Below are 144,179 nucleotides of genomic sequence, written 5' to 3'. Positions count from 1 at the left end.
AAAAAGAATTCAATTATGCAAATAAAAATGGACAATTTAAAACAATGGAAAAACCTTGGGAAAATTACATAGAAATTCATCTTTTAGAAAATATTTACAATTATGTCAAGTCATAATTTTATATTATGTCAAACTAGTAAAATCAGTATTTTTAATATATTTTAAGGATTAGAATTTATAAATTAGAAGTCTAAAATATATTTTTTAGGGTTTATGATTTATGAATTGGAGCCTAGAATTTTTAAATTATAGTATAAAATCATAATATATAGAAAATAATGACATATTAAGAATTAAGTTTGATGATATGACTTATTGTAATTTTATAGTTAATTACGATATTCATGTAATTGACCCAAAAACCTTCATATTCAAATTAAATAAATCAACATGTGATTAAAAAAAATCTAAAATTGAAAAAATTAAGTATAGTAATTAATTAGAAAGGTTTTTTTAATATAAATGTTTTAATTCTCTACTTAAAAAACTTAAAACAAGTAATTTTTTTTTTCAAATTAGCAGTTTTTTTTTTCAAATTAAATTAGTAGATTGTTCTAATATTAAAGTTTTGATTAATTACTTCATCCAAACCTCCCATCTAATATGAAAAGTCTTTCTACTAAACATAAGTATGAGTTTTCATTATTTTTGCCTTTTAACTTTTTCTTTATTTCATAGGATGGGACATAAGATCCCCATAGCATCGCTAGTTAGGCTAAAGATTTTAATTCTTCAATTCTCATAAAACAAGTTCTTGACTTCTATTTTGTTCACATCGTTTCTTATCTTAAAACTTATAATATATTCATTTTCTATTTCAAAACCGTCAATTTTCAAAAGGGTAAATAATTTAGGGTAATTAATTTATTAGTCCATATATTTTGACAAAACACACTGTTTAGTCCTTGTATTTTAAAAAACACATGGTAAGATCCCTAACATTTTTCTCAGTGAACTGTTTAGTCCTTCTGTCTGTTTGTTAGAAATTTTTTACCGTTTATGACTTCCAAAATGACTAAATTACCATTTACTATTTACCTTCAAACTTTAGAAGAGGAAATCCAATTTAGCAGAAGAAGCTATTTGTATGGAGAACAAGAAAAAGAAAAGAGCCAATGCTTACATATTTGAACGATTAAGAAGAAAATCAAGAAGAAGAACACTCAAAGTTGATTCCAGATGCATTAGAGTTTAAAGGAAATGAAAAGAAGAATGCAAATCCAAATTGACTAACAAAATCTTCATGAGAGTCTAACGTTAGGGACTAAACAGTTCACCGAGAAAAACGTTAGGGACTAAACAGTTCACTGAGAAAAAAGTTAGGGACCTTACCATGTGTTTTTAAAAATACAGGGACTAAACAGTGTGTTTTGTCAAAATATAGGGACTAATAAATTAATTACCCAATAATTTATTAGACTCCTACTTTTTATCTAACACATTGTTTAGTCTCTCTATTTTGAAAAAACACATTATAAGGTCTCTATCTTTTGTCATTGTTAACCTTTTGGTCTTTCTGTCTATTTTTTAGACTTTTAACCGTTATATTTGGTATAAACAGATAGACAGAAAATGACAGAGTAACATGATCACTTTGTATTGTACTATAGCTGTCTTGAAAGCTAAGATAAGTTCGGTCAAAAATCTAAAAAAATAGACAAAAAGGACAAATGGTTAATATTGACAAAAGTTAGGGACCTTATAATGTGTTTTCAAAATAGGAGGACTAAACAATGTTACGTAAAAAGGTGGGACTACTAAATTATTTACCCTTTTAAAAACATAATAATACATACAAAAAAAACTTACACAATAAATTATAAGGAAACGTATAAAAATAAACTTTGTGATTACATTTGTTTTCAATCATAAATTATGTGATTTAAAAATTTGTAAACAGGTATTCTGTGTTATAATCCGTTAGCAAATACTGTTGAATAACTGATTGATTATGAAGAACAGTAGAGAGAGAGAGAGGGTCGAACAGTTAGAGAGAGAGAGAGGGAGCTGAACTAGGTTAGAGAGAGGTGATTGAAATAATTCCCTTAATTAGGGTTTTCATTGATCAATAGTATATATATGACAGGTAAAGACATGTATACTAACTAGGTTTCAGTGACCTAGTTAGACTTATAGTATCAGTACAATTCTAATAGTGTATTAATAATTATCTTAGAGATAAAAATGATATTATCTCTAACACCCCATTCAAGCCGATGTCGTGGTGAAACCAACAGTCGAGAGTGTAACCTGGTGAAGCAAAGACTGGGAAACGACTTGGTCAAAATGTCAGCAACCTGATCATCCGTCGGAATAAATCGAACACTGAGAAACCCATTTGTGACTTGTTCACGAACAAAATGATAATCAAGTTCAATGTGCTTCATGCGAGCATGAAAAACGGGGTTGGAGGTGAGGTAGATGGCACCTACATTATCACACCATAATTGCACAGCTAGAGGTGTGTGAAAGCCTAAGTTAGTCAGTAATGACCGGATCCAAAGAAGTTCTGGTGTCGCATTTTCTGCTTTGTATTCACTTTCAGTAGATGATCGTGCTATCGTGGGTTGTTTGCACGTTTGCTATGAGATGATGTTGTTGCCAATATATATACAGAAGGCTCCGGTGGAACGCCTATCATCAGGACAGCCTCCCCAATCACTATCTGAGTAGCAGTGAACATGTTTAATGGGTTTTGAAGACATGACAATGCAAAATTCAAGAGTTCCTTGAAGATAACGCAATACCCTTTTTACACTTTTCCATTGTTCATTTGTCGGACAGTGAAGAAACTGACATAACTTGTTGACGGAGAAGGCAATGTCAGGTCGAGTGAGTAAAAGATATTGAAGGGCACCAACGATACTACGATATTCATCACCAGAAGCAAGAGGAGTGCCAAAGTCCTTTGAGAGTGTGGATGTAGTGACCATTGGTGTCGTGATCGGTTTGGTTTCAGCCATGTTGACTCAATCAAGGATGTCGGCTGCATACTTTGCTTGACACAAGTGAATGCCATCATTAGAGTATTGAATTTCAATGCCCAAGAAGTATTCCGCCTGACCAAGATTATGAATGGGAAATTCAGCCTCAATTGAAGAAATCACACTGACAATGTGAGCCGGTGAGTTACCTGTGATAAGAATATCATCCACATAACATAAAATGTATGTTTGAATCTTGCCATTTTTGTGAACAAAGAGAGAATTATCCACCAGAGACATACGAAACCCAAGCGACACAAGAAAGTTTCGTAAGCGAGTGAACCATTCACGCGGGGCTTGCTTTAATCCATAGAGACTCTTTTATAGAAGACATACATGATCAGCTTTGTCAGGATCCCGGAACCCTGTGGTTTCTCCATATAAATGGTTTCAGTTAGATTTCCATGAAGAAACGCATTGGAGATGTCAAGTTGATTAATAAACCACCTGTTTGCAGCAGCAATAGCCATAACCGTACGTATGGTAGTAGCTTTCACCACTGGAATGAACGTCTCTTTGTAATTAATTCCTGATTTTTGAGTGAATCCGCGTGCCACAAGTTGAGCTTTATATCTGTCTATCGATCCATCGAATTTTCGTTTTGTGCGAAAGAGCCAGTGGGAGGTGATGACATGTCTCCCTAGAGTTTGCTGAACTAGTTTCCAAGTTCCTTTATCAAGAAGGGCTTTAATTTCATCCGACATGGCTTGCCGCCATTCAGGTAATTTGTGTGCTTTGATAAAACAAGACGGGTCGATCACCCCATTATCATGCGACACCAGTAACGCTTCAAATTTGCCCCGTGAATGTAATGTTGTGTGACGTAATTGCATTGTGTGACAGCAAGGTGTTTCCTTTTCAAAGAACAGGTTAAGAGCACATACAAAACTGGATTGGACAAGAGCAGATGTAGCCATATCAGAATGTTCCAAATTTTTTACCATAGGGGACCTGACATCAGAGGTCAAGTTGCTGGAAGTCGGCACGAATGGAATAATCAACGGTGAAGTTGGAGTACGCAGCTCCTATAGCGCGTCTTGTGCAGTTACAACACCCACAGATATTAGCGCTTTAGTTCCAGAAGCAGGCAGGTTGCTGCAATTCACAGTTGCAAGGGGTAAAAATCCCCGAACCGTCAGCTCAACATCACGACAATCTGCCGAGCAGGTCGTATGACCATCCAGATCTGGAGGCACAGTAATACCACCGTCTAACACAGACCGCATGATCAAAGTTGTAGAAGTAGAGGCATGGGGATTTACAGCAAGCGGAACATCAGATGGACATGCCGAAGTGTTAATTGCAGCGGTGTCACTGTTAATAGTGGTAGATACCACAGGTTGCAAACAGTGGGGATGAAGACATATGAGGAAAAAGAACTGAAGATCGAGGATTACCTGGATACGGTCCAAGTAGGGAAGGTAGTTCATGAACCGTCACATCCAACCCAACGCTAGAGGAGAGAGGCGAGATAGCTGGCTGTGTCGCTGGAAAAATGCCTTCATCATGCTTCACAAATTTACAGATATATATTCTACCTGTGGAAAAATCTAGGCACAAATCGCCCAAATGATTTGAGGAGGGTCCTAAATATACACAAAGTTTGGAAAGAAAATCAAACTTTTTTTTGTTATAAGGACGAAGTAGCGGATAAATGCCACTGCCAAATACTCGAAAGAAGGAGTAGTCAGGTTTGTTTTGATGAAACAAGAAAAAAGGAGAACAATTTCGAAGCGTTTTAGTAGGAAGAATATTGATCATGTGTATTCTGTGAATCATGGCATAATTCCAGAATTGCAGAGGCAAAGAAGCATTGGCAAGCATTGTTAAACATGTATCTACCACATGTCGAATTTTTCGTTCAGCTATGCCATTCTGAACATGAGTGTGAGGACAAACCACTACACTATAGATTGCCTAGTGCAACTCCTTTTCTAAACGAGTTGCCTTAAAATGTTGCGTTGCCTAAATTTATTCAATTGCTACTATTCATATATGTCTAAGATAACACTTCTACAAAATGTGTTGTTTTTTTATTTTTTTTTAGTTGTTTCATTTGAGCTAGTGTAACATTCACACACTATTTATAAATAATGTTGCATGATTTAACTTGGTAGTGATAAAAGGCAACATTTAACAATGTAAAAGAAATATTTAAATGTTGCAATAATAATAATAATAATAATAATATATAAATAAATAAGTATGGCTAATTTGTTGATAAAAATATATTGATTAAGAATAAAATATATTTAATTAATAATTTTATTCATTATTATATGTCATTTTTGCTTTAAAATTTTCCCTCAAATTAATTTGGCTTTAAAATCTATACTAATAATTTTCAAAAATTTCACTAAATTCTTAGACTCTAAAAAATTCCCCCCAATTAATTATTGTAAAGTAATCAAATACAAAATAATAATAATAAAAGAAAATTTCTTGAAAAGAAAAAAAAAATAAAAACCATATGTTGGAGGTTATATATATTGAAATATATATAGTTGTTAGTAATAAAAAAATATTAACAAAAAAAATCTATTAATATTTCATCAAATTTTTGGCTCTAAAATTTCCCTCCAATCTAAATTTGGATGGGGTTGTTCCTACTCCCGACACCATCGACTCTCTTCCTTCAAATTCATGTTGATGAATGAAGAATTGTTTGTTTATGCTTAGATATTAGGTGCTTTTTTTTAATTCGAATATTAGGTGTTTTTGTTGAATTCGAATATTAGGTGCTTTTGTTAAATTCTAATATCTTTTTTATGTAAACAGATGCTATGTTGAAATTTATTTAAAAAGTTGCATTTTCGATTATTAAGTGTTGCTGTACATATTTGCTTTTGAAATCAGATAATGTTGCTTTTACATTACAAAAAGTTGCATTTGTTAATAGAAAAGTGTTGCTTTAATTGAAAATTTCGTCCCTTTATTAGCATGTAAGTGTTGCTGTAAATAAAAAAAAATGTTGCCGTTTTTCAAACAATCGTTGCTTCAGTATAAAAACATTGTGTTGCTTTTACTTAGAGGGTGTTGCATTTACTTTCGAAGAGTGTTGCATTTTTTTGTATATAAGTGTTACATTAAACTACAAATGTTGCCATTACTTAACTAAGGCAACATACTTTTAATATATATTTTTTTTTTAAATTTGCGCAATGCGCTTATATTAAAGAAGAAAGAAAAATCCCCACCAGACCCGGATGTGATTCGAACCCATGACCTCCCAAGGCATAGGTAAGTTCTCAACCACTAGGCTAAGAGCTTCACCACAACATACTTTTAATATTAAAAGTGTTGCTTTTCCGATGAAACAATGTTGCCTTTTATTATTTTGTGAGATAATGTTGCATTTGCTGTAAAATATGGCAACACGTTCCTTGGTGTTGCATTCGGTAACATAATGTTGCATTTGACAGCAAAGGCAATGGCCAATATACCAACACTTTAAATATGACCTAATGTGTTGCCTTATCCCATTTTTTTGCCTTTTGTTACATTTTTAGGGTCTATTGTAACTCATTTATAATGTTGCAATAGGCCATTTATGGTGTAGTGCAATTTTATGCACAATTCCCTTTGCTTGAAGAAAGGGTTATAATTTTTGAAATTCACCCCCAAGATCAGAGTACATTTTTTTTAACTTTAGCATTATATTGATTTCTAATCATGGCAAGAAAATTTTGAAATGTCAAAGCAACTTCACTCTTATTTTTTAAACAAAATAACCAACTGAAACGAGTAAATTCATCAATGATTATCAGAAAATAACGATGTCCATTAAATGAAAGAATAGGGGCAGGTCCCTAAACATCCAAATGCAAAAAATTTCAAACCTAGCAGTACTAGAGCGAACAATTGAAGGTAAAGAAGATTGAGTTAATTTTCCCAAAGGACAAAAAGGGCAATCACTAGCTGGTGCTGATGATGATAAATTGTTATCTTTCAAAATTCTACTAACTGTCTGATTCTGATAGTGACCAAAGCATGCATGCCACCGCTCAAAGGAAACCTTCTCTCCGACTAGAGCCTCTTTCAAGTTGGGTGGAAGCACATAGAGCTCATCCTTACTCGGACCGCGTAACAGGATTTTCCCAGAAGTTTGATCCTTCACAAGAAAATGGTTAGGCCAAAATTCAAAGAAACAAGCATTATCACAAGTAAATTTTTGAACAGAAAGCAAAGATTTAGTGAGCTTGGGCACTAACAAGACATCGGAGATTTTTAAATTATTGATATGAGTTTGTCCAAGATGAGAGATTTTCAAACCTTGCCCATTGCCAAAGTGAACAATATCATTCCCAGGATAGGGATACATGTGTTGCAGCTGATTAGGATGAGCCATCATATGATTGGTGGCTCCTGTGTCTGGATACCAAAGCTCAGGTGGACCATTGAAAAGATCTGAGGGAGTGTGTCATGCGATATGTGCCTGAGCACTAGGTCGAGATTGCTGTGTTGCAAACCCCTTAGGCCTTTTGCATTTTCCTGCCCAATGATCAACTTACCACCTCTCCTCTTTTTTGTTTTCGATTTTGTAGTTGTATGAGTAGAGATGGTAGACACATTTTCTTCATATGAGCTCAGATGAGGTGCAGGAAGCATGAAGTTAGGTTTTTTTTGTAGACTGGATCATTCCTTCAACAGTTTTCAAGTTGCTCAACAATTCATAGCAATCAATATGGATACCTTTCTGAGTTATGAGATTCTGAATACTGGACTTGAATGCTTCACTGGCATTCTTTTACAGTAGTGAAGGTAAAAGATGCATGGGATATGGATTACCAGACGCAACCAAATCATCCAGAATAATCTTAAGTTTTTGCATATACTCACTAATAAATAAATCATTTTGTTCAAACTCATATAACTCAATTCTCAGTTGAAACTGTTTACTATCAGTGATTATACCATATGCTTTTTCAAGGGCAACCCATATGTCATATGAATAATGAAAGCATGTAATAAGTGAATAAACCTCTTCAGTGATGGAGTGCAACAACAGTGACATAACAACATTTTCTAAATCATCCCAAACTGAATATGTCGGATTGAGAAAAACATTATCATTATTTGTCAGAAAGCCTCCCCTAGAAAGAAATTTAGGTGGTGGAGGGATATTGCTTGTGATGCGATCAAAGTAATGATGGAATTTAAGGGTAGACAGAATGGCCATCCTTCAGGTTTTGTAGTTATGTGGGGTTAACTTGATGTGAGTTTGTGTATGGGTAGGGGGGCGAGTCTGAGTAACAGAATTGGTATTAGGGGTGGAGTAAACAAGATAATTGGAGGGAGCAGTGTGGTCACGATACTGATTAGGAGGAGGAACTTGAGGTGGATTGGCAAGAAACGAATCAGACGAATGAGTGTAAAAGGTAGAGGGTAATTGAGAACTGTGATAGGACGGAGGGGGCTCAAAACCAGGTCAGATAAGGGGTTGAGAAAAGTTACCTGGAGGAGGGAACATCAGCGGGTGTTGTTGTTGTTCTATAGAGGGCGTCTGATTCTGCTGTCGAGCGCGCGGGAACAACCCGCTATCATGCTGCTCGAACAGGTAGGAGGAGATTACTGTCAACGGTGTAGGCGCCGTGAAATGGGAATCGAATCGCCAGCCGGACGTGGGTTGGAGAGAGGAGGCAGAGGCTGTGTTGACTGTATATTCCGTGGCGAAGCTGGCTTGCGGGGTAGACGTCCGAGTAGCCGCACGAGTGGGAGGAGGTGTTATGAAGCTGTTAGCTTCATCAGTTCCTGGAATTGACAGTGCAACAGACGAAGGAGCCGCAACAGTCGCATGAACTATCGCAAGTGGCGTTGATTCAGTGGGAAAAATTGAGGATGTCTGCTGTTCAAGAGAAACAAACGTCGGCCGATTGAGGGAATCAAGAGGAATGGATGCGGAAGCGGAGCCAGACAGATTTAAACCGTGTCCTGCTCGTGATACTTTATTGAATAACTGATTGATTATGAAGAACAGTAGAGAGAGAGAGCGTCGAACAGTTAGAGAGAGAAAGGGAGCCGAACTAGGTTAGAAAGAGGTGATTGAAATAATTCCCTTAATTAGGGTTTTCATTGATCAATAGTATATATATGACAGGTAAAGACATGTATAGTAACTAGGTTTTAGTGACCTAGTTAGACTTATAGTATCAGTACAATTCTAATAGTGTATTAATAATTATCTTAGAGATAATAATATATTATCTCTAACAAATACAGTCCAAATTGTTATTAAAGGTCAAAAGGAAAAAAGTTATTTTATCTTTATATTTATTTATTTTATAAATTAACTCCCTTATTATTTAATTATCACAAATAAACCCAAAAACAAAAATAAAAAATCAAACTCACAATCTCTTTTCTCTCCTCCTCTTCCTCTTCCTCTTCCTCTTCCTCTTTCATCCCTCTCTCATTCACATCTCTCTTGAAATTGGTTAACACAGTCGAACCAGTCTGGTTTTTTTTTAAGGAAACGAGTTTGGTTTTAATAACAACAACAACGCTTTAGTCCGAAATAATTCGGAATCGGCTAACATGAACCGTCATACGAAATCGTGAAATCGAGTTGTATCGGCGATATAAATTCTCTCTCCACTTCGTCCAATCGACTAGCATATTTTCCTCAATCCCCCAATAAACTCATATCACTCTCTCAATCATCCTCTTCCAAGTTTGCTTAGGCCTTCCCCTACCCCCACCATTGCATCCCTTTGCCACTCTTCAATCTTTCTAGCCGGTGCATCAAACGTTTTTTGTCTTACATGGGCAAACCACCTTAGTCGATATTTCCTTATTTTATTCTTAATAAATATAACCTCTACTTTTATCCTAATTATTTCATTACTCACCCGATCCTTTACCTCTACGGAATAAAAATAAAAATTGAAGCTGCCAAATTTCTAAAAATTCTACTGATTTTCCTTGATGATTATTTATTATTGGAGGACCCAAAACTTCATATTTGCAATTCTTTTATCCACTGAGAATTACAATGATAAAACCAAAACCACCGTGGAAAAGACCAACAAATTGTGTCATTTGGAAGTGTCTTCACATATAGCATAATAAACAAAACAAGTTGCAGAAACGGAAAGTGACATTTATGATATTAATATTATTAAGAAGAGAATAAATTAGAGAACTGACCAGAAACTTCCAAAATCATAACCAAAAAGAGATCCACCAAAAGCAGCAACTATACAAGCGAATACGAAATAATCAGTAATCTTATATTCATAAAGATTAGATGAGCTCTTTTCAATGCTCCTCCACCTGCCATTCCTCTTTCTTGTGAACTTATATTGTAAAAAGCCAAAAGGTTGAAAGAAAGATCTCTAGGGAAGTTATAAAACACATATAGATAAAAATAAACTTTTGCCTTTTAACTTTTGATTTTTGATTTTTTTTTTTACCACCACCGTTATCAATTTAGACTGTTTTTACTAACAAACTATCTGTTTGTAAATTTTTAAACCACAATTTATGATTGGACGAGTGTAACATCAAGTTCATTTTTATACTTTTCCCTAAATTATATCAAACAGGATCAATTCAATCAGATTTTTTTTTAACTGTTTCCTAAATATAGTACTTCCGGAGATTTTTTTTTTTTTTTTGTGGCAGAATATTCGTTTCAACTAGTCCCCTCAGAGCAGAATATTACATTGCCTTTTGTATTTGTAATAGGTAACATCATTCTCTTAGCATCTTATTTTATTCCTCAAAGTCAAATATTGGCTTGCTGACGTTTTTATTTATTTATTTGAACCTAACATATTAACAAGAACAATAATAATAACTTAATAATTGATACGAGGAATGCAGTATACATTAAAATTGACAAAGAACATGAATGATAATAATAATAACAGTCGGAAGGTGTTGGCTCTACAAAACAATTTACATTTTGTACAAGAAAATGAATGACACGATCTCATTCCCGCAAACAATGTTTGTTTTTGTCTATATATAGAGCAATTTTAATGCTTCTGTTCTACTGAAGTGAAGTAAGAAATCTCATGAAATGAAAAAGATTCAGTTCCTTTTTTCCAATACAGAATTCTAAAACCAATTAAATTTGTGATATCAACATAGGTGTAGATGGGCAGCAGCTTATGGTAAGGGGGTAAAACAAATAGCAGTATGTATGTATGTATGTATGTATGTGTAGTTCAGCTTTCTTTAGCACTTCCTGATAGCTGCTGGCTGTACATGAAGAGTGAGAATCCCTTCCTCTCCTCTTCTTTTATGCTCACGTTCAAACAACACACTGCACATGCATATCAATTCCCAAGCTCCAACAGCTGTTGGGGGAACCCTGTCATCATAATTTCAAACCAATCAAGCATCATGTCTCAATCTCTTGATACAAACAGCTTCCAAGCTTCATTCGTCCATTGAGGAAGGAATGCTTAAGCCGTTACCCAAACATTGATGCTTTCTTTTTATTTGCGGTTAGGGTTGGGACGGAAATGAAAACAAAGAAGAACACATCAGCTTTACCTGCTGAATCCTCATCTGCTGGTTCAACATCCCCCGAACCAGTGAAGGAAATGAACATTGTTACCTTGCATGTTTACATAACAGCCACTGCCAAAGAGAAAAGCAGACGATTAGAGGTAGTAATCAATCCAATTAAAATATCACACAAGTACACCGACCTTCATAGGATTCAACTATAGTGACAAGACTGCAGGGTTTTTTTTTTATATACATAAAACAACTTGTCCAACTTCTTCCTGCTTGTCTAAGCTAAATGAAAGAATAGGCTTAACTAATCAGAAGCTCCTTAAGTGCACATACAAGTATGGGAAGAAAATATAAAACAAAAAACATGCAAAAGCCAAAAGGAACAAGAAAGTTCAATCATCCAACATCAAAATGTAAAGGAAGAAACAGCAAAGAGATCACTAAACAGTTCACCAACCTGAGACTGCAATGACATTGAGATCATTTCACGGCGTTTGAACCAAAGTTAGTGCAGTCTCTGATGGTAGAAGAGATCCTTTTGTAATTTCAACAAATGAAAGGGACAGCTAAACTAATCTCTGTTGGACGAAAGAAAAGCCAGAAAGATGGCACACTCTGGTATCAGAATTCTACAACCCCACATGTACTTAAATTGGGATTCTCTATCTTTATTCACTTATTCTTCAACCACAATCTTGCTAACCCATAGAACTGCCACTTTCTACAAACTCCAGATCATTTATGCAGAAGCCAACAAATCAGATTGCCTTATTACCAATCCTCAAATGGTTTAGCATGTATGGTCCTCATATGCATCAAAAAGTAGCTGAAGTCCGATGAAACAATGTACTCAAGTTCCAAATTCAATCTGTACAATACATATGTACACAGAAGGTTGAGTGCGAAAATGGAGATAACTGATCTCCCAAGAAGTCTTCAAGGACAATAACAGAGAAATCCATGTCCACAGATATGCACTTTCATTTCCTTACAAATCTGATACAATGTCCGTAAACAACCTGATTCTTCAGCGGCTAATAGCTTCCAATGCAAGCCTTACCAGACGTAGTAACCCCTCCACATCTTGGAAATTAAAATCAAGAGCTGTTTTAATTAAAGAAATATTCTCTCTTCGCTGGCTTTCTCCTAAATTTGCACTAGTTGCTGCAAGAGCAATCCGTGATTTTCTTGAGGCTTCCATTGCAAAATTTACTTCCTGAACCTGCAAAATAGTCACACTTGATATATGATGCAAGGAAGCAAACAATGGAGCACCAAACGTCTAAGCAAAAAAGGATTTATGGTTGCTTGTGATAAATGAATGCTGCTAACAACTTATTTTACAGCGTATGAGCATAATGAGCGGCAAAAATGAATAAATTTTTTCATGTGGCATTACGGAAAGCACAATGAAATGATTTTAGATTTAAACATTTCTTTTTATCCATATGCAACAAAAATTTCTCCTAGAGTATAATTCTGATTCTTGCATTAAAATCTATCCCTTCACCCAATATCTTTACATTATAATCCTGGAGATTATCTTCTTGGAAGAGTACGCACAACAAAATCAAACAAATGATTACTCAATAATAATTTGAATATACTTACAAAATTGAGCAGCCGTGCAAAATTGGGACGATGTCGTGCAGCAATGACATGGCTTGCTGCCACTTGAGGCGAGCTAATACCTTTGGCTAGGGGACCCTTGTCCAATGTTGCTGGGTGGTTCAAGTTGTCAACATCAGAGGCAGAAGAAGAAGGTGACTCACCTGATAGAAAATATTATAACATCACATTAATTTAGCATAGGGTTAGTTACACATTACTCAGGTTTTATTTAAATATTTACAGTTATCTTAAAATTCAAAAAAAAATTCTTAAAATGTCATAAACTTTTTATAAAAACTGTTTTTATCATACAAACCGTCACATCTGTTTTGTGTATTTTTTTTAAATGAAAATGATTAATAGTTTTTCCAAAAAATAAATAAATAATCAATTGTTGAAAATAAACGTACACCGAAAAACTAGTAGTTGTGGATGTAATTCATGGTGACAAACATTTTTCCACTCCCAAATCAAAGATTTTCATTCACCAACTAAACACAAGAGCATGGTTGCTAAAGTTTGAAGTCCTTTGATATTTCAAATCCATGAATTTCAAAAAAAGTTGCATGTAAGAGAAAAACTCCATGGATGAAAGAAAGTGAATATCTAATCTCAATCAAGTTTGTTGAAACACCTTGAGTCTGAATTATTTTGGAATTACTCTGTTTTTCTGCAAAAATATCAAAATGAAGAATTAAAGCAAGGCTGATTTTCTACTTCAATAAAAAAATTCATTGATGTTGCAGAAATTATTAGATATTACCAAAACACATCCAATCTCTAAAACCCCCCAAAATGAGTTGATGATTAAGTTTAATCTGATAGTTTTTGTTTACAATATAACCTTTATGTTCATATTTAAATTTTCCATGAATAAATCTGTGTAAGATGTTCTTATCTGATTAATGGGAGCAATAATTTAGAGGAAGAAAAAAAAAGAACAAAGAGGATACAAAACTGTAAGGAAAGAAAGAAAAGTGGGAACGAGAGAATTAATTATCTAATATTAGCCATAACTGCTGAATTTGACAAAAGAGTAATAATATAGGGATGTTTGATAATATTATTAAAATAAATTGTTTATTGATAAAAACTAGAAACTCAACTGAATTAATTGTAAAATTAAAAGCAAACTTGATGTTTAATGTAATTTTCTCTTTAGCATACCCACAGTCAGCAATACAAGCCAGAATTAAGGGCACATTGTTCGAAACCAAACAGAAGATAAAATTTAAAAGGTACGCATTAAGATGTTAAAGCATCTGTTGGTAGCCTTTACATTCATGATACCATGTACTAGCATCCTTGAACATACCAAAAAAACTAACTGATTTTACTGATAAGCATATTAGATAGCTGACTTTGAGTATCAAATGCATCTACAGAACAGGTAGAGAAGAACCAAACAACATTTATTGATCCAACAAACCAAGAATATCAAAGTACCAACTGATTCAAAAAATTAGAGCATTCCCTAATATAGATATACCTGACCATCACGTCCCTCCATAAAAAGAAAAGACAGATTGACAAATGGAAAGGACAGTTTCAGAATTTTTAAAGAACTATGTAACCCTTTTTGAAGATCATTTTTTTGTTAAAGAGAACTATCCAACTCTATATCATCCAACATTTTGTCCAAAGTAAGACATCAATCATCCAACAGTTTGTCCAAGTTAAACACTAAGATATCATGTTTAAGATGCAATTCTCAATCTAAAACATCCACTTGCACCACTAAACCTTTTGCTTCTTTCCCTTCCCTCCATGAAAGAATAAGCATTCCCAGAGAACTCAGTATTTACATGGGAAGGTAACTGCCACACATTACTAAGCTCAGCACTTCCTAAAGGGCGGCTCGGTGCACTACGCGTCCCCGCTGAGCGAGGGTCCGGGGAGGGGTCCCACCACAAGGGTGTACTGGGGGCAAGCCTTCCCCTACCAATTTATTTGGCAAGAGGCCGCTCCTAAGACTCGAACCCGTGACCTCTTGCTCACACGACAACAACGTTTACCGTTGCGCCAAGGAAAGATTAAAAAAAGGAAAAAAAGAAAAAAGAAGAAAAAGAAAGAAGACAACCTTACCATCTTGTTCACTTCAGAGAGGAAGAGCAGTGTATGCTCCAAAAAAGAATATACATGGCAAAAAGAAATTCAGACAGCAGAAAAACAATATGCATAATTCAAATTACCTGGAGGAACCATTTGTAGAGCTGTTCGCAACTCATCTCGATCTTTAATTGCACTGGCTTGTGAAGAATGAACTACCCTCATGTAAGCTACCTCAGTGCACTTGTAGGCCAGGGCAGCAGCAGCGACATCTTTGGATTTCTCATATTCATGAGCACAAAACCTGTAGGGTGCATAAAGTTAAGAGAACCGACAACCGCAGGATAGCAGCAAAGTTTAAGATGATCTCAAACATAGAAGTAATGTAACTCTACATGAGAGAGATAATATACAGGTCTGATACAAATGAGAGAAACAGATATCTACTGAATGCTGAGCTGAACAACCAAGGGCTTCTATATGCCTGCATCATGTCTGATCAAGACCTTGTTTACCAATGGCATTCATTGCCACCTTCAGTATCAATATCGAAGCAACCATTCATATATATATACACACACACATGTATATGGAGTGCCTGATACCTTTGGCTTTTGCTTAACAGCACTTCTAACACTTCATTTACATAAGCCACCAAGTTGCAAGATTAACCAGACATAATTAAGTGCATTATAATATTTGCTAGTTCTGACTTACTCGCAAAGTTTTGCAGTGGTACTGTACACATGCATTGACTGAATCATCTCTCCATTTTCCAGCAGGGAAGCTCCATGAAGAAATTTGAGGGCTGCCTCAAAGTAAATCTTGGTACTATCATTTGAACCAGAGTTCTGCAAAAGATGACCTATTTAGAAAGCATGACACTTTAAAGATAACAGAAAACTAAAAACAACAGCAAAAACCTTCAGACGATCAGCCAGGTGTTTTAAATTTTTAGCCTCTTTCAGAGCATTTGTTGCCGCCTGACCGGAGGAGTCTCTTTTAACAGGACTTGGGGCGTCAAGATCCCCAGCCCTATGCCCATTTGACAGAGGAGCTCTTGAACCGCTGCGGTGAGTCCCATTAGCATGATCAACCTTTCTGATTTGTTTCAGTGCCTTTGATCCATTATCACTGTCTGGAATATTTGCTCGACTTGCTTTCTGAGATCCAGAAACTGGTAGAGGACAGTGAGATAATGTTTCATTATGTGCTCCTCCAGAGGGAGGCAATGATGGCGACTTCCCTCTTCCAGAAACTGCCTCAGAATCTGGCTGCAGACGTTGCTTAGGAATAGAGGTATCATCATGGTTACCATTGTATCCCTGAAATTTTGACTGGCTCTCTTTTTTACTGCTTCCACTTGACAATAGTCCCACCGAATCTGTCTTATCAACATACCTATTCTCACTTTCATCAGACCTGACTCCTAGCTTTTCTTCGATCTTGCTTCTCCCTTCTATTTTTTTCACTTCATGGAAAGGTCCTTGTTCGTTAATAGAATCAGAAACCTTAACTTTACTATTGTCAAGTTCATAATTCAAATTCTTATTCTTATCTTTGGACCTTGAAGAGGATACCTTTCCAGACTTCCTTGGACGGGACCCATTTGCATGATAATGATTTTCTTGTTGTCTATGATCATCTCGGGATTGGTCTGGAGTGGAAGTTTTGTTAAGATATTGACAGTCTTGGCCAAAATATTCTGCACCGTCATTTGTAATGTGGTGATCTGTGACATCAGGAGAAGGCACAACCTGCTGTTTAGCTTTACCAACAGAATGACTCAAATCTCTGTCCAATACACCATGCACAGAGGACTCAAGGGAACCATGATGACCCACGTCAAAAAATTTCTTCGCTGTTCCTGATCGATTACTACCACCATCTTCACCATGTGAACAACTTTGCCGACCACCTAGAGTGAAACAACCATCATCAGTCGAATCGTATTTGTCAGTGGAAGTCCTACATCCAGACTTAGGCTTACCTTGTTTCGAAACTCTCAAAGGTGATGATGAAACCGATTCTACTGGAGACCCTTTCGTCTCATGGAAATTAGCTTTAGTTTTGTGGGAACCAGAAACCTTAGAAGAGCTAGAAGTAGCTGCCACAGAAGTATGTTTAGATCCAGAATCTCTTTTCAAACAACCCGCACCATCCAGGCTCCGTTGAGAGACAGAACTCCCTGCTTCTTGCCCTAGTTGCTGGCTCTTTCTATGACTACCTTTTTTGTCTGTTTTACCATTGCCTTTACTTTCACTGGACTCCTTGCCATCAGACCTGGATATTTTGGCCTTCTTCTCTTTCCTGTACTCATTCTCACTGAACTCCTCCTTGGCTAAGATCCTGCTGCCCTGGAGATTATGCCCTGTATTTGAAAGGGATCCTGCATTAGCTTGAGCATCACTAGTTGGAGTTTCCTTAATTTTCCTCTTTTTCCCAACTTCTTTATCATCTCGCTTTCCACCCAAGGGCATATCACCCATGGAAATTGGATTTTCCTCTGGTTTTCTAGCTGAAGCCTGGTATTTGGATGAAGAGCAGCCATTGTTTTTTACGAGATTCTTCCCTGATGCATTAGTAAGCAAACTATTAGTTGAACGAGCACCTATTTTTTCAATGTTTACAGGATCAGACACCCAATCTTCTGGCAAACCTTCAGACTTCAATTTCTTGGAGACCCTGAATAACTCTTTCTCAGAGTCCCTTTTGCTTTTCATCTTTGATTTCCTACTGTCACCTGTATGCAAGTTTAACAACAAATTAAATTTCATACTTCAAGAAAGAGATGACTCAAAAGGAAGAACAGAAAATATATTTCAAATGCAATACCTCCATCAGAACAGTTGTCAAGCACTTTATGCTTGTCTCTCTGCTTAAGTTTAAGATTCTCCACAGCCAAGTCACTAGACTTGCTTGGTTTGAGAATGTCATACTCTACCATGGGTTGGTTCACCACATTTAAGCCAAACAATGGAACGTTCTTCTTCATAGTGTTTGACAACAGAGCAGGGCCATCTTTGTATGTCTTCTTCTTCCCACCGAAGGCCATGGTTTGTGAACCATAGATTTGATGGTTCTGATCAAGCTGATTCCCAACTGAAGTTAGACTGGATACGTCCCCAGGATTAATCTGCATATTATTTTGACCCCCAAGAGTTGGGACTTGATTCAATGCCATAACAGCATTTGAGGTTTCTTCCTCGCTGAAACTACACCGGTTCATGCCAGGCCTAAACCAATTACAATTGCAACGTCAAATTTCAAGAGAGCTCAAAGCCAGCATATTATCTACATTAATATTTCAAGCTACTCATTAAGAATTTTTGTTTCAAGTTATGAGAATTCATGAATGTGAAATCTAAAAGAATGATGGGATAGCACTTACAGCCAATTAAGCATGCTGCACAGCCACTTCTCTGGTAGGTCATTAGGATTTTTACCAAGTGGAAGAAGGCGCCATTTTTGGCACTTGTCACAGCAGACCCAATTGTCTTCTGCTGCAGCAGGGGCTGCTGCTGGAAGAGCAGTATCCAATATAGGCCCACTCACTGAGCCTGGAGGAAAAGTTGTTTTAGGATTCTCTTGTGTTCTTAGTAGCTTATCAACTTTCTTACCAATAGGTCTTTCCCTTGGTCCATTGCTAGAGAAATGTGTGCCCTTTTCACCACTCACGTCGAGGTCCTTGTGCCTATCTTCATAGCCCATTTCTAATGGACTCATCTGTATTTCTTCTTGATCAAGTTCAATGTCCCCAAAAAAATCTTTGTACCTATCTCCAACTCTCCCAGTATTCTTTTGTGATTTTGCGTCTTCCAACTCCCCTTCAATTGAATAGTCATCTACGGACGTGCTCTTCTTATTTTTTGCCATCAATGCACCTGCCAATATATCTTTTGGCATCCCTGAGACTATATTTGCATTACCTTTTGGTTTCTTTTTCCCCTCAGAAGATGAACAATCCTTTCCAGAAGATAATTTGGTACCTTCAAGTTCACGGAATGCAACCTTGTGTTTGGGAGTGCCAGTCAGCTCAGAACTTGCAGCTTTTGTGCCCTTCAATATATTTGGGTTACCTTTAACTATGTCACAAGGTTTTTCTCCTTTGCGGTGGCCATCTTTCCTTGGGTAGACAGAAACACTATCAAAAGAACTAGATTTTTTGCCTTCCCAAATCCTTCCTGCTGAAGTGGTTTTGGTATTCTCAACCAAGCTATCCCCATCTGCATTCATTGGCCCCATGTGCTCGTCCTTCATGAATTCGGAAAAGCCTTTGTCCCTGGATGCACCCTTGTATGCTTCCCCAGACATATTAGATGCCCTAACCATGCCTTTTGCTACATCAGTAACAGGATTTGAATTAGAGAGAATAGGAAGCTTTAGTGTGTCTGAAACAAGCTCCTCACAGGCCAAAGTGTCCAGCTCCATCTTCTTTGGAAAAACATCAACATCGCTCCAAGAATCCTTATTATTTTCACTTTTTAATTCTTTTGATATTTCAGATCTATCTATGAACTTTTTCATCTTCCCATCACCTTTAAGAGAATCAGATCCATTATTGAGGCTGGAATTATCTAGACAAACAGGAAAGGTAAGTGATAATTCACTGCCTTGATGAAGCTTTTCCTTTTCTTTCAGATGAATCAGATGATTAGGAAGGGGTGAAAGCAATATGCCCCCAGGCACCGGAGAGGAAGTCATTATCTGCTCCAACACAAAATCAGAAATTCACTCTCAGCAATGCTGGAGAATAAGGGGGAAAAAATTTAAAGACAATAAAATTATGGCAGGGAACTGCACCCGAAGAATACGAGCAGGTGATTCAAATGTAGAACCTTGAGGTCCATGGGAAATCCCTTCACTTGCAGAGGGGCTGTCATCCAGTGATGAAGATGGTGACACATCAAGGCCAAGACCACTGTATATTGCAGCATTTTTTTGTGTCGACAAGTTATCAGAACCCACTTTGATTCGAACCTTCAGCATTCTTTGGTCTGGTAAAGTAACAGATTTTCTTTTTATGGATTCAGATCTTAGGACATGTTCCTTGGCAGAACTAGTTGATGGCACGCCTACTTGTTTGACTGTAACAACCGGGGAAGATGTTGCTTTTGAAGATATCAATGACATTGCACTAGCAGAAGCTGGTTCAAGATTTCCTGATCGAAGCACAGATGATGAAGATACTGAGCCACGGCGACCAACCTATTTACATAATCAAGCACCCAATAAGATTAAAAAAAAACTTTCTACCACCTAACTTGAATGTTCACGTCTTTAACTGAAAGGAAAAATATCCTAACAAGTAATATAATATGCACGATATACTGAGGTATATATACCTCCAACTGTGAACTGTTTGGAGATCTAGGTCCATTGTGGTGCTGAACTTTTGGAGGAGTCCTTGTGTGAGACCATACAGGAGAACGCTGATAGGTAGGTAAAAATGAACCATAGCCACCATACTTGGTCCCTGTTTGAAATGTAAAAGGGAGATAATCAATATCAGAGTAGGGCCTCAACAATTTTGTTTCTATCATGTCAGACTTACCCAAATTCTCTGCTGAAACTCCACCTTCAAAATCTTTCTGGAAGTGTCCCAAGACATCCTGAAGCTTTTCATCCTTTGAAGAAAAAACAAATAAACAAATTTATAAAGCAGTTACCTTGCATAAGAATTTTGAAGAGACGTATATAAAAAAAAATGATGATATGGACAGGGTGTAGATGAAAGAGAATGAAAACCAGGCTTTAAATAAATTGCTCTATGGTTGGCTACTGTAACTTCACAATTAATGTTTCAGACTCCAGAATACGAGAGATTGTTTCTCAAATCTCAATTCTAGGAACAGTCAAAATGTTCAATTGAAATTTTGACTTCACATCACTCAAGATAAAATTGAAAGTTGAAGTTCTGCAGATATCTCAAATTCTAAAACTAGGAGTGTTTGATATACTCCGATAACATATCCAAGCTTAATGTTGAAATTTCAGTTAGCTCAACCCATTCAGTCTCCAAACCTGACAACTGAATCCTAAACCAAAGTTTCACGCTAACTAAACCATTTAGACAAATGTTTCAGTCAATTTCACTAATAAACCAAAATTTATATATTTCACTATCCATTTGATAGATAAAAAGGAAATATAGAGAACAATGTCCATGCTCCTATATAACAAACAATATTCTCGCAATGAAAGTAGACCTCCTAGTATCATCTTTGTTCCAATTAATAAACACATACAGGACACAACATTGTTTCCATCTATTGTCTTTAGGAGAGGAAATTAAGTACTTGTGAAACACAACGGTACACTCTGGAATAATGACGATCAAAATTAAGACGAAAAACCCAATACCATCCGTAGTTCGGATCTACAGCATACCCCAAAGAGAAAAGTCAACATATGCTATTTAGCTCCAGCAAAACCAAAATTCGAAAAAGAAAAATTGATTCTCGAGCTTAATTCGGGAAAAAGGAAAGGAACAACTTACTATGTAGGAGAGAGCAATATCGGGGTCGATGCTCGCATCATAATTACCATCGTTGTTATGGTCTGAGCAAGCCTCCCCTTCTTCAAGCTCAGAGTCGTCCATCTCTCTTCCACCTCCAAAACCTAACCCTGGGTCCTTGCTCGCATCTCTCCTCCCCAAAGAAATCATCAAACAATAATAATAATATAATTATAGAGGAAGCAACCAAATTAAGGCCGCAAACTCAGACCTCCCCGCAAATCCAAGCGCAAAACTGGACCTTACCCATTTGAAAGGACCGAAATTCCCAGTGAAACGATCAAAATCAGAGCCGATCACAAAATCTAAATCAACGGACGCTACAGACCGAGAAATTATATATAATTGAATTCCGATTGAAACAAGATCTTGGCTCAAGTCCGAGTGATAATTTTTCCAAGGAACAGAAGGTTTGAAGTCGCTTCGTTGCGATCTCTATAGCTGGAATCGGAATAGCAGAAAGAGTCCCTCTCTCTCTCTCTCTCTGAGTTATTTGGTGTTCAGAGCAGCCGCGTTTTTCCCCCGTTATTTTATTTTTTATTACTAATAGTAATAGTAATATATTTGGTTACTAATTTTAATAAAACGCCTTTTTCATTTTAAGTCCACATAGAAACGGACCGATCTAACCAGAAGACACTGACAGGCATATGTAAATTTACCTTCTTTCTTCTTCTTTTTTCATTTTGGCCGCTGTCTTTTTTTTTTCTTCTTACTGTTATTCCAGGGCGGCTGAAGCGCGTGTAATCCACGCTTCCCACTTAATTTTCTTTCAGATATTGAAGCCTAATCTTTTTAACCGTTTCTGAATAGCAGGGATTAAGGGTGTAATTGGTAACACAAACGATAGAAATTGAAATCAATTAGAATTACAAGAATTTCGGGTTATGCCATGCTTACTTTGTTTTTTACAAAGTGAGCCTTACTTTGTTTTTTCCACCATTAGATGGTGATAATGGTGATGAACTTTGACAAAGTAAGCTCATCCAATGGTAGAAAAAACAAAGTAAAACTTATTTTGTTAAAAACAAAGTAAGCATAGAAGGCACCCAAGAATTTCATTCCATCCTCTTTTAATTCTATAATAATAGAAGATACCTCATAAAATAATTAAATATCATGGTAGCAAAACAATAGGATTTTTATAATATAATCTTTTTCATGAAAATTATCATCTGTATCAAATAGTTATTATAATATCAGCATATCATTTTTATTCTGCCTTAATACGACGTCGTACAACAATCATCAAATGACTCAAACTCGACCCTAAAACTATTACACTATATAAAGTCACTAATATATTGATAACATCCAGATATTATCTAGGGGCCAAAGGGGTAATTAACCGAACAGCTACAGCGAGGAGATACACCAAAAAGATGGCGTACGAGGCAAGTTGTAGACATTGCGGATCCGTAGATTCCCCGATACGCCTCAGATAATCAAATATCATGAAAAGGCTCGTAACCGCCACGCCTCGGAAGATTCGCCATCAGGTATCGATACGCCCGCAGGATGTTAGCGTCGTCTTTCTATGAGAAAACCGACATCATTAAAGGCAAGTAATAACCAATTAATGAGCTAACGGTCATACTTGAATGAATTCAGTAACCACCATTAATGAGGCATTAATGGAGACTTCTGGTTACCAAATCGAGGGTTACAGCTAACCTAGTATAACTAGTCTTGCATCCCAAGCTATTAAGGTACACATTCCAATACCCTACTTCGTGTTTTATTTTATCATTCTATACACATTACTAACTTTAGCATCGGAGTCCCCCCGGTCGAACCCAATGGCGCCCCCCCAAAGGTGGAGCTCCGATGAGAATTCAACCGGGTAATATCAATTAGTACGATGAGCGTGGAGGCTCTAATCACAAAAGAGCTCAAACCACGAACATAAGATGGCTAACGAAGGGCAGAACCCTTCATCTGGAATAACGACACCTCCGCTTACTGTTCCGATATCAGTAAGCAATGCCCCGACAATCCCTGCAAATCAAAAAAATGATCTGCCTCCTCTTGTTCAGGACGCACGAGAAATGTCACCTGACACTTACACTGATCTTATCTTGTCATGGACTTGGTGGCAAATAATTATGGCACGGCAGCCGTGGATCGATTGAGACCATACTTTGCTAATCCACTCGTAGGAGGACTAACAACAGGAATTATGCCACCCGTTCGCCGTCCTCCGCCAAGACCAAGGATCTCAAATTGGGAAAGTGCCATTGTAAGACCACGAGCGAGGAACGAATCATCATTCTTGCTCCAAGATCATGTAGATGCGGTCATCACCAACCCAGAGTTGGGAAGTAACCTGCCACTAAATAGAAGATTGGTTAAAGATTCGCATGAAGGGAGCCAGAGGAACAATCAAGTACCACCAAAAAAATGCGCGGAATCCTGGAATCATAATTGGTGGACAACAACCACCTCCTGCGATGGCCGGAAAGGAACAACCCCTTAGAGTAACGACTGATCAAGGTCACCAAGGGGGCGGGCATGCAAATCCCCTTTGTAGAAGGCGATCCCGATCCCGATCCCGATCCCGAGGTAGAAGATGGTCATGTTCTCACCATAGAAGGGCCCCACCCCCACCTTGAAGGCAAGGAGGAGGTGGCGGACGATCTCCACCTGAAAGATAAGGCAAAGGCGGCGGATGATCCTCATTGGACCCGTCATCAAGTTCTTCCAAATCTCGGTGTAGCAGATCTGACAACAGAGATCATCCAAGGATAGACCGTGATTATATTACAAGAGAAATCTGAGCAGCCTTCCAAAGGCAGAACGAAGAGAATGCAAGGCACAATCTGCACGCCAATACAGAATCACCATTCTCAAGGCGTATCCAGGAAGTCGCGTCGGATAAACAATTCAAAATCCCAAATATTCCCAGCTATATGGGGGAAGAGAATCCAGAAGCTCGTGCAAGAAAATATAAGGAGTTACTGGTGATCAATGGTGCAAGCGAAGCGATCCTATGTCGAATGTTCCTGACCACTTTTAAAGGACCAGCGTATGACTGGTTTCCATAGATAGTTGGGATCAATTAAGCATAGAATTTTATGCCAAATTCGCAGGAAGTATCCCTCCAGTCGTCTCGTCGCGTAAGCTTTTTGAGCTCAAGCAGAAGGAGGGCGAACCATTCAGAGATTACATCACCAAGTTCAATAAACTATGCATTCAGGTAATTGATGTGGACGTTCCCACGGCTGTTGAAGTAGTGATAAAAAAATACCACATTTAAAAGCTTACAAGAGAAGTTGGTGAGGCACAAACCCAGAAGTATTGCCGAGCTTATAGAGAAATGCAAAAGGTTCATGGAGACCGATGACATTCGAAGGGAATCTACATCTCCTTCTAAACGTGGAAAAAGTGAATCCAGGAGGAAAGATAGAGAAAAGGAGAAGCATAAAACTTCTGAACCATCCGCCAGAGGTAGACGCATGAGCTCGAGGAATATGTCACCATACACCCTATTGAACACCCCTAAGAGCGAGGTATTGATGTGGTTGGAAAACAGCCAACACAAGCGGTACATTACATATCCCGAACCAAAAGCGGGGGAGTACACCAATGTTGGAAAAAATCCTAAAAATTATTGCAGATACCATAGAAGGAAAGATGCATGTTGGGAGCTAGCTAAAGAAATTGAAAAGTTAATCGAAAAGGGAAAGCTAGATAGATTCGTCCAAGATGACAAAAAGCAAAGTGATGACAAACAGAAAAATGATCCAAAGAAGAAGGCGAAAGGCGTTATCAACGTCATCACTGGCGGACCAGGCTACCGACCACCAGCTAAAAAGTCAAAGGCGTCCACCCTCGATAGGACATTACTCAATCTTCCTTTTACTGAGATAGGCCTAGTGATCCCCCATATGCAGATGCTCTAGTTATTACTATGGTAGTGGACAGTTAGGAAATGAAGCGAGTAATGTAGATACGGGCAGTTCTTGCAATGTCATCACTAGAGGTGCATTCGCCAAGCTAAAGGTTGATCCTATCCAAATAGAAACAACCATTGTTGGCATCTTGGGAGTGACAGGTCACACCATCCAGACCAAGAGCCAGGTAACTGATAGGGACATTTTGTCCCTATCTTTTAGCGTGATTTGCGGTTTAATTTTGGGCTAAATAAGTAAGTTTAATTACAAAAATAGTGTGTTTTTGAATAAATAACAAAATAAAAATAAATTTTATGTTTTTAGTTAATTTTCTTTATTTTTTATTAATTTCAGAAAAATAAACGCCAAGCTAATTCGGTTCTCGAGGATCGTATTTTGCAGGTACAAGTTAAGAATAAGCAAAATGATAATTTATAAGACACGCGGGGCGCGGAAGCTACAACTCGGGGCGTAGGACAATGCCCCCTAAAACACGACAGTCAACTACGTGTTCCCACATGGTCAACACCTACCACGCGAGGCGTAGAACAGGGTACGCGGGGTGTCCATGGTGTGAAATTAAGACAAAAGTTCCAGGAGCTCAACCACGCGGGGCATACTCCAGTCTACATGGGGCATGGTTGAGTCAACAAGTCTGAAATTGGCCCACGCATAAGAAATTATCAACGGAATGGGCTAAAAATGGCAGACACGCGGGGCGTACCACCTTCCACGCGGGGCGTGCCTTGTGAAACCTGCAAATATAGTGTGAATTTTTACTTGTAACTTGTGTATTTATGATTTTACCCCCGAACTTGATGTGTATAAATAAGAGTGATTAGCACTCATTTCCTCATTCAGATTTTGTGTAACTAAACTCTACCACTTTGAGAGCTTGTTCACTTATTCCGTCACTTCGTCGAAGTTCCGTTCCATCCTCTTCCACCAAGCTCGAGAAGTTCCACCTCCAAGACCTAAGAGATGGCCTTGAGTCCGATTAGCTAGTTCCAATGCCGATTCTTCCCTTTTTACTTGCTAATTAGCTTGTACTCTTCCTATGTACTAGGCTTGGTTGTATTCACATTTTTCCATTCCATATTTATAATATATGATTTGCAATTCCCGTTTCTCTATACGTGTTGATGTTTACTACTTGTTTTGATATTTGTAATTGATTATTGTGTAGGGGGAGCTCGATTACCGGCGCCCTTTGTACGGGTCATCTTTAGGGAACCATATAGGTGCTTCCTTATCGGAAGTAACACACCGGAAACCATAGGAATTGACAAGCCACGGAACTTACGAGCCCTAGTTTCTGATCCCTCGCATTAGACATGCCTTGACTAGGAACCACGTTGTCTAAGTACTTCACGGGTCGACCGAACTACACGTAGTCGTCTTTGCAAGAGTAAATCATCAATCGTATATGTTTCGGGTCTTTGCTTATTATATTTATAACTTATCGCAACCCGTAGAGTTTCGGTTACAAAGTATGTCTCACCATAGTTTAGGAGTAGTTTGTAGTTGTCACCCAAACCAACCTAAAGTATTCACCGTTTAGATAACAAAGAGAACCGAGTAGTTTAATAGTTGTGGTTATAAATCCCGTGGATTCGATACCCGATCTTAACCGGATTATTACTTGATACGACGGGGTACACTTGCCCCTAAGTAGTAGCGTCTAGTAGAGTTCAATTGCACACACAAAACCTTACACATACTTACTTATTTCACCTATACATTACACATACTCACTTCACACCTACCAGACTTACGCATCAGTAACTTTGGAATGTGAGCTGGCGGATGATGATCAAGCGTGGATTGGTGATCTGGAGTTCTCTATTATGGATGGACAATTAGATTCCAACATCATCCTCGGGCGACCGTTCATCTTAGAGATTGCAGCCCTAATTTCCATCCGCCATCTAGCAATGTACATCCCCACTAGCAAAGGAGGGGTAGCAAAGGAGGGGTAATGATTAGCGGGAACCAAAAGGTGGCCCAAGAGACCTACTCGGCGTCACTATCAATCTGCCCATAATCTAAAGATGACGAAAGTGAGGAAGATAAACTTGTCACCACAGCTTTGGGCGACACCGAAATGTTCCTTATTGCTGATGGAAAGCGGGTACGGATTGCCAAAGGATTGAAATCTAAGATCAAGGATGATGTTACGAAAGTTCTCATTGAGTTTGAAACTGTGTTTGCATGGGAGAATGAGATCCTCATAGGAGTAAGCCCAGATGTGATTACTCATAAGTTAAACATCACTGAGGATGCGGTTTCAGTGGCTCAGAAATGATGAAATTATGGCCCAGAGAGACAAAAGGCTATCGAAGAAGAAATAGCCAAGATGAAAAGGGTTGATACAATCGAGGAAGTTATTTACACACAGTGGCTGGCGAACGTGGTACTGGTCAAGAAAGCTGGCATATCCTACAAGATGTGCATAGACTTTACTGATCTTAACAAGGCGTGTCTTAAGGATAATTATCATTTACCTTGTATTGATATTCTTGTGGATGGGACTGCTAGGTACGGAGTATACTTATTTACAGATGTCAAATCAAGCTATCACCAGATCCTGATGGAGCCCTCAGATCAAATTAAAACTTCCTTTGTGACGCATCAAGCTACATACTATTTTAAAGTCATGCCTTTTGGACAAAAAAAATGTTGGAGCCACTTACCAGCGTATGATGAATAAAATTTTCGAGGGAAAGGATGGAAGCAACTTCTCTGTTTATGTTGATGACATGATCATAAAAAGCACGACTATGTAGAAGCATGCAGAAGATATCAAAGAAGTTATGGGAGTCCTTCGTGAGCATAACATCAAGCTTAATCCAGAAAAATGTACCTTCAGAGCAACATACGAAAAATTTCTTGGTTATATGATCAGCCAGAAGGGAGTAGGCGCTAATCCAGATAAGATCAAAGTCGTGCTAGACATGAAAGCTCCCCAAAACATTAGAGAAGTGCAGCGCCTCAACAGGCAAATCATTGCCCTCGGAAGATTTATTTCATGCTCCGCCCGGAGATGCCTTCTGTTCTATGAAATGATCAAAAGCAAAAGGCATTTGAGTGGAATGAAGATTGTAAGCTGGCATTTAAAGGCATCAAGCATTTCCTTACGGAACCACCTCTGATGAGTAGACCACTCAAACGAGAAGATTTGTATATATATGTTTCTGTTACTGATAAAGCTATATATATAGTAATGGTCAGAGAAGAAGAAGGTCAGCAGTATCCGGAACTTGGTACTTAATATTGGATAAAATGGCGTTGGCGGTCGTTACCACATCCATCCGCCTCAAACCCTACTTCTAGGCACACACGATCATTGTCAGAACCAACATACTAATGAGAAAGGTATTACAGAAGTCTGAAACTTCCAACAGGTTGATGGAATGGTCTATTCGCCTCGACGAATTTGACGTTTGTTATGAAGGTAGATCCGCCCTTAAAAGTCAAGTATTGGCTGATTTTATAAATGAATAGGAAGAATGGACTATGTACACTGATGGATCCTCATCAGCTGAGGGTCCTGGGATCAGAGTTGTGATCAAAGGACCCCAGTATATCAAGATAATTACACGGCCAAACTAGATTTCCCAGCAACTAACAACGCCGTCGAGTATGAAGCTCTGATTCTTAGGCTTCGCTTATTGAAAGAAATTGTACCAGAATAAGTTGTGATCTATAGTGATTCAAAGTTGATGGTTAACCAGATGATCAAGAACTTTAGTGTCAAAGATGAAACTTTGGTCAAATACGTAGAAGAAGCCAAACGGATCCTAAATCACTTAGAAAGAAAGGAAGTGAAGTGGGAAATGATCCATGTACTCAAAGGATCCAATACAGAAGCATATCATCTGGCCAAATTAGCTTCAAGTAAGGACCAGTGGGAGGATCTCGAGTGTCCCTTCGAAGTAAAATCTAAACCAGCATTCGCCCCAAAATTTATAGCATTTATGACGCTAGCTCCTGGCGAATCCCTATTCGCCAATACCTTATTGATGGATCCTTGCCTCAAGACAAGAAGGAAGTTAGAAGGATGGTGAGGAAAGCAACATACTTTTCGCTAATCAATCATCACTTGTACCATAGGTCCTTTAGTCAACCCTGTCTAAAATGTGTCATATTGGAAGAAGGTCAAGAGATCCGGAGAGAATTACATGAAGGCACATGTGGAGCTCATGAAGCATCCGTCGCTATCCTCAAGAAATCCAGGCTATCGGGATTCTATTGGCCCACTGCGGAATAAGATGCTCAAAAGCTTGTAGAATTCTATCATAACTGCCCGGTCCATGCAAATGAAAGTCACACAGCAAAAGCTCTACAAAAGCCCATCATTGAAGGTTGGCCATTTTCCACATGGGGCATCAACATAGTCAGTCCCTTTTCGCCAACTAGAAAGCAAAGGAAGTATATTATAGTCGTTGATCACTTTACAAAAATGGGTGGAGGCAGAGTCTGTCTCAACCATCACTGCTGAACGAATGGTAGATTTCGTAAGAGAAAACATCGTTGGAAGATTCGGGATCCCACAAACAATCATCACAGATAACAGAACACAATTTAATTGCGAGGAATTCAAGTTTTTCTGCAAAGATTACGGAATCCAGAACAAATTTGCCTCGGTGTATTATCCGTAGTCAAATGGTATGACAAAAGTCACCAATATAACCATTGTGAAAGGCATAAAAAATAGGTTAGGTGAACATGACATGAAATGGGCGGATCAACTGATGAACGTCCTATGGGCGTACAGAACCATTCCCCAGACCGCCACTAGCGAAACACCATTCGGTCTTACTTATGGGGTGGAGGCTATCATCCTAGTAGAAATTCAAACCCCACGTGACAGAGTTTCCTTCTACTGTGAAGACCAAAATGAAAAGAGACTCCGAGAAAGCCTAGATCGCTTGGAGGAGAGAAGAGAAAAGGCGTATGTCCGGATCGCCGCTTATATATAGTGGATCGCTGCATATCATGATAACAATGCCAGGCTAGTAGAGCTAAACGAAGGAGATTTGATACTGAGAAAGGCCGATAAGATCCAATCCGCTGATGGAAAAGGAAAGCTTGGAATTACGTGGACATGGTCGTACATAATAAGCACCAAAATCGGACCCGCCACTTTTAAAATCCAAGACATGGATGGGAACACTCTGCCGCGGACATGGAATATTCAAAATCTCCGCAAATACTTCCTTAAAGAGTAGAATGTAATAAGGTCTTGAGTACTCTTTTTCCTTTAGTAAGGTTTTTCCCACTGGGTTTTTCTTATTAAAGGTTTTAATGAGACTCACATAAAAGACCATTATCCGTTGTAATAAGGTGAATTGCCATTAATAAAAAGTTATCTTGATCTTGAATTTTTTCTAAGTGTTTTTTGCAGAACATAAATATTCTTGATACAAAGATGGGGGGGCAACAAACGCCACTCACCAAAATTCGCAAACTGCCATCATGGCGCATTTTCTCTCTCCTCAAAGATAGGAGAATGAAAAGTCCCACCAGCGGACCAATTTACCTCAAAGATAGGAAAAAGATTGGTCGCCACTAAGGGCGGGTTAAAATTATCTCAAACATGAAGACAATTACATCCTAAACTCTCCTCAAAGATAGGAGAAAGAAAAGTCCCACTGGCGAATCAATTTACCTCAAAGATAGGAAAAAGATTGGTTGTCATTAAGGGCAGTCTTATCTTTCTTAGGGCTTAAAACTAAAAAACCTCTCAAGGTTTATTCGTCGAGGTATGGCTGGCTACCTTACCCCAAAGTTTTCCTACTATTAAATATGTGATATAAAGCATGATTTGTTTATAAGGATTATATTAACAAAAATAAAAAATTGTACTTAGTTACAATCATTCAAAAAAAAACTACACTACGACGGTTGTTTCCCCAGCCTTGGTAGAAGGTGCGTCCTTTTTAGGAAGATCATTCGCCTTCCCAGTAGCCTCCACCGGTGAACCACTAGCATCCACCCCCTCAAGACCCGTCTGCGCGTTCTTCTCCCCTGACGTCTCACTTGGGTGGTCCACCTCCTCCTCCAGATTGATAAAGGACTTGACATCCTCACTAGAATTTCTCTTCATTTCGGTCAGGACTTGCCCATAAATGAAGTCACGGGGATTCTCCATCATGTCATATCTATTGGCCTCTTTTGCACTGGGGATGCGCAGCTTGGGGTCAACAAAGCCCAATTCCGGATGGCAGATCTTGATGATGGCCATTATCCGCTCGCCATAGTAAAATGCATGGCTACCACACAGGGTATCCGTGTTCTTCAATTCGCCTTTGGCGGCTTCCGGGTCATTTGTGGCTGCCATTAGTTTGTCTTCCAACTTCTTTATCTTGGCGTCTTTGCTCTTGTTGAGAGCCATCGCCGCAGATATGTTAGAATTGGCAATGGAAACTTTAGCCTCCAAACTCTTTATGGTTGTCTTATCGGCAACACCCTGCATGACATCCGCCTCCAAAGCACAAATATGAGTATACGCCTGTCAAATGAAAGAAACTCAGTGTTAAAAGGATGAAGTGAGAAAGAATTAAAATCAAGGCATGAAAGCTTATCGCAAGAAGCTTCCTTTTCCCCATTTTAGTGTGGCTGGTCTTAGGGTACTTTGTCTTGTTTTCTTGGATGGTGCAGAGCCGCCCAAAAGCTTCATCGAGGTCATTCATTATGGCCTCACTTTCAACATCGGATCTATCCCCGTCCTTAGCGAGCCAGTACCCGCCCATGTCCGGTTTCACCAGCTAAAAGCAAAGATACTAAGTTAAAGATAGTAGAAAAGGGAATGATACGAGGGAAAGGTAGAAACATAAAGAAAACTTACCTCTCCAGAAGTAGGCGGAAACTAGTCCACCTTGGACTTCCCAGCTTTGGCGGCAGCCGCCATCAACTTTACTCCCCCGGCGTGAGCAGTTTTTGCCTTTTTATCGGTCTTGGGGGCAGTTTCCTCACGAGGGCATTTTTCCTCATTCTTCTCAGCTGCTGCCCTCTCGGCCTTTTTCTTGGCCTCCAGCTTGCTCATCCTCCTATGACGCTCTACAATGGCAATATCAGCGTCAGACATCTCCCTGCCAAGGGAACAAGAAAAGAGTCAAAATTATGAAGAAATTAAAATAAAGTACCTTCAATAAACTGAGGATATGTTTTGTAGGTGATCAATGCCCCATCGCGGCGGACCAGCGGAACACCATCAGCTACAAACTCAAGAGTTTGAGCGTATGACCAGGAATCCGCCTTGATCGCTCTCAAGATCCCAGCCACCCTCTCTTCAGCGGGAGTCAAAGTAATGATCTCCCAAGCCATGTGACGAGGGTTATGGTTCCAGGAGGAAGGGAAACCTAGAGATACGCCCTCCGATAATTTGACAAAGAAAAATTTGTCACTCTAGTTATGAACGTTGGACATTTTGTCCCTAAAGGGCGAATAACCCCTCAACTTGCCAAAAGTTATATGGTCTTCTATTTTGCATTTGGTAGGCGTATGAAGGACCTAAAGACACATGTGGTCAAAACCACTCTTAAATTCACCGCTAGATAAGCATCCAACACTAGATCCAGCCGGCCTTTTGGATGTAGCTGACATACGACAACCCCAAAATAATCTAAGATTTCCCCAATCACTTTGGGGACAGGAAAAGTGAACCCTCTTTCAATAGGACTCCTATAGACAGAGAAGTATCCCTTAGGAGGCGCGTCAGGACGATGAGTCTCATCCGCCAACAGCAAGTCTACACTCTTCATCCAGGGGTAAAAACCCGCCAAAGCGGTACGATCCCCAAAACTCATCCGGGATGGAGTAATTTCCACTCGGGGACCTTTCCCATTCCTCCTATAAGGAGTCGAGGAGGTGGCCTCCTTTCCAGAAGTCGTTCTAAGCATCACCGCTATCACAATCGGAGCAGCAACAACAGAAGAATCCTGGGTTTCTAAAAATCCAGGTTGACAAACCTCATGATTCTCTCCAGAACTGCATAAATTTGTAAATTCGCAGCTCATAGTTCTCACAGAAGAACTCTCACTCGCAGAACTTTCAGTCGAAGAACTCGAGCCTAAAAGCTCAGAACTCGAACCCATAGAAACAAAAAGAAAGAGAAAGTAAGAAGGGCCAGACAAACTTACACGGAAAATAAAGCAAAAGATGAAAACGATAAGGAAGACCGACGGTGGATTCTAGAAAAAAATAAGACTTCGAAAAAGCTTGAAGAAGGCAGATGAACTTGGGAAGACGAAACTGAGAAGAACAAAGTAAAAAATTGAAAGAGAGAGAAAAGTTTAAAAAGGGGACTCTGACATCATCTTTCTCGATACCTGCTCTTTTGGGACACCTGCCAACCAATCTATGGTATGGAGTAGAGCGCCCATCAATAGGACAACTATTGAAAACACGCGAAGAAGCTCAAAAACCCTAAAGGGCTTTATTTTCACTTTTAGGGGGCTTCTGATAACATCCAGATATTATCTAGGGACCAAAAGGGTAATTAACCGAATAGCTGCGGCCAGGAGATACGCCTGAAAGATGGCATACGAGGCAAATTGTAGACATGGCGGATCCGTAGATTCCCCGACACACCTCAAATAGTCAAATATCATGAAGAGGCTCATAACCGCCACGCCTCGGGAGATTTTCCATCAGGTATCGATACGCCACATGATGTTAGCGCTGTCTTTCTATGAGAAAACCGACATCATTAAAGGCAAGTAATAACCCATTAATGAGCTAACGGTCATACTTGAATGAACTCAGTAACCACCATTAATGAAGCATTAATGGAGACTTTCTGGTTACCAAATCGATGGTTACAACTAACCTAGTATAAATAGTCTTGCATCCCAAGCTATTGAGGTACACATTCCAATACCCTACTTAGTGCTTTATTTTATCATTCTATACACATTACTGACTTTAGCATCGGAGTCCCCCCCCCCCTCCCCCGACCAAACCCAACGGCGCCCCCCCCCCACAGGTGGAGCTTCGACGAGAATTCAACTAGGTAATATCATATATCTTCTTCACCATGCCTCCATTAACCAAACTGCATATTCTCTCTCTGCCTCTCTTCGTCCACATCAAAATATGGTGGATCTGAAAGAGTAAAAATCCATGGACGAAATCTCTTTCCTTATAATCTCATAGATACTTCTTATTGTCATCCTCCTTATGTAATTCACCTATTTCCTTCTGATACCATTCTCGGTCCTCGTTGACCAAGAGAATGTAATATCTTAACCCAAAAAAGTTTCTTTTGGTTGTGAGTTGAAATTAGAAATTTTATTTATAATTTCATGAATTATATCGTAAATATATTTTTGGAGAAATTTAGGTGGTTGGTTAGTTGGAGGCAACAAAGAACCAATTATGTAACACCCTGCCCAATACCATGCAATACCATGTAGATATTGTCCGCTCTGGCCCAAATCCAACACCTTAGGCCTCACGGCTTTAAAACGCGTCTGCATGTATTGGATTCACATCTTACTAATAAGCCCCAATCACTCCCTCTCCATTTCTGATGTGGGATTCAGTTCATTCCTGTCCCCATCGCCATCCCTTAGGCCGCTCCTTGCTCAGGCCTTCTACCCCGGTGCCACCCACTCCGGACCAGGTCGTTACAGGCCCACCAACTTCCACTTGGTTCATCCCCGAACCACACATCGTACGTGGAGAGTCGGCTCTGATACCAATTGTAACACCCTGTCCAATACCATATAGATATTGTCCGCTCTGGCCCAAATCCAACACATTGGGCCTCACGGCTTTAAAACGCGTCTGCATGTATTGGATTCACATCTTACTAATAAGCCTCAATCATTCCCTCTCCATTTCCAATATGAGATTCAGTTCATTCTTGCCCCCATCGCCATCCCTTAGGGCCGCTCCTTGCTCAGGCCTTTTACCCCGGCGCTACCCACGCCGGACCGGGTCGTTACAAATTAGATGGTGATTCTGTCCGCAAATCCTAATAACATATGGAACTGGGGTTTTGTTTATATTGCGATCTACTTTGGCACATATAGAAGTGTATGAAAACTTCAATATGTAATAACATTGTTTAAAAATAGATTGATAATAATTTCAATAAATTAACATATGTACTAAATTTTCACTTCGGGTGTTTTTCTTAAGCTAAAATTGTTCAAAATAAATTGATAATAATTCCAATAAAGTAGCTAAGTAAATTAGGGGTGAGTAAAACTGAACCGAAAACCCAAAAACCGATAAAATTGGACCGAAAAAACCGAACCGAATCAAATTGTATTTCAGTTTGGTTCGATTCTTATTTTTAAGAAAGTTTGGTTTTCGGTTTGGTTCGGTTTAAAACCGAACAAAACCGAAAACCGAATTAATTACAATTTACATTTGTTAAGATTTTATTTTTTAAACTTTAACTAATCTTAAATACAATTAATAATAGTCTAATACTGGAAATATAAATTGTTTCAAAAAAATACTGCAAATATAAATATGTGTAGTTAAAATATTAAAGTATATATATGAGTTTTTATGCTTATATGGTTGTATCAAGTTAGATGGCAGCTAATACGGATAAAATTAAACTACAATAGTATTGTATGTTCCTTTTGTTATGATGATGAATAAAAAAAAGCAATGCATAAATGATTTAATCATGCATAAAAAAATAATGTACTGTTTGGTTTGATAATTAAACCAAATCAAATTCTTTCTAAACTTTTGAAAACCTTACATGAATATTAAGACTCTTACTTATTACAATATCAAATTATCTGTTTCAGTTGGATCATTTTTTATCCACCAATTTCCATTGATACAATGACTATAACTTTTCCTTTGCCTCTAGTCTATTCCTCTATTTGTAAGTGTTAAAAAGTAGAATAAAATTAAATTTTATTTGGTCCCAATATGAATCGAACTAGACCGAACCGAAATATATCGATTTGGTCCATACCGAACCGAAATTTATTGGGTTGGTGCACACCAAACCGAATTACAATTCACTTCGGTTCGGTCTAAAAAAGATCAATAATTTAGTTCGATCCTATTTGATTTGGTTCAGTTTTTGGATCGAACCAGACTATGTTCACCCCCAAAGTAAATTCAGGTACACCGTTTGAATATTCAAGAAGATACAATTACAGATAAAAATACAAATATGGATAGTAGTTGAAAATTGTTGAGAGAAAAGCATTCCAGATATCATGTCAATTACACGAAAAATCAGTAATAAGTAATTGTGTTTAAACTAGTCAGAAAGTAAATAAACTAACCTTAAGGTTAATGATTGAGTTATTATTGCTTCTTTTTGGATGAAATTGAGACCCCTAAAAAACATATAAACATTAAAATTGTTTTTTTAAATACTAATATTTATATACATGCTTATTTCGCATTTTTTTATTTGAATTTTGAGTTAATGGTTATTGTACATTTGATGGTTGATCTATGAACTGAATATTTCTTTTTGCTCCTTGTGGCAAAAAAACAATGAGATATATGTGACTTCAAATGAGTAGAAGGTGTTGAATCTGGACTTGAAATTTCTTTTTTAGGTGTGAGGAGAGTACCCTTGAAAATGTAAATCACTTTAAACGATATGTTAGATGGATTGTCAACTAAGTTGCTAACTTGAATCTGAAATATAGTTTCAACATTGTAAATCTTATTCATAGCAACAGGTAGGACTTCATGCCATTCTTTAAAGCTGTTTGCAAAAGTATTTGAAGGAATACCAATTTAATCTGCAACCATATGCCCGAAAACAACAAAGGCACAAATCCCTGTAACATGTTCAACAACTAATTTAACTCTATACCTAAAATGTGATTGTAAACAATTATCAATTATAATTTCAATATGAAATAATAGAAATATGTATGAATATTACGAAGAATTTATTAGTATACTAAGGAAGCGGTATATCATATATGAATTGACAGTTTTTGCACCATAGTTTGTGATCAAAATTTTGAACACTACTTTTACATCTAGGACATGCGTGATACCACCAACCATCAATAAAGTCAACTTCCTTGATTTTTACTTTACAGGTGAATTTTATTTTCTAAAGAGAATAAAAGAAAATTTCTTAACATTCAACTGAATTTTTTTTTAAAGTAAGTTTCTAGTATTAATCCAAAATTAAAGTTCAATAAAACCTTATCAGTGTGATTGCATTAACTCAACAATTGTCTTCCCATTCGTTTCTCTCTTTATCTCTATGGTCATTACCTTTGGAACTGTTTTTTTTCAACAAAGGGTACGGTGGTTCAACACTATACTACGTGTATTAAATGTTAGCAAACATCACAATATATATATATATAGAGAGAGAGAGAGGAGAGCTCTTGTGAGAACACATTGCTTAGGTGAGAACACTCCTTTATGGTGAAAACACCCAAAACTACGTCGTTTTGAGTATAAAAACTAAAAAAAAAAACGAATTACGACTAATGGGAGTCGAATGGAAAAAACAAAACTACTTCTTTTGTACATTATGTCACGCACGCTGCTTAATATGTAATAAATGTGCCTAACAATTAATTTAATAGAAAAAACACCAAAGTGATGGTGCAAGGAGTCAAACCGTGCACATTGGTTTATCATGGACGCTGCTTACCATTGTACTAGTAGCTTCTATTGTTTAATAGTTGACGTATGCACTTATTAATATCGATTAAATGTGCACAATAATGAATTATTAATAGAAAAAAAAGAAATGTGCATAATAATGAATTATTAATAGAAAAAAAATAATCCAAGAACATGCTCCAATTTCTTATTTATTTAATTCTTCTATATTTTTGTAATTTATGTTTTAAAATGTTAAGGACGATGTTCTAAATAATGTTACATATGTTCTAAACTTTATAATTTATGTTATAAAAATTAAGTATAATGTTTTAAAAAAATCAGTAAATATCTGGATCATTTTTGCATTTGTTCTATAATATAATTTATTACTCATGTTCGAAAAAACATAACGTATGTTCTAAAAAACATAACGTATGTTCTAAACTTTATAATTTGTGTTCCAAAAATTAAAATATATAATCTAACGTATGTTCTAAAAAAATATGTCGTACGTTCTAAACTTCATAGTTCATGTTCTAAAAGTTAAAATATATGTTTTAACGTATGTTTAAAAAAATATATCGTATGTTCTAAACTTTATAGTTTGTGTTCTAAAAATTAAAACATATGTTCTAAATTTCATGTCATAAGTTCTAAATATATCGTATGTTCTAAAAATATTTTTTTTTTCTTTTTCTTTTTTTCTAAAAATATTAATATAAAATTTTATTAAAATATATAATATATTTTTATTTAAAAAATATAGTATTCGATTTTTTTAGCATAGGCACTTAATAAAACTCCGCCTGTGAGGGTCACTTGGTGGCCTTTAAAGCCGGTCCCAAGCCCGGACAAAGGAGGAGGGTTGTGCTAGGTTTGTGGCGGCCAGCGTAAAACTTAGCCACACCTTATGACATGAACCATAATATAAATATCGTTGGGGCGTTCCCTACTCCGCGACGCGGTGCACTTCCTAGACCTGGGTGTAGTGATAAATGTGCAAGGGTTGTTAGGTCGTCGCCCTGAAGCGGCGCGCCACCCCAGTGAAGGAAAATAGACAAGCCTAGGCGCAGCGGAATTATAAAATTTTATCTATTTTATCTATTTCCCTTTTCCAAGATTTGTTAATTGTTATTTCATATAAAAAGGGATAGAACGAAATATCTTTATGACGATCTATCTACCATTGCAAACGAAGTGCCCACAACTTTAAAAGAATAGAATCTGTCAACGAATCTGCCCCTACCCGAACAGACCTTCCAGGCCTCCGAATGAAAATCCCAACTTTGAAAACAAGGAAGAATATGTCTAGAAGCTCATGTCCAAAACTCGTGACGATCCGACGGTTCAATCTCCGAGAATCCACGAAAATGTGAACTTACTTGATGTAGGAGGAGCAAAACGAATTTCTCCTTTTGTTTGTCTTTTCTTCTTTCATGAGAACAACAAAACAAACAACACAGAAAAGAATAACTAATCAGTAATCAACCTTAATAATAGCAATCACAACGATTGCCTCTAACAGAAATCGATACGAGATCAAAGAGAGAGTAAGAAAGATTGTAATTAGCCGAGACGGTTTCAGAACGGTTCCTCTTGCCTCCTTATTGTGTTGGGCGAAATATGTAGGCTAGGGAGTCTATTTATAGACTTCTCAAAATCCTAATCCTAGTTGTGTTAGGTAATTAATTAATTAGAATCTTATTCGGAATATGATTACTAATTAGATAATTAAATAAACACTTTACTATTATCTAAATAATAACTAATTATATCTAGATATTATTAATCAAATTGATAATTAATTAATGTTAGGGATAATTAATTAGAGTTTCAATCACATAAAACTTCTAATTAATATTATCAGATAATCCTTTAATTTAATTCATAACCATAATCAAATTATAATTATTAATCAAATTAATTTATCCCTAATTAATCTACAAATTTCGGCCCATATATATAGTGTCTCACTAATTACATTTTCGTCCTCCGATTCCAAGTCCCATATGCGACCCATTAGGTTCTTTATTGCCACTAGCCGTATATATCCTTTGAAATTATTCATCACGATTAATTCCAACATATATATAACGGAATACCGTCGCGAGCTGTTACTAACAGAACCTATGATATTCCCCCAGAGCAATTAAGAAGTCAGGTTGATAACTGACGTTAACCTTTCTGTATTAGGTACAGTATAATATGATCCTTCATCAACTATATCTTGTCGGTCAATTCCTTATAACCATGGAACGTCTCAAGGTTACATATAACGAAGAGTCCGGTTTTACTTGTATAGGTTGAATTCACTCTGAAAGATAAGTTAAGCGAAATGTTCATTTCTACTCTTAACTCTATCACCTTGCAAGGATTTCAGTCAATTCACCACAATCGTCCATTTGGATATATCTCCCACTTATCGGGAGTGACGAATGCTCAATCTGACATTAACTATTCTGCAATTACTTTGTGTGATACCCAACACTGCTCTCACACACCCCAGGCTCTCACCTGTTGGATCGTGCTCGCACAGAATCAAAGTATCAGACTCCATAATCCAGAATTACTAATTAACGAATGTTTGAGTCTGAGGATTAGTTATACCTACTAATACCAATGAGATGAACAGTTGACACATTAGATAAATCAATCCATTCTGTTATCTCAAGTCGGGTCCCAATCCTAATGAACTCCTTCACCGGATCCATATAACTGTCTAGATATCTGAATATCTAAAGCTTGTGAGATCAGCTTTCTGTCTCGACAGAAAACACTGTTACATGCAAGTCTCAACAGTAATATGCCAACCCCTATAACATATTACTTGACTTGGGTTTACTTTAAGTCTATTGGTCTATTATAAAGTACAGTCTCACTTCATGCTTGTATGAACACTTTATAACTACTTAAATAAACTTAGGGTTACTTTCTTTATGAAAGATTTGTGCATTTATATATAGTTACAGTTTAATGCTATATATCTAATTAAACAAATGATTAAATAAACAATTTATTCATTAATATTTATATCCTAAAACAATTGTCTATAGGACATAAACCCCAACATTCTCCCACTTGGACTAAAACCAATTGTTTCTAAAAAACATTCCCATAAGCGTTCATATGACGATCATGAACCTTTTGGGGTAAGACATTCTTTTAAATGGATCTATAAGATTGTGCCTTGGTGGGCACTCTTTTAATTCTCACATCTACTCTTGTTGTTATCTCTCGGAAGAGATGGTAACAACTTAGGTAGTGTTTGGACGTATTATGAGACTGCGGGCCCTTAGCAAGAGCAACAACCCTATTGTTAATCTCATTAACAATGTTAGGTACCACGCCTAGTTCATTAATGAACTTGCATTCCAAACTTCCTTTTAGCTGCTTCCGAAGCTTCTACATATATATATATATATATATATATACTCTAATTTAATTTACTGGCTCGGTCACGATTTCCTGCTCGAAACTATTCCAGCTAATCGTACCTCTTTCAGAATAAACTTGTATTCCGTAAGATCATCTTTATCTGTTTGATGACTTATATCTGAAAGTCTCTAACTCTCAAATTTCATCTCCATATACCCGGAACATATCTTCAGTCATTTTAAGTACTTAAGAATGTTCTTGACAACAATCCAGTGACCATCACTCGGATTGACCTATAATCGACTTTGTCATGCTTAAAGCAAAAGTGATGTTAGGTCTAGTGCAAAACGCTTTGAGCACTTTGTCAACATGTTTAGACTAGGAGGGGTCAAGCAATCTTCTCAATCTATCTCCATAGATCTTAATCCTTAAGATGTAAACTGCTTCTCCTAAGTCTATTATGGAGAATTTTATCCGATAACCAAAATTTTCACCGATTGCAGTATAGCTACGTCGTTCCCATTAGTAGAATATCGTCGATGTATAATACTAAGTAAACGACCAAGCTCCCACTAGTTTACATGTAAAGGCTCATACGAGCTCCCACTAGCTTACATGTATAGGTTTGCAAGAGTCTTCTCATAAGTCGTAGATTCATCGTCTAACACGTGAACCTCTTCATCGTCTCCCACTAGAAATCCAAATTTCTTTGGGATTTCATCGGCTCCCACTAGAAATCCAAATCTCTTTGGGATTTGATGAACTCGACCAGACCTATGAGTTAGTAATGTCACCAGTGTCTCATCTTGTGAGACAGATTCGGGTTCCACCATCGCTTCCGCTATTTCAGCCAATCCTTCTTCTTGAACTTCTTCAAGTTCAATCACGCTTTCTTCTTGTGTTTCTAGAAGAAACTCTTTCTCTAGAAATACAGCGTGTTTGGATACTATTACTTTCGATCATCCGAATGATAGAAGTAATATCCTATTGTTTCTTTCGAAATTCCAATGAAGAAATATTTATCAGATTTAGGGTCTAACTTAATCTGATGCTATGTCTTTAGCATGTGCTGAATACCCTTAAATTCTCATGAAAGAGAAACTGGGTTTCCTTTCAAATGAACAATTCAAATGGAATAGAACTTGGCGGTTTTGTGGATACTCGGTTCAAGGTAAACAATGCGGTTTCTAGGGCGTAGCCTTAAATCATCTTTGGAAGAGAGGCTGTGCTCATCATAGATCGTACTATATCTAATAGAGTACAAATTTTCCTTTTAGATACATCCTGGTGTATACGGAGGAGTCTATTATGAGCAAATCCTATATTCAATTTAGATAATTCAGAAAATCATTAGAAAGATATTCTCCACGACAATCTAATCGAAGCACTATAATATTCTTTCTTGTTTGATTTACTACTTCATTCTTGAATCATTTGAATTTTCTCAAAAGATTCTGACTTATGCTTCATCAAGCAGATGAATCAATATATGGTATGATCATCTTATGGAGCTAATGAAGTGATTGAACCTTTCTCTTGCTTGTGTTTGATGTATGACTACATACATCTGAATGCACTAGTATTAGAGTGTCTGATACACATTCTCCTTTATTGCTAAAGGGTGTCTTTGTCATCTTTCCTTTAAACAAGACTTACATATGCCCATTGATTTAAAATCAACCGAGTCTATAAGCCCATCTTGATGTAGCTTAGACATGTGTTTCTTGCTTACATGGCCTAGGTGACTATCACAAGTAAGTTGAATTATCTATCCTTTAGTTCTAAAAGTAAAAGCACCATCATAACCCTTCTTCTAGAGAGAGTTTAAGTACTTCTTACAGTTCCTCTTCCAATTCCCTTCTTTACCATATTGGTGGCATTCCCTTCTTGCTTTTATTGACTTGGGTTTAATGCATTTGTTCTTCTTGGAATCTTTAGAATTGGGAAACTTCCTTTTCTCTCGTGAGATCCCTCAATAACAAGTGCTGACATCACTTTCTTAAGGTTTGGGCTCAATTGACTTAAGCATATTCAAGAGCTCTTTTAGAGAGGTCTCTGAGTTTATTCATCTGACAGTTCGAGATGAACTTATGAATAAATCTCTAGGAGGGATAGTAGAACTAAGTCGACACTTAATTCATTATCCATCATAAATCTAATACTAGAAAGCTTTGGTGATGTAGTCAATCATCTTGACACAAAGTGCCACAATAGAAGAACCTTCTTGCATCTTGGAGTGAAACATTCATCGCTATCTCATAGCGTCCGCATTTGAGTATGTTTCTCAAAACACCTCTTCCAAGTGTATAACCATGGAATATGTATCCATGTTCTCATGTTGCTTTTGTAGCTCTAGTGCCATAACTGCAAGTATGATACATCATGTACGTTCGTCATCTGATTGGTGTTTTCGGTAAACATCAATCCTCTTAACCGGAGCATCATCAACAAGGACATTGGGTATTGACGTATCTTAATACATACCCAATCTTTTCGAACTTCAAAACAATTTTGATGATGGGTATTAGTGTATTTTAATACATACCTAATCATTTCGAATCCTCAAAACAATTTTGAGTTTGCCAAAATAGTTGGTGAATTTTGAACTATTCAATTTGTTATTGGTAAAATATTACGTAGATCCATTTTAGATATGATGATTCAGAGTATTTACTTGAGAGTGAGATAGAGTGACAGATGTTATTCATTTGCTTAATTCATTTACAATTTAAATACGTCGGACTTTTATGTTTTAAATTGCTCTCACTATTACACCAAATTAATAACTCTCTACATTAATTCGAAGGATATTCACAATTCCTTTAGTGAGCTAGAATCCTAACTCCTGAAATTTCACCTTGAGTTTACTCAACAAGCTAGTTTCATTCATTAGGTAGATTCATGTAATCAATCACATCAAAACATGTGATTTCTAGGTTGTTGGGTTACTAACCACATTAGTAACTGATATGTGTCGTCTATCAATCCCAATCATATTGCCCATTAGGTTAGAACAACATGAGTTTACTCATCCAATTATTCTATCCTAATTTAAGCATTACCCCATATTCGTGAAAAACAATTTTTTTTTCGATAATTCAGGTGTTACCATAAGACCCCGAGCTTGAGTTTACTCAACAACCCAAAGGCCCCCAGTACTGCCGGCTGAATTATAATATTAGGGAGGGGCAACCGATTTTAATAACTTGCTTATTTACTTAACTTTTGATTAGTGAGGGATTTTTTTTTAAAGTCTCATAATCTAACCTAGTCTTGATTTGCTTTAGCACATATCAAACATTCATACATTCAACATTGACAATTATGGACATATCTCTAAATTTATTATGTTGAGCCAGAAACGGAATAAAGTGTCATCCTAGGGAAATACTAACTATTATGGACATATCTCTAAACCAGCAACAGTGGCGCGGGGTGGCTGCCTCGCGGCAGCGACCCCGACGCTACTGTTTTATATATTTTTTATTTAAAATTATATATATACATATAATTGTTTCAAAACGATTTCAAAACAATTTTCAGAATATCAGTTTTTATCTTTGAGATTTAATAAAACAAAACGTTTTAATTATCCAACCATAAAACCTTTAATGTTTTGTTTAAACGATTATCAACCGAAACAATTAGGAACTATGCATAATCAGTTTTAATTATCAAGTAATCAAAACTTATTTATCTTTAGATTAATTAAACTAACCGATTAATTAATTAACCTAACAATAAATCTATTCAATCTGATTGAAAAACCCTTTTATTTACATATATGAAATAACAGATTAACATAGGCTCTGATACCAATGAAGGAAAATAGACAAGCCTAGGCGCAGCGGAATTATAAAATTTTATCTATTTCCCTTTTCCAAGATCTGTTAATTGTTATTTCATATAAAGAGGGATAGAACGAAATACCTTTATGACGATATATCTACTGTTGCAAACGAAGTGCCCACAACTTCAAAAGAATAGAATCTATGAACGAATCTCCCCCCTACCCGAACAGACCTTCCAGACCTCCGAATGAAAATCCCAATGGTGAAGACAAGGAAGAATATGTCTAGAAGCTCCTGTCCAAAAATCGTGACGATCCGAAGGTTCAATCTCCGGGAATCCGCGAAAATGTGAACTGACCTGATGTAGGAGGAGCAAAACGAATTTCTCCTTTTGTTTGTCTTTTCTTCTTTCATGAGAACAACAAAACAAACATCACAGAAAAGAATAACTAATCAGTAATCAACCTTAATAATAGCAATCGCAATGATTGCCTCTAACTGAAATCGATACGAGATCAAAGAGAGAGTAAGAAAGATTGTAATTAGTCGAGACAGTTTCGGAACGGTTCCTCTTGCCTCCTTATTGTGTTGGGCGAAATATGTAGGCTAGGGAGTCTATGTATAGACTTCTCAAAACCCTAATCCTAGTTGTGTTAGGTAATTAATTAATTAGAATCTTATTCGGAATAGGATTACTAATTAGATAATTAAATAAACACTTTACTATTATCTAAATAATAACTAATTATATCTAGATAATTATTATTAATCAAATTAATAATTAATTAATGTTAGAGATAATTAATTAGAGTTTCAATCACATAAAACTTCTAATTAATATTATCAGATAATCCTTTAATTTAATTCATAACCATAATCAAATTATAATTATTAATCAAATTAATTTATCCCTAATTAATCTACAAATTTCGGCCCATATATATAGTGTCTCACTAATTACATTTTCGTCCTCCGATTCCAAGTCCCATATGCGACCCATTAGGTTCTTTATTGCCACTAGTCGTATATATCCTTTGAAATTATTCATCACGATTAATTCCAACATATATATAACGGAATCCCGTCGCGAGCTGTTACTAGCAGAACCTATGATATTCCCCCAGAGCAATTAAGAAGTCAGGTTGATAACTGACGTTAACCTTTCTGTATTAGGTACAGTATAATACAATCCTTCATCAACTATATCCTGTTGGTCAATTCCTTATAACCATGGAACGTGTCAAAGTTACATATAACGAAGAGTCCGGTTTTACTTGTACAGGTTGATTTCACTCTGAAAGATAAGTTAAGTGAAATGTTCATTTCTACTCTTAACTCTATCACCTTGCAAGGATTTCAGTCAATTCACCACAATCGACCATTTGGATATATCTCCCACTTATCGGGAGTGACGAATGCTCAATCTGGCATTAATATTCTGCAATTACTTTGTGTGATACCCAACCCTGCTCTCACACACCCCAGGCTCTCACCTGTTGGATCGTGCTCACACAGAATCAAAGTATCAGACTCCATAATCCAGAATCATTAATTAACGAATGTTTGAGTCTGAGGATTATTTATACCTACTAATACCAATGAGATGAACAGTTGACATATTAGATAAATCAATCCATTCTGTTATCTCAATTCAGGTCCCAATCCTAATGAACTCCTTCATCGGATCCATGTAACTGTCTAGATATCTGAATATCTAAAGCTTGTGAGATCAGCTTTTTGTCTCGATGGAAAACACTGTTACATGCAAGTCTCAACAGTAATATGCCAACCCCTATTACTTGACTTGGGTTTACTTTAAGTCTATTGATCTATTATAAAGTACAGTCTCACTTCATGCTTGTATGAACACTTTATAACAACTTAAATAAACTTAGGGTTACTTTCTTTATGAAAGATTTGTGCCTTTATATATACTTACAGTTTAATGCTATATATCTGATTAAACAAATGATTAAATAAACAATTTATTCATTAATATTTATATCCTAAAACAATTGTCTATAGGACATAAACCCCAACACCCAGGACCCGGGGGTGGTGTCAAATATGCAAGGGTTGCAGGTAAATAAGCTAGTCCACGGTAATGGTAGGGGTAGGGGTAAAGGTAGTAGGTTACGCTTTGGGACATGGAACATAGGTTCTTTGACAGGAAGATTAGCTGAAATTGTAGATGTTATGAAGAGGAGGAGAATAAATATAATGTGCCTACAAGAAACCAAGTGGGTTGGAGCCAAGGCTAGAGAGATAGCTCATTGGGGTTATAAGCTTTGGTACACAGGAAAGGATAAGGGTAGAAATGGAGTAGGTATTCTTATTGATAGGGAGTATATTGATGATGTAGTAGCGGTGTCTAGGAAGAGCAATAGAATTATGAGTGTTAAGCTAGTGATAGGGGATGAGGTTGTGAATGTCATTAGTGCATATGCGCCACAAATAGGATTAGATGTCTCTATAAGACAAGCTTTTTGGGAGGACTTAGAGGAAGTGGTGCAACAGGTTCCTAGGGATGAAAAAATGGTACTGGGGGGTGATCTCAATGGACACGTGGGTTCTAGGCGAGATGGGTTTGAGAGTGTTCATGGAGGGTATGGTTTTGGAGATAAGAATGAAGCAGGAAATGATATTTTGGAATTCGCATCAGCCTATGACTTGAGTATCATGAACACATGGTTTATGAAGAGAACATCCCACTTAGTGATTTATCGGAGTGGCGGTAATGCGAGCCAAATTGACTTCTTCTTAGTAAGGAGTGCTTGGAGAAAGAGTTATATTGATTGTAAGGTGATCCCTGGTGAGAGTACGACAACCCAAAATAGAGTAGTGGTGCTTGATTTTCGAATTAGGAAATGTATAAGAAAACAAACACCACAAGTAGAGACTAAGATTAAGTGGTGGAAATTGCAAGGGGAGAATCAACAAAAATTTGTGGATGAGATGACCAAAAAAGATATTTGGACTTGTAATATGGATTTATCTATAGATTCGATATGGACTAAGATAGAGCATAGTATAAGGGAAGTAGCGAAGGAAATTCTAGGGGAATCTAAAGGTAGCATGACATCGGGTAAGGACACATCTTGGTGGACAGAAGAAGTACGACAAGCAGTAAAGAGTAAGCGAGAATCTTATAAAATATTGGGGAAATGTAGGAGTGACGAGAACTACGAAAAATACAAAGAGGCTAAAAGGGAAGTAAAGAAGGTCATACGAGATGCTAGAGCAAAGGTGAATCGGGATCTGTATACAAGATTGGATACAAAAGAAGGGGAAAGAGACATATATAGAATTGCTCGGATGAGAGATAGGAAGACACGAAATCTCAGAAAAGTTAAATGTGTGAAGGATGTGGACCAGAAAGTCCTAGTTGGAGATAAGGATATCAAGGAACGATGGAGGTCCTATTTTGACGACTTATTTAATGGAGATCGCAGACAGGATGTTGGAGATATAAGTATCCACCACGATATGATAAATCGTGAATGCCTGCGGAGAATTCAAAAGGGTGAAGTCAAAATGGCATTAAGTAAGATGAAGTTGAAGAAAGCAGTAGGACCTGATGGCATCCCTATTGAGATTTGGAGATGTTTGGGAGAAAGAGGAATCGAATGGTTGACGACGTTCTTCAATAAAATTTGGAGAAACAATAAGATGCCATCAGAATGGAGGAAAAGTATCTTAATCCCTTTGTATAAGAACAAAGGCGATGTCCAAGATTGTGCCAACTATCGGGGAATCAAATTAATGAGTCACACTATGAAACTTTGGGAGTGAGTGATCGAACAAAGGCTAAGAAGGACGGTGAAGATCTCGGAAAACCAGTTTGGCTTTATGCCGGGAAGATCAACTATGGAAGCCATCCATCTAATGAGACAATTAATGGAGCACTATCGAAATAAGAAGAAAGACTTGCATATGGTTTTCATTGACTTGGAGAAAGCATATGATAAGGTACCAAGGGAAGTACTTTGGTGGGCCTTGATAAGGAAAGACATTTCGCAGAAATATATTGACATCATAAAAGACATGTATGAGGGAGAATGCACGAGTGTACGTACTAGTGTTGGGAAGACTGAAGAGTTTCCTATTACGATTGGAGTGCATCAAGGTTCCGCACTAAGCCCATTTCTTTTTGCCATCGTTATGGATGAACTAACAAGTTCACTTCAAGATGGTATACCATGGTGCATGCTGTTTGCAGATGATATTGTGTTGGTTGATGAGACGAAAGAAGGAGTGGAGAGGATGTTGGAACTATGGAGACAAACTCTAGAATCTAGAGGCTTTAAGTTGAGCCGAAGTAAGACAAAATATTTGGAGTGTAAGTTTAGGGGCCATATGAGTAGGGAGGCAGAGACAATCACCCTAGATGGGAGAGTTGTTCAGGCCTCGGATTGCTTCCGGTATTTAGGATCTATTATCCAAACGGATGGAGAAGTAGATGGAGATGTTGCTCATAGGATTAAAGCTGGTTGGTTGAAGTGGAAGAGTGCTACGGGTTTCCTCTGTGACCCCGGCATGCCTAATAGATTGAACGGAAAATTCTACCGGATGACAATTAGACCAGCATTGTTATATGGTACGGAGTGTTGGGCAGTGAAACACTGCCACATCCATAAGATGTCGGTGGCGGAGATGCATATGTTGAGATGGATGTGTGGTCATACGAGAAAGGACCGGGTGAGTAATGAAATAATTAGGACAAAATTAGGGGTCACATCTATTGAGAATAAAATGAGAGAAAACCGACTAAGGTGGTTTGGCCATGTGAGACGTAGAGCGCTTGATGTGCTGGTTAGGAGAATCGAAGAGTGGCAAAGGGATGTAGTGGTGAGGGATAGGGGAAGACCTAAGCAAACTTGGAGGAGGGTGATCGAGGGTGATATGAGTTTACTGAAAATTGAGGAAAATATGGTAGTGGATAGGACGGAGTGGAGGGAGCGAATTTGTGTCGCTGACACGACTTGATTTCACGGTTTTATATGATGGTTCATGTTAGCCGACCCCGAATCATTTCGGGACTAAGGCTTTGTTGTTGTTGTTGTTGTTGTTGTTGTAGGCACTTAATAATATATAAATAAAAGAATTGTATAATAACATACTAAAGCAAGTATCCCAGCCGTAGATGGCGCGTGCTCCACTCCCCCTACACCCCAGTCCCTCATTTATAAATATAACACAATGATATATAACATAAAAATCCAAATATGAAATAATAACTAAATAAATAGTTAAGCAAAATCAGTCCTTCTTCTAACATAATAAAAACCCAAAAATCCAAATAAACACCTTAAAAATACACATTTAAAAGTTCTACTAAATTTAGTAACGAATTCCGTCAGTAAACTTCTTTTTATGTCGGAAATATGGAAAATAGCACAATTAGTCCTCCAAATCTCCAAAAAACCCAAAAACCATTAGATCTAATCTAGGCAATTCATTTTAACCCCGAACTACCCAAATCGGGTCACGGTTCATATGACAAGGTTATAAAAATGAAGTTTTTATTTTAAATCCAAGACAAATAATTTAATAAACTAAAAATGTGTAAAAACGGAATAAAAGAAATTAAAACGGGTCTAGTTCCTCAGATTAATACATGTTTGAGGTATAATTGATCCAAATCAATCAATCCAAGATTAGGTGTGTTTTAACTGTGTTTCGGGTCTCAAAATAATCCGACAGAGGTTCGGTGTCCATAAAAATCCTTATTCCCTCTGTTGCATTGGGCTCCGTGCTATTTATAGGCACGGAGTCCGAGGATTTACGACCAGCTTGGGTGTAAATCCTTGGCTTTATGCCCAAGCCGGGCGTAAAGCCGAGCCTTACGACCAAGCCAGGCGTAAGGCTTGGCTTTTGCACCTGGCTTGGGCGGCCCACGCTCGAGCCCAGCCCATCACGGGTCCATCCCGAACCCGTGATAATTTTCGGCAGGCCCTTCGTGTGGGGCCACACCCTATTTTATTTTTTAAAAATTAAAATTAAAAATTAAAATAAAAAAATAAAATACAACTAAAAATAACCAATTCTATCCCTTTTTTCGTCGTTTAGATTCGCAGAGATTTCCCGTTTCAATTAAATAACCACTCAATTAACTCAATAATAATTTTGACTTAATTAATTTAACTGCTTGGTCAATTAATTAATTCCACAAGAATTTTGATTCTATCCATTAACCCTTTGATCAATCAATTAATCCGAAAGAAGAATTTCAATTCGCTTAATTAATCACTTGGTCAATTAACTGAACTGAAAAGAATTTCGGTTTAATTAATTAACAAGCCAGCTAATTAGCTAACCTCGATAATCTCCATTCACCTATTAAATTTATTCCCCGACTTTGTTTTTTTTATTTTCTGTTTTTCTAGCTGTATATCGAACTTGGTTTGGATTGAATTCAATCATTGTTAAAAGGGTTTCATCATAGGTTCTCCGAGCCCAGTATCTACACCAGTCGAGTGGGGTGAGAAAAAACTAAAATTTACCTAAATTTATGAAAATTAATTTTAAAGAAAACAAATTTCAATCTAATAAATATTTGGATTTGTTGGCGGAATTTATGTAATAGAGACATGTGTATTGTTTGGTTGGGGATATGCTTTATCCAAAAGACAGAATATTTATTTATTTAAAAGGAATACCGATGTCACTTACATTTTGGAACAGTATTTTTCACATGGACCCTGATGACCACGTAAATTTGGTCATTCACCGTTAGATGTAGGATGATTAAATCTAAGCCTTAGGATGCTTTGAATCTCCACCTTAGGATTTTAATCAGCCTACATCTAACGGTGAATGCCCAAATTCATTGTGGTCATCAGGGTCCATGTGAACACTACTGCATTTTGGAATCCCAAATTCCCTGAAGAGCAGAAACTATGAACTGAAACCAACAAATCTCTCTCCCGGAAGGGAAGAAGGAGTAAACTAGAATTTCTCTCCTTCATTTCTTTCTTCCCACTTATCGTTGGCCTGCTCTACTTTCTTCATTTTCTCACTAAACAGAACACCAATTTCTGTTTCTTTAAAACTCCAAAAATAATTAGTGATTTAGATTCCAAATCCTTGCTGGGCATAAAATACAACAACAGGAACAGGAACAGATGTAATGTCCGATGCTTCGACTCCACAACTGTTACCATACACAATCTCACCACAACTTCACTTCTTCTATGCTCCTTCAAATTGATCCCGCAGCAACTCGTATTTGTTAAGCTCTGCCGTCGAAAGGGACGGAGACAACTCTCCCAATACCTGACAAATTTGGATCCTGTTGTCACATACTATAATCATCCTACCAATAACAATGTGGCATAAATATACTTACAAAAACTACTTTCAGACCAGCAAAAGAGGATTTATTATCAAAAAGCATCTCTAAACAGTGCTTCTTCTACTCTCAATTTCATACCTTTATAAAGTCCTCGTATTCAATAACAACTGAATCAGAAGAAGTCTCTGATTCCGAACTTAAAGCCTGCACAATCATAAAGAAGCCATAATACTTAGTGCATGCACGTCTTAAGAGAATGTTAGTTAGATGAACAGTGCAGGCAAGGGAACAGAGAACTAAAAGAAAGCAAAGACCATTTAACAATAGACATCATGCGATGCATGAACCCATCCTTGCAGACAAATTGCACCTACTTCCACAAATAGTGATAGATACACACCTTACGCTTTGCAGCATGAAACCATGCATCTGCACACAAAGCATACATGTCCGCACCAGTGAAGTTCGAGGGGCATTTTTTTGCAATGGAGTATAGAGAAACATCTTGATGCAATGTGAACTTACGTGTGAGTGCCTTAAGGACCCTAAACAAACAAACCAATCAGAGAAATGAGAACAAATACACAAAATCAATAACAAATATAACATAAAATGTGCGGAATGCTAACCGCTCCCTATAAGATGGATCAGAATTAACCCCAACATATAGCAGCTTATCAAACCGCCCAGGCCTGAGAAGTGCTGGATCAATTAGATCTGGTCTGTTGCTTGCCCCTATGATAAATAGATCCTACAGAATCAGACAGAAACAAGAAAGGATATATCTTATGTTTAATGTAGAAGCCAAAAGAAAGAGAAACAAAAGGAAAAATAAAAATGACAAGGATCATTAGTACAGTACCTGTGTAGAATCATTTAGGCCATCAATCTCTGCAAGCATCTATTAAGGAAGAAATTTGCCACATTAAGTACCATTAATCCACAGATATTCAGGTTTTCAAAATACGGACAAAAATATCTTTACCTGAGAAACAACTCTGTCCATAACACCCCCAGAATCCCCAGAGGCACCCCGAGCTGGAGCAAGAGAATCAAGTTCATCAAAGAATATTACACACGGTCGTGCTGATCTTGCCTGCAAATAATGTATACTTAGCTAAAAAAATCCAGAGTAAAAGCAAAAAATGTTCTTTTAAAAAAAAGACGACTTGCCTTCTGGAAAATGTCGCGGACATTTTTCTCTGACTCTCCTATGTACATGTTGATCAATTCAGGCCCTTTTACACTTAGAAAGTTTAGGGAACATTCTGTTGCAACAGCTTTGGCAAGTAAAGTCTGCGGCGCAAAAATAGGAAAACTGAAGTTATGAGAAAAGAAAAGTTATTCCTTTCTGCTTAAAGGATTTATGGAAAATTAAGAATTTTATAACAATTTGCCAATATGAAACCTCACTTTTCCTGTTCCTGGAGGGCCATATAGCAGTACACCAGAGCGCTTACGCAGCCCCGATGAAAATAAATCCTTATGTAGAAGGGGTAACTACAGATACAGAAAACGAGTATAATGAGTTTGATTTAACTTGAAACAAATCTTATAGTTCTCAATAATCAATAGGATACATAATGCATGACATGAAACACAAGCATGTGCTCAACAAAGAAAGCAAGAGATGAAAATCATATAATACCCAAGTAATTTCAAATTCAGAATTTTGACAATTTGAAAGGATCTAAAAGGAGGCAATGGAACTTAATTGGCTGGATTCATGATTTTTTTTATGTGTTTCCTTCATCCTGAATCTTAACCCCTACTTTCCCTAGAATTCCAGTCAGATTCTGTGAAGGCCAGTACTATACCTCATTCACTATTGTAAAAGTTGACATAAAAGCAGAAAACGGGTTTGACTTTCTACTTACTCAAGCAGTACAAGAAGATGCAGATCATAAAACCCCATACCACTATATATATATATATATATATATATATATATATATATATATGTATTAAATTTAATCACTTTAGAAACTTCTAAGCAAATATTTTAAAACTGATGTTCTAGTATTATATGTACATACACATACACCATAAACAAATAAATAAACACACAAAAATGCACTGTCTACTATTAATATAAAGCTTCCATTCTGTATGGTGTACAAGTAAGGAGAAATATTGTAAAATGAAGCAGTTAGATATGAAATGAAAAACCAAATTGAACCAGCTGAGCTAGAGCTTAACTTAGAGAGAAAGATGGGTAACAATTATAGTCAATATGGAAGCTGTTTTAGTTTATACTGCTTCTAGAGGCCAACAGCTGAAAATAGCTTAGGTGAAACATAAGAGGCAATGAAGGTAAAAAAGAATCTACCTGAACAGTATCCAAAATTGATGTCTTCACATCCTCAAGCCCACCTACGTCTTCCCATTTCACATTAGGAACCTGTCATTAAGAAATTCAGGCACAGTTTCCACACAAAACAGAATTTTTGAAAGAAAGCATTAGCTAAATGGTTTAGCTAAATGGTTACATGTAACAAAAATTTAAGAAAATTGCTGAAAGAAAAGGACAGAAAGATAATGGTGCAGCATTATGGTTTGGATTGCCATTAATAAGCTAACTAACCTTAGGAGTACCCAATGCTGATGCAGTTCTCTTCTTAGACCGCTCCAATGCTTTAGGCAAAAAAAAATTTCTCCACAGGGATGGTAGCATTATGTGATTCAAGGTCCTGGACTGCTTTCCCTCCCAGAGAACCATCCAAGTCCTTGAACTCAGCCTCACCAGCTTGAATATTTCCCTTTGAGATTAGGCTTGCACCAGCATCAGCAATTAAAGCACCCAAATCCCTGGGCATGAAACCAGATGTCTGCCCAACAATTTCCTTTACAGAATCTTCCATCCCAGTCTGCAAGAGGCAACTATCGGAACCCATCAAAGTCAACCGTCATGATGATCGTGAGATGAAATCTCTGAAGGAGATGTTAAATCAATAAGCATTAATTCTTACTGACCTTAACCAATTTAATAAAAAAAATATTTTTTGCTAATAGAAGACTTATGTTTGCTTTGCAGCTAAAACGGCCCAGCCAATAAAATGGATGATAATACAGAATACAGTCTACGAAATTGTTCTGATCACTAAAACAAAGCATCCTAAAGCATACAAACCATGCATATGTTTCTTACTAAGGAAAAACTGCCATTTTGACAAATGATGGTTGGGACCAGCAGCAGCATTAGTGGTTTTTCCTTATGGGCAGAAAGTATTGGTTTCTATTTGCTAGAAAAGACTAATCACAAGGACTGCAAAAGAAAAGATTCACTGAGTTCATCATTCATGCACAACATTTCTTCTCAACAAATATGGAAAAACAAAAGAAAAATCAATCTTTTGACATACATTAGAAAGTAGCTCAGAACCATTTTGTAGCAACTGCGACAACATCTCAACCCTTTGTTCTTCTGTTAGAGGACCCATACTTATTTCATGGCTAAAACAACGCCGTACAACGGGTGGTATACCTTCAGAACTCTCAGCAGCTGCAACTAACAGCACCTGATGCCTACTTTTTCTTCCAGGATCCTTGACTGGCTGCATTAACAATGAATGAGAAAAATCCTGATACAGTTCCATCATGTCATGTTTTTTTCTCCTTCCCCAACATTGAATATTTCAAATTTATACCAATCGTTCTTTTCGAGAGAGGTAGAGGAAAGTAATGCATTAGCCCGTAAATTTTCTTGATTTCTTTGGCAGGTTGCTGAAAAGATATAACAATGTTACAACCAAAAGTTACATCTTACCAAATCACTGTGTGTTTTGTCATCATCTTCAGCAACAGGTTCGGTGAATTCCCTAATGACTGATGCAATTTCTGAGGCGAGACCAACTTGATCATTTGGTGAACCCTCATGTGACATCAAATTTCGAAAGACGTCAAAATGGCGGAGAAAAATTATTGTTGGCATGTACCTTTAAACATATCATGACATGAAATAAAACTTTAAAGGTCAGAACTAAATTTCACTCTAATGAGAGAGAAAAAATGACATTGTGATATTAAGTGAAAAAGCCAATTATGAGAATTTAAAAAAATATGTATGGCATCTAGCAATTAAGTTCTTCCATCAGAAAGCAACTCAATAGTCCAGTAGCTCATAAGTTAGAGGAAAAATTGCATACGCTAAACAACAAATTGCTTCACCTTTGAGCTGTGTTGAAGGCTTGAGCAAGAGCAATAGATGCCATTTTGTCAGAGGATGCCATAAAATTATGACAATTGAATTCCACAACATGAAGGCCCAACCTACGAGAAACGTATCTAACAACTGTCTTCTTACCACACCCTACATAATGTTATAACCAAATAAACTTTCTACAGTAATTAATCACAATTCACAACCAATAACCTATCTTCTGTAATTTATCTGCATCTACAAAAATCGTGCTGGCACTGCCAAAGAAAAGAATTTACTTTCTGATGCTAATAGTAAAGATACAGTATAAACCGACCTTCTGGGCCATATAGTAGGACAGAAACTCTAAATTTTGAAGAAAGGGCTGACAGGCATAAAGGTGGTGCAAGAATGGAGGCCAAGGATTTCACTGCGTCCTTTTGAGAAGGAGCAAAACCTATGGATCCATCAGTCAACACATTTGGGGGAAGAGCAGAAGAAGCAGTCCCTCCAAGTACAAGGGCTGTTTTAGTGCGGTTGACTCGAAGAATGTCTTCATTTGAAGGCTCCATAGCTACAACCTGAAGATATCAATATTATCAAATATCTCCACATGAGATCCTGGCACATGATAACAATCCATTAGCATTTGGTGTCAGCAAGGTAAAATACTGAGAACATTACCTTGAAGTAGATGATGTTGTAACTTCTATTTTTTGATATTTGATTGCAAGGTATACACATAGCTGAATTGCAAGTCCAATCTATGCAGATACTGAAAACATCGCCATGCGATAGGTATCTATCAACTTCAAAGCATTTATGTAATGCCAAATCAATAAGTTCTTGCCGATCTTCAGCTTCAACTGATGAGGTTCCTCTCAAAGACTCGAGTGCACCACATTCTGGTATCTTAACAAAAGAAACTCTCAAGTGTGAGGCATATCTAGGCAGTTGAGCAACAGGTTCCAATTCTAAGCTGATTAAAGAAGCCTCTCTAACTTTTCTACTAGTATCATCATCTACTTTAGTTTCAAAAAGCGATGCCAAGGTCTCGTTTCCAAGGCAGACAAGCGAGTTCAAACAAGATATGTGCAAGTCAATGTTAAAAGCTAACAGAGGTGAGAGATATGCAATTTCCGTATCCAATAACAGAGGGTAATCTGAAGGAAATCTACAGGTAGGAAACACAACCATTGTATGAGGAGCAAGAGAAATAGGGTCTTTAACAGTAGATGTGCGTCCATGGTTCGTGGGAGGATCCAAAATGACAACCTGGGCAATCCTATGTACCTTTGCTTCGTTATTCTTGATAAGCACCTAATATTGATAAAAAAAAAAAAAAAAAAAAAGTCAATAAGCCTTTCGCTTTTGGAAGAAAATTGATATGGTCAAAGAGACAAAGTTGAAGAAGAAGCACGAGATATTCATAGTTCAATTGAACTTGTTATGTACACTAGAGAGAGATAAAACCATTATTGTTAAAGCTTACCAGAGAACCCGAAGTTAGAGCCAATTTCTTAAGAAGAGGCGTAGAAAGGCCAACCAAAGTTGAATCGTCAAGAGAAATTAGTTTAGAGTCACCGATTTTGTCTTTTAAGAAGCGGAGTATTCCAGCGGGTAGGTGTAAGGTGGGTGAGACTTCATCATCAGCGGTGAGCTTATGGTGAGCATGTGTGGAGGAATTGAGTAGAGAATCGATGAGGAATTTGGTGGAAGAAAGGATCAAAGGCTTCCTCCGTCTGTCGACCATCATCGTGTAGGAATGGAATAACCCTAGCTAACAGTGTTGATTAACTAGAGAGAGCAGACATGACTGAAAGTGAGAGAATAAGATAATCTATACTAATATTGACAATATCATTTTATTGGACAATGGAGAATATTATATAACCTATTGTCAAAGTTTAGTCCGATAGGGGTTGGTAAGGTACGAACCGAGGCGTTGAATCTTCTGTAATTTCAAAAACAGGGGTTCAGGCCGAAGAAGTAATGTCACTTTATCATTAGCAAACTGACTGTAATCTTTTTCTATCCGTGAAGCAAGACTTATGGCATTCAATCTCATATTGCAAGAAATCCAAAAATTTCCGGAGGCACTAGCACAAGCAAAAATGGTTAGAAAGTCTCTCGACTTTGGATCATAGCACCCTAAAAGTTTGTCTATACAAACGATGACGTCCTATATTCGGAGTTTCCCTAGGGTTGGTAAGGCGAAATGGGGCCACTCTAGCTCATTGAGTGTTTTACCTCGGACCGGAAGAAGAAGGAAATGATCCTGCATCCTTCAATAATTTCAGGCTAGGAGCCTCAATTGATCCATATCACAATCACAAATTTTCCACAAAGGTGACGGAGTTCAGTTCTGTCACCGAGGTCTCAGTCAGAATCGTCAGAAGCTTCAACTAGTTCATTCCCTTTTCCAAGCCCACCTACTGGTTGTCATCGCTCTATCACTTCCTTTTCCACTAAGTGATTTCTTAGAGATATTAACGTACAATCTGGGTTGTTTCGTTATTAATATAATACTTTATTCGTAAAAGTGACAAAATAGATTGTCAGAACTTACCCGACAAGAAATTTTGCTACCTTATTCGTTCATTGGGGCTTCGATTGCCGACTCCCCTATCATCAGGTCACCAACTTCCTTGACCTTTTTCTATGATCCGATTCAATCACGTTAAGCGAAGATTCAAGCCTTAAGCTTGGCACGTTGATGGAAGAATTTTTTTCTTTCCTTCAAAAGCAAGTGAGTAGAGCTAACGAAGCCAAAATCTGGTTATACCTATTCGTAGAAGTGACAAAATAGATTGTCGAAACTTACCCGACAAGGAATTTCGCTACCTTATCTGTTCACCGGGGTTTCGATCGCCGGCTCCCCTATCATCACATCAGGTTACCAACTTCCTTAACCTTTTTTCTATGATCCGATTCAATTACCTTAAGTGAAGATTCAGACCTTAAGCTTCGCACGTTGATGGAAGAACTTCTTTCTTTCCTTAAAAAGCAAGTGAACAGAACTAACGGTGCCAAAATCTGGATATACCTAAGTCAAATTGAAATTTGAGTTTTTGAAGGGAAAAGTGATTGCAAGCCAAAAACACATACCACATTTGTATTTAGATTATTTTTTAAAATAATTCATTCATTGATATTAGAGCCACATATCTCGTGTTCTGTCCGTTTTGATCCATTAATATGAAGAAAAATATAGTTTTTGCATGCTACGTTTAATAGTTGTATTAGATCAGTGTTAATCAGGCATATATACATGTTTCTCATACTGTTTTTGGTGAAAACGGCACTGAAATCGCAAAAAAAAACGACGATAGGAAGGAGCCGGATGGGCACCACGTGTCGCGCGGGTGGCACACAAGCCAACCACGAAGCAACACGTAGTCACCTGCAGCCAACCACAACACACCACATGACACGTGTGCGACGCGTGGGGCAGTCTCCCAAACCCATTTTTCGACCTGATTTTTTTTAGTATGTGTGTTGGTTCAATTTTATTTGAAACGAACCAAAGGTTTCCGGTCGTATTTATGCGCTTCAGTTCTACATATTGCAAAAACATTTGGATTGTTTTTCCATGCAGTTGGTTTGGTTTAGTACTTTCGAACATCGCTGCCCATACATATTTATACAAGTAAAATACCAATTGCTTTACCCAACAAAAGTAATAGTCATCATACAAAAAACATACATAACTAGACCACAACATTAACTAAAGTCTAGGAGCAGCGATTTGGCTGAGAAATACCAGCTTTGACTTCATATTGACCTTAATTACATAATTGTATCTGCCTCCGAAAGCCAAGCTTTATACAGCAGTAGGTTTCTTCGCAAGTAAAGTTTTAAGAGATTTAGCTTCTCTGATTGGCGGACTGCAGCTGAAGTTTTGACAGACTAGAGCTACCACCTTATCCGCAGCAAAATTATTTCTTGCCATCAGAGCTATGTGGCTATTTTTATCTTCCCAGAACTCCATTTCTTCATTGTTCGAAGGATCTACGTGAATTACCTGCCACCAATTACATATCACCTTAACAACTAACAAGGAATAGTCGATTCAAATCAAATCCAGATTTTGAGCTTACTGTTTTGTTGGGGTCATATGAACCATGTGCAGCAGCCAGTATATGATCAAACTCTGAGCAACTCCTTTGACCAACTAAGACGACTTGCTTTCGTGATGGCATGGAGATCATGTCTGCTGCACAACACATCAAAGGCACTGCCATTGCCATATCTTTTAGTCTTGTTTCAAAAACTGCCTGTTGTGAGAAATGTTAAGCAAGTTCAGGCGCTGTTGCAATATAAATACGGAAGAATAACCATCAGTAAAAGCAGATTTACCAGAAGATGCTCTGCGTTTTTCTTGTAGTAGTCAGATTTACTGCCAGTCATCATAGAGGCTAATCTTATGAGGTTGATTGCAGCAACTGAATTTCCCGAGGGTTCTGCCCCATCATGGTCTTCCTTTACACGTAGGAGAACTGAAGGATCTTCCCCGGGGGTGTTAAAATAGCCTCCTCCCTCTCTATCAAGAAACAATTCATCCTGGAAATGGGTTTTCACACCGAGTGACATTAGTATGAAAACATGGAATGCTACTTAACTTGAGGAAAAGAGATCATGCTTTACCTGGGTGTTCTGTAATTCAATTGCCCAAATTAGCCAGTATATCCCACCACCAAATTCATAAAGATCCAGCAGTCCAGATATCAGAAAAGCATAGTCATCTAAAAATCCAGGTGCTTTTGATGGACCATTCCTGAAACTGTGTTGTAACCTGTGTGTCTGTTCATCATAAAGATGCTTTCTGATGAATGTTGTTGCCTTCTCTGCAACTTCCATGTACTCCTTGGACTGGAATTCACCAAATAGAACACACACAGTGATCACAATGAACCAATAAAATATACTATTGAAAGTGCTTTATCATCCAAATTATTTGTCAATTTCAGTTGTCAAATAAGGCCCACAACCCTAGATCAAGCGGAACACGCAATAGAACAGTAATCCCACAACCTCACTAGACAATGATCCAAAAGTACCAAAAGAGGTCATAGTTGGAATATAACCGTACCAACCATCATATGCATACAATTTCCCAATGATAATGGCGATAAAATGTAAAACAGATTAACTAATCAATTGTTCCCCAATAATTTTCCACTGATTGCAGAGATGAGAATGTAAAACAAAATAACTAATCAGTTGTTACCTCAACAATAAAAGTATTGAAACTTGCCTTTCAAATCAATCAAGCATATTTTTGAACCATAAAAGTAAAGATGTCTACAGACCACCATAATCAAAATACATAACCAGGTGTAATTCAGGCCAGATGCCATAAGATAGAAAAATCTTACATCACAGCCAACAACTGGGAAGCTGTATTTTGTGCCCTCAGCTTCTCCCATGAGAATTTTTGAAGCTCTTGCAAAAGAAGATATTGCAAGTCCATTCCATGATACAATTACCTAGTATGCACCAGATCTGTTAGATGTCAAAGAAAGAAGCTAAAGATTAAAAGAAATAGAACTTTTTAATTACCTTGTCATCCAAATGTGGCCTCGGGCGTCTCGATCTCACATCAAAAAGCTCTCTCTTGCATTCACCCAACACTTCAAGATACTTCTCAATGGGCAAACCATGTTTTATTGCCATTGCTGAGGTGTCATTTAATTCAATAAGCACATTTTTCCCTTTGAATTCATTGTGAGGATCACTCATCCTGGAAAGGTCACAATTCCCTATAGGCTTTATATAGTAATGATCCTTGAAAAGAGTTGCATGTTTTAAAAGGATGCCATCAATCTAAAGAAAGAGAGACCAAGTAAAAGAATCAGAATTAACAAAAGCAAATACAAGATGCAGAATTCCACATAAGCACCCAGACAATTCTTCCAAACTTTCAGACTCAAGTGATGTACTTTTTATTTTCAGAAGACATGTTTCAACTTGCATAATGAATGTGGCACATCATATAACAAAACTGCATACATCTCAATGTGTTCAATAAAAGTAAAAAATGACTGGCATGAAAAAATCAGAGACAAGCCACTGTCATGACATTTCAAGCATGTGAAATTAAACCAATGAAAATGAAATGTCACAAGTTCTAAAGTAAAGCAAACCTCTTCAATAGTCCATACATAGAAGGCTCCTTCCTTTTTCTTTTTGGAACCTTCGTATTCAGCACTATCAGCATCCTCAGCTGAAAAGATTTCACCTTCTGGTCCTATCATGTCTCTCCTCAAATAATCAAGAATGTCTCGAGATACCAATGAATAGAAGACGTCATTAGAAATGCAAAAGGCATCTAAGTATACAATTGCAAGTTGCGCTTGATCATATAGCATTTTCTCAAAATGGGGAACTGCGAGAAATGGATATAGCTTCAGTGATGAGAAACCTCTCCAAAAGCAAACCAAACCAAGAAATGGAATACAAGTTGATGAACTCTAAACAAACACAGAAAAACTAAAGCAAATTATAAATCTATGCTGAAGCACAGCCGAGGGAGTGATCCCTTTCTCCGAGGGAATGCTAGGAGACCCAAAATACCCAAATGAATAATCTCAAAGCTACCTTTCTCTTTTTATACTACTCTATATATATTTTCCACCCAAACACACACTAAACCCCTAATATAACCGACCATTGGAAGATAGCCATGTGTACCTGTTATTCCTTTACTGCCCTTAATTATCATATAGCATAATTATCACATTCTCTATCATTCAGCAATATCACTCCAAAAACAACTAACAAAAAATTGGTCAATTCTGATTCTTTTAGAAATTTTACTAGGCTGTTTTGGGGAAATGGCATTATGCCAAGTATATACTAACCATGCCAGCGTTCATCCACACTGTATCTGTGAAAGCCACCTCCAATATGATCATGAACGCCTCCCTTTGCCATGCACTGCAAGCTAAAGAAAACCATCTCCATACTGTCCTTTGATTCACCTAATGTCCCAGCATCCTCCATTTTCTTTGAATGGTAAAGCATCAGCTGAATTTCGACTGGTCTGGGAAACTTGGGGGCAGATCCAAACCCACCATACCTGGAATCATAGCTCTCAGAAAGCTGCAGGAGAAATGTAATAGAAAACTTCAGAGGAGGCAGCAAATTATTACCATAGCTTTCGAGTTGTGAAAATATGTGATATATCCCTGTCATTCCAATTTATTCTCCATACATACAAAAATGAAAAATAAGTCATATAAGAACATATTTTTACTTTTTGCAAACAAACAACATTAACCCCCAAAAACATCAATGTAAAAAATAGCGAAAAAGCATTATTTTATGCTAAAATGAAGTTCATAAAGGAAATCAGATTTGAGCTTGTCCTAATCTTGGTTCGATCCCAAACAAAAGCTCTTCTGTAACAATTACGAAGGAGGATTCTTGTTCTTTGTCTCTTAATGTTGTGGCTAAGACAATACCGAAGAAGTGATTGCTTAAAATTACTCCCTCTGTTCCAAAATAGACGTCTTTCTAGAGAAATTTTTTTTGTTCCACAATACATGACATTTTGCTTCAATCTATGCACATTAATTTACTATTACCAAATATACCATTATTTAAGTTGACTTTTTGCCTTGGGAATAGATAAAAGTTACTAGTGGATGCAATTAATATAAGGCTAAAAAAGTCTTTTACTTAAAATTAATTGCATTTCTTAATTAGTGTGCATTAACCTTAAAAGACATGTATTGTGAGTAATAGAAAAACATTAGCAGCTCTAATTTCAATGAAGACATACTTGTTCCGCACACAAACGCAAAGCATTTTCTGGAATTCCATCTGCCAACTTTTTTGTACTTGCACTTGCTGATAATGCCTCAGATAACTGCTCAATGGCAAAAGCTCCACTATTAACAAGCATCTCTCTCTTATTGTCCCAAGCATCCTTCACCTTTCTAAAAAAAATACACACGAGATTGATGAAACAAAGCCTAAAAGCAAGTAATCTAATAATTTTCAACAACTCAAAAACAATGTTGTCTTCCACAGCAATATAACATGTTTCTGCTCAACAAACAAAGGTCCAGAACAACGAGCAGAAGATATAAAGTGTGAGGAAGAAGTGGGAGAAAAGAACAAATTGTACGTACCTAAGTATAGTCTTAAATCCCGGTCTTCCATATTTATCATCTGGAGGGAAGTAAGTCCCACCCATCAATGGTTTTAAATCAGGTGAAAGGAAGACGCTAAGCGGCCAACCTCCACCGCCATACAATGCTTGTACAAATGTCATATAAACCTTCAAAGATTACTTGCTCAACAAATCTCGATGGGAAAAATAGCAAAGAAGATAAAAGGCATTGAATTTCACAAATAATCCTGAAGAAACATACAAATTAAATGACATTTCCCCCATAGATTAAGTTGTTTTACATGAACCAGTTTCATTGGCAAGTCGCAATCTTCATTAGATATAATAAAATATCTCCCTTCCTGCATTCAAATGCTAAGCATACAGTATCTCATCCTTCTGTGCATTTAATAGGATTTTACCGTAATGTTGTCTTCTCTTATACATGTAAGCCTATAAACCAGTGATCAGACAATTGACGCAATCCACAGACTCGCAGAATTAGCAATTCGCAAAGAATCTCAGAAGCTTGTAATCGAATTCTGAGAGAAATAAACAAATTTGTCATGCAGGCTTACCTTATCAACATCCGGTCGTTCTTCTCGATCCACCTGTTACAATAATGTGTTAGAATAGCGTACAGATAAAAACAGTATTCGTTACAAGCGAGTCTTTACTATAAGAAGAGGGAAGGAAAATTACAAATTAGCAAACTAGGACTAGTTGAAGGAACCAAAATTTGAACTCACCTTAATACTAACAAACCAATCATTCAACAATTTGGCTACATGTTCATCCTCAAAAGACTCCACCTCCATAACATGACACCTAACCGATATTTGGCCAACAATAAATATCTGTTCATTAATCATTCAAATACATAACAGGTGCCGAATTTTACAAAAAGACAAGAAACCTCACCAATGGCAGGTGCTGTATCCAACTTCAAAGAGAAAAACACCAGATAACCCAAAAACCAAAAATTGGTCCAAATTAGCCATCAATTTCTGGAATTATAATATTATTAAAACCAATAGCCTTCTTAGAAGGAAAAGCAAGATAGATGTGCAGTACTCGATAAGAAGATGGGCACATCTCTTCTGCGCGCTTCAGCGAAAGCTTCTTCGCCCCAGGGATACCAATCAACCTTCAATTGATCAATAAGATATTAGAAAAAAAAAAAAACAAGAAATTCGAAAAGGAAGAGGAGAAATACATGGGGAGAAACATAAAAACCGGATTGTGAGCATGTTGAAGGAGATAGGGACTATGCTCAGCAGCGAGACGATTAGTGTAGTTGTGAGAAAGAGAAGTGGTTCCAGTGGGACGTTCAGCCATGGCAATGAGTCTATGCGTGTGAAAGCGACCAGGAAAAGGAAACGAGGGCAAGTGTGGTGCAATTGAAAAAGATGAAAATCGAGTGGTAGCAGTAGAAAGAGAATAGCGGAAGGAAGAAGAGAGGAGAAGTGTTTTGAACATAGAAGAGTATGGAAGAAAATGGGTGAAAGAAGAAAGTTGGATATTAATAGAAGGGTTCGGTGGAGGAGACCAAATGCAGGATTTTAGACTTCTTGACATGTCCAGTTTTTGGGAACTCTTTCGACTCACCACACTTTAAGTGCCTACTTTTTCTACACGTGGCATTATTACTCTTAGGATCAAGTAGCACCTATCTATCCTACCGTCTTTCAATATACATATTTGCCCTTATATTACGAGGGATAAGCAGATGTACCCTTACATCAAATAAACTCTTAAAAATATTCTTAAATTTTTCACAAACCTGCAATTATACCATAATCTAACAGATCTACTTATTTGGTATAAACGAAGTTTGGTCCATTTTAGATCTTTTCATCATCTCTTCACCTTCTTCAACCTCCCTATCACTTCCTTTATTGGTAACCTATTTGTCTTTCAAAAATTATTTCTTTAATCTCATTTCACTCTCTTCTCTTTCTCTACAAATCTCATAAAGCATAAACCGCGTTTGACATCATTCCGGCCAACTCTTTTCATGACGGGAATCTCTCATTTTCCACCATCCCTTTCTCCCTCTTCTCCCACTTATGCAGTCGGTGATCTTTTCATCCTAATTTACATGAAATTGATTAATTAGTTAATTATCTTTTGTAAATTCTCTGGGCATTAACAACTTCATCTACTTTTTCCACCTCCTTCTTTGGATACAAACCACTCTACAGTATGTGATTAGTTAGTTATTAATGTAAATAATTAAGAAAATGTATGGAATTGTTTAATTAATTAATTAAAGAATTACTCTTGTTTGTAGATGTTGGATGTGATATTATCGAAGTTGTTGAGGGAAGTTTTGAGTTTGAGTTTATGAGCAATTTCTAACAAAGGATTATGAGCAAGTCTGTTTTCATCAGCCTCCCACCAATTGCAGGAGTTCCTTCAAGTATTAATATGTCTTTTATTCCTGCTTCTTAGAGTGTTTTTGCTGCTGGCGATGACGATGATGGAGGAAGACGGGGACAGGGACGGCGAGGCTGCGGTGGCTACCAATGTGAAATGCAGAAGAAGAAAAAGAGCAGCAGCAGCAGAAGCGAAATCTTGTTCATTTCTGTAATAGGAATCATATAAGGGATTAAGTATTACTTGTTTAGGTTCAAAAGAGGACATAAAAATGGTTGTTTATGAGAATGATATCAAACACCGTTTATGTAAAATAAGCATGTCCGTTAGATTAGGGTATAATTGTAGGTTTGTGGAAAATTTAGGGACAATTTTATGGATTTATTTGAAATAAGGACATATTTGTTTATCCGTAATAATATATGGGCAAATATGTGTATTAATCATTTTTTTTAGTGAAAGAATGATATCTACCATTAGGTTTACATAAGATGAGGGAATAATAAGTAGCATTCAGTTATGTTCACTTATATTAAATAAAGGAAGATTACATTAAAGAGAAAGGAAAACATTTAATCCATTCCATGTGATTCGAACTCATTACTTCTAGAATCATAAGTAAGTTATCAACCAACAGACTAAGAGCTTCACCATTATAATTTATAATTCAATATTATTTATATATAATTCATCATTATTTATTATAATTATAATTATTTATATATAATTTATAATTTAGTGTTATTTATATATAATTCATCATTATTTTTTTTTTTTGGTAAGAAGGGAAGAAAAAAAACAAACAAACAAAAAAACCTAACCCGTGATCAGTCTAGGAAGACTGACCCCAATCCTATCCTCAAGAAGAGAAGGTAACAGAAAAGAAGGAGGAACGGAAAGGGTAGAAACACCTAACATCCCCCCATGCCCAGCAGCTGCCAAGCGATCCACCACGCGGTTTTGCTCCCTATAAATATGGAAGAAGGTAAGAGAATCGAAGGCAGGACGAAGCCTCAAGATGGCCTTAATGAGATTCTGACTCTTAAGACAAACAGCCTGTCTATCTGAAATCCTGTTGATAGCCTCCAAATTGTCAGACTCCACCGAAAGTCTTTTAACACTCATGCGAATGGCGAGTTTAATGCCAGACAAGATCCCCCAGAGCTCCGCAGTAAAGGAGGAGCCCGTACCTAAGTTATGGGTAAACCCAGCCAGCCAGGCGCCACCAGCATCCCGAAGAACTCCACCAGCAGCAATTCTGCCATTACTAAGGCAGGAGCCATCCGTATTCAACTTGACAACCCCTTCTCTGGGCTTCCTCCAACCAACTAACTGGACCTCTTTAACCGGGGAGGGGTGAACCAGGGGCTCTCCTTCAAAACTCTTTGTAATAACAGAGAGTTTTTTCGAGAAGTAAAACCGGAGGTCAGGAATAAAGACAGTCTTCTCAGCAAATAACTCTTCATTCCTCCATTTCCACATTTGGTGACAAATAATAGCGAAGAGAATAGCCCCGTGCTCCATACTGGCCAACAAATTCCCATTAACGCCTTCAGAGAACCAGTCAATATCAAAGAACCCCATAAAGGAAGGAAGGATGTGGTAAGGAAGGACCCCTTCCCAAACCTTTCTACTATTCGGGCAATCCCTCAAAGCATGGCACAAGGTTTCCACATGGCCGCTGCATCTGCTACAGGCACCAGATACAGCCAAGTGCCTTCTGTGTCTATCTGCATTCGTGAGGAGCCTGTCTTTGACTCCCAGCCATAGGAAACTCCTAATGCGGTAGGGGACTTTGAGGGCCCAAATGGACTTCCAAATTTCCAAGGGAGGATCAGCCCTATTAGGGGTAAAAGCTTCATAGGCCGATTTGCAAGAATAAGAACCATTATTAGTCAAGGCCCAGCAGTGTCTGTCCTTATCCTCCTCCTGATTACTAATCTTCACACCTCTAATATTAAGGAGGGTCTCCAGGCTAAGAAAGGAGTCGAACTTAGACCAGATCCAGTCTCCCTCCGAGTCCACCACATCAGCAATTCTCCAGGAGAGGAGATCATTCGGCGGAGGGGCGATGCACACCTCAATCAACGGTTTGTCACCAATCCAGGTGTCATACCATAAACTAATGGATCTCCCATTACCCACCTCCAAGCCAATCCCCATACAGAACTCAGCAAAAACAGCACTAAGCCCTTTCCAGAGGAAGGAACAGCTGACAACCCTCTCCTTCGGGCCACCAAAGATTCTATCTTTCCTATACTTGCCGCACAGAAGACGAACCCAAAGGGAGGAGGGGGATTGCCACATTCTCCAAAGAAGCTTCATTAACAGGACTTTATTATTGTCCTTAGCTTGCCTTATACCAAGACCCCCCCTGCTCTTAGGCTGGCAGGCTTCCTTCCAAGGGACCAGGTGAATCTTCCTCCCATCCCCAGACTCACCGCCTATTGGATCAGGTGAGACAATCTTTCCATGGCAATAACAAAAAGGAAGGGGCTCATAGGATCCCCTTGACGAATACCCCTGGATGGAGAGAACTCATCCGACATATCCCCATTGATCATAACCTGGAAAACAGGAGAGGAGATACACTTTCCAATCAAATTCCTCCAGTTCTCCGGGATACCAGCTTTGGCTAAACTATCCAGAAGAAAGCTCCAGTTCAACCTATCATAGGCTTTCTCCAGATCCAGCTTGAGAGCCACGATCCCTTTCTTGCCTTTCTTAATCTTCATAGAATGGACAACCTCCTGGGCAATAACAACGTTATCCATCAATTGTCTTCTAGGAACAAAGCTCCCTTGATTTTGGCTGATAATATCAGGAAGGATCTTCCGGATTCTATTAGCCACAATCTTAGTAATAGCTTTATACAAGACATTACAAAGACTGATGGGTCTCATCTGGAGAAAGGAAGAAGGCTTGGCAACCTTAGGAATCAAGACAATGAGGGTTTTATTAACCAAACTGATATCGTTCGAACCACCAAAGACACCTAACACAAAGCTGTATATACCCTCTTTAACAGTGTCCCAGTGTTTATGATAGAAACTAGCGGGGATACCATCAATACCAGGAGCCTTAGTGGAACTGATGCTGGAGAAGGCCAGATCGATCTCTTTAAGCTCAATGGGATGGAAAGCATTATTAATAGCATCCTCCCCCAAACGAGGAAAGGAAATGCCAGAGTGGGCACTCTCTAGGTCCACAGCTTCCTCTCTGAACAGGTCCTTGTAGAAATCAAGGGCAAGGCGCCGAATGTCCTCCTCCTCAAAAATCCACTCACCATTGGCGTCTCAATAGTCATCAGTATTTATTATAATTATAATTATTTATATATAATTGATTATTATTTATGAAGATGAGGCCATTAAGGATTCTAATGGTGATTGGGTGTATGAAGATGAGGTTATTCGGAAGAAGGCTTGGCAACCTTAGGAATCAAGACAATGAGGGTTTTACCAAAAGATTAAGTGATCTTTCAGGTATTCCTCTTACTGCTTCTCTTGGGAAGTATATGGGTATTCCCCTCCACAGTGAGAGAGTGTCCAAGGCTTCCTTTAAAGATACCTTGGATAAGGCCAATACGAAGTGTGCCTCGTGGAAAGCCAAGACTCTGTCTCTTGCTGGCCGCCTCACGCTAATCCAATCAGTTAATTGTGCTGCTCCCAATCACATCATGCAGGCTTGTCAGCTTCCGGGTCCTGTGCTTAATAATCTCGATAAGATTAACCGTAGATTCCTGTGGGGGGAAGCCGCGGAGGGAAGAAAGATCCATCTTGTGCCTTGGAGTGAGGTGTGTCAGCCAAAAGCTTCTGGTGGGCTGGGCATTAGGAAAGCTAAGGATAATAACAAAGTTTTATTAATGAAGCTCCTTTGGCGTATGTGGCAAGACCCCTCCTCTCTTTGGGTTCGCCTTCTTTGTGGTAAGTACCGGAAGGATAAAATCTTCGGGGGCCCTAAGGAGAGAGTCATCAATTGCTCTTTCCTCTGGAAAGGTCTCATCGCCGTTTTTGCAGAATTCTGCCTGGGAGTGGGTCTAGAGGTGGGTAATGGTAAATCCATTAGTTTTTGGTTTGATACCTGGGTTGGGGACAAACCTTTGATAGAGGTGTGTTCTCAACCCCCGCCTAGGGACATCCGAAACTGGAGGATAGCAGATGTGGTTGACTCTGAAGGGGACTGGATCTGGCCTAAGTTTGATAGTTTCTTAAGCCTTGAGACCCTCCTTAGAATTCAGGGAGTGAAGGTTAGCAATCAAGAGGAAGACATGGATAGGCACTGCTGGGCGCTGACTAATAAGGGAGTTTATTCTTGCAAGTCTGCCTTTGAAGCCCTTACCCTTAACAGGTCCGATCCTCCCTCGGACACTTGGAAGTCTATCTGGGCTCTCAAAGTCCCTTACCGGGTTAGGAGTTTCCTGTGGCTGGGAGTTAAGGACAGGTTGCTTACTAATTCAGATAGGCACAGACGACATCTGGCGGTTTCTGGAGATTGCAGTAGATGTAGAGGCCATGTTGAAACTTTGTGCCATGCCCTGAGGGACTGCCCTAAAGTAAGGAGATTTGGAAACAAATTCTTCCTCACCATATCCTCTCTTCTTTCATGGCCCACTCTGTGAATGTCTGGTTCTCTGAGGGTATTAGGGGGAAGTTACTGTCTTACATAGAGCATGGTGACATTCTCTTTGCTATTGTCTGCCACCAAGTTTGGAAGTGGAGAAACGAGGAGATTTTTGGTAATAAAACTGTGTTCTTGTCAATCTGTGCTGAGTTCTTCTCGAATAAACTTTCCTCTATTATTGAGAGTTTCAAAGGTGATTCCCTGGCCAGGCCTTCCCAGAGTGGTAATGTCCATCTTGTGGGATGGAGCAGGCCGATAGAAGGGGTTGTTAAGTTGAATACTGACGGCTCCTGTCTCATCAATGGTAAGGTTGCTGGTGGTGGTGTGCTTAGAGATGCGGGGGGAGCCTGGCTTTCTGGGTTCACCCAGAATTTGGGGTTGGGTTCTTCCTTCTCTGTTGAGCTCTGGGGTATTCTCTCTGGCATCAAGCTTGCGATTAGGCTGGGCGTTAAGAGGCTCTCTATGGAGTCTGATAATATGGAGGCCATCAAACTGATTTCTGATGATCATGCCATTGGTTCCAGAAGCCGCAACCTTATCAGAGCTATTAATAGGCTTCTCTCCTCCTTTGAGTCCTTAGACTTCACTCATATTTTCAGAGAGCAGAACCATGTCGCGGATCGGTTGGCTGCTGCTGGTCATGAGGGGACGTTAGGTGTTACTACCCTTTCGGTTCACCCTCCTTCTCTCTCGTCTCTTCTGTTAAATGATAGGATCGGGGTTAGCTTCCCTAGGCTAATCCCAGGCTAGTTTTTTGTTGCTTGTTTTTTCTTTCCTGTTCCTACCAAAAAAAAAGATTATTATTTATTATTTATTATAATTTAGTATTATTTATATAATTCATCATTATTTATTATAATTATAATTATTTATATATAATTTATAATTTATATATATATATTATAATTTATCATTATTTATATATATAATTTATCATTATTTATTATAATTGTTTATATATAATTTATTATAATTTATATGTAATTTATAGTTCAATATTATTTATATATAATTCATCATTATTTATTATAATTATAACTACTTATACATAATTTATAATTTTTTTTATATATAATTTATAATTTTTTATTATAATTATAATTATTTATATATAATATATAATATATCATTTATCATTATATATCTCATTTATTATTATTTGTTATTTATTATAATTGTTTATGTATAAAACTTATCATTATATATATATATATATATATAATTTATTATAATTATAATTATTTGGTGGAGTTAAGTTAAGTTAAATTACGTTCAGTTCAGTTCAATTCAATTCAGTTAAGTTAATTTAATTTCAGTCAAAAAGAACATGGCCTTATAGCCCGTCAATCATCGATAACTAATCCCAAACTCAATAAGTCTTCCATGCCTTCTTGACATAACACATTTATAATAATATTAGTATCACCCTCTATGCATATATACTCATCTCCTCTCTCCTTAATCTAGCTTAGAGCCTTGCGGCAAGAGATTGCTTCCACCAGCATCGGATTGAAATTTCCAAAAACCAGACTGTATCTTGCTGCAACAAAGTCTCCTCTGTCATTTTTGATAATAGCTCCTATCTCAATCCTGCTTGTTCCTCGAATTAGAGTGGCGTCAAAATTGAGCTTGAGCCCGTGTTGTGGAGGTTCCCAGCCAACCATATCAATGTTTGTCCTCTCATTGGCATGTTTTGTAGCTGTCTGTTGTACATCCTACTAGGTTGTCAAAATAGCTGCTGTTTGGTCCGCCATTCCTATCGGGGTCATCAAAGCTTGCTCTCATACTAACTGTTGAAACACCTTTCCACATGATTTTGATTTGACAAAATTATTTATGTATGATAAAAATATTCCAACACATTAAATTTAAATGCTTTGATTTATTCATACTAATGTGTTTGCTCAATGTTGAGTTATTTGATTTATAAGACATTAAGATAAAAAGCCTAAAAGCCCATAAGTGGAAGTCAACCCCAAGTCAATAGATCAAGACCTCACGGTCCATGAAGACAAAACGTCGTCGTACTGAGTAAGACATAAGCCTAGCAACAAGAAGAATCGAGAAGCCTTTTTCTAATTGCTTCAAGATGAAGCTGTTGAGTTAAACGACACGAAGTACAAGTCAACGGCAGAACAGAATAAACTTGGAGACAAAGTATTTCTACTTTGGGTAAAGCTCAGAAGGCGCAGGAAGCTGTCTGGAAGACTTTGCCATAAATGTGGGAACATTTTGTTTCATCTGACGAAAAGCCGCTGAGCACTGGCAAAGACAGAAGATACAAGAATATGATTGGCCGAGGACGCTGAGCATGTACTGAGTGAAAGTGACAGGAAGCCGTTTGTCTCCAATGGTTATTTCGAAATTCGAAATCACCGGTGCTTGAAGTGTCACTATAAATAAGCCTCTCAAATTCTTCATTCGAAGCAGATCTTCAATTAAGTCGAAACGCTGACCAAATTGATACTTGAAGTTCTGTGAGAAAAGCAAAGCAAATCTTATACCAATTCCAATCTTGTGTAAAAGTCTAGAGTGATTTTATTCATCTAAAGTGTCTTAGCAATTGTTGTTTAGGACAAACACTTATCATTTCTAGAAGTATGGAAAGGAGAAGCTGAGTACTCGGTTATAGTACTCAGCGGTAGTAATAGGAGTGAGTAGAGGAATAGAGGAAGGTACTCTTGTATACTTAGCTTCTGTTGTAAAAGGTTTCGTGCTCTACCTTTAAAGAGCTCAGTAGAGGATTCAAAAAGCTCGGAACGAGTTCCGGGGACTGGACGTAGGCGGAGAGGCCGAACTAGGATATGTCTGCTGAGTAACACATTTCTAACCCTTAACTTCTTTATATATTGCTTGCTATAAAACTGATCAAGTAACGAACTCATACTGAGTTGAGTGCACTGAGAAGCTGATTTCAGGAATAGAGTTTAGTGCTATCTCCTGACTCAAGAAAAGAAACAGACTTAGTCACTAGTTGACTAAGCTTGTGTCCTAAACTACTCAACACTACTGTGTAAACCTTTTCCTAAGGAAAAGAAATCAGCCTTAACGGACAAATTTTTTTGAATAATTCCTATCCCGCCCCCTGGAACTAATCTTGTCACGTTGCACGGGACCAACAAGTGGTATCAGAGCTTAAAAGCTCACTGAGCAAGATATAACTATCTTGAGCTGATCTCCACAATGGCTGAGAACAGCACTCATTTCCTCCTAGGAAATCCGACAACTCAGATTCTTCCTGAGGGACTGTCCATTACTCGGCCTTCTCTGTTCTTCGGGTCTAACTACACCTTTTGGAAGAACAGAATGAAAAACTTCATTCAGGTAACAAATATGAGTGCATGGCTTTCTATAGTCCAAGGCCCATTTGTTCCTGTTGAAACTATTGACGGCCAAACGGTTGTTAAAGCTAAGACTAAGTGGACAGAAGATGACCTCAAGAAGCTACAAAATCATGCTTCAGCTATAAACATGCTTCACTGTGCGTTAGATGCTACAGAGTACAACAAAATTTCAGGTTGTGAGTCAGCACAGGAAATTTGGAAGAAACTAGAGGTCACCTACGAAGGAACCAACAAAGTTAAGGAGTCCAAGGTGAACCATCACATGAGGTTGTACGAGCTGTTTGAAATGAATGATTATGAAGGAATCTCTGAAATGAACTCAAGATTCACAAACATAATCAACGAGCTCAAAATACTTGGCAAGATCTTTACTGAGGAAGAGCAAGTCAAGAAGATACTGAGGAGTCTTCCCAAAAGCTGGCAAGCCAAGAAAACTGCTGTTGAGGAAGCTCAAGACTTGACCACCTACAAATATGATGAACTCATTGGATCTCTGCTGACCCATGAGATCTCAATAAAGAACTTCGAGGTGAAGGAGAAGTCTGAGGACAAGAAGCAAAAGTCTCTTGTCATGAAAGCTGACTCCACTGATGGGAGCTCAACAGACGATGAAGAAATGGCCATGTTCACTAGAAAAATGAAAAGGTTGTTCATAAAGAATGACAAACATTCCAAGAAGCCTTACAAGAAGTTTGATAAGTACAAAGCTGAGTCCAGCGACAGCAAGTACAAGAAGTACGACTCAAAGCCCATCACATGCTTTGAATGTCATCAAACTGGCCATATCAAATCAAGCTGTCCTACCTTGAGGAAGGAAAAGAGGAACATCAAGAAGGCAATGGTGGCAACCTGGAGTGACAGTGATGAGTCATCATCATCAGAAGTTGATGCCACTGAGTCAGTAAAGATTTGTTTCATGGCTGATGAGCTTGCTGAGCCTTGTGTTTCTGAGCATGTTGACCCCTCCATTGCATCTGACGATGAGGCACACTCAACTACGGTAATATCACTACCCCTGCTCAGAAATGAAATGATAAATGCCATGAGTGACCTCTACACACTTATCAAAAAGTGTAACAAGAAGGTTAAAGCACTCAGCAGGCGATGTGACGAGATTGAAGAGGTCAAACTCAGTGACCTTCGATATCTTCTCCAAGACAACTCAACTTTGCATAGCAGCATAGAAACTATGCACAAGTTTGTCTCTGAGGTCCAATCAGATTCTAAGAAACTGAGAAAGGACGTCACATCTATTCAGAATCAATTTAAGGTTCCGAATAAAAAAAATATTCCTCTGAATACTCAGTACCGAAGTACTAGTCAGCAGAGATGGAATCCTCAGCGGAATGTCCAGTGTGACTTCTGTGGGAAGGAAGGACACACCACAAAGGTGTGCTGGCATGCTCAGCACTGGGGTGCTGACCAGTCAGTGAGATATCCCCAACGGAAGGTCAGCTGTGACTTTTGTGGGAAAATTGGACACACTATCCAAGTGTATCGTCATAAGATTAAACATGATGTTTCACCTGCTGAGCCTAACAAACAAGGACCCAAAAAGACTTGGGTACCTAAAGACAACTAGCTATATTGCAGGTAAGCCTGAGGAGTGCTGAGAAGTAAAAAATATGGTACATTGACAGCGCATGCTCGAGGCATATGACTGGTGATGAAACTCAGTTCATCACACTTGTGCGTAAACGGGGTGGAAGCGTAAGTTTCGGAGACAACAAAAGGGTAAGATAGTAGGGTCAGGAACCGTTGGTGGTAATCCTACTATTGAGTCAGTCTCCCTAGTCAGTGAACTTAAATATAACTTACTGAGCATAGCTCAGCTATGTGAGAACGGCAGAAAAGTTATATTTGATAACACTGGATGTAAAATACTCGAGGGAAAAACAAATGAATTAATTTTAACTGCCCCTCGTGTTGATAATGTGTTTATGCTGAATTTGGAAAAGAAATTTTCAAAAAATGTATGCTTAGTGTCAAAGGAAGAAAATTCCTGGCTATGGCACAGGAGACTTGGTCATGTAAGCATGGACCTCCTGGCCAAATTAGCAAGAAAGCAATTAGTTGAGGGACTGCCAGAACTTAAGTTCGAAAAGGATCAATTATGCAATGCTTGTCAGTATAGAAAACAAACTAAAAAATATTTTCACAGTAAAAACATTGTCTCAACCAAACGTCCACTCGAGTTGCTACACTTGGATCTCTTCGGACCAGTCCAGCCGCTGAGCTTGGATGGTAGGAGATTTTCCTTGGTCATTGTAGATGACTTCTCTCGGTACACTTGGATCATCTTGCTAAGTAGCAAGGATGAAACCTTTGAGACGTTTTCAACATTAGTAGAAAACTTGAAAATGATAAAGACCTAAAGTTAGCTCACATCCGAAGTGATAATGGTGGAGAATTCAAAAATCAACAATTTGTTGAATTTTGTGAAGCCAGCGGCATTGATAGGTTGAACTGGAGGTTTCTTCTGGATAGTTTCCTCATCTTGTTGGCAAAACAGATAAAGAATATCAATTTCCATACGTTGATTGTGAAGAGTTTTCAAAAATCAACCTATCATAGGCTTTCTCCGAAGTGAGACTGTGTTTCCTCATCTTGCTGGCAAAACAGATAAAGAATATCAATTTCCATACGTTGATTGTGAAGAGTTTTCCGAGTTCGTAATATATTCCATGCTGCACGCCATAGAGATTTTTTATTTTCGAGGGAGCCTCAATTTGCTATAGACTATTCCATGGAGCATTGCAAACCTCCGCCAAAGGGCTCGATTGATTTTCCATTAACGCGAAATAAGCCATTTTTACACTGTAAATGCCTCTTGTCTCCCACCGCTGTAGATACTGGAACTGAAGCCCTATGATGAAAACCTTCAAAGATGATTGAAAAAATACGATTGAAAATGGATCACGGGAGAAATCCTCGTTAGGAAGTCCAGATCAACCCTTCTCCAGCCAAAACCAAAAATTTTAAGAGAGCTAAAATGAATTTTAGTAGGTCGTTTCCCCCGAGAGTGCCGTAACGCACTTTCCCAGGGTCAATTCGGAGGTCTAACGAATAAGTTATGACCAGATGAAGTTTCAGATGAAATCCGAGATGAAGATGGACAATAATCTTAGTTCGGGTAATTTTTAACCATAGGTTGTTGGGTATTAAAATGTTCGTATCGTCAAAACGAATCCAATGGAATAAGAATCGTCGAAATTGGAGCTCGTTAAGGACAGTTTCGGAGCTAAAATACATTTGGGAGCATAAAGTGCCACGTGTCGGCGCATGATTGGCCCGGGCCTGACACGTGGCAGTGCATCAGCAGCTGTCCCTTTATCTTCTTAAAAAAAGAAAAAAAAAAGAAAAAAGGAAAATAAGTTGACCTGGACCTTTCTCTTTGAATTTAATTCAATTTCAAAGTTTCTGTTGATAAAGAAAAAGAGTTTAAATTCAATACAAATAATAAAAAAAGAGATTCAAATAAAAAGCTGTTGTTACAGGAGATTGCGGCGTAACTTTGCGAAAAAGGTGAGTAAAATCCGATTTAGCTCCTGCTCATTTGGTTAATTCCAAATTTGACTCTTAACCCTAATTAAACTCTATAAATAGCAGCTCTTTGGAGCAGTTTAGGGGGACGAAAATTACACCGAAAATTAGCGAAGCTTTGCCAAAACACTCTGAATAAGATACCGTTTCAGAAACTCAAAACCTGTATTCCATTATTCTTGATTTTCCAATCATCCCACAACCTAGGTAAAGGTTTCTGAGGGACAAATCCTGTCTATTGGTTTTATTTCTTTCTCTCTTTTTTATTTTTCAATACTGATTTTCATTATCTGCTTTTCAATGCATAAATAGGTTTAAATCAACCCTAAAACAATGATTTACGAGTTAAATCACTTGTTTTGACCCTTTCTATTTGTTCTAATTAACTTGTTCCATTTTTTTTTGTACAAATCTGACATTAATAATATTATCCGTTAATATTATTGATTCAACTGTTTTATCTTTTTTGTTCATAACTATGATTTGGGGGTAAACGAACCAATCCGAGATAAATCTTATCTCGCGGTCATTTTATTACCAATAGTTATAAAAGTCTTCTTTTTATTCCTTTCAATCTCTAATGTAAATAACTTTCTGATTTATTCAATTCAGTCCCTGCTTTAGGAATTTTCTGATTTATTCGTTTTAGTCCCTGCTTTAGGAACTTTCTGATTTATTCGTTTTAGTCCCTGCTTTAGGAATTTTCTGATTTATTCACTTTAGTCCCTACTTTAGGAACTTTCTGATTTATTCACTTTAGTCCCTACTTTAGGAACTTTCTGATTTATTCACTTTAGTCCATGATTTAACACTTTTTGTTTTATTCATTCTAATCCCTAAAATAAATAACTTTCATTCTATTTATTGTTGGACCCTGATTTAATACTTTTTATTTTATTCACTTTGATCTCTGTAAGTATATTTTCTTATTAATAACATGTTTAAATCAATTAATCTTATGTTAATTATTTTTTAGCATTATTTCCATAAGTTAGTATTTTATTTAACTATTAGAAGTTACTAATGTGTGTTTTGTGGAGTTTCGAGGCAAACAGAGTTGAAAAAGAATGAGAAATAAATCGATTTATTTGCTTCTAACCCGGATTTTGCAGGTTTTATTAAATGATTAAATATGGTTGAAGACCCGGGGATGCCTGGATGTACTTGTAATTTAATTAATTAATTTGTGCACATTTTGTATAATTGCTTGACTTGATTTGAGGGTATTTATTTGTGCTATTTTTCATACAAAACAAAACAAGCTTTTCTTAAAAGAATTTTAAACCTAAAGGAATAGTGTGATTAGCCTGGTAAGACTCGGAATGTTAAGTAGGAAGCCGGTGGGTTCACCGGGCGTTTTGGGGGTGCCTAATACCTTCTTCCGAGAGGATATTAGCCTTCCCCAAAGTGTACCAAATTTCCCGAACCCGCTTGCTTCCCGCAAGGAATCTCGGTAACATTTTCCCAAACCTTGTTTGGGTGGCGACTCTCATTCTCCGGTGCCGACCCTGTCGAAAATGCATCGTGATCTCAATTGGGCCTCGAGCCCAAAACAGTCGTGTCGTCAACGGTTCTCCCCGTCGCTTGCGATGAGGCGCCGAATCTACAACCGCCAACTTAACTTATCCTCACAATCACGAGATGAAATCGGAATGCCCATGATACTGTTTCTGTCCTTCATCGAAACGTCCCATTTTCCATCTTTTATTAGCTTACCGACTGTCCAGCTATACAGACTCTCATCGTTTGGATTCTCTGGGGTTCCTCTGTCCGAATTCAACCATCTATCTCCCCAAATATGGGTGTTTCTCCTGTTACCTATCCGAGTGCGGACCTCCGTTTTGATCAGGTCACCAGTATATACTCGACCATACTATTCTCGGAGCACTTTTGAAATCAGTTTGCGGAAAATATCGAGCCTTGAATAAGCACGATACAAAGGAATTTGGTGAAGTTAGGAACTTCCATGCTTGCTTGCCCAAAAGCGTGATGTTGAATTCGTGGAATTCCCGAAAGTTCAGCCCTCCAAGCTCGTCGAACCCCTAAATTTTTCCACGCCTTCCATTTTATTTCGCGACCCCACCAGTAGCTGTTTAGAATCGATTCTAATTTCTTGCATATGTTTCGGTAATAGGAATACTTACACTAATCTTTGTAATTAAAATGGATTTCTTAACAATTTTAATAACAATCAATAAAACATTCCTCAATACTCTTGGTAACTTTTACAAAGAGTGATGGTTAGTGCTCCAAATTTTTAAGTAAGTTTGCCATTTTTTGACAATCTTCTAATAATGGTGTTTAATTTTTTTTCTAATGTAAAAGTTGTCTACTATTGGTCAATTTTTATGATAATATTTATGATGAAAATAAATTATATATAAAGTAATAGTTTCTAGAGTCATTATGATAATTTTTAAAGTTCCTTATCATCCAAATGTTTTTTAATAAAAGTTGTCAAAAGTGATAATTATATTTTAGTATAATATGTTAATATTGGGCAATCTTTATAGCAACCTTTATTAGATATGCTCTAATGTGTGCTTATACGTATTAGAGCTAATGAGTTAGGCGTCCTTTTTTCAATTCAGAATCTGCTTTTTTATAAGGGATAATTATAGTTTTGGTCTGCGAAAAATTACAATTACAATTACAATTTCGATCTCGATTTGTAATTAATAAAAAAAATTGACATCACAAAATTTTAAATAATTCCTTCTAGTAGGATGTTACTAAAGCCTCTAAAATCACAATGGTTGTTATTAACCATTGTGAATGCTCTTAATACATCAAAAGCTTGGGTTAAATGCACCATTATTCACTTAACTTACATAGTTCTCTCAAAATGGTCAATCAACTTCAATTTGTCTCAATAAAATCATACAGTTTTGAGTTTTATCTCAATTAGGTAACTCTGTGACGAGGGCCGCCTAAGCGGTGGAGCATGTGGCTTAATTTGATGCAAAGCGAAGAACCTTACCAGGGCTTGACATGTCGCGGGTGCAATTTCAATAGTTAAAAGACATCGGAATAATGACATGGGTGACACGTCAACATGAGTCAACTCATATCTCTGACTGAAACGAAACGTGACAGCCACATCAGTTATTTTTATGAAAAAATAATATGTTTTTTCATAAAAATAACTGACACGTGATAGCCGTGAAGCATACATGGATGTCATGTTTCGTTTCGGTCAGATATCTGAGTTTACTCATGTTGACGTGTCACCCATGTCATTATTTCAATGCCTTTTAACCACTGAAATTGACAAAGTTACCTAATTGAGATAAAATTCAAAAGTTAAGTGATTTTATTGAGACAAATTGAAATTGAGTGACCATTTTGAGACAACCATATAAGTTCAGTGACCAATTGTGCATTTAACACTCAAAAGATTGGTACTAAACTTACAAAATATTTTGTTAGCTTCTTAGACTTGCTTAAAATAGTGTATTGGTTACCTAAATTTGTTTAATGTGACATGTTGGCCCCTTAAATTTGCTTACCATGATTAACTAGCCCTTGTACTTGTTTAAAGTGATATTAATTTCAATTTATTTAAATATGTAAAAATTTCAAAACTTAAAAATAAATATTTAATTCGTGATTCTAAATTTTTAAAACAAATTAACTTTTTAATTTTAGACTTGTAAGACGTTTGTATAGATTTAGAGACTTAATCATAATACTTATAAAAAAAGAAACTTAATCATAATATTTTAAGCAAGTTCAAATAGCTAATAAGACATTATATAAATTCGGAGGACCAATCAAGTTTTTTTTATGAATGCTATAGAGAATCCAAATATCAATGTTTTGAAAACCGAATCGAACATCAAACTGACATGATGACTATATCAATAGTTCACTGATTCAATCATGTCATAATTATATTATATATAAATTATGTATATAAGTTAATAATAACAATAATAATAAAATCCTATATAATTAAACATAATACAAAAAATTACAAATTTAAAAACAAATCCTTAGTTAATACAACATAAATATTAAAATTGATTTTTTTTTGAAAGAAAAATTGAAGTTAATTAACACAAATCGTTCATAATTTAGGATTTATCACAATAATTAAAATTGATTTTTTTTGTTTAAAAAAAATGAAATTAATTAACATAATTATTTCTATTTATAATTTAGGATTTTAATTTTTTTTTATCATCAAATCAGTTTTTAATTTTTACTTTTTTTCCTTTTTAAAAAAAATCTTCAAAGAAAACGAGATTAATCTGGTTCAACGGTTTGATACCAATTCCCGATTTGATTCTGATTCAATCCGGTTTAATATGAATAAACAGTAACACTTATAACCAGACTCATGATCGATTCACGATCTAATAGGTCGAACTTGTCACACCCGACCCTAGACGACCTCAATCGGCATCGGACGTGAAATAGAAAGATCATAATCAATACTTAGGAGTCTCCAATTTATCCCAATATCATAATATCATATTATATTACAATTGAAATACCAAAATTCTAACCATAATTCTAACAATAAACAGCCAACTTCCCAAAACCTCACCTAAACGGTCGGTAACCTTCTCTATATCCTGTACTTTCTCACCTAAAAACATTAAAACATTTAAAAACGTGAGACAAAAATCTCAATAAGAAACTATGAGCTATAAAAATCAACTTTACTTAACATAGCTACATATATACATTTATAAAAGGATTTAATCAAAACCTTATAAAATATACTCAAAATATAAAGTTCATATAACTTTATATATATAATGCATCTTATCAAAATGAACTAAAACAAATAAACTTTTCATCAAACTAATTCATAATCAAATAAATGTTTTATCAAACCAACTTGCAATCAAATAAGTGTTTTATCAAACCAACTCGTATTCAATCAAATGTAAAACCTTATATCAAAATCAATCATAACCGAAAACATAATCCAAATGAACTTAAAACATTGTATACATCATCGAGTTTCTCCCCTTAAGTATCAATCCATAACCACATATATAGTCGAGACGTCTCTTAACATTGCCTATCCCATATGGTCTTACCCAACACTTCTTTGTCATACCTAATAGGTCTTCAGACTGTGGACACAGGCCATGTCCCTCACTGAACATGGTCTTCAAATATAAAACCACCGATTCGGATACCTCTCGATGGATATAAAATCATAAAATCATAACGTGCTCAAATTTCCTTTCACAATCAAATCATTTGGCTTCAATTAGCCATTTTGTATCATAAAAATCATATTTGGACTTCAATCCAAAATAATAACAACAATAACCGCAACAGATTTCTCAATCCAAAAACAATTCGTAAGAAATCATCAAATTCATTTTGTTCAATATAGATATATATTGAAACCAAAAACATATATGTATATATGTAAATCAATCAAATTAAGCCTTAAATCAACATAATAAAGTAAAATCTGAAATTCACATAGAAGCATAATCAATAGCTTCATTTAAACCATAATTTCACAACAAAAAGCAAAATCATGAAAAACCCAAATTTTACAAAATTTCTGTATAACCCTAAAATATCAATTTCTGAAAATTCTTTGATATATATTTATCTAGATACATAAAACTCAAAATATAGTTGATAGTTACTTACCTTGGCTACTAATGGAAGAAAATACACCCGATCGATTCTCCTCTAAATTCCGTCTGAAACGTTTCCCTCCAAACGCTTCCAAAACTCAAAAACTCTTCGATTAGGACTTAGATCTATACATAAGGATGCTATGTTTTAAATTTCAAGTGATTCGGATGGTTAAATTTCCGTAAATCAAAGAAACGGTGAAAAACGGTTCAGAGAAAACTGATGAATCTAAAAGGAATAATAAATAAAAAAAAAAGAAAGAGAAGGATAGAAGATAACGATTGAATACTCTGGATGAATTTGGAATACATATCCAAATTTATCAAATATCATATTTGATCCTCCATTTTTTTATAATCTTTTTAAAATTACTCTAAATTTTTAATTTACACCTAAAATCATCAAATTAACTCCAAACTTTTCCTATAACACCAAATAAAAATCACATACCCAATAATTATAATATATACTAATATCAAAATATAAATTCTAGAAATTTAGACACGGACGTGATGGAACTGACCGGTCCGATTCAGTTTGTAAAACATTACCAAATACACATTTTCACAGGTATATTAAATGGTTGTTCATCTCAACCATTATCACTCTCCAATCTTCAGTGGTAAGTACACTTTTTAAAAGTAATAATAATAAAATTAAATTACATTTTGCTGAGCTATTGAGAGGGTCGTCACTGGACATGGACAGGGACAGGAGAAGCGTCTGCCTAGGGCCCAACAGATATAGGGATCCAAAAATAATATTTTTTTCAAATAATAATAATAATAATATAGAAATTAAATTTTAAAAGATGCAATAGTTAGAGAACAAATATTAGATCTAAACAAATCACAGCATGAGGGAGGGAGGGAAGGAGGGACCCAAAATAAAAAAGTTTATTAAAAACTATAGAAATTAAAATCTCAAAAGATACAACGATAATAAATATAATTTTTAGGTCTAAACAATCACCCAAAAATAAAAAATAAAAGTTCAATTTATTTAAATATGTAAAAACGTTCAATGGAATATACCCATTAAAAAAATACAGAAATTAAAATCTCAAAAGATGAAACGATAATAAAAATAATTTTTAGGCCTATACAATCACAATACACAAATTTATGACTACATTTTCTTATAATAATTTTTCGCATGTTTATGCAGATTATAGTTTTTCAAAAATGAAAGTGTTACAAATGATTTTGTCAAAATTATTGATGTCACTATTTGAAATTCTTGAGTTTATAAAAAAAAACAACATATTGTTATCCAAATATTTCATTTGCTTTATCGAATCCTCCTAATTATGACAGTGACCATTGTATCTGTTAAAAGAATTTTTTTCGAAATTAAAATTATTGAAAAACTATTTGAGATCGTCTACGTCACAAAAAATATTAAATGATTTAGCAATTTTATGTACTGGAAGAAATATGTTAGTCCATATTGATGTAAACAATATTTTTAGTGATTCTATATCTAGAAATACTCGTAGATAATGTTTTGTATGAGCATTTAGGTATCTAATGCAAATCAAAATGTTTTTTTTATATGAAATTGGATCTTTTTATTAGTTCTCTTGTTAAGTGTAATAAAAAAAATGTCATTTTTAGATCATTTTTCTTTTACATAATTGGTTTTTTTATTTGAGCGTTCTCATTTTTTACTTTATCCATAAACCTCTAAAATCTAAGGATCGGCCTGATTGCTACTGATAGCAGTAAAAAAAACGATCATGACTGCTACTGATAGCAGTAAAAAAAAAACCCCAACCGATATGGTGGAATCGTTCATTATATTTCATTCATAATGAATATTTTGCGATGGTAAAATGTGGCTCCCTATAAGGGGCAAGCCTTCCTCAGACGACAACAATGTTTACCATTGCGCCAAGACTCGCCTCCTTTAAATACATTTTATACTCAAAATAAAATTGAGGGCTAATTATTAATCTAGCCCATTTGAATTCCATCTCACCAAATTAGACACTTTCCACTTTAGACAAAAATGCCCTTATTTCAATTCAGCTTCTTCCTCAGACTCTCAACATCTTTTTCGCCATCACAAACCGATGAAAGCGGCATTACCATCAAGTCTTGAGAGAGAAAAGACGGTGGTTTATAGAGAGAAGAAATTATGTTTTCGTTCAACTTTTGAAGAATTAGTGTCTGCGGAAGAGGATTATGATGGAAATCTCAAAAAATGAGAAAGAAAAAAATCTAACAATTGAACTGCTGCGATGTCGCATTTGTGACGAAATGCGACAGCGCATATGCGACAACTGTTGCCGCATTTGTAACGAAATGCGACAACAATGGAGGAAAATGAAGGAAATTGAAACGATACCATTACAGATGAAGAAAGAGGCAAGACTAGCAAGAAAAGAAGGCGTATAAGCTAAAAACATACCATTTCTATAGAAAAGCTTCATTTGTTTTGTGTTTCTTTTCCAAAATTTTGTGTTTCTTTTCCAAAATTTAGAATACTTCAATAATCTCAAAAAATGCTAATGATTGGTAGCATGAGCAAAAGCAGAAGCAGAAGTCAAAGAACTAGGGGTATATTTGTCCAAAAGGGATAAAAGTGTCTAATTTGGTGAGATGGAAGTAAAATGGGTCAAATATATTAATGGACCCCTTCAGCTAGGCTAGATTTGTAATTTGCCCTAAAATTGATACCACTTTCAATTAAACTTGTTCGTGACCGCCGAGTTGAATAGATTCCAAAAGGACTTTTATCTAAAAAAGATTAAAAGGTGTTTGACTGCTCATTTTCATATTCATATTTGCATTTTCACTTCAAACAAAAAAAAGAGTTTTAGATGTTTGGTTAGTGACCTCTATTTGCCTTTTACACCTGAAAAGTAGCATTTTACAAAAATTGATTTTCCAACAGCAAAGGGCAACAACAAACAGTTGGTAAAACAAACGAACCCCAAATCTAGTTCGGTCCATTGTTAAATTAGGTGTACTCAGACTTGAAAATTAAATTACAAGTTCAATCCATATAAACTCACCTAGAAGGGAATATATAATTTTTTATAACAAAAAATAAAACTTAGTGCTTAAAAATAAACATTAATTATATAAATTTACTAATTAATATTAATAGTACGAGTCGACCCAAACTCGCCTAAAAAATAGACAGACTTTAGCGGACAAAACCTAAAGTCAATTTTTTTTTTTATCCAAGCTCGGTCCAAAAAACATAGCTTGGTAGTCCGGTGTCACTGGGCCAACTCGTTGACACAGTGTGATGCTTACTGTTCCCCCTTGAGCTAGGCCAACCAAGAGTTATATCTCACAATATCTGTAAGAGACACATATACGGATAGGGACAAGTCATAAAACGGGTCAGATAAGGGACCAACATTCACATTAATAGCATACAAATAATCCATACCAATCGCACATATCAGCAAGCAACAGCAACACAAAACGGAGCACGAAATATGATTAATGCACGGATGGTTTTATTAACATCAATATTACACCCATAGTGCCCATCAATAGTAGTAAGGAGGCCACTACTAAAGATGAGAAGATCTAGGCCAATTTTAGTGACAAGTCCTGGAGAAACTAGTCACTCTCCTACAGTGTTTCTTACACCAAGTCTGCCTCTTTAATTGCTAGACACTCTCCCTCACTCTTCCCTAATTACATATATACTCTCCACATTACAAGCTTAAGATTACAACACTTTTTCCATTACACTCTCACTTTACACCGGATGGATACTTGGACTGCGAACAAAGGTACTTTCAATTAGTAGAACTTCATCAATATTTTAATATAAAATATTTATTATTAATAAAAAAGACAGCCCGATCGCACTACGCGTCCCCACTGAACGAGGGTCCGAAGAGGGGTCCCACCACAAGGGTGTACTGGGGACTAGCCTTCCTTTACCAATTTATTATTAATAAATTAATTTTTTTATTGTACAAAATATTAAATTAATATTATTTCTTAACTTCCGGTATAACTAAAATGCCCAAATGCATAATTATGAAACAATAGTTTTTCCTTCAAAATTATAGAGATAGCAAGTATTACAATATAGACACTATGGTTACTTTATGGTTACCTTGTCAAACAAAGTAACCATTACTTTGTTTTTATTTTTATTTTTGTACCTTGAGATTATATAAGCACAATTATGGCAAGGATATTGTATCGCTTGGACACTTTACTAGAGCATCTTAAAATCATACAGATTTTTAATGGTGTTATTATTGCCGTTTAATACATGTGCAAGTAAATGAGTCGATATATGGATGAACATCACTGAAGCAACAAATCTTGTTACCCTGGATACTAAAACTTCCTCAAAGGCCTTCTTTCCTTAGCTGAACAACATGAACATGGCAATCATAATCAACCAACTGGGGCACTTGCAGATTCCGCCAGTTCTTCCAGGACTTCCTTCTGCTCCATAGAAGCACATGCCTGCACGCAGGAATAATAGATCAACTTAAGGATACATTCAGACGAGCATATATAAATTAGGAATGAGAAAACATACTGCGTGCGAGTAATTACCTGAACTGCATTCTCTATATCACCTTCAAGGAAAGATGTGAGCTCAAAATTCATCTTTAACCGATGGTCAGTGACTCTATTGTCCTAATTAAATAACTTCAGTATTATAACCTTCCATAAGACATAAAAAGACTCCACTATCTCACAATCAATATAATACCTTCCAAAATTAGACCAACAACATTTAGATGCAATATTTTAGTTCATTCACCTTCTCTATTTATATCTTAAATAAGGGTAGGAGATTATCACTATGGCATTTCATAAAGGGAGGGAGGGCACTTCACTCTTAAGAGCTAAAGCCACAATAATGAGTAGCAAAATACCTTGTAGTTGTATGTTCGAATCTTTTCAGCACGAGCACCTGTGCCAACCTGTATTTAAAGATATGTATATATTAAAAAAGGAATACATTCAGTCAATAGCTTATTACTCATATCACAACCTACACTACCAATTGAGTGTATCCCATTTGGGACATCTCCAGAAAATAAAGGTGAAGGGCTATGGGTTCAGCACCTCTGACCTCTTCAATTCCCATGTGTGTGTGTGTGTGTGTGTGTGTGTATGTCATCACATCACACTTGAAATCTGTAAAGAAGTCATGTGTTGACCCTTATACAGCATCTTAAAGGAGCAGAATATTATGTTACAAAATCAACTTTGAAAAGAAGCTCATCATGTTGACACTTCTAGCCTGTCAATAATCTTTTCAACCTTTAGGCAAGATATACCTGTAATTTCCGTTGGTTCCTTATTGACTCTTGCTGCTCCCTTAATTTGATCTCATATCTGTCATAAGTGTTCATGTTTTACTATCAATTTACACGAAAACAGATATAATACAAATGGTTGGATACTGTACTTTGTTTATATAAGCTGGAGTTGCATCTCAGGACAAAACAAAAAGAATGAGAAATGATAAATTCATTCTAAATGGATCTTTATTCAATTATATGGATGAAGTTCAAGAACTTGTGATGGAGAATACTTGTAATGGAAAATACCGAGATAAGCATGGAGGAACATTGTAGTAATGAAGGGCATTTCAAAACTATAAAAGGTCGGTAGAATATAAAAAAACATGTCAATTAATGCTTACAGTTTTGCCCGTAGAAGCTGGAGAGCGCGGTGCTTGTTTCGAATTTGTGTCCTTTCTTCAGTACAAAAGATGCGGATTCCAGTTGGTTTGTGGAAAAGATCAACAGCTGTTTCCACCTTGTTGACATTTTGCCCTGCAAGAGGCCATGCGCAAATTTGTTTACAGAGATTGCAATTCCTTTCAGCTTTTTCTAAGACTTGCAATGCACATGAATTGACAGAGAGAGAGAGAACTGGGTAGCTAATTAAAACATTAGATAAGCTCAGTTGTTTCTTACCGCCAGCTCCACCAGATCTTGCTGTTGTCAGTTCAATATCTTTTGGGTCAATTTCCACCTCAACTTCATCTGCCTAATTCCACAGAAAAGCACACGTATAAGGACTGCCTTCCAAATAATCAAATAAAAGTGAAAGACAAATGAGATATCATCAAGTTCAGTCACATTATAACTGTCTCGTTAGACTCAACAACATCAATCATCTCTGAGGAATGACACTGCTCACAGGGACTTTAATGTGATAAGTCAAGAATTGATGAAACAACTGTGAGGAGTATAACAATCTCCAATCAAAGCAATTCAACTAGAAACTGATTTGGCCGTCACTCATGGACATCATAATGAAGCTGAACTTGGATTACATTTTAGTACAATCAAGGGTATACAATGCTCATGCCGAATTTAAGTTCAAACTTTGAAAAGTCTCATATGCATAGAAAAGCACATAACATCAAAATAATCAAATGATAACATCCTTCATAATCATGGATAGAGCAGAATTTGATCTATCTGTAAAATATGCTTTACCTCTGGCATTATGGCCACAGTTGCAGTAGAGGTGTGTAAACGTCCCTGCGTTTCTGTTTGAGGGACACGTTGAACTCTATGAACACCAGACTCATATTTTAATTTGCTGTAGACACGATTCCCTTTTACCTCCATCACAAGGGTTTTATATCCACCCTTTTCAGCCTTGAATAGCAAAAAGGTTCTCCAAGTCAAAACACCAAAGGAAGGAATATAATTTCTACTTTCTGTTATATATCAATGCAATTTACCTCAGAACTTGAAATGAAAGAGTACTTCCAAGAGTTCCGCTCACTGTATTTCTGATACAAACGGACCTTCCATTGTGAAAAATGAAAATAGTTTTAGGGAAAGCTCAGAATACAAAACAATGATTTCTTTGCAAAAGAAAAAGCTCTTTCTGCAAACTTCTGTAGCTTTCTTTTGTGAGAAGGAAGACAAGAAGCTTAAGTGAAGAAGATAGCAATAAGCCCTCCACTAGATCTATCTTCATATTCGCCAATCATGTTATAATGTGATGAAATTGTATAGTTTCAACCGATAATAGCCTTATACTGTTTTGTTTCCACAAATTCAGCAGTGACTTTGCAGAACTTCCAACTTCCAGCTTATATTGAAAAGTAGAAGGAAAATAACATCCAGCTCGCTGAATAGACAAGTTCTTTATTCTAACAGTCATTATTGTTTTGTCTCTTCTTTTTAAGTGTGTGGGGTGGATGATGGGTGATGATGATTCAAGCATGATGGTAATATAACATGTTTAATTGAGCCTAATATGGTCCTAGAAACTTTCATTGGAAATATTATATCTTATGAACGTTTGCATGCTTATAGCAATTTTTCCACATACATTGAAACCTGGAACTTAATTCTGCTCTTCCTTTCAAGCAGAAATAAGTCTTTTTCTGCTTCTTGTTGCTTTAGAATACTATAGCCTATATTATTAATATTCCAGTGTGGGTATATATATGCGCGCGCGCACAAACACATATATAATATTTTTGGTAGGACAAGAGAAGCATGTACCTACAAGATCACCAGCCCATAGACCAGCCTCATCACCACCAGTACCTGCCCTTACTGCAAATGAGTGGAAAAACTAAATTAAAAGGATGAATGAAGGAGAAATATAAGGGAACGAACAGCAAGATAGAGCACTTGCTATAATAGTCAATTCTTCTCTATGTGAAATGAACAGTCTCTGTAGCATAGCAAACAATTGCAGTCTATCAAAATTTAACAAATGAAGGACATAGCATCTACTATCTACTCTTTTAATCCATTTGATAAAAGGTTGAGAAATCAAGATGTATGGAATCTGAAGTCAAACATATCTCAGTTTTTTTTCTACAGCTAGAAAAAAAAATCTAAATCAGGCAACGTCAGAATTTCCAAATAAATAAATTTAAATAACTGGTATAAATATCCATAGAAAGAAATATTTTGCTAAATACAACAAACTTTTATAACCACTTTCTACATAGCATGAGTCAGAATAGTGAGATCAGAAAGATAATGAAGTTTATTGATTGAGAAAGAGATAAATAAACCTTCAAGCATTATATTTCTTGTATCAAGAGGATCACTAGGTACCAGCAATACCTATCAAATGGAAAATACAACAGCTTTATCAATACTCGATGTTGCACATCCACAATGGAAAGAAAATTAAACAATAGATCTAATTTTGATGCAATTGTCCAAGCTGACAGAATTGGATTAAGATTAAGCACTTGACTAATGAGTTCTAACGTGAGAATTGTTAAGTGACATATGACTGAGAATATTCAATTAAAAACCTTAAGCTTCTCCTCCAGCTCTTTGAGTTCCTTTGATAAAGAGTCAATTTCAAATGCTATCATCTCAGCCATATCTTCATCATTTCCACCCTCTTTTGATAAAGCTGCAATATAAAGGAAGAAGGATGACCCTTAATATAATAATAATATAATAATAATAATAATGATAAATAATAAAACGGGGCTAAACCTTTAGCCTCCTCTAATTGCTTTTCACATTCCTTGAATCTCCTATAAATTGACACAACCTAATTGCCCAAATACAACAGAAAACTATAAATCAACCAAGACAAAAGAAAAAGTATAATGAATGACATTAGAATGTTTCAACAGCGTCCAACAAGAGAACTAAAAAGACAAAGTGGAATACTTCGTCAAGCTCTGCCACAGATTGTGCTAGCTTTTGGTATTCACTTGGATTTGAGACAACATCTGGATCAGCCAGCCTGACCTGCAATTTGCTTATTGTAAGCCACAACTCTACACATCAAGTAAGTATGACTACAATACAACTAACTATCTAACAGTATCAAATACCACAAATATCAAAAAAATCTTATCTATTCATATATTAATATGACTATTTATATAAGAACAATGCTTTAGAGGGCGAGCCTTGGCGCAACGGTAAAAACGTTGTTGTCGTGTGACCAGAGGTCACGGGTTCGAGTCTTAGGAGCGGCCTCTTGCCAATTAAATTGGCAAGGGAAGGCTTGCCCCCAATACACCCTTGTGGTGGGACCCCTCCCGGACCCTCGCTCAGCGGGGACGCGTAATGCGACCGGGCCGCCCTTTTTTTTTTATATAAGAACAATGCTTTCCTAGACTCTCAAAAACGTCCATGTAAACGTATTCTCAGGAGTGGTTAATCAAACTTTCACTTCATTACAGTCTAAAACTAATCCAGAAAAAATAATATTATGAAACCCCAATATCCAACTTCAAATATTAAATGGAAGCATACCGATAACTCTTTCCACGTCTTCTCGGCCGATTCCAGCTTTGTTATCAAATAAGGCTCCTGCAATTAATCTCAAAGGAGATATATCTTTTAAATCATCAAGCTTGAAAAAAATGAGTAGCTACTGATAATACAGCTGGTGAAATTTTTTGTTCAATCGTACATATATACTCAAATTTCTCAGCAACTAAAATAAAATAAAGTATATATTTCATTTTCAATGCAATTATACGCACCGCCATGCAAACAATTCGGGGATTTCTGCGTGCTCGGGATGGTCTAAGAAATATACAGTTTTTTCTGAATTGTAGGCGAAAATGCTGCGGCAGTGGACATGGATTGGGACTAGTCAAAACTCGAAGTGTTAAGCTCGTACTTAAGCTAGTCATGGTTATTCTGAAATCCTGGCGAGTTATGAAGAGAAGCCACGAGCACAGATACTCAAGAGGTAGAAGAAGAAGAGGCTGCAGAAAGGGCGTATGGTTTGAGACATTAGAAATGGAAGATGCGCGGAACTGATAAGGCTCTGTTTGGTGACATGGTTAGCATTAGCCTAAACTGGTTACGCTCCCAAATCTTTATCGTTTATTTTTTAAATATCTATTTTCATTAACTGATATACTTTGCATTCTATATCCGTTCCATTTAATTCGTGGATACCTACGAATATTCTTATTTGTTAAGAATGGAGCTCCAAACTAAAATAACGCAATAAAAAAAACTAACATGTAACTATTGTAATGTAACTATATTAAAAAAAAAAAAAAACTGTAACTACATTTCAGAATAGAATAAGATGAAAAAAGAAAAATATTTGTATAGTCGCTCAAAATTATCAATTTCACACATTATTATAAAATACAAATATTTTCTACACCAATTACATATTTGTAATTTGTGGACTCTAAATTTATTTTAACATTTTATATAATTTAATAATATAATTGGAGATTAACATGTATAAATTCAACAAATTATTTAAAATATTTTTATCCAACTCGTACAAATTATAATATATTTTTTTTTAAAAAAATTCTCATCTAATCATATGTTTGTGATTTGTTACTAATTATGAAGGGTATATGATAAGATGCATGACCAAGAAGATAGTTTGATTAATTATTTTTTAAATTGACCCAATTTGTCAACGTTAGGGATAAAATTGCTATTCACTGCCAATATTAGTGGTAAAATTGCATCATTTTAAACTTTAAGAGTAAAATTACTCTACCAATATTAGTAATAAATTGTGTCATTTTAGATGTCAAAGGTAAAATTGTTCATAGCTGGGGTAAATTACACCCATGGCCACTGAATTTTACCATTTTAACATTGTGACTACTGAATTTCAATTCTTAATAGTATAGCCACCGAACTTTACATTTTTTTAACACCGGTGGCCATTCAACACCTCAAAACAACCGTTGACATCCTCAAAATAAAAAATTCAAAGAGTTAATGACATTCTAAGAAACTTTAATTCTTGAAAATTTTCGTTTTGAGGTCATTTAGGTGTTGTTTGTTTAGGAGAGAGAAAGTAAAGTTTTTGAGAGAAATGATTTTGGAAAATAAAAAATGTGGTTTTATGGTAAATGTCATTCTGAACAACTTTAATTCTTGAATATTTTCATTTTGAGGTTGTTAACGGTCATTTTGAGGAGTTAGTTAAAATTGAGTGGCCACTGATATTAAAAAATGTAAAGTTTAGTGGTTATACTGTTAAGAATTGAAGTTCAGTGGCCATAATTTTAAAATAGGTAAAGGTCAGTGGTCATGGGTGTAATTTACCTTAACTGTAAATTTTAAAGGTATTTTTACACCTTATTAAAAAAATTAATTCTAGAAAAAAGTGTACGCTTTTAATTGACAAAAGCCTTTCAGTAAATACCACATCCTTAATTTATATGGAGGTGTGTCTTTTCACTTCAAAATAGATAATTTTATAGTTTTAATGTTATAACGATATCATGGCGACTTGATTTAAAAATATTAACTCCATTTATAATACAATAATATTAATTCAATCTGTAACACAATAATTTAATACTCTAAATCAATTTAATATATAATACAAAACTCTTGATTTATACTCCTAATCTATCCATTTTTAAATAAATTAAAATTATTAACACTAAAATAAATTAAACAATCAGATAATAATACTATCAATTAAGGTTGATTTGAGTGGTTAAGAGTCTCAACTCAAGTCGTTTAAGTTAGATCTCGAGTTTGAGTCCTAGTATACGTAAAAAGCTTTAATTAGAAGAGGTTCTACTTAAAGAGTGTCTGACGAGTCTCAAACTGAGAAATTAGACAAACTATATAAAAAAAATCGGATCAATCATGATCTCGTATTATTGGTCACGAATCATTCATGAAGATATTAATCACGAGATGAAAACGAAGAATTCACAAATTGTTAAAAAAAAAAGATTGTTTATTGTTATGGTGAAGCAATTGTGATCGTTGAATTTGCAGCATCGAGCTTGAAAGTGGACTAATAAGTATACATGACGTGTTAATGTAGTTGTATTTGTTGTTCAAATCTAATGAACTATTTCTTTCTTTCATCAGTTCATCAATATTTGATTAGAGATAGAGTTTTTTCTTTCATGTAATTCCATGTTATGGACAACCTCCAATCTCCAACATTTTGGCTTGAAATTGCACACAACACTATATCCGTTAATAATTTGATCCAAATATGAGATAAATTAAGGAAATTAAAATTGCAAGTTTAGTTGTCATTTTTATCTGGAGTATATTAGTATTATAATAATAGGGAAAATATTGGATATGATATTTTGGTATATTTGAATGGCTTTATACGTACAAGTACAATGTGTAGGTAGGAAAGTAGAATAATTTGTCTATTTAAATTTAAGCGGCTCTTCATAATGCGAAGGGACATACATACATATGCTGCTCTGCCAAATTGTGTAAATGGTATCACGTTCCTGTTGTATTTATTAATTCATTTCAACCTATATTTATTAACAGTTCCCTCCATTATAATTTCCTTTTAGATTCATACTGTATTCGTTTAATATCACATAACTAATAATTTAATGCATTATTTATTCATTTATTAATTACGTGTAATGTATTATTAAATAATTGGCTTCATGCCAATGCTGCTCCAGTATTTTCTAATAAGCCTGAGGCCTGCTTTTTTAAATATTGTTTTCATTTTAATAAATATAAATTTTAATTTTTTTTTTAATAAAAAGAAGTAAATTAAAATCAAATTTTCGAGATAACATTAGGGTAAATTACACCCATGGCCACTGAACTAACCTATTTTCATATTGTAACCATTGAATTTCAATTCTTCCCGGTATAACCATTGAACTTTAACTTTGTTACATTGGTGGCCACTGTGACACTTGACCAACTTTTTTCTTTCAACCGTTGACTTCCCTTTTAACCGGTTATCTATCTCCTTTCACCCTTCTAAAACCTAAAATTACCATTTTGAATTACATGTTTGAAAAAATTTGGTCAAACATTGAAAGAAAAAGTTTGATCAACTGTCACAGTAACCACTAGTGTAACAAAGTGTAAAATTTAATGGTCAGTAACCACAATGTGAAAATGGGTATAGTTCAGTGGTCATGGATGTAATTTATCCATTTAATTTATAAACCGTCAAATTAGTAAAAATGTAAATATCCATCATATTATTTATAGTTTCAAGTTAGAAATATCTGTTTTATTGATATATAAGAATAAGATAAAAATGTTTTAGTTGTAACTTATAACCATATAATTTAACATACTATTTTTCTAGTAAATAATTTACTATATGTTTGTATTTACAAACTATTAAATTAGATATTTGTATTTGTAAATTGGACAAACCATGTATATATATTTTTTTACTAATTTATAAAGAAAATATTACTAATTTATAAAAAATATTAAGAATTTAATGCATTGTATCAACATAATAAAAAGTTGTCATAATATGAAAAATGATTGAAGTTTGTTTAATGTTTTCCCTCGTGTATTTTGTGCTGAAAATGAAAAATCCATTATATTATTATTATTTGAATAGATCTGGAAAAACTGCCTTAATTAGGTATGATTTGGGTCGGTTATTCTGTCTGTTTAACACTTTCAAATTAATTAATTGTATTATATATTAATTAGCACATGTGCTCCTTTTAGCATCTAAGCATCTTCATTTACATGATGAAAGAAAGCACTGGAATTTGTGCTAATCGATCCACCGTTTTATATATTTTATAAATTGTGACATGATTCTTTACCGCATTTATTATATGGGTGGTTATATGTTGCGGACGGGTATTCAATATATTTAATTATTAATTTTATTCACACAAATTTATTATTTTATTGGATCAAAAAAATATTCAAATCATTAGATTTAATTATAATAATTTCATTCTATCAAATAAAATTATAATAATTTTATTAACACAAATTTATTATTTTTATTTTAATAATTTTATTGGATAAAAATTGCTTTAATGATCACTATTGCACACAATTTTTTATTTTAATGATTCCGTATTTAAGGGGAACAGAATCGAACCGAAAAAACCCGGATCGAATTGTATTTTGGTTTGATTCGATCATATAGAATCGATAAATGAGGTGCGTTCAGTAAAAAGTCACATACGAAAAATGGAAAAAAAAACATTCATTCCCCTTCTATATCTTACATCTATAGTTTTTTCTTAAATTTTAAGCTAGTTTGGTTTTCAATTTAATTCGGTCCAAAACCGAACCGAAATACAATATATATTACTTTTAGTTTTAGAGTTTTAAATTAATTAACTAAATTATATATATATATAGAAAAGAAAAAAACAATTAAACATGTTTCTTTTCTCTTAGTTTTTTATTATTAAAGATTGAGACGATTCAGCCACAAAAGAAAAAACTAATTATATGATTATTGTCTTTATATAATTATTTAGTTAGCGAAGACACAAATAGTTGCATGTCGTTTGGTCCAAACATGAACTAAATTGGACCGAACCGAAATAATTCGGTTCGATCCAAATCAAACCGAATTATAATTTGATTTGATTTTATCCTAGAAAATACAAGTAATTCGATCTAGTCCAATTCAGTTCGGTTCGATGTTTGAACCGAACCATGCTCATCCCTACCCGTGGATGTTTGAACTGAAATGCAAAACTCGAGAATAATTTGGAACTTTTATTGTTGTGCTTACAAGTTGATAAATATTTTAGAAGATAAAATTGTTGACATATGATAATGACGAACACCATTCTTCAATAGGCGAACTAATTTATTTAATTAATTAAAGGGTAAATTTCAAATAAAACCCATGTGGTTTCACTAATTTTTAGATAAAGGACTGTAGTTTACTTTTTGTCAAAACAAAGGATTGAGGTTTCACACTTAGATTAATGCTATTAAAATCATCTTTAACGATCTGAAAATGAAAATTTTCAAGAATTAAAGTTGTTCAATGTCATATTTTCTATGGAACTACATTTTTTATTTTCGAAAATCATCTTTTTTGGAACTTTCTCTCTCTAAACATTAACTTTCTCTCTCTTTACCAAACTTCATCTAAATAATCTCAAAATAAAAAAGTTGAAGAATTAAAATTGCTTAGAATATTAGTAGTTCTTAAAATATGTCATTTTTGAAGTCGTCAAATGTGATTTTAATAGTATCAATCGAAAAAGTCCTTATTTTGTTAAAGTTGAAAACCTCAATCCTCGTTTTGACAAAAAGTAAACCATAATACTTTATCTGAAAATTAGTGAAACCACATAAGTTTTATTTAAAATTTACCCTTAATTAAAATAGGTAGCCATTAAAACTTTATAAGAATAATATATTTTGACTATATAATTACCATTACAGTTTAAGCATATACTTTTTTTTTTTACAAAGGTTTTCGATTTTGATGTTTGCACAAATATTTAAATTGATATTACATATTTATTTATTAGGTAAATTTCAAAAAAAACCTCTGTGGTTTGATGTTGTTCCAAAAAAACCATTGTGGTTTGTTTTTATAAAAAAAAGGACCGTGGTTTCACCGTTACCCGAAAAACGGAAAATGACTTAACACCGTAAAAAATGCTGACGTGGCAAGGGGTAGAGTTGGAAATTTTTTTTTTTTTATTCTTCTTCTTCTTCTTCTTCTTAAGAACGTCTGGATTTCAGACGTCCAGAATTCTGGAAAATTTCCAGAATTGCTTATTTGGTTTTTTTTAGTTATACTCCAAATAATAGAGAAAGATAATTAATTTTGCGAGAAGTCAGTTAATATTTTTCAGTTTTCAGTAAACAAGTATTGAACAATAATGATTGAATCAAACATGTCATAGTGCAAGGAAAATGGTTGATCTGAATAACTTGTTACAGCATAGAAATTCCATATAAAACCTGAAAAAATGTAATATTCTTATTATGATTGAAATCTCATAAAATATACAACATAAGAAGAGTAAAAATACCAAATTGGGTCACCTCATTAATATATCAAAACTCAATCAACTTCACACCAGAAGATTCAATAGAGAAGAAAAGAAAATATGATTGAATGAACAGAATAGAATAGAAGATAGAGTAGGAATCAAACATTATTCAAATTGTTGTTCTTGGAAGGAGTAGTAGCAGCAGGAGGAGGAGTTGGGACGCCATAGACTTGGGCATTTGTTCGAACATCTTGTATGCCTCTTGCTCTTCCCACGAAATAGCATCCAAATCCGAGAGCTAAGCTAAACATTATCAACGGCAACGATATCACTATAATAAAAATAGAAAAAAGAAAAAAGAAAAATTAAAAAAAAAATAATAAAAAAATATTTTTCCAACTCTACCCCTTGCCACGTCAGCATTTTTAACAGTGTTAAGTCATTTTCCGTTTTTCGGGTAACGGTGAAACCACGGTCCTTTTTTTTTGTAAAAACAAATCACAAGGGTTTTTTTGGAACAACATCAAACCACATGGTTTTTTTTTTGGAATTTACCCTTATTTATTTTGTAGAAGGGAATGACTATATCTGAGCAAACGAAATAGAAAGAAAAATTAAAAATACTAGAGTCAAATAATACGTGGAAAACTCGTGTCACTTAAATACGTAAAGAGAAAATCCTAAATGTTTGCATGTGGTATATTATATTTCTGTTGACCTAAGGAAAGAGTTCCTACGAAATCCGTCATATAATTAGTTGCTACATTACCTTTCTGAAAGGAATATTGCAATTATATGCTTGATACATATTGCAATTAAAATGGTAATTTTAGGTTTTAGAAAGGTGAAAGGAGAGAGATAACCGATTAAAAGGAGAGTCAACGGTTACAGTGGCTACCGATGTAACAAAGTGTAAAGTTTAATGATCATACCGGAAAGAATAAAAGTTCGGTGGCCATGAATATAATTTACCCTAAATTAAATTAATGTTTAAGTTGATTTGGGAATTTTGTTTTGGTTTGTAAATATAATTTAAAATAAAATAAATTTCAAATATTTTATTTTGTAAAAAAAGATATTTGAATTTAACATGTCAAACTGTTTATCAAATTTTAGTTTTATAAAAATGGTATAAAAGATAAAGTCTTTATTCTTTTCCTAAAAGAAAATACTATTATAATTCTGTATTTATAAATATGCAAAAGTAACGCTTTTTGTGGGAGAATATATGTATGTGAGTGAGTGAGGACATCAAGGATTTATGTTTCCATTTTTCATTTTGAATTTTGATTGAAATTGTGTAAATGGTGACTGAAGAGTACGGAGGCATACACGTGGTTATTATGATTACGTGAAATATTTGGATATGCAAAGATGAGATGAGATCTTTTTCTTTTGTATGTAAAAGCATCTTTCCCTCTTTTCTCAATTCCTCTCGCCCTTTCGGCTCTCACTCCAGAGGTTGTTTGAATGGATTATTTTAAAGTAAGTGAGGATATATAATTTTATTTGTTTTGAGGTGTAATTGAATGTAATAGTAAGTGATTGTAGGTGAGGTAAAATTTGATTAATTTTCTTTACATATCAAATTGGAGGGTAGACATGTGACATATCTTTCTTTTCCAAAATTACACTCTATGCTTTATTTAAAATAAGATATTATTTACATATAAAAGTAATTTTGTATATAACCTTACATTACTTTACCATCAAATCAAACACAATCACGTTATTGAACCATCACTTACGTTACTCTCTATCCAAACACAATAAGTTATTACATACCCTTCACTTACCTTATCTTACATTACTTTACTTTAAAATACATCCATCCAAACAAAACTTTAATATGAGGTTAGTTAATTGCACCAATTCTAAAATTCTAACTTAGTTTTTTAAATTGCATTATATTTTGTTTTGTTTAAATACAATTTTTATTTTTTTATTTACCCATTGAAAAATGAGATGACTTTAATAACTATACAATATACCATGATCGTCACATAAAATAAAATTAAATGATTTTATTAAAACAACATAAAAATATATTCTTTTTATTTTATATTATATGTCTTTTTAAAGATTTTTTTATATATTATATGTCATATATTATATAATGAATATACATTAAATCACATTCTATATATTATAAAACGTGTATTTATTCTTACCAAAAAAAATAAAATAAAACGTGTATTTATAAAAATTAATTAAAATAATTAATTTATTATATAATAAATAAATAGTGAAATCAATAAATAAATAATAATAAAAAATTTTTGTTAATATTTTTAATTTATATATAAATCTCTAAGAAGACGACTAATATGAAAGTAATATTTTTTTTTTCTGCAATTGACTGCAAATTATGATATAAGTTACCCATTTAATATTTTATATGGTCGAATATTTTTGTGCAAAAAGGAAAAAGTTATTAATTGGATAAAAAATAAAAAAATCCAATTGAGAATCTTTGGAGATGCTTCTGATTTAGCTTATCAGGTTGACAAGAAAAAGACAAAAGTACAGTAGCTACTAGTGGTTACTGGATTTTTGCATCTTTAATCTTATCTGCATTGACCACATTTTTCTATTAATACATGTCATGTCATCATGAAGGCAAACCTCAAATCTCAATTTATGAATATGCCGTTCTACTTCTACACCTAATCAATTTACAAATTATCCATATAAAACATAAAAATGTTTTGCTGCTATCATTTTGGGGATTAATTGGACTAACAACCTACTTTAGGGTATTAATTCAACCAACCAATCCTAAATGGAATTATCTATTAATTAATATCAATAAGTATTTACCATTTTACAACTAAATAGATAAATAAAGTTTTTAAGAAATACTTCGTCATAAAATTTATAGAAAAATCTTATGTGTTTGAGGTTTTATAGATTTATGTTATCTATCTATACTATATATAATAGCGGAAGCAGGAAGAAATGAGAACAAGTGTTTTAGAAGTTTTTTTTTTTTGATAAGTTGTCAACGTAGGAAAAATCAAATAAAAAGATTTAATTAATTAATAATAACAAAAGGAAAATTGAAAAGTCATTTCCATTTATTAATAATAAAAATTTGTAGCCCATTAATTAAAATAATAAAAGAAAAGAAGAGTTACAGAAAGATGAAAAGACACAAAGCGAAGGAAATCCAAAAGTCATAAATAAATATAGGGTAATTAATTTATTAGTCCCTGTATTTTGACAAAACACACTGTTTAGTCCATGTATTTTCAAAAACACATGGTAAGGTCCCTAACCTTTTTCTCAGTGAACTGTTTAGTCCTTCCGTCTGTTTGTTAGATTTTTTTATCGTTTATAACTTCGGAAATGACTAAATTACCCTTTACTATTTACCTTCAAACTTCAGAAGAGGAAATCCAATTTAGAAGAAGAAGCTATTTGTATGGAGAACAAGAAAAAGAACCGACCCAATGCTTACGAATTTGAACGATTAAGAAGAAAATCAAGAAGAATAACACTCAAAGTTGATTTCAGATGCATTAGAGTTTAAAGGAAATGAAAATAAAGGAAAAGAAGAACGCAAATCCAAATTGACTAACAAAATCTTCATGAAAGTCTAACGGTAGGGACTAAACAGTTCACGAAGAAAAACATTAGGGACTAAACAGTTCATCGAGAAAAAAGTTAGGAACTTTATCATGTGTTTTTGAAAATACAGGGACTAAACAGTGTGTTTTATCAAAATATAAGGACTAATAAATTAATTACCCATAAATGTATATATAAAGCATGATAGATAGTATTCCACTATTATATTCATTGGACACTGAAAACCAAAGTCCTCATTAACCTTTAATTTTGATGATGTATTAGTTTTGTTTTTCATACTCTTATAATATAGTTTTATAATTTTGTTCTTATTTTAAATAATACAGTCTTATAATTTTGTTCTTATTTCATTAATATATTCATATCTATTTAGAAGCAGTTTCAATTGATAAACTGTTTAGTAGCATTTTCTTCAAAAATTTGGAGAATTCAAACATTGATATCTCCCGATTGAAGAAATCTGATAGAAATAGAAGATGCGTGTACAACTAAAATCGAAAAAAAAACAAAGGTGTCGAAAATTATAGAAAATCGTTATGTTTCTGAAGGTAATTATTCGATTTTTTTTTTCATATTTAGTAGTTATTTTGTTTTCAATTGTGTTGTTCCACACATCTCGCTGCCTTATCTATGTTTAATTTTTTATTTGCCTTTTTTCAAAATGACTAAATAAAGTTTTTTTTTTTTTTTTTTTTTTGCATATTTTCATTCTTTTTTAGTATAAATTGCTAGGTGTAATCGTTTCGATTGTTAACTTAACTAAAATTTGGATTTTTGGCTTTATATGAACTCAATTGTTAGGTTTAATTGGAGTTAGATTACTTTTCAAAATTTAGAACCTGGTGAAATGCATTGATTTTTTTTTTAATTTTGGTTTATCAAACTCATATAGATTGAATTTTTTTATTTTTATGTATTTTTTGTACTAATAGATATAAAGTTTCACACAATAGTTGTTTATTGTAGTTGGAGATATATTGAAGAAAATAATTAAAGAGGTATTGAAACATTATACTTACAATGAAATTTATTTCAATTATAAATGTGTTGTCATGATTATAATTCTAAGTTTTTTTCTCATTGTTAGTGATGGATTCTATATCTATATCTATATTATATATAATAGTAGAAATTAATAAGGAGAGATTTAGGGGCATTTTTAATGAGTTGTCAAAATAGTAATAAAGAAAAATTAAAAATGTGGAACCTAATCTAATTTATATTTAATAAATATAATAAAATAACTTACAAAATATCCCAACGAAAAAAATTATATAACGACAAAAAAAAATGTAAGGATCTATTCAAATTCCATTAATTTAACTTTAATAAATAGCATTAAAACCAATATTACTGAAAAAAATTTATATTTATATTTAATAGATATAACCCAATAAAATAATAGATAAAAAAATATGCGAGGATCCATTCAAATTCTCTTTATTTAGCTTTAATAAATAACATTAAAACTAATATAATTGAAAAAAAAATTATAACACATTGACAAAAAAATATGTAAGAATCCATTCAAATTCCTTCATTTAACTTTGAAAAATAGCATCAAATCAAATTTCGTTCATTTTACTTTAATAAATAGCATTAAAAGCAATATAAGTAAAAAAAAAATATGCTGGTAAGACTAATTTTACTTTTATACCCGTAAGTAAAGGATAAAGACTAAAGACCCACACTAGGATTACAAGCTAAGAGGAAACTCTAGGGGTAAGTTAGGGATAAAAACAAGTAATGGCAGTAGGGTAAATATGAGACAGTGGCAAGACAGTAAATATATGAAGCTCAGCCCTTGTCTCCTCCATTAAGAACTTGGCGAAGAAGTCTTCCCATGACCTCCACGATCCGCATGATTTGATGGGCGCTCCGCCTAGGTGGCCTTCTGAGTGTCGTCCTCTACGAATGTATCTCTCTCTCCCTTTCGAGCAACGCCCCACACTCTGCGTGATCTAACTGACACTCTGCATGGATACCCTCATAGACTTGGTTCTCCACGAATGGCTCTTTTCCCCCCTTTATAGCAAGGAACTCACGCTCCGGTGAGTTGCTTCCTGGCTTGGCCTCAGATTGGAGATGCCCTCATCATTCTCCCCTTCTTTTAAAGAGTTGGACTCTGCATCACGCTCATTGGTAGGTAGCGACCCATCCGGCTTCCATAAGCTTAAATCCTACACATTAAAAGAGGGTGAAATTTTTCCAAGCCAATTAGGGAGAGCAATATAGTAGGCGTTGACGTTGACGTTATTCAAAAGCTTGATTGATCTTTCTCGATTTCATCTAGCTTCTCTTGTATGTTTTTCATCGCTACCGCGTTCATATTTTTTTGTTCTTGAACGGTTCCTACATTGTATATGAGTTGTTTGGTGATCCCATAAATGAACTTTCTGTTCTCAGGCTCAAGTCACCATAGGCATTCCTTAATATATGCAGGTCAAGGTCAAGTGTGACTTGGAAGAGTTCGAGAGGATTTCCCCAAGCGTCAACAGTGATTCTAGGTTCCTGGGAAGGACGTGAAGATGATGGGTTCACAGTTTTTTCAAGAGGAGCCATGAATGCATCTATTTGATTCACACTCACTCCACTAATTTAATATGAGCAAATATGTGTGTAGTTCTCCAACGTCATGCTAAGATTCCTTCAATGGCTAGGATAAGACAAAAAAGAGAGATTAAAAGAGCAGTCAGGGGACCAAATACCTCATTCTAATGCTAAAGTTAGTAGAGTTGAAGAAGATTGATACTGAAAAGTATACAATTAGGACTTTTGTGTAAAGAATGCATGTGTACCTTAGTTGTGTAGTAACTTGTTCTACTTATAGTGTGTCAGGGGATAAATCAAGTAGTCGGTCAGATTATATACCCCGCAAACACATGTTGGTTGTTGAGTAGGAAACGTTAGCAAATAACATTTTGCTTTTGCTAAAACTCTTGTTCCATGATTCTAAATATGAAATCAGGAACGAATGTTGGTGTGATTTTGGAAGTCTTCTTCTATTAGTGCACATGGCTTAACCATTGTATATTTGAGTGATATTAGATACCTTTCCACTTAGAGTATATACAAGTATGATTTTAAAATTATAGGGTTACTATAATAGTACATTTTGCTATAGGGTTAGTAGATAGGGGGGCGTGGAGGGGCCCGACCCCCTCTGGCCACCGGAACCACCTTGACCCCGGCCCTTCTGTCTCAATTTTTTTTATCGGATTATTGAATTAGCCCCTCCAAGATGACCCATTAAGTGTTAGGCTTGTCCAAAATTTAAAATTTTAATATTTTGGGCCTATTATTTATTTCTTAAATCCAAATTTCTAACTTTTTTAGACATGTTAGGTCTCTCTAAATGTAAATTTCTAATTTTTTTGGCTTGTTAGGTCTCTCTAAATCCAAATTTCTATTTTTTTTTACCTGTGAGACCCTCCTTAAATCCAAATGATTATTTTTTTTGGCTCGGTAGGTCCTCTCAAATCAAAATTTTTAATTTTTTTACATGTTCGGCCCTACCTAAATCCACATTCTTTTTACATGTTAGGAATCTTAAACAAAATCTAGTTTAATTTTAAGAAATTATATATTAATCTTAAAGATTGGTTCTTGAACACTCAAATTATAATACGGATAAAAAAAAAAAAAAAAAAAAGAGCAAGTACGATTTAGCAAAAAAATCGGCTCCCAAGCGAGTAATCTAGTAATTGCGACTGGTAGAAGGAGAAATGGTAGAATAGTAGAAGAGGCAACATGCATGATGAAATTGTAGATTAATAGAAAGAAGAGAAGAGAATAAATGAAATAAGAAAAGTGATAGTGACATGGGATTTGCATAAAAGATATGTCAAAATCAAGAAATGATCAGGGAATAAATCATATGAATGACATGTTTTTGTTTCATCTCCTGAACCCATATAAATAGAGAAGCAACCCTCTCCAATTTCCTCATCACAAACAAGAAGAAGAAGAATGGAAGCAATAACAAGAATGGTTGCAGAGAGGGCGCTGGTGATATTCAGCAGAAGCACTTGCGACATGTGTCATTCCATTAAGACACTGCTACAAGGATTTGGAGCTAACCCAATGATTTACGAGCTTGATCAGATTCCAAATGGGCAGCAGATAGAGAGAGCATTGATACAGCAGCTAGGTTGCCAGAATTTGCCAGTTGTTTTCATCGGAGGAGAGTGTGTTGGTGGTGACGGCCAAGTTATGAGCCTTCTTCTCAAGAATCAGCTTGGTCCTTTGCTAAAGAGAGCTGGTGCCATTTGGGTTTGGAATGACTGACTCACTTTTTTGTTTCTTTACATTAGGCCCAGCAATTAAGGTTAACTTTTTTTCACGTTAGCTCCTACTTGCTTGCCTATATCTATATGTAATACTTTATGCTTTTCTATTTTATGAATATGAATATGAATAAAATTAACTACACTTGTCTCTACTGTTACTGTTCGTATTCTCTTTCGACAATCAGCATAACTAAATACCCAATCGCTTTTATTAAAACATAGCTACAAGTTTCTTTTACTTTTTTTTTTTTTTTTTTTCTCTCTTACATTACATGTGTTTCTTTTGTTGTACAATATTAATGCATGGTCAATTGCATAAATATTTGCTACAATCAAATTAATTCAAAATTCCAAAACATCATATCATATGTAAAAATGGAAGTTTTGCCGGTTTTCAATGAACTAGTAGACAAACAAAGGTTGGTATATGAAAATACTAAATTTCTTTTCTTTTGCATCTCTATCTCATACAATAAAATGTAGTTAACCACCCTTCCATCAACTAAACCATATCCCTTTCTTTACATTTATTATGTACTTAGCTACTTCTCTCTACAACTATAACTCCATTAATCAATCAAAATAATTATCCAACTCAAACCATAATAACATTCATACACCTTAAATTAAATTCTAACTAAATCAATTCATTGCTTTTATAAAATAGGGTTAATTACACCTTGTGGTTTGACGGATTTACATATCTGTTTTTTTTTTTTTTTTTTTTGCAAACACAACTCTTAAAAAGTTGAAGAATTAAAGTTGTTTAAAATACCATTTAACTCTTGAAATTTTTAATTTCAAGGTGGTTATCAATCAAATGTAAAATTTTGAAAATCAAAGGGTTGCGTTTGTAAAAAAATACCACATGTACCGGTTTGTAAATCGGTCAAACCACATGGTTATAAAATACAAGTTATAAATATGGATAAGAAAACATAATATTCCACTGCTAAAGTAAGAGAGATTTAATAATAAGTTTCTAATTATAAGAAAAGATAAAAATCAGCTGCAACAGTCTTTTAGTGGCTTCTTAAATCACTTCATCCTCTCTATTAATAGATACTTTATCTCCACCACTTATTTCATTTTTTATTAATAATTTATTATTGACGAGTCTCACTTTTCTCACTATTGGTAAAACAATACATGGCCAACTTAGATTGTGTTGAAATTGATTTTCAATAAATGAAATTGAAAGACGGCTAATGAGGCATAGGCCCTGTTTGGGAATTAGCTGTTAGCTGATTACATTAGCTGTTAGCTGATTACATTAGCTGATTTGACTAGCTGTTTGTGTAGACCTGTTTGGTAAAAATTAGCTGATTGATAATAGTGGTTTATGCAAAAAGACGAATAAGGACATTTCTTTTTTTAATACATAAAAATATACCTAAAATAATTAGGGTTAAAGAAATCCATTAATTTTAATATTGCAAAACGCTAATTGAAAAAGCTTCTAAAATGAGTTTTTTCTAAATTAGCGTTTTCATCCCAAAACTCTCTCCACCAAACACTCAAATCAGCGGTTTCAGTGGTCAAACTGCTAAAGTTGATCAAAACCGTTTTTTTTTATCTCAAAACGCTCTTTACTAAACAGGGTCATAATAGTTGTAAGAGAAATAGGTCATTTTATTTGTGGAAAGCATTAAAGGGAATAGAAGAAGAAAGAAGAAAACTACGGCTTTGTACAAAAAGATGCTTCTTCTATCCACCTCTCCAAAGATTGCAAGCATTTTAAGATTTACAGAATATATATTAATTCTGATGATAATTAGAATATAATTTATCTGAGTCCGTATATGTTTTGTACTTGATAATGACATAATATTTAGATATGTCAAGAACCAAATAATTCTTGATTCCACTCTTGTTTCTCATACATACTTTCTTTTTCGTCTGCGTCAATTAACATGACCAGACAAAATGAGTAGGGGACATGAGGGAGAACTACATATTTAAATAATTTACAAAGTTAGAAGTTACACAAATTCATTTACATTTTTAGACTTATTTAAATATATGCTAATACTAAATTAGACACTTTCAACCTTTATATCAAAAATTCTCTTAGACTTTTTAATTTCTTATTTCCCAAATCGTCAAGAATTTCTCCAACTTGTTTGTATAAATAGCCGTTGTTTTATCAGCGGTAATATCAATAGATATCAGATTCTTCTTGTTTTTCTCTCTCTACCTACATGTTAAGCTAATTATCATTTCGTATTTTATAAAATGAGAACTAAAATAGGTAGAGAGAGAAAAACAAGAAGAATCTGATATCTATTGATATTACCGCTGATAAAACAACGGCTATTTATACAAACAAGTTAACAAAATATCATGTGATATGTAAATGTCATAGAGACTAATTATAATATAACTCCCTCAACTAACATTATTCTCTCCTCAAGATGAAATACTTTTCATCTTGCCTTTCACAACTGCATTGTTGCTGAAGTCATCTGAGCTCCCGTAAGAAGCTTTGTTAACAAACCGACAAGTTGATAAGCAGAAGTAATATGTGGAGTATATAAAATCCCGCCTCCATATATTGTCTGACAAAATGACAATCAATTTCCACGTGCTTTATCTTCTCGTGGAAAACTGGATTGACAGTTATATATATTGCAGCTTGACTGTCACAAAACAATATGATTGGTAATTAGGGTGCAATATGAAATTCAACTAACAAATATATCAACCATTTCAATTCATAAGATGTGATTGACATAGCTCTATATTCTGCCTCTGCAGAACTTTTACTAACCGTCCCTTGTTTATTTGATTTCCAAGACACATGGTAATCACCCACAAAAACACAATAGCCTGTCACCGATTGTCTAGTAAATAAACACATACCCCAATCTCAATAGCCTCACATTTGAGATAAATCAGAACTGACTATGTAATATAAACCCACTGTAACGGTCCCTTCAAATATTTCACAACATGTTTGGCTGCCTCCATTTGAATACAAGTAGGAATGCTCATGAACTGACTCAATTGTTGTGTAGCAAAAGCAATATCAGGTCTGGTAAAGCCTAAATATAACCAATGTTTTGAAAACCACCGGACGTTGAACCGGTGAGACAACTGGTTTAAGGTTCAATAGGTTCAACCGGTTCAACCGAAATGGTTCAACCGGATAAATAAATAAATAAATATATATATAAAAAATAAAATGATGTTTCATTGAACATAAAATTAAAAATTTCATACATATAATAAAAAATTCTTAAGTTAACATATTAATTAAAAATTAAAAATTCATACAGATAATATAAAAATTCACACATCGGTAACCAATCCTTAATTTAACACATTAATTAAAAATTCACACATCTAAAATCAAACCCATAGTTTAACACAATATTAAGATTAAAATTAAATTAATTAACACCAATTATTAAAGAGGTTGTTCTTTACCTAATTTTTAAATTTTTTCCTTAATTCAATATGTTTTTCAAAAAATGGCAAAAAACCAGGGTCAATCTGGTTCACTGGTTCAACACCGGTTCGCGGTTCAACCCCGGTATGATGCGGTTTAATATAGTTGAACCTGTATAGCTAAAACCAGACCGGATACTTGACTGGTTCGCGGTTCGATCGGTTAGATCGGTCGGTCCGGTCCGGTTTTCAAAACACTAAATATAACAATCTCCCAACTAATCTTCTATAGATCTCTAGTTTTTCATAAGCAGGAGATCCTTTATCTAACTTTACCCCCATTGGAAAAGGATTATCAACACTGTGAGCTTCACTCAGACCAACATCCTTGATCAAATCCCTTATATATTTAGACTGTGAAATAAACAATCTTCTATCAGACTTGGCCAGTTCAACACCAAGGAAAAAGTTAGCCTCCCCCATATCCTTTATAGTAAAGCTTGCATCCAAAGCTCTTTTAACATTTTCAATTAACATCATGGAAGTGTCAATGATTAACACATCATCCACATAGACTACAAGTGCAAAAAAAATCTCATCTACAGACTTTACAAACCCCAACTGCAAAAGCTTTTCTGAAAAAGCTTTATTCCATTGTCTCCCGACTTGCTTCAAACATGGACTTATCAAGCCTGCAAACAAGATTAGAATTTCTATATCCATCTGGTGGCTTCCTATATAATTCTTCTTTAATAGAACCATGCAGATACGCGTTGTTGATGTCAATATGTTGTATTAGCCAACCATTCATAGTTGCCACTACTAGAAACACCCTTATTGTTGTGATTTTAGTGACTAGAGAATAGCTATAATGATAATCTACACAAATTTGCTGATCGTAACCTCAAACAACTAATCTTTTTTTATATCGAGCAACAGATCCATCTAGAGCATATTTAATCTTAAAAATCCACTTGGAAGTAATTGTACATTTGCCCCGTGGCAATTGTACCATTGTCCGTGTTTTGTTTATCTCCAAAGTTGCAATCTCTTCTGATATAGCTTTCTCCCACTGAGGTTGCCCTTGTGCTTCTTTATAACTTCTTGGTTCATGCTCTTTACTCATAGAAACCAAAGAAGCTTGGTAATTACTGCTATGCTGGATAATATTGTTATCATGAGTCATTTGATTGGCAACAAAATCTTGTAACCACGAAGATTTTTGAGTGACCCTAGTAGATCTTCTTGTTGGAATTTCATTCGCAACAACTGGCATATTATGATCAGTTGTTGGTGAATCATTTGTGATAACTGCTGATGAAGGCATTTGTGGTGTATTTTCTACTGAATAATCATTATTTGGAGCATTGAAGGTGTTGGGGTTTATGTCCTAAAGACAATTGTTCTAGGATATAAATATTAATAAATTATTTATTTAGTCATTTGTTTAATCATATATATAGCATTAAAATGTAACTATATATAAAAGGCATTAATCTTTCATAAAGAAAGTAATCCTAAGTTTATTTAAGTAGTTATAAAGTGTTCATACAAGCATGAAGTGAGACTGTACTTTATAATAGACCAATAAACTTAAAATCAACCCAAGTCAAGTAATATGTTATAGGGGTTGACATATTACTGTTGAGACTTGCATGTAACAGTGTTTTCTATCGAGACAGAGAGTTGATCTCACAAGCTTTAGATATGAAGATATCTAGACAGTTACATGGATCCGGTGAAGGAGTTCATAAGGATTGGGACCCGACTTGAGATAACAGTATGGATTGATTTATCTAAGTGTCAACTGTTCATCTCATTGGTATTAGTAGGTATAACTAATCCTCAGACTCAAACATTCATTAATTAGTGATTCTGGATTATGAAGTGTGATACTTTGATTCTGTGCGAGCACGATCCGCTACAGGGGAGGCCCTGTGGTGTGTGAGAGCAGGGTTGGGTATCAAATAAAGTAATTGCAGAATAGTTAATGTTAGATTGAGCATTCATCACTCTTGATAAATGGGAGATATATCCATATGGCCACTTGTGGTGAATTGACTGAAATCCTTGCAAGGTGATACAGTTAAGAGTAGAAATGGAAATTTCACTTAACTTATCTTTCAGAGTGAATTCAACATGTACAAGTAAAATGGACTCTTCGTTATATGTAACCTTGACACGTTCCATGATTATAAGGAATTGACCAAAGGATATAGTTGATGAAGGATCGTATTATACTGTACCTAATACGGAAAGGTTAATGTCATTTATCAACCTGACTTCTTATTTGCTCTAGGGGAATATCATAGGTTCTGCTAGTAACAACTCGTGACGGTATTCCGTTATATATATGTTGGAATTAATCAGGATGAATTAATTTCAAAGGATATATACAACTAGTAGCAATAAAGGACCTAATGGGTCGCATATGGGACTTGGAACCAGAGGACGAAACTGTAATTAGTGGGACACTATACATGGGCCGAAATTTAATAGTTAATTAGGGATAAATTAATTTGATTAATAATTATAATTAGATTATGATTGTAAATTAAATTAAAGGATTATCTGATACTATTAATTAGAGGTTTTAATGTGATTGTAACTCTAATTAATTATCCCTAACATAAATTAAATAACTAACTGGATTAATATTATTGTCTAAATATAATTAGTTATTATTTAGATAATAATAAATGTTTATTTAATTATCTAATTAGTAATTCTATTCTGAATAAAATTCTAATTAATTAATTAACTAATACAACTAGGGTTAGGGTTTTGAGAAGTCTATAAATAGACTCCCTAACTGTAAATTTCGGCCAACACATAGAAGGTGGCTAGAGGTGAAGGAAAATAGACAAGTCTAGGCATATCAGAATAATAAAATTTTATCTATTTCCCTTTTCCAAGATCTGTTAATTGTTATTTCATACAAAGAGGGATAGAATGAAATACCTTGTTTGACGAACTATCTATAGTTGCAAACGAAGTGCCCACAACTTCTTATATTTAATCCGTGAACCACAAACGATTTGTTCAATATAGAAAACAATAACTATTAGTAATCAACCTTAATAATTAGCAATCGTAATGATTGCCTCTAACAGAATCGATACGAGATCAAAGAGAGAGTAGAAAGAATGTAAATTAGCCGTGGCGGTGTCGGAACGATTCCTCTTCCCCTTGTGTTTGAGTGTGTCGAAATTTAGGGTATAGGGAGTCTATTTATAGACTTCTCAAAATCCTAACCCTAGTTGTATTAGTTAATTAATTAATTAGAATTTTATTTGGAATAGAATTACTAATTAGATAATTAAATAATTACTTATTATTATCTAAATAATAACTAATTATATTTAGATAATATCACTAATCCAATTAGTTATTTAATTATTGTCAGGGATAATTAATTAGAGTTTCAATCACATTAAAATCTCTAATTAATATTATCAGATAATCCTTTAATTTAATTCACAATTATAATCTAATTATAATTATTAATCAAATTAATTTATCCCTAATTAATCTACAAATTCCGACCCATATTAGTGTCACACTAATTACATTTTCATCATCTGGTTCCAAGTCCCATATGCGACCCATTAGGTCATTTATTGCTACTAGCCATATATATCCTTTGAAATTAATTCATTTTGATTAATTCCAACATATATATAACGGAATACCGTCGCGAGCTATTACTAGCAGAACCTATGATATCCCCCCAGAGCAATTAAGAAGTCAGGTTGACAACTGACATTAACCTTTCTGCATTAGGTACAGTATAATACGATCCTTCATCAACTATATCTTGTTGGTCAATTCCTTATAACCATGGAACGTGTCAAGGTTACATATAACGAAGAGTCTGTTTTACTTGTACAAGTTGAATTCACTTTGAAAGATAAGTTAAGTGAAATTTCTATTTCTACTCTTAACTCTATCACCTTGCAAGGATTTCAGTTAATTCACCACAATCGGCCATTTGGATATATCTCCCATTTATCAGGAGTGACGAATGCTCAATCTGACATTAACTATTCTGCAATTACTTTATGTGATACCCAACCCTGCTCTCACACACCCCAGGCTCTCACCTGTAGTGGATCGTGCTTGCACAGAATCAAATCATCACATTCCATGATCCAGAATCACTAATTAACGAATGTTTGAGTCTGAGGATTAGTTATACCTACTAATACCAATGAGATGAACAATTGACACATTAGATAAATCAATCCATAATGTTATCTCAAGTCGGGTCCCAATCCTAATGAACTCCTTCACCGAATCCATGTAATTGTCTAGATATCTCTATATCTAAAGCTTGTGAGATCAGCTTTCTGTCTCGATAGAAAACACTGTTACATGCAAGTCTCAACAGTAATATGCCAACCCCTATAACATATTAGTTGACTTGGGTTGATTTTAAGTTTATTGATCTTGTTATAAAGTACAGTCTCACTTCATGCTTGTATGAACACTTTATAATTACTTAAACAAACTTAGGATTACTTTCTTAATGAAAGATTAGTGCCTTTGTATATAGTTACATTTTAATGCTATATATCTGATTAAACAAATGACTAAATAAACAATTTATTCATTAATATATATATCCTAAATCAATTGTCTTTAGGACACTAAACTCCAACAAGAGGAACCGTTTCAAAATCATCTCGGCTAATTTACAATCTTTCTTACTCTCTCTTTGATCTCGTATCGATTCTGTTAGAGGCAGTCATTGCGATTGCTAATTATTAAGGTTGATTGCTAATAGTTATTATTTTCTGTGTTAAACAAATCGTTCGTGGCTCACAAATTAAATCTAAGAAGTTGTGAGCACTTTGTTTGCAACTGTAGATAGTTCGTCAGACAAGGTATTATCCCTCTTTGTATGAAATAAATTAACGGATCTTGGAAAAGGAAAATAGATAAAATAGATAAAATTTGATTATTCAACTGTGCCTAGGCTTGTCTATTTTCCTTCAAAACGGAGGACCAGTAGGCTGCAAAGGAGTTCTTGCTTCTGTATCAGTAATAACTTGATCATTATCAAGCGAAGACTGAAGAAATATTGGTGATGTTGGAAGCCTCTCATGTACTGAAATAACAATGTTAGACAAATAAGGAAAAATATATTCATTTAAATGAACATCCTTGGACACACACAAACGATGAGTTGCCATGTTATACGTCTTCCATAATTTTTGCCCAGTTGAGACCCCAACATAGATGAACTATTCAGATCGATCATCAAAATTTCCTTTATGAGGATTGTTGTTCAATACATATCCTTGGCAACCAAAAATCTTCAAGTTTGTCAAACTTGATTATTCCCCATATAGCACAAAATGAGGAGATTTCCACTGCAACACCTTATTAGGATATATATTGAGAAGTGTAGTGGCATATAACATAGTTTCATTCTAAAATTTAATAGACAATCCTCCTTGCTTGAGTAATGCCCTTGCCACAGTAGTAAGACTTCTATGTCACCTTTCTACCACCCCATTTTGCTGAGGTGTGTACACATAAGCTTTCTGATGCGTGATACCATATTTTGCAAACACTAACTGTGTTGAATGCCCCACAAATTCAGTCCCATTATCACTTCTAACTGGCTTGACTTTAGTGTGAAACTGAGTATGGACCATTGTGATAAAACCATCAAGTAAACTTGACACTTGATCTTTGTGTTTAAATAAAGTAGTCCATATCACATGGGAAAAATCATTTACTATAGTCAACATATATCTATCTATCACCACTAATAGATATTTGTTTGTAAGGCCCTAATAATCAACATGGACCAGATCAAACACTTGCAAGGTCTTAATGAAACTTAATCCAAAAGAATTTCTAATTTGTTTAGCTCTTAAGCAAATATCACAATCAGCAATCACCCCAGAGGGCTGATCTCACAAACTTTAGATATGGAGATATCTAGACAGTTATGTGGATCTGATGAAGGATTTTATTAGGATTGAGGACTCAACTTGAGATAACAAGATGGATGGATTTATCCGAATGTCACTTTTTTCATCTCAAATGGTATTAGTAGGTACAAGTAATCCTTAGACTCAAATAAACATTAATTAGTGATTCTAAATTCTGGACTGTGGTGCTTTGACTCTATTCAAACACGATCCACTACAGCTCTGGGGTATGTGAGGCAGGCATTGGGTCTCACATGAAGTAATTGCAGGATAGTTAATGTTAGATTGGGCATTCGTCACTCCTGATACATATGATATATATCCATGGCCTCTTGTGGAGAATTAAATGGAAATCCTTAGAAGGTGATAGGGTTAAGAGTTGAAATGGAGATTTCACTTGACCTATCTATTCAGAGTTAATTCTACCTGGACAAGTAAAACAGACGTCTCATTATATGTAACTTGACATATTCCATAGTTACAGATTCGTCTAAGGATATAACTGATGAAGGATCGAATTATACTGAAAGGTAAACGTCGGAATCAACCCGACTTCTTAACGCTTTGGGGGAATGTGACAATTATGCTATTCATAGTCTGCGCACTCATTCCGTCATATGTTTAGGTTAAATTGGTTCGCTTGAATTAATTTAACTAAACATATATGGCTAGCTGCGGTAAGAACCTAATGGATCACACACAGAATTAAGACCGGAGGACGGAAAGGTAATTTAGAGAGAGATATAGGGGCCGGAAATTATAGTAGGTTAATTAGGAGATTTAATTGATTTATTGAGATAATATAATTAGGTTATATTTGTGGTTAAATCAATTAAAGGAATAATGTTAATTAGATAGTATATTGTGATTATACATCTATATTATTATCCTAACCTAATTAATTATTCTAATAGGATTAGCATAAGATTATTAAATATATTTATATTTGATAAATACCATTTATTATCTAATTAGAAACCCTACTGTGGTTAGGATTCTAATTAACTAAACTTAATGGAATTGGGATTCAATTAATAGAATTGGGATTCAATTAATGGAAGAATATAAATAGACCCCCTAGCCTTAGGAATTTCGGCCTACACAAAAATAGAAGAATACGATTTTCTTCTCATCCATTTCTCGAAAAATTATCTCTTCTGTTCATTCGTTTCTTTATTCGTGTGGATACCATTAGAGGCAATCTACTATTGATTGTTATTTTGGTTGATTACTAATGTTTCAGTTTTGTTTTTCTTTGTGTTCGTGACTGATGTGATATCCAAGTGGGCACTTCGTTTGCAATGGTAAATAGTTCGTCAATCAAGGTACATATGTTTAAACCCTCTTTATATGAAATAACGATTAACAGATCTTGGAAAAGGGAAATAGATAAAAAAAAAAATTAAATTTCCGTTGTACCTAGGTTTGTCTATTTTCCTTCAGCTTGTAGATGCACTAATGTTGGTTTTGCCAGAAATTGGTGTTCTGTATCTGGCACATATCAGCACTAAAAACACACTAAATATGACCAGTTAACATACTAATAGAGGTGATATTTAACGTGAAATGTGGAATGTAAAAACACATTATATAATGTTAGTGCTCATTAACTCTAATATCACTAGAATGTTACACATGAATCAGTTGATCATTAGGCAATTTAACTAGCACATTGGCAATGTCATGAACAATGTCAAAATATGCAAGAGTATTAACCTTATGGTCGGTAGAACCACTATCTAAGATCCATTATCTAAACTAATAGATTTAGGCATGTCAACAATAGTATTAGCCATGAAAGAATGAATACATGAGTACTTATAAGAGCCAGAAGTCATTACACTGCATATAATTAGCATCTATGAAAGGATCTTGTATCCAACATATGCATCAGTTTGTCATATTGACTATTAGTAATAGTGATACTAGAAGATTGGAAATCCTGATGTTGAGGAACAGACTGTTTCATAGAAATATCTTCTACACTCTCTAGATGCGCAACATTAGCATGTTTGCCCCCTAAAGCAGTGCCAACAGTATTGCGTTTCTTAGTGAACTTAAAATTATTAGGAAAACCATGCTTCCTATGTATGCCCTGGGTTACCACACTAGCTTCATTTAGGCCCCACTTCTTAGTATCATAAGTCTGACTCTAAGTCAAATTTATGGAAGACTCAACAAGTCTTGTTCTAGTGTGTTTCCATTTTTGTTCAAGATTAAAGACAATGATGTAGTGATATCTAGCATACATGTGCAATGATCCTTGTGTAAAATCGAAGAGCTTCTCTTGCAATTCTACAATCTTTAAAGAATCTTCCTACGCAAAACCTTTCTTCAGATTCTCCCAAACCTCATAAGGATTTTCAAACCATTGAACACTCTGCAAAAAAGAAGGTATAACATATCTAGTTATATAGGAGAAGATCATAGTGTTGCATCTCTCCCAAGCAACATGATTCAAATCAGACGAAGAAGAAGTTGGTATATATCCGTTAATAAAAGCAATTTTGTTCTTAGCACACAAAGCTCACATTGAAACTCTCGACTCCAGGAGTGATAGTTATTAACGTTAAGCAACTAGCTTACCAAAATGCGTCCAGGATTCTCACCTCGATGCATATAGTAATGACTGGACGGATTATGAGAAGAATCAACATAAGAAGCATCATGCTTAGGTTTTTGAGGAGTTCCTGAATTCTTCGAATGTCGAAAATAATTTCGACTTGATTCATCATCAAAAGAGCTAGGAGATTGACTCATTGTCGATCAAGAAGATAAAAAATAAAAGTAATGGAATCAATCTTGAAACAGAATCAAAGAAATCTTTCTGAAATTGAATGATTCAGATGAGAAATTAAACTGGATTAAGAATTACACAATATGTGCTCTGATACCATATTAAATTTGGAGAAGTATTATTGATGAAGACCAAGAATGGTGATGAATGTTTACAGAGAATGAAAAGGAGAAGAAGAATTGATGTATTTCCAAATTTATACCCTTTTTATCTATTCGTCAAAGTAGACGTTACATTATGTAAAATGTAGCTTTTCCTACTTAAACAAAACACATTATGTTGCTTAGTTAATTCCTATAAAAAATTATCTCAAAAGAAAAATCAAAACACATAATAAATTAAGGTCGGACTCGATTCTTAATATTTACTAAAACATACGAATCATCCTCATAGAAAATTATATTTACTAAAACTATATAACATTCAAAAGATTTGATAAAATATATTAAATATAATGGTAATTAATTTATTAGTCCTTATATTTTAACAAAACACAGTGTTTAGTCCCTATATTTTCAAAAACACATGGTAAGGTCCCTAACATTTTTCTCAATGAAATGTTTAGTCCCTAACGTTTTTCTCGGTGAACTGTTTAGTCCATGCCGTTAGACTCTCATGAAGATTCTGTTAGTCAATTTGGATTTGAGTCAAAATCTATTTAAAATAAAAATATAATGCCTTAACTACCCATTACCATAAAATCAAATATATAAGACCATTATCTATAGTCAATCTGGCAGTGAAGTTTACAACAATAACAAAATTAGCAAAAACATCTTTCGTCATCACTGAAGCAGTTGGTAGTAAACAGGAGTTGAGAATATGGAGGAAATTAAACTCACCATTGAGAGTAAGAGGATTTCCACTTTCAATTCGAACAGAAAGAGTAAGCGAGAGAGATTTGAGTCGATTTCTACCTTGAATTCAAACAGGAAGAGTGAGCATGAGCGATTCGATTATAGGTTAGAGATTCAATCATTTCTCCATTTTTTTTGTGAGCGTGAGTTGTGAGAGAAAGACATAGAGGTGTGAATTGCTTTTGAGTGATAAATAGTAAAGGGTAATTTAATCATTTCCTAATTCATAAACGGTAAAAAATCTAACAAACAGACGGAAGGACTAAACAGTTTATCGAGAAAAAGGTTAGGGACCTCATCATGTATTTTTGAAAACACAGACACTATGTTTTGTCAAAATATAGAGATTAATAAATTAATTACCCTAAATATAATAATAAAAATATAATAATAAAAGGTATTCAAGTTTTGAATTAGTGGTTGTTTGATAAAATTTATTAAAAAAAGGATGAGCTCATCTGCGGCCGACAATTAGTTTACTTGGTTGAGGTGATATGGGCCTGATTTGTATGATGCTATAGAAGCATAAAATAAGTGGTCCAAAAATGAAAAGTAAAGGTACGTATTGGTAAGGTGATATATAGTCTAATTAGAATGTAAATGACGATCATGTTTTCAAGTGTAAATTTCGCGTTACTTGAAGCCAGCCAACTTCTAAAATCTCTATTTCATTTGCATGCATTTTCTATGTTCTTCTACTCCAGTTCTCATCCATTCCGCCCTTAATTTATCTCAATTATTAGCATTTTATATTCTACGATCAAAACAAGAAAATGAACTTTCATTACAACAACAACATAATCATAATAATAATAATATAAATTATAAAGAAAAGTGAAAGTAAAACAAAGAATCATCTAAAACAAAATAATTTCTTTATGGATAAATTATATGAAATAAAAGAAGAGAAAAAATCCAGATGGAAAGTCCACTAACAAAGAGAACTATTGTGTTGCTCGAAATGAGCTAAAGCATCTTCCACTCTATTTCATTTCCTATAAATTTGAGAAAATTAAAGTGCATAGTTGAGACCAAATCCAAATAATGAATCCATCCCTTATGAACAATAATAAAAAAAAAAGTTATCATTTAAAGTACTGATAAAGATAGACCTTTTATATTTGACAAATAAATACTTAGTGAAATATAAGATATTTGGAAAAAGAAAACAAAAATATATTATTCATTATCTTTTCTTATTTTTTATGATTACAGATAATTTGTATTTATATCCATTTTTTTTAATTCAGTAGAAAGCTAATCTAATTTTGCTTTCAAATTAAAAACTTTTTGAGCATTGATATATATGCTACATCTTAGCCTATTGAAATATACATCTTTCACAATTCCAACACTTCAAGACGAGGATGGTATAAATATCATTCCCAACTTGCTTAAGGTCACTCTCATCCACATTGAACTTAAGGGTTTTGTAAAAATAGTTGCCATCTGGATCCAACATGTGGAGTAAGATGAATCCATTTAACATGCACTCTCGTACTATATGACATTCAATAGTTATATGTTTTGGCTGTTCATGAAACACTATGCTGATAAGCCCTTCGAACGATGGTTAAAAATCATCATCCCGAAGAATATGAAACTGTCACGGGACTCACTACCGTCTGATGATGCTTTCGATGACGGTTGCCTTCTGTCATTTGAAATAACCTCATGTGGCACCAGCCTATTGGTACACTGTCATTTTACTCATTATTGGATGACGACATATTTATTAATCTCGTCACCTATATGACCATTGAATGAGAGCCTACTAAAAAAAATGTCAATAGCCAATTCATGTTTTTACTTGAATAATGAACTAGACACACCTGTGCACATAAAATTTTATATATCAAAGATTTGAATTCAATTAGAGACAAGCTACTGCTCACAATCTGTACACACAAGAGTTTAACTCAATTTCTGATATTACCAAGAATAAAACAAAAACAACATCTTTGATATAGCAATAAATAGTTGATCTTCATTCCCTAAAAATAAATTCCTAAGTCCAATTCTACATAGAAAAAGCAATCATTCCATTAGAACAAATAATCCATCATTCCAAGGCAACCCTAATGCAGAAAGTACACTCCACCATTTCCATTCTCTATGACCTTTCACTTTCCACCATCAAACCAATATAAATTGAAAGTGTGTTTACCTTTTGTGTCTTACCCTAAATTTTCTAATCTTAGAAAAGTTAAAAAAAAAGCATACCCAATGTCACTAGCTTTCCTCCACAACCGTATACTGTTGGACTTGGTTCAACTCGCTCAAGAGTCACCCATGTGGACATATTCTGTTGGACAGTGAAGACCAAAGGCCCCAAATACACCCCATACGAAGGAGGTGTCTATGAACTGTATATCTGCTTTCATGTTTAATTCCCCTACATACCTCCAATTGTAATAACAAAAACTGAAATAGATTAAGCTTTTTAAGATATTAATAGTACATATAATACCATGCACACACTGATCAATTTATTCCTATTCTCATTTTTTTGTTGAGGACTAGGATTTATCATCCTAATGTTAGTGCTATGGGGATGATCTCTCTTCCCCAGCTCGTTGCTTTCCCTGCCTATCCCACTGCCACATTTAGATTTGCCACTAGTTTTTTTTTTATCTATTTCTTTGCTATACAATTATCCATGTTTCCATCTAATTTATCTATGTATTTGTTAGCTGTTGTGGCATATATAGTCACTGTTCGAAACGAAGGCCGCCTGGACCGCCTAGACTCTGCCTAGGCGCTCGAAATCGAGAATCCGCCCTGATTTTCTACAATTAGTCCATCTAGGCGCTCTATTAACTCCTAAGCGATTTTCAGCCGCCCGGGCTCCGCCTAGACCGCCTAAACAATAATGAATAAAAGCATTTTTAATTGTGAATTTATTTTTTTGCTTTATTATAATTCACTTTTAAGTTGTTTCAATGATATTGTTGTTCAAATGTTGATGTTTGTACAATTTTAAAGATATATGTTATAAATATACGTGTTTTTCTATATTAAATAATTTTATATTATTATTTTTAGATAGTATAATGCATATTTTAATTGAATTATACAATAATTTGTTGATTAATAACTAAAAAAATACAAAAATACAAATCTGATTAATCGCCGATTAATTTTTGACTAATCCGCGATTAATCCTCGGGGGTCCTGTCCGCCCGACTAGCGACTAGCGTTTTTTACAAGATTGTATATAGTCCTTGCTTATAGAGCCCCACATTGAGGGTCTATTTCCAAGGGAGGAACAAGTAGCTGAGCAGTACAATAACAATAAGAAAGAATATAATGCAATTGCCAGGAGATGGAGGGGGGAGCATGCAATGGGGGCATGATGTGTAAGAAGGAGAGTACTAAGAAGTTCCACAACTCGGTAGAAAGAAGTTGTAGACTAAACCTGAACATTTTTAATTAGAGTGTCAAGGCTCTTCAGCTTTCGGTGCGGCCATCTTTTGATGCCTAACTCTCTGCATCTTTTCTTCAATAAGGTAAAACCCACATCGAGTTCCCTTGTTGCCTGTGTTATTGGCATGTAGAAGTATTTCGATATTGTTTCTTTTGATAAGGCTTTTGATATCCTTTTTTCTTCTTTCATTTTCTTTACTTCTTTTTCTTCTTCTTGATGCATGCTCTCTTTTGATAATGATTTCATTATAATTTGTTTTTCATTGATTTTGTATTTTTAGAGAGAGAGAAGAGAGAGAACGAAGAAGAAAAATAAGAAATTTGAGAGAAATAGAGAAGAATGTGTATTTGATTTTTATTTTTAATTTTGGGGTTTGTTTGTGATAATTAGATAATAAGGGAGGTTAATTTATAAAATAAATAAATATAAGGATCAAATTAACTCTTTTCCTTTTGACTTTTAACACTGTTAGTCAATTTGGTGTGTATTTGCTAACAGAATGAACCTCAATGTACCATTTTATAAATTTTTAAACCACAAGGCTGCAATCGAAAACAGGTGTATCCACAAAGTTTATTTTTGTACTTTTCCCTATTTTGAAATAGCAAATAAAATCTCAAACTAACAACTATAAAATATTCTGATTGATTACATATTTGAATTAGCAAGAATGAGTCAAGATATGGCATTTTTCAAGGCCAGCTTCGTGAGCTGGCAATCAGCTAAGGAGAATTGGGCTTCGGGCCTCTAGCTCAGTGAGTTGGAGGGTAGTGACTGGTGCCTATAGTCCTTAATTTCCAGCTCGACAAGCTAGCAAGCAGTGGTACTAGCGTGCAGAATCTATCACCACCCGAGCATCATTCGTGGGTAGAGAGACTATCTCTACCTATTTAAGACATAATCAACCACAACAACTAAGTATTGGTTGTTATGCGACTTAGAGAAAAGTCCCATGAGGTCTATGCCCTAAACATCAAATAGATCATATACAAGAATGCATTGTTGAAGAATCTCATTATTTTGGGAGATATTTCCGAGTCTTTGGCATGCATTACAAAACTAATTACATCACCATGCATGTATGGCCAATAACACCCACATTGTAGGATTTTAGCCACAGGTTCTGTCTGGCCCAAAGTGACCATCAGGTTCCTTTGAATGGCACATCCTAATAATTGACTTGACTTCCTTCCTAGGAACACATCTCCTAATCATACCACACAAAATCGAAACAAAAAAGGGTTCCTCCCAAAAATAACCTTTAACATCAAAGATAAACTTACATTTTTGGTTTGAATTGAGATTGGGTGGAAGAATGTTACTGACTTTTTAGTTTGATATATCTGTAAACCATGGTAGAAGGGCTACCGAGTACAGTGTTTCATCCGAAAAGACCTCTTTGATGTCTACACTTTCTAAAATGTTGTTGACTGAGACTGATACTGATGCCAAATGAAGAAATACTTGAAATCTGCTTCAGGGAGAATATGATTCTAGCTTTCTTGTTTTTATTGGATATTATATTAAAAGACAAAGACATAGTTAAAAACATGTTTCATCAATGCAATTTTTTTCCTTTTTCTTTTTATATTCTTTTTTTTATGTAAAGTATTATCTTTATATTATCATGATGATAAGGCAGAATGAATAAATTAAACTCCTAAACAAAAGTGATTCAACAAACAAACTCAACTTTATTTGACAATAAAACGGTACACATGTTTGTTTTTACATCGAAAATAGCCTAACCTCTGTTATCAACTAGCGCTTTTGGGTTTTCTAACTGAACATTTTCTCTCATTGCCTTACTCTTGCTTAGATTGTCCTTTCGGATTTTCAACCTAGCATACCTTATTCTTTTATTATTATTATTATTATTATTATTTTGTTTTCTTAAACATGTGAGACTTCCACATTCGAGAAGATCTAATATGGTAGAACTTCAAACGATCTTGATTGATTGGATCATAAAACTCATTCTCATTCATGTCCATGATTCTAACAGCTCTCTTCGACAATACTCGCTTCACGACATATGGACCTTTTGTCACGTCTGTAGATGAAGCCTACCTCGCGGGCTTTCACCCACGGGAGGTCCGCCATGACTACTACGGTGCTGTTTGGACTCGAGGTCCACTAAAGAAGACGACTAGCTCGGTAGGGCCGGTGTCGGAGAAAGAGTCGCCACCCGGATTTTAGGTCCGAGAATGTTACTGAGATTCCTTGCGGGAAGCAAGTGGGTTCGGGAAGTTAGGTACGCTTAGGGAAGGTTAATATCTCCTCGAAAGGAAATATTTTTTTTTTTTGATAATTCCTCGAAAGGAAATATTAAGCACCCCCAAAATCGCCCGGTGAACCCACCGGCCTCCTACTTAGCATTTCTAAATACAATCAGACTATTAATAACTCTTTTAAGCTTTTTAAATTCGTGAGGTATGTGTGATATGTGTGAGTTTTCACAAAGTTTGGAAATCCATTTTAATTAGAGATTTAAAGTAGGCAAAAAAGGATTTTCATACAAACAAGTACCAAAATAAGATTAAATTGACATTTACAAACAAACTCGGGCATTCCCGAGCCTTCTTTCCCTTTTAATGTTGTTGAAATATACTTGGCTGCATATGAAAACCATTAACGATAATAAACTCGGAAGAATAAACCAAAATCCTACATTCTGGTCATACCCTGCCGTGGCAAGGTGCCTCTAGGGGCGTACCCTACCATGGCAGGGTCTGGTCTATGAGCAAGACTTCATACCCCAATCTCTGATTTGTCCTTAACTCATCCAAAATAAACACATTAGTAAACTTCCAGTGATAATGAATCAAACAGAAAAACATATTTAGATTAATACTCAAAGATCATTGGAACATCGAGAAAAATTATTTAAGAGTGATTTTATTAGCTAAAATTGACAAATATGGTATTTAATATGTTATGAACACTTCAGGAACATTAAAAAGTCAGTATAATGAAAAACGCACGGTGAAAACTATAGAACGGGCAAAAATAAAGGATTCGGCCCAATCTGCGCAGCACCCTGCCATGGCAAGGTGCACTCTGCCGTGGCAGGGTGCACTCTGCCGTGGCAGGCAGCGCACTCTACCGTGGTAGGCAGGGCACTCTGCCGTGGCAGGGTGCACTCTGGCGTGGCAAGGTGTGCCTCCGATATGTTAAAAACATACAGAATCGATTCTAAAGTCGTGCATTACCCTCAGAATTTACCTTTCTGGAGCCGAGGATTCTCAATGGAAGTGTGCGGACGCAATTGAAATATTAAATCAACTTAAAAACTAGATTTTGGTCGCTCAATCTAAGATTTCTCACCTTAGAACCCTAATTCTCTCTCAAATTTTGTGTTTCTGACTTAAAGAAGTTTAGACCTAGAAAGAAGAAGGCTAAGAGGTGTTTAATTGTAGCTAACCCTAACCCTAATTCGTTCTCCTCTATTTATAGGAGAATAAAAGATATTTAACTCCCATTAAATGAGGTTAAATGATATTAAAACTCCTAAAATCAATCCATAACCGAATATAGATTGATTTCCCTTATTTTTCTGAACAATAAGCTAATTAGATAAGCTTGGGATGAAATTTGAATTTAGAATTCGAATTTTTATCAACCTTGTGTGTACCCTGCCATGGCAGGGTGCCCCCCAGGACATACCCTACCGCGGCAGGGTGCAGTCCTGATAGAGCCCGAACCACCAGAGATCTTCGTTAGGTCATAACTTTCTCGTCTAATGTCAGAATCATGCACGGTTAATTACGTTGAGACCCTTAAGCCCAGGAGAACACTACTATATAAGACCTTCAGAGCTAATTTTAACCGTATAAAAAGTCAACTTTTAGGTTAAACCTCGAGTTTGACCGAAACTTCCGTAAGTCATAACTTTTCCGTTGGACCTCTGATTTAGACGTTCCATATGGCGTTGGAAAGCTCATAAAGATTACAATGATATTATTTGATATTTGGGACCTAACTTGACTCCAATAATAATGTTGACTTTTACCTTGGACAGTTTGACCTTTTCTATGACTTTTTTTTTACTTTCATTCAAATGTATTCCACAACACTTCCATTGATCCCCTCTTTGTTGGATATCATCATAGGGTTCCGACTCCAGTGTCTACAGTTGCCCCTACTTTATCATGCATTGTGAGTTGTGTGCATTTTTAGAAAACTGAATTCAAAGTAGATGTTTTGAAAAAAACTGTTTTTGCCCCTACTTTGAAGATGTAGAAAGAAAATGTGTGTAATGGAACAAAGTATGATAAAGTAAATACTCATCTGGAGTTGGAGGATGTTGTGATTGATTCATCGATCCGGTCTCTTAAACGACTGAGAGCAAACGAACATCTGATTATTGATCTCTTCAGCGATCTCAGATTGAAGGTCTCTTCAACAACCTGTGGTTGTGGATCTCTTCAACGATCCTGGATTGTTGGTCTCTTCAACGATCGTTGTGGTTGATCTCTTCAGCGATCTCAAATTGTAGGTCTCTTTAATGACCTGTGGTTGTGGATCTCTTCAACGATCTTGGATTGTTGATCTCTTTAATGACCTGTGGTTGTTGATCTCTTCAGCGATCTCAGATTGTAGGTCTCTTTAACGACCTATGGTTGTGGATCTCTTTAACGATCCTGGATTGGTGGTCTCTTCAACGATCTGTGGTTGTGGATCTCTTCAATGATCCTGGATTATAGGTCTCTTCAACGACCTGTTGTGGTTGTGGATCTCTTTAACGATCCTGGATTATTGGTCTCTTCAACGACCGGTTGTGGTTGATCACTTCAGCGATCTTAGATTGTAGGTGTCTTCAACGACTTGTGTTTGTGGATGTCTTCAATGATCCTGGGTTTTAGGTCTCTTCAACGACCTGTAGTTATGGATGTCTTCAACGATCCTAGGTTGTAGGTGTCTTCAACGACTTGTTGAATTTATGATAATTTTTTCTGTGACCCAACTCTTCCTTCGGAAGCTATCTGATCTGCAGAAGACAAAACCCCACTCTCCCTTTAGGAGCCATCTGGCTTTGTTTAATTGATTGGAATTCTTCTCGTGGACTAACTCTTTCTTCATGCTGCTGTTGAGAAGAAATTTCTGTCTATTGACAATTCTGTTGTTTTGCTTAGGACTAAATTTTCTAATTCAATGCCCCTGGATTCTGTTGCTTCAGAAGATGTTGTTTTTGTGACGATCCCTGGAGTTTCAGGTATTCCCTGTAATAAAGCAAGATGCCCATTTTCTCGTAGAGTTGACATTAAATCAAATGACGAATGTGTAGTGATGCGTATGTAGCCTAATATATGCATGTATGAATGTAAGCATGTGTGTGTGAATGAATGTGTGTGGTAGACGTGCATTCTACTCTGTGTTGATACATTGGTACATGTGTGAAGATTATGCATGAATGGATGAAATGATTTCATAGATTCTCTTTTCCAGACTCGAGAGATGGGCATCTTTAGGATCAATGAATGGTGTTTTGATGATATGCCCCAGTTTGTGAGAGCTTATACTGTCTGCAACTGATGATGATAGATAAGTCTGACATTAGAAGTTTTGGGGTCAAGATTTCAGCTTGATGAGGATAGATAGGTCTGATGTGAGAAGCTCTAGGGGCAAGGTTTCAGCTTGATGAGGCTCATATCTTTTTTCAGGAAGTGTTGATATGTTCGTTTTTTCCCCTAATTTTTGCATGAGTCGCCCTTTTTGGGTTTTCAACTCAGCGGGATCTCTCTATTGTTCTCTATCTCTCCTTTTGCCTAAACTGCCCATATGGGTTTTCAATTAAGCTTTTTAACATCTCACAGTTTTTTCTCTATCTCTCCTTTTGCCTGGACTACCTCTTTTGAGGTTTTCAATCCAACATTTTTTTCTTTATTTTCATGGATGCAAGAGAAATTCGGTATTTTGAAGTGCATGGACCCATGAGTCATTTCTTTGTTGATTCCTATACTCAGCATCAAATGTGAGTTGGTTCTCAGTCTTTTGACCAATGGAGATGCCTTCTGAATGGGCTGAAGGGTGATCGGGTCATGTAGATGTACCCTTGATGAAGATTGTAGCTTGGGTGATAACCAGAGTTTCAAGTGGGTGGATACCTGTGAAAAACTTAAGGTGAGGCCTCATTTTCATTTATATTGTGGAACACCACCATTGGCAGTGAACCATTGTCACTCGCTATGCTGATTGGTCTGTGCATACAGATGAGGAGTGAAGAACTCGATATATTCCTCAGTTTGGACCATATTTGACTACTCTGGATGATTATAAACGCATGATGCTTCTGTCAAAGTCGGCTCTTGAGAGGACAACAAAGGAGCAGAGAGACCAAGCTTCAGGGAGCATAGAGATGGAGGAGTAGTCTTTTTTACTCAAATCTTATTTATTTGATTTTTTTCTTCTGAAAATTCTCTTGAGGTGAGATATCTATTGATTCAAACATTTCATCGTATATACAGCTTCTAACTGTTCAACTCAAACAAAACACTTGGCAAATATACATTGAATTGTTTATTGCTCAGATTCCTAACCACTGTCACTGAAGTGCGCCTTTACAGGTTTTCACGTTTCAGCTATTTTATTTCCTTACTTTTACTCCCGGAATTTTCAAATGAATGCCTTTTACGGGTTTTCACTCATTGGGGAAGTCCCCTATTGTTGCATAGGTCGTCCTTTGCGGATTTTCAACCTATCAGGATTTTTTCATTCATTTTTCAATTTTTTTGTATTATTTTTTATGAGAAGGATTTCTTGGCTTCACTAAGGGTGATCGTCTTTCTGAACATGTGGTCGTCCTTGTCTTCACTTAACTGCACTCTTGATCTTGACTTGAAATTTCCATGATGGATATGAACTTCTGAGAACATGGTTGATAGACTCCAAATTTTCTTCCTTGACTAACGTGAGCTTTTCTTGAAGGCTTGATTAGCCACTTGTTAAGCACTATTGATTGTTTAATCTCATTCGAACTTTGAAGGATCTTCTTCCAAGATGGTTTTGGATGGCTTCATCTTCATTTCTTATTGCTAGACTTTACCCCTGAATTTTTCTGGCACCTTCTTTGTAGTCTTGGATTATCACGTCATGGATTTGGACCCTGTTGTTGCTCATGGAATAGGGTCAATTATCATCTATAGACCGGTTGTCCCTTTATGTTTCAATATGAATGGGATACCCATGTGATAGTGTCCCTCATGGAATTGGAGGCGACCTTCTTACAAAAAATCTTAGTGCTTGAGACCGGTATGATTTCGGCTTACTACTTGCCTCTTTGAGCTATGTCAATTGTTGGTTGACCTTCTTTATGCGCAAGTAGGTTAGAACTCTTCGCTTGATTAACTTAGGTCTAGCTTATCACATCAAAGCCAAGGAAACCCTTCTCATGATTTATTTTGTTTATCCACTCCATTGATTTTCTCTCTTCAGTGGTTAAGTTCTGAGCAATAAGTATATTTTTGGGACTTTCATCCGTGCCATGATAACAATGGAAGTGTTTCGAATGAGTGAATGTCAAATGCTGATATGTGGGGCAGATGAGAATGTACAAAATTATCAATATCACATAAAAACAGAATTTTATTGAAATCAAAAGAGTAATTCATGATGTCTTATTGAACAAAAACAAAGATAAAAGATCAAGACTAAAAATGCAATCCTCCATTCTCATGCTGCTTCAAGGAGCTTCAGGTGCCTCTGCTTCATTAGCATCCTCAATCTTGAGAGCTTCTTCTTCAGCTCCTTTTACTTCATTATGGAGTTCTTTTGTTCAAGGCATTGATGGAGGATTCACCTGCGAGAAGAATCTGGATCACTTATCTTTCCCGCGTCAATGAGATCTCGAATCTCATGCTTCAGCCTACCACAATCGTCTGTCTTATGACCATATTGTTGGTGGAAATTTCAATATCCATTTTCCTTAGCCTGAGTAGAAGGTGTACTTGGGCGAGCCGTTAAGGGAGAGAGCAACCCTTTTTGTTGCAGCCGGTTCAACATCTTTGATAACGATTGATTAAAATTGGAGAACCTCCTCCCATTTACTGCATGAACATCCATTGCCTTTGTAGACCCACTACTTCCACTTGTACTTCCTTCATAGCTACCCCCGATCCTTTTCAAAAATGGCTTCTTTCCTAGCTCAAGATCTGATTCTACTGATAGACCACAATCATACATCTCATTGAATCCAGAGAAAGGCATATATCTGATCTCGTTCCTGATGAACAGTATAGAATTTTTTACCACCATTTGAATTTGATCGGCTCCCTCGGGCTTGGTTTTCATTAAGGCTGCCTTAGCTCTCCATCTCCTTACATAATCGGCGAAAGACTCACCTTGCTTCTGCTTGGTGCTTTCAAGCTCCTTCAAAGTCACTTCTAGTCCAGCATTGAAGCCATATTGCCCCACAAAGGCCTTTGTTAGCTCTATCCAATTCTTCTTGATTGAGGGGGACAAGGTGTGGTACCATGTCAAGGCTGGGCCTTCTAGATAAACATTGAAAAGGTCTACAATTTGATCCTCTGTCAGTGTTGTCAAGAGCATGATTGCCATGTAAGAGGCGGCATGAGCAGTGGGGTCACCTGATCCATCAACTTCTTAATACCAGGTAGCTTGAATTTATTTGGCAGACCGCCCCGGGCCAAATGACCTCTCAGATTGAAGACCTCATCGTGAGTTGAACCATCTCCGTTCAGGTTTCGGACCTCATTCAATATTTCTTCTTTTAGGGCTTTATCCCTTGCAGCAACATTCCTCTTGATCAAGTAATCAGCCATGTCTTCCTCATCTTCGATATGAGTCTCTGGTCCATTAGGTTGGGGACCCATGTTATTTTTTGCAACAAGAGCAGTGAGGGCTTCTATCTGTGCCCCTAGAGTGTTGAACCTATCTTCCATTTGTTTCATTTTCTCCTCCATTGTGTGGTCAGCCATCTGATTGACAGAATTATCTGAGTCTGAATGGTAAGGTGATGTGGTTGAGCGGACTAAACGAGAGCCTTCACGAACCCAATGAGAATCTATGATGGCTGCAACCACAAGGTATTAGATATACACATGATGCATGACTTAATGCATGACTCGTGGTGTGTGCTTTTTTTTATTTCTACAAAAAGAAAGAAACATAAAACAAAACGAACAAACTGTTAGTCATAACACACATAACACATATCACAACATTATTCCTTCCAACCTTATTTCTCCCACACACGTAGTGGTTCAGGTCCTTTCCTAGGATTTTTGGTTTTGGTTCATTTTGCATCAACGAGGGATGCACGAAACCGACGATATGCATAACTCTCAAAGCGATGTAAATCAATCATCATACAAGATTGGCCCTTAGTTCGCCTTTAGGATAGACCGTATCAATTTGTTTAGGTCATGTGAGACCATGGGATACGACGTGGCTTATCTTAACGGTTAGGGTCTTGTTTAGGACAAACTTATACCAATCTAGTCTGTAGAATCCGCCCATTTCAACATTTGGAGTTTTAAGTCTCCTTAGGGTGATTTCCAAAACTTGGATATAGCAAAGGGCATCCTAGACAAGTCAATGTCTTTAAAGAATATGTTATGCCACCTTTATTTCGAAAGTACCCCTAGGGATAGAGTTGAAATCTCTACTGGGGTTTCTCTCATTTCAAGTATGACACGCACTACCTTTAAATGACATGTTCGTTTCGTTTACTATAGGTTGTACCAACCTTGATCTCCATTACTGTTTTGATTTGAAAGAGGTGAAAAGCTCTTTTGAGTAAATGGAGACTTTGGGTGTAGTACGTCCTATACTAAAAGACTCGAAACCCTATTCTTTTGACATAGATTATAGCAAACTGAAATTTTAATTCTAATATGACATGACTTAGACAAAAGATGTCAAAGTGGTCTCTTTGAATCATGGTTTGTACTGACCTTAGATTTCATTTTCCCCTTATTGACGAAAGAGGTAAAATCTCTTTTTGGGAAACATGAAATTTTTGGGTCTAGTATACGTCATGGTTAAAGAGACTACTTAGTTCCTTTCAGAATAGGTCATGCTAGATTAGAATTTTACTCCTTCTTTCGGGTTTGAACAAAGAGGTAAAATCTCTATAAAAGAGGTATGAAATTTCAGGTATGTCATAGGCTATAACAAAAGACAAGCAAAAGGCCAAAATACAATGGAAAATCAAAATCATTATTAGGGTCATGCTTTATCCTAAGGGAAGTAACTAAAGCCATTACATGAGGTTTGGTTGAGACATGGGGACCATTGCAAAAAGATCAAACTATTCCTTTCGAATGGAGTTAGAATAGTCCAAAACTTTTTACAAGGGGGCATTGACACTAGGTAGGCCCCAAGTATCGAATGGATTCTTGGAGAACTTTCATGAGAATTGCCCAAAAGGTTTTCTTTTGTATGCAAATGCTATGCAAACTTAAAAGAGAGTAAGAATAGTTCAAAAAGTACAGAAGAAATTGCTTTTCGGAATCAACTTCTCTTTATCCCCAGCAGAGTCGCCACTGTAGACGAAGCCTACCTCGCGGGCTTTCACCCACGGGAGGTCCGCCATGACTACTATGGTGTTGTTTGGACTCGAGGTCCACTAGAGAAGACGACTAGCTCGGCAGGGCCGGTTGTTAGACGAGGTGCCGCGGCCTAATCTCCCGGGCGGACCGGGGGGTGGACAACCTCATGGCGACGTAAGCGGTGATTGGCGCCGAAAGCAACCAATCGTGGAATCAAGCTGCTCGGCAGGGCCGGAGCTCGGAGATATGGAAGAGTCGCCACCCACGAATGGGAAAATGAACATCGATCCCTTGCGGGAGACCGGTGTGGGTTCGGGAAACTTAGGTACGAGCCGAGAAGGCTAGCTCCTTTCCGGAGAAAGGCTACTAGGCACCCCGACATCGCCCGGTTATGAACCACCGGCCTCCTACTCAGCATGTTAGGCGATAACGGACTAATCGTATACTTCTTTAAGTTTAAAATTCATTTGAAACCCTTTTCTTTCTCTTTTTGGAAACCATTTTGAGCATATGATATTGAAAAGCCACATCAGTAAAGAATCACCCATTTATGTTTATACATACACAGAGAGGGGGAAGAAAGAAGTGATTTATTTACAACCGTATTTAAATGTTATGTTGTGTGTCTATTCTACATTAACTCATTCCCCCAAAACGATGTTTATTACATGGTTCGCACCTTAATCGCCGTTGGAACGATTTAGGTGCGTTTTAAAACCCCGTTTGATGAAGCTTACCCGAATCGCCGTTGGAACGACTCGAGTAATTGAAAACGTTAAAGTAAAAGCTTTTTAATAAGAAAACGTGGTTAAACATACAAGTCAATTTTATTTTGTACAAATTCATTAAGAAAGCGATTCAAAATCTCCATTATTAACAAAGAAAACGATTTTGATTACAATGTTCGCCTAATCCGTCGTTGGAACGGACTAAGGTTTTAAAACGTGGTGTTTTGAAGACGATTTGAAATATCAACCAAAATGACTCTATTTATCTACATTAGAGATCTAAGAAAGCTCATTAGCTTAAATAATTTAATTGAAAACTCTCTTTTTGTGAATTATTTTCCCCACTTATTTAATGGACTCTCTAACTATTATAATTACATCAATAAACACCTTTAGGCCCAAAAGTTAATTTTTCCAAGTGAAGCCCATTTGAAACATGGACTTATAAATGACCAAAAGAAATAAAGAAAATAATATAGATATATATTTACATATTTTAGCCCGAAAGACATAAAATAAGAGTAAAAGAAAATATACTATCTAATACATATATAAGAAAGAATAATGAAAATAATATATTTATACTTTAAACACAAGAAAATAGTGAATGAAATTCATAAATAAGAAAATAGCATTTATCACTCAAAATAATTTTATTTAACAATAATTAAGATAATCCAAATATACCCCAAAACTATATATATACATAACTAATATAATCCTAATGTCAAAAAGACTATATGTTCATCCCCCATTATCTACTAATTATCTCCCAAAATGCCTAAGTAAATAACATTTAAAATAGAATTTAATGTAATTTAAATGAATAATAATAAAAAGAAAGTAATATGTACATATACAAAAAAAAATTAGAATAAAAATGGAATACCAATCTCCTAAAATAATTATATATGTTAAAGTTTTAAAACAATTTGAAAAGAATATATTACCTAATTATATATATATATACTAAGGATTAAAAGTCTAAAAGTTAAGAAAAAGGGACCGAAATGGCATTTTTTACATTTTGGCAGATTTACGGAAAATCCGTCGGTAAACAGTATTTAGTGACAGAATTGGCAAATTACAGCAGCACTCCAATATTTTCCAGATTTATTCAAAAGCTTTAAATTAAATCTAATTCAATCGTTTTGGACTTCCGAACTACCAAAGATGGATCATAGCCGAACACGGAAGTTCCTAAAACGAAGTTTTTATTTTAAAACGTTATTTGGAAACCTCTTTTAAAAAAAAACTTATAATTACAACATTTTCGATACCCGAACTACCTTTTTATCGGATCATGGTTCGTATTGGGATATCCAAAACGAGGTTTTTATTTTAAAACAAAACCGAATTTTATTTAACACGAAACGAAAATTAAGTAAATACGTTAATTAAATAAAACGTGACAAAATAAATAAATAACTAAAGGAATAAAAACTATAGCATAAAAAAATAAATAGAAGGAGAGAATAAATTAAATAAAATAAAGAGTCTAGTCCTCGGATAATACCTTTGATTCGGTATCTGACAGTCGAAGCCGATTGATTCCACGAACCGCGAGCTCCCGATTTTAATAAAAATTTAGTAAAAATTGAACTTAGGAAATTTGGAATTTTTGAGAAAAAAATATTTTTCTCAAAAAAATCCACTCTCTCTCTCTAAAAATGTTTAGAGTGAGAAAGTTTTTCCCCCCAAAAAGGCCATCCTTTCACCTTGGGATCCGTGCCCTTATATAGGGAAACGGATCCCGGAACAATGGGCGACGCCCAAAAAAAATTGGGCGTCGCCCATTGTGGTTGGGCGGCCGCCCAACCTAGTGTTGGGCGATCGCCCAACTTTCGTTAGGCGATCGCCCAACGGCGTTGGGCGAGCGCCCAACCCTCGTCGGGCGTCCGCCCGACGCGTTGGGCGTTCGTCCGACGTGGTTGGGTGCCCGCCCGGCGACCCTCGGGGCGTGCCCCGCGCCGTCGGACGCGTGCACTCCGTGACCGCCGAGCGCGCGTTCCGCGCAGCTAGACGCTCGCGCGTCGCGGCCGCCGAACGCGCGCCTCGCGCCGCCAGGCACGTGTGCTCAACGGCCCACGAGGGCGGGCACCGCCAGCGGTCCCAGGCATTGCCCCGGGCGTCGAGAGCGTGCCACTCGCGGTGCGTCCGACGGACGTCGCGCGCACGTCTCGAGCCGTCAAGCGGGCGTTCGACCATCGTCGTCCGCGTGCGGGATGCCGTTGCGTGCCCGCGCCGTGCCGTTAATTTTCCTCAGCTTATTATTCTTTATATATTTTTCAAAACTTCCGGAATCAATCGCTTCGACCGTCTTGTTTCAGGTTTTCGTCACAGGTCCTCCGACTCGGTGTCTACAGTTGCCCCTACTTTTCTATTTTGACAGTGATGTGTGTGGTTCGAAAACGTTTTTGCTAACGTAACACATGCAATGTAAACATATAAAAGTAAAAGTCACGTAACGAGTAGGAGGAAACATACCTGACCTTTGCGCTGCGCGCTCTGGCGTTGCTCTCTGACTGCATCAGACTCTGCTTCGGGCTGCACCCTAGTTCACGATCGCGGGGATAATGGCTAAATAGCTACCCTAGTTTATGACCGCGGGGATAATGGCTAAACGGCTACCCTATTTCAAGATTACGGGGATAATGGCTAAACAGCTACCCTGATTTACGACTGTGGGGATAATGGCTAAACCGCTATCCTATTTCAAGATCGCGGGGATAATGGCTAAACAGCTACCCTATTTCAAGATCACGGGGATAATGGCTAAAAAGCTACCCTATTTCAAGATTACGGGGATAATGGCTAAACTGCTACCCTATTTCAAGATTACGGGGATAATGGCTAAACAGCTACCCTGATTTACGACTGTGGGGATAATGGCTAAACCGCTACCCTAGTCTACGATCTTAGGTAAATATGGCTCAAAAGCAACTCCGGTCTGCGATCATGAGTCAGATGGCTCAAAAGCAACTCCGATCTGCAACCGTGAGTCAGATGGCTCAAAAGCAACTCCGGTCTGCGACCGTGAGTCAGATGGCTCAAAAGCAACTCCGGTCTGCGACCGTGAGTCAGATGGCTCAAAAGCAACTCCGGTCTGCGACCGTGAGTCAGATGGCTCAAAAGCAACTCCGGTCTGCGACCGTGAGTCAAATGGCTCAAAAGCAACTCCGGTCTGCGACCGAGAGTCAAATGGCTCAAAAGCAACTCCGGTCTGCGACCGAGAGTCAAATGGCTCAAAAGCAACTTCGGTCTGCGACCGTGAGTCAAATGGCAAAAAAGCGGGTTCTGTTTCTGGATTTTCTTACCACACGGTTGTCTGTACTTTCTCACTAGAGCTATCATCTCGACGATTCGATGGGCACACGTCTGAGTCCGAAATGAAATAGACTACTGATTGTTTTTCTGTTGACTGTCGTCTGTATTTCGACTGATGTCACTGTTCTGTAAAAATTAGCTGTTGTCTGGAATTGATGTTTTGACAATGTTAGTCACTGTCTGGGAGAAATGCAGGCTGAAACGGACTGCAAATCGGAGGTCTGTGCACCTGGTAATTAATTATTTACTTTTTACCTTTATGTCAAATCGTACTTTTTTCACTATTTACGGGAATGCCATTCCCTTTTCCTATATAAGGTGGTGGGGTTTCATTTCAACCCCACACCTTCTCTCTCCTCTTTCTCTCACTAGACTTCAATTTGGATTATTCTCGGGATGGATTTAGACGAATGGGATGGCACCAGAGGCATGGACGAGGTTTACGTAAACCTGGATAGAGTGGATACCTTCCACGACCCTACAACACACTTGAGCAGGACACGCTGCAACGAGGTAAGTGGTTTCTCACTTTTATTTGATTTGAACTCTAGGCTTTAGCATTCCTATACGAACATGATTTGCATGCCAACTCTTAGACTGCCTTAGAGGACTTTAGCTAGAAAACGTGAATTCCTTTATTTACACGTAATACCTGTTTATTTTTGTAAGAATGCGCGCTATATGCATGTGAATAGTACACTACGAATTTATGCATGTTAACAGTAAAAACGATATGAATAGTAAAAACATGAATAGTGCACGTGAATAGTAAAAACGTGAATAGTGACAACGTGAATAGTAAAAACTTAGCTAATGCACGTGAATAGTAAAAACGTGAATAGTGCACGTGAATAGTGACAACGTGAATAGTAAAAACGTGAATAGTGACATGTGAATAGTGCACGTGAATAGTAAAAACTTAGCTAATGCACGTGAATAGTAGAACCTAATCTATGCTCCTCGTCGCCGTAGACGAGAGTGGATCAAAAAATTGACTCCACCTTACGTGAAGGACCCTACATGAGAGATTTTTGCAGAAAATTGGTCCTAACTGATCGGATGTCTCTAGGTTAGAAAATGGAAGAATACCTAGTCTTAACGCGTTCTTTTCAATTGCCTGCTTTAGGAGCTGTATTTAAATTTTCTTATCTTGCTCTTTTTTAGTTCATTGAGATTTCGGGGACCACCACCGAGGTTCTCTCATGGTATGATAGGCTAGGTGCCGCGGCGAGAGCCCGTGTGCAGGAGTTGGGCTTCGAGCCCTTTATTGCAGCGCTGCCCCGCACCAACGGGGTATGCGATCCTTTTGGCCTACGGGCCTTATGCGAGCGGTGGGTTGACTCGACCCACACCTTCCACCTTTCCTTTGGGGAGATGACCATCTCGCCTCGAGATTTTTCGCTGTTGACAGGATTGCGAGGGAGCAACACTCCCGTCCCTTTCCACTTTGGTATGATGCGACCCCGGGTCGACCCTGCTAGGCTTGCTACCTTGATTGGACCGGGAGTTCGTCTATGCGCCAAGTCTACTCCGGCGAAGTTTGTCTCTACCGCGAGCCTCTTGAGTAGACGTGATTTCTGCGAGACTGACGCTACCGACCTGGCGGTTCATAGTTTCTTAGTATATGCTCTGAGTGAGACGATTTTCCGCACGAAGGGCAGGAAGGTACACGCAGGTCTTATTCAGGCACTTAGCGATCTGGATGCAGCTGCTTCTTATGATTGGGCAGGGGCAGGCTTAGCCTTTCTTTACAAGTTCTTGGATCTGACTTGCCGGAAGCACAAGGACTTCGGCGGTTATACCTTTGCCCTGCTGGTACGTGACGCCTTCTTGACTTATCCGTCTTATCTTTTTCGCATTTTTCACACTCCTAGTCCTTGTTTTTACCGCAGGTGTGGGCATACGAGAGACACATCCTTCCTAGCCGGTCTCGACCTCGACCGAGAGTGCCGAGGCCGCCATTTATGACTCGATGGAGGGACTTCGACTTGAGCGCTGAGAGGAGTCGGACAGTGTCGCGGCTTCTGGATCGGATCGACTCGCTGACCCTGAGTCAGGTAGATTTTGCCCCATCGTGCCAGATTTTGGTTTGAGCCTTTCTGACTTTCTCTTTATGTATTTTGCTTTAGATTCAGTTCAGGTGGGATGACCTTGACTTCGGCCCTGAGTATGCATACGTGTCGATGATCCAGGAGCAGCAGTGTGTGCTCACCGGCCCCTGCGTGCGGGCGTGGTATCTAGGGGATCGAGGCATTACCGGGGTTAGAGACGCTCATTGGACGCCGGGTGAGATCCCCATCTCTATGTTCGCGGTACGAACTCTGCCCTTATCGACCATTCGTCGAGATCTGACCTGCCGTTTTGTCAGTAGAGTGGTCTGGATTCATGCCGGGGGCCGCGAGCCTTATTTGTCTACTTTACTGAGCGCGAGGGATGCCCCGGCGGCGGCGATGGAGGTAGATCCAGTGGCGGACGTGTTTTCGAGAGAGGCGGTCGAGGCCATCTTTGGTCAGGCGGAGGTTCCGGTAAGTGATTCCGCCCTCTTTTCATTTTATTCATGATATGCTCGGAGGTTTTATTGTGTGTGTTTTTTTTTTTTTTTTTTTTTTTTGCAGGAGGGATCTTGGAGGAGTGCCCACTTATCTGATTTTTTTGATGGCACTCAGACTCAGACACCAGCGCGCGAGCAGCCCTACTTCGTCGGCGAGTCCTCCAGCGCAGCCCGACCGGAGAGATCGTCCATAAGCGTGCCTATACCAGGCTACGGGAGGGATTATGCTACGATCCGCTATGACGAGTCTGGGACACCTTATGCGGGATTTGAGGCGGCCCCTCCTATCTTCTCCTCGAGGGTCCCGTTTGATCCCTCGGACGCTTCACTGACCACTAGGGAGACCTGTACAGACTACGTGGATCTATCCGGCTTCCTACGAGATTGCCTCAGCTTGCGCTGCACCGACCACCTGGTATGTATCATTATTGTACTTTAGTGTAGTGAAATGTATGCATATATGTACGATTTATGTTTTTGCCTATGCTGCCTCTTATCTGTTTTTTGTTTGTTTTTTTTGTAGAGTGATCTTCATGCCCATGAGCGGAGACAGAGTGAGCTAGTGCGGGAAGCTGATGCCCGAGTTGGTCGTGTGTATCAAGAGAGGAACGACCACTGGTCGGGGGTGATGCGACGGGAGACTGAGGGTCGCCTTGCCGTCGAGGGGAGGGCGCGTGATGAGTCGATCAGACGCCTTGCTGCAGAGGGGAGAGCACTAGCTGCTGATGAAAGAGCACGGGTTTCTGATGAGAGAGCGCGAGCTTCTGATGAGAGAGCGCGTGCTGCCGAGGAGACACTATCTGCGGAGCGGGCATCTCACCTGAGAGATTTTGAGAACTATTGGGACTTCCCTCCGTATTAGGCTCGTAGCTTTCATTGTTGCTTTGTAGCTTTTATTAGGGTTTCTCCGATGTACAACTGATGTATAGGGAGTGGGGTGGATAGTAGGTAGGCTTTTTGTGAAAAGTAGGATAGGAAATGTATAACTCGTGATTCATATTACCATGCATTCAGTAGATTATGATGATTCCAATCATTCTCGTCAAATATATTCATGCCTTTATTTATTTACAAACAACAGAAATACTTAGTCTCTTATACATTATTTTTGTAATTGCTCAAGTTATAACTATTGTTACCAGGACCCGCCTTTCGGTTTTCGGATCCCGGCGATTTTCCTCCTCTCCTTTTACTATCCCGGAATTTTTAAACGAGTGCCCTTTCGGGTTTTCACCCATTGGGATTTCCCTTATTGTTGCATAGGTCGCCCTTTGCGGGTTTTCGACCTATCAGGAATTTTTCTTTATTTTTCTCTTTTTTTTTTTACGAAAAGTATTTCTTAAGCCTATCCAGATTGATAGGTTCGGAGAATTCCATGCCGTCCATTGTGGTTAACTTCACCGCTCCTTTGCTTAGTATCTTCTTCACGACGAATGGTCCTTCCCAGTTAGGCCTGAACTTCCCCCTCGGGTCGGTGTGCGTCACACGGATCTGTTTCAGCACCAGATCTCCTTCTTTGATAGGGCTGGTCTTGACTTTTTTATTGAAAGCCCGAGCCATCCTTCTTTGATACAACTGTACATGGTAAAGGGCTTCCATCCTTTTCTCATCAACTAAAGCCAACTGCTCGCATCGCCTCTTTACCCATTCCGCCTCGGGAATTTCTGCTTCCACTGCAATTCTCAACGATCGCTTTTCGATCTCAATCGGCAGGACTGCTTCTGTGCCATACACCAAAGAGAATGGTGTTGCCCCAGTCGAGGTTCTGACTGTCGTGCGATAAGCCCACAACGCGAGAGGGAGGTGCTCATGCCAGTTCCGATGTGATTCTACCGTCTTTACGAGGATCCTTTTAAGGTTCTTATTAGCTGCTTCTACTGCCCCATTAGCCCGTGGACGGTATGGAGAAGACCTGTGATGTTCAATGCCATATTCTCGGAAAAGATTCCTTACTTCCCCCTGAAACTGGACTCCGTTATCCGTGATCATGTGATGAGGCACTCCGAACCGGGTGATCAAGTGTTTTTCAATGAACTTTCTCATCTGCTTGGATCCCAGTTTGCTAAATGACTCAGCTTCTACCCATTTGGTGAAATAATCGATGGCGACTGCAATAAACTTATGTCCGTTTGAAGCATTAGGCCTTACTTCGCCAATGATGTCAATGCCCCAAGCAGCGAATGGCCAAATAGGTGCTAGCACATGTAGTTCCATGGCCGGAAGATGACTGCAATCGCCGTGGATTTGACAATCGTGACATTTCTTCGCATACTCGTTACAATCCCTTTCCATGGTGAGCCAATAAAAGCCTTGCCTAATAATTTTCTTAGCTAGTACTGCTCCTCCCATATGGGCTCCACAAATTCCCGAATGTACTGATTCCATTGCCTCGCGGGCTTCCCCCGCATCCAAGCATCTGAGTTGTAATCCATCAACGCGCCTTTTATAAAGCAAGTCGTTGTGGATGACGAACTGACGAGCTAGCCTTCTAATCACAGCTTGATCCCTAGGTTCCGACTCTGCCGGATATGTTCCATTTTTCATGAAGTTCACGATATCGAAATACCACGGTTTTTCATCTGCCCCTAACAACATTACGTCTTCGTAGCACGGTTTGTGAGATCTTCTCAATACCAATGGTTTCGAAGCAAGGTTCCGGGGGTTGTCCCAAACTGACACCAAAGTGGCCAAGGCATCCGCGGCCTGATTCTGAGCTCGAGGAATGTGATAGAAGCGACATTCTTGGAATCTCAATGCCAACCCTTCTAGCTGATCTAGATACGGACGTAGCCTTTCTTCTCTCACT

General features: G+C 36.2%; 5 protein-coding genes across 10 annotated transcripts; 1 reads left to right on the top strand and 4 right to left on the bottom strand.

Annotated features, from left to right (window-relative positions):
• Positions 1-10,794: 10,794 nt before the first annotated feature.
• On the bottom strand, positions 10,795-22,167 carry LOC136218385 (cysteine-tryptophan domain-containing zinc finger protein 7-like). 5 transcript variants are annotated; one of them, XM_066005223.1, is made up of 14 exons: positions 21,613-22,167; positions 20,668-20,740; positions 20,459-20,589; positions 19,917-20,321; positions 18,505-19,820; positions 17,949-18,349; positions 16,037-17,856; positions 15,831-15,964; positions 15,257-15,417; positions 13,699-13,734; positions 13,065-13,225; positions 11,911-12,675; positions 11,487-11,573; positions 10,795-11,301 (listed from the first exon to the last, which is right to left on the bottom strand). In XM_066005223.1, the coding sequence occupies exons 1-12, from the start codon at positions 21,778-21,780 to the stop codon at positions 12,481-12,483; spliced, it is 5,001 nt and encodes a 1,666-aa protein (XP_065861295.1). In that variant the 5' UTR covers positions 21,781-22,167; the 3' UTR covers positions 10,795-11,301; positions 11,487-11,573; positions 11,911-12,480. The 5 variants fall into 5 exon arrangements, with proteins under 5 accessions (XP_065861295.1, XP_065861297.1, XP_065861298.1 ...); XM_066005225.1 differs by having other exon boundaries at positions 10,795-11,573; positions 16,037-17,031; positions 17,104-17,856; XM_066005226.1 differs by having other exon boundaries at positions 10,795-11,573; positions 16,037-17,685; positions 17,773-17,856.
• Positions 22,168-51,889: 29,722 nt separating this feature from the next.
• Positions 51,890-59,603, bottom strand: LOC136218384 (peroxisomal ATPase PEX6). Its single transcript, XM_066005220.1, is given in 17 exon segments — positions 51,890-52,537; positions 52,695-52,760; positions 52,957-53,101; positions 53,186-53,307; positions 53,419-53,457; positions 53,542-53,652; positions 53,730-53,852; positions 53,970-54,056; positions 54,886-54,957; positions 55,141-55,222; positions 55,224-55,423; positions 55,919-56,110; positions 56,323-56,491; positions 56,724-56,865; positions 57,032-57,275; positions 57,379-58,014; positions 58,187-59,603. Coding segments are annotated over 17 exon segments (2,778 nt in total). The 5' UTR covers positions 58,451-59,603; the 3' UTR covers positions 51,890-52,453.
• Positions 59,604-60,309: 706 nt separating this feature from the next.
• LOC136218383 (uncharacterized) lies at positions 60,310-66,388 on the bottom strand. 2 transcript variants are annotated; one of them, XM_066005218.1, is made up of 15 exons: positions 66,050-66,388; positions 65,888-65,960; positions 65,735-65,756; positions 65,563-65,641; positions 65,392-65,424; positions 64,833-64,981; positions 64,481-64,637; positions 63,558-63,798; positions 62,841-63,082; positions 62,257-62,520; positions 62,073-62,183; positions 61,342-61,566; positions 61,054-61,257; positions 60,795-60,971; positions 60,310-60,718 (listed from the first exon to the last, which is right to left on the bottom strand). In XM_066005218.1, the coding sequence occupies exons 1-15, from the start codon at positions 66,290-66,292 to the stop codon at positions 60,518-60,520; spliced, it is 2,421 nt and encodes an 806-aa protein (XP_065861290.1). In that variant the 5' UTR covers positions 66,293-66,388; the 3' UTR covers positions 60,310-60,517. The 2 variants fall into 2 exon arrangements, with proteins under 2 accessions (XP_065861290.1, XP_065861291.1); XM_066005219.1 differs by lacking the exon at positions 66,050-66,388 and adding an exon at positions 66,030-66,048.
• Positions 66,389-88,491: 22,103 nt separating this feature from the next.
• On the bottom strand, positions 88,492-94,059 carry LOC136218381 (peptide chain release factor APG3, chloroplastic). The gene is made up of 15 exons (XM_066005217.1): positions 93,766-94,059; positions 93,533-93,589; positions 92,939-93,019; positions 92,759-92,816; positions 92,569-92,672; positions 92,320-92,371; positions 91,800-91,849; positions 91,021-91,086; positions 90,770-90,934; positions 90,242-90,314; positions 89,965-90,097; positions 89,597-89,654; positions 89,189-89,236; positions 88,863-88,946; positions 88,492-88,769 (listed from the first exon to the last, which is right to left on the bottom strand). The coding sequence occupies exons 1-15, from the start codon at positions 93,916-93,918 to the stop codon at positions 88,698-88,700; spliced, it is 1,254 nt and encodes a 417-aa protein (XP_065861289.1). The 5' UTR covers positions 93,919-94,059; the 3' UTR covers positions 88,492-88,697.
• A 13,461-nt stretch (positions 94,060-107,520) lies between these two features.
• On the top strand, positions 107,521-107,934 carry LOC136220903 (monothiol glutaredoxin-S6-like). The gene has a single exon (XM_066008739.1). It carries the CDS (start codon positions 107,521-107,523, stop codon positions 107,836-107,838), a length of 318 nt encoding a protein of 105 aa, XP_065864811.1. The 3' UTR covers positions 107,839-107,934.
• Positions 107,935-144,179: the final 36,245 nt, after the last annotated feature.

Source organism: Euphorbia lathyris, chromosome 2, assembly GCF_963576675.1.
Source record: "Euphorbia lathyris chromosome 2, ddEupLath1.1, whole genome shotgun sequence".
In the NCBI taxonomy this organism is placed as follows: Eukaryota; Viridiplantae; Streptophyta; class Magnoliopsida; order Malpighiales; family Euphorbiaceae; genus Euphorbia; species Euphorbia lathyris.
This window is presented reverse-complemented; position numbering and strand designations above follow the sequence as displayed.

Bases quoted from the DNA above. Each gene is read 5' to 3' on its own strand.
- LOC136218385 (XM_066005222.1), bottom strand. From the start codon at position 21,780: ATGATTTCTTTGGGGAGGAGAGATGCGAGCAAGGACCCAGGGTTAGGT. The intron at 15,965-16,036 runs GTTTTTGCTGTT...CATCTTTTGCAG, and splicing joins ACCTGGCTGATCGTCTGAAG to AACTCTGGTTCAAATGATAG. The intron at 13,226-13,698 runs GTGTTTCAACAA...ATTTTCTATCAG, and splicing joins CAAAATAATTCAGACTCAAG to GTGAGTCACCTTCTTCTTCT.
- LOC136218383 (XM_066005218.1), bottom strand. From the start codon at position 66,292: ATGTTCAAAACACTTCTCCTCTCTTCTTCCTTCCGCTATTCTCTTTCT. The intron at 64,982-65,391 runs GTAAGCCTGCAT...TAATCTTTGAAG, and splicing joins AACGACCGGATGTTGATAAG to GTTTATATGACATTTGTACA. The intron at 63,083-63,557 runs GTTAGTATATAC...CATTTCTCGCAG, and splicing joins TGTGGATGAACGCTGGCATG to TTCCCCATTTTGAGAAAATG.
- LOC136218381 (XM_066005217.1), bottom strand. From the start codon at position 93,918: ATGACTAGCTTAAGTACGAGCTTAACACTTCGAGTTTTGACTAGTCCC. The intron at 93,590-93,765 runs GTGCGTATAATT...GATTAATTGCAG, and splicing joins CCCGAATTGTTTGCATGGCG to GAGCCTTATTTGATAACAAA. The intron at 91,087-91,799 runs GTAGGTACATGC...TCACAATGGAAG, and splicing joins GTCTATGGGCTGGTGATCTT to GTCCGTTTGTATCAGAAATA.
- LOC136220903 (XM_066008739.1), top strand. From the start codon at position 107,521: ATGGAAGCAATAACAAGAATGGTTGCAGAGAGGGCGCTGGTGATATTC.